Raw genomic sequence first — 105,096 nt, 5'->3', positions numbered from 1 at the left:
TGCAAGAAGTCAAACAGTCACTGTCACGCTGAGGGCAGTTGCGTCAGGCCAGTGTGGGCTCCAGCAAATCTCTGGAGGGCCAGAGGCTCATTGGAGACTGGGGGCTCCCTGAGGGCTGCATTGGGACTCCTCGAGGGCCACAAGTGCCCCAGGGCTGGGGTTTGGGCACCTCTGCCATAGATCATTGGTTCTCACACATTTAGCACCAGGACCCACTTTTTAGAATGAGAATCTTTCAGGATCTACCGGAAGTGATGTCATGACCAGAAGTGACATCATCAAGCAGGAAATTTTTTGACAATCCTAGGCTACAATCCTACCCACACTTACCCAGTGGTAAGTCCCGTTTAGTATAATTGTTAAAAGAAAATACATAGTAGCTTGTTAAAAGTACAGGTCTGTAACATTTCCCAAATGCAGTCACATACCATGGTAGCATTAAGTATTAAAAATAAAATGTTGAAATGAATGGGGACCCACCTGAAATTGCCTTGTGACCCACCTAGTGTTTGAGAAACACTGCGATGAAACTGTTATTATTATTATTTTAATTATGTGGTGTTTGTCAAATAGAATACCACTAAAGACGAAGACCCCCAATCCTACTGGACCATTGCGCTGTCGGAGCTAGTCCTTTATGGCTGGCACAAAAGGCGACAAGCCAATTTCTACAGCTGGGCTGCTGCCTTAAGTGTCACGTAGCTGTGCACCTGCAGCCTCTAATGATGCCCAGTGCCAGCATGGCGGATGGGAGTGAGATTGGGTTGGAGGAGACAGGGCAGGGAGGGAGCAGATCAAGGCAGGGAAGGGGGCAGATTTGGCAGCAAAGGTGCTGCCAATATCCTATCCCCCTTCCTGGCTTCAATCTACCTTCCCAGTACACTGGACTTGCACAGGTCTGAGCAGATGCATTCAGGTGGCGGATTCTTGCACAGGAGTTGTCACTGTACTCATATACCCAATAATTATAGCTCAGTGCCTATAACTGCACCTAGGCTCTTTCCTGTGTATTTTTGTTATTTTTTTCTCTGTTCACATACCAAACCCAAATTTTTATCTAAACATCTTTCCAGGCAAGACATTCTTAGCATGTAAAAATTACCATGATGCAGTGAAAGGTGCTTTCTCATATTGATGCCACTTTATTTTGAAAATATATTCAGAGGAAAAGGGGACTCAGTCCAATGCTGTCAGCTTCCATGTCAGTATTCATCAGTATAAGGCTGCAAACCTGGGCACACCTACTTAGGAATAGGGGGGCCTGACCTGAATAAACACACATAGGACAGGAAATAATGGTTATCTTGAATTTATATCAGTGACAACACAATCCTAGGCATGGTTACTCAGAAGTAAGTCCCATTTAATTCAATGGGTCAAGTCCCACTGAATTCAATTCAAGTCCCATTTATTCCCAGGTCAGTGTGTCTAGGATTATAGCCTATGGTTTTTTTTAATGTTGAAAGAGGTTATTTTTTTAAAAAAATTTGCATCTGATTTGTTATGTTTTTATCTATGAAGTGATATGTTATCATATCACTATATATGTTAGCTGGTTATCGGCTGATTATCAGAAGTGCTCTGACAATAAAAAAGAGAGTGTAGGTGAATATCAATAAATGTCAGTTTTAAAAAATTTGCATATATTTCGGATACTGCTACTTTTGTCTTGCAGGTCATGTGTTACATTTACTCTCTTGTCGAATCCTAACTAACTTTCTAGCACTGATGCAGCTATGCTAGTGGGGTGTGTGCTGTATCCTGCTGTGTGTGGGGGGCAGTCATGGAGGCTATGTCAAGGTTAGGTAACATTGGTTCCCTTACCTCTACGTTGGAGCAGCATTGCAGTTGCATCAGTGCTAGAAAGTTGGCTAGGACAGGGCTGTTAGCTAGGACTGGCTGTCATGACTTCAGTCCTGGTAGCTTTAAGTGAGGATAGATCAGGGAACTCAACTTGAGTGCACAGTATATGTTATCAGGCTCTCTAGACTTTCAGCTAAATTCATGGAGATTGGGTGTGGGGCCAGAATCTGTATAAGCATGGCCATGGTCTCCTGCATGACACAATTGGTTTGACACAATCAGCATTAGTATATAGAATATAGACAATACAGTACCATTATTGTACTGGAGGGCAGGAGGTCTGGTCTAGAGGGTAGAGCCTCCGTTTGCCTGAAGATAACAGCTGAAGGTCGCCAGTTCGAGGCCACCGGCACTGTGAACAGCGAGACCTTGAAGCAGCTGACAAGTCAAGCCGAGTTTTTCCATCTGCTCTTTGGCCGCCCTTCAAGTGAGATATGAAGGATTGTCAGCTTGCGTGGGAGGAAACTGGAGGCCAGAATGTGATACCAGATCATAAAAGGATCCATCTGAAATGTTGTAGTTCTTGAAAGACAGAACTTTTGTCAATTGTAAAAATCCCTATAGGGATTTAGTATAGCCTGCCTGTGTAAACCGCCTTGAAATAAAGTCTGAGGAGAAATCTGACGACCATGAAAGGAGGTATATAAATACCTGTATTATTATTATTTTATTATTATTAGCTGCAATGAAATGGTGAAGAAAGAGAAAGCTACAGGTGTAACTTTGGCAATGCTCAAAGAAGCACGAGAACTAAGAATCTGTACTTTTTCTTCCCTCTCTTTAGAAGCGAGGAATGGCTCATCTCAATTCCTACTGTTTCAAGCAGGATGGGAGCTAAACTTTCCCACTGTCTCACACTTTCGTTGTCTCCTGCAGAAGGGTTTGGAGATAGAAGAAGGTAACTTAGGGAAATAACCATACCAGAAAAGGACTCATCGTATGTGATCTGATTCAGTCACTCTTGACCTGATGAGAGGCAAAGTATTATGTAATGGTTGGTGAGTGACCATCTCTTGTACCTGTTTGCTCACCAGTAATGTTTCTTCAGTGGGCACTAATGTATCTTTAATGGCTCATTCAAGTTGGTGGTTGGCAGACATTGATTCATTGGCTGGGTACCAACTGGAGAAGTGGTTTGGAGGTTGAATGTAGTCAACAAGAGAGAAACAGACCTGAGTTAGAGCTGGCTGGAGGGAGAAAAATATCTCTTTTCCCAAAACAGCTTCCAGTTTTCAAAGGTGGAGATGCACATTCCCCTTTTGCAGGTGGAGACAGGCTGCAACATTCCTCACTTCCATAGCCAACAGACTTTATATAATTTTGGGTAGAGCTGGGGCTGCAAAACAGGCTTGGTTCCACCTGTAGTAAGAGACCATCCATTAATCTTTGAAACACTTCTGTGGGCAGACCTACATCTATTCCTTCCGGTTAGACACTGCCCTAGGTGCAGCAACATACAGAAGCTGTGATGATGAGATAAACAGAAGCTTGTGCATCTGAGGCTTTGTCCAAGCCCAGTCCTCTGGTTAAGGAAGGGGAAGCAAAGTGTGCCTTACTTGCCTTGCCAACCAGCCACCAGTTATTGCTTTGGTCAATTTCAGGCAGTGTCCAGCCCCTTGTTTGTCTTGCAGAGGAGTTATGGACAGAGAGGTTACAGAAGCCTCCCCCACTGTCTTGCCTACTTATTGCTGATGCAGATGGAATAAGGACGATTTTGTGTGGGGCCAGGTCTGTGTTTACCAAGATGCAGAAACTATGGGGAAGGAAGGTTGTGGAGTGGTGGCAGTGGCACTGAGTGGGATAGGGGCTGATGAGAGAGAAGTACAGCACAAGGGAGTTGGAGGTGACAAGGGCTGCTTCTTCTCCCCCTCCCCTTAACTCCTATCTGGATGTGGTACCCCATGCATAGAAACTTATGATTGGTTGTGAGGATCAATGCAATAGGCTGTTGAGATTTGCAGAAAGTTACCTACAGGCATGGCCATTTTGGAGATGAATCGGTATCTCTTGCTTCCTGTTTAGCAAGGTGTGGGATCCTTGGAGTGGGTGGCTGAGGCTGCAATCCTGTATGCATTTACCCAGGAGTAAGTTCTATTAAATTCAACAGTATTTACTTCTGAGTAGACATGCTTAGACTTGCAATGTGAGGCTGTACTGAAATGTTTGTGGTTCTGGTGACTCATGATGAAGTGATAACCTGGAAAAGAGTGTGTGTTTGTACATCAAAGAGAGAGGCAGGTATGTCTTGCATATATGTTCCCAGTAGGACTAATGGGAGTGAGGGAAAGTGGAATCAGAGGTGTTTACATATGTGATGGAACCAGTAAATAGCCTATGCAAGATCATGAAGCACAGATGTGTTGCAGTGTTTATGGGTGTGTACTCAAGATAACGCTACACAGATTCCTTACCTCATTTTGGCAGAGGTAGTGTTATACAATCAGGATGGCTAAATAGTAGTAAAATGATAGATTCCTTCCCCCCTTCTGCTTATAGGCGAGTGGCAACTTGAATCTGCTTGAGTCTCTGAAGAAAATTCAGGAGGTGAAAATTACTCCAGGTTTAAATCAGAATAAGAGGTTGTGGCATATATGGCTGATGTCTGTGTAGAATGAATGGGGTTATAGTATTTTATTATAGTTACACTGTGCTTCTCAGCCTGGACAGGCTCCCAAAGTTTAATTACAATTTAAAAAAATAACAGAAAGGTACAATACTTAAGTGGAGGTGTTCTTGGGGGGGGGGCAGGGTGAGGTGGCTGAATTATTCATAGGTCTGAATTACAAACAACCTTCTGCTAAAAGGGCAGGGACCTATCAGCTGTGTGGAGTGATATGCATACATCTTGAGGAGTGTATTAATTTATGAAATAGGATGGGAATACCAGTATGGCAAGTTGACCATAGGAGTTGCCTGGCTGGATAATACCATTGTTGGCAACCTTCAGTCTCGAAAGACTATGGTATCGCGCTCTGAATGGTGGTTCTGGAACAGCGTCTAGTGTGGCTGAAAAGGCTCATCTAAACCAAGGCTCATCTAACTGCGCATTCTCACTCCAAAAGCTGCCAATAGCATTTCTTTGGGAGGCTCACAAAGCAGGGAATGAAAACAATTGCCTTTCCTTCCCTTTCTGTTCCCAGCATCTAACATGCCAAAGAATATGGCCTCTGACCTTGGGAAACCTCACTGAGCTATCGTGGCTAAGATCAGGCTCTGACACACACCTACACTTCATGAATGTGCCTAATCCTTTTCTCAGTCCCATTCTATGCACATTTATTTAGATCCCACTCTGTTCCATGAAACTTACTTCCTAGTAAGCAGGCAGAGACTATTGCAGCCTTTAAGCCATTTTTGCACGATGTTGCATATATGCAACAGGTGTACATCTGTGGGCAGAAACGGGTTTTAACTTGTCATTTAATAAGGGCATTTCCTAGGGAGTGTAAGCCATTTTTTTACAGCACAATCCTATGCATGCCTACTCAGAAGTGAGTACCATTGTATTCAACAGGGCTTGCTCCCAGGAAAGTGGGTGTATAGGATTGCAGGTGACTTCAAACTGCATGATCTAACGCCTGTTTAGAAGTACAACTTGTATGGTGCCTAAGGGCCCAATCCTATCCTATTTTCCACTGCTGGTGCAGCTGTGCCAATGGGGTATGTGCTGCATCCTGCAGTGGAAGCCTCCTCCTCCTCCACCTTTGGCCTCCTCAAGGTCAGGGAACATTTGTTCCCTAACTTTGGGGCTCCATTGTAACTGCACCAGTGCTGGAAAATGGGATCGGATAGGGCCCTTAGGCACCATACAATTCATACTTCTGAGTAAACAGGTGTTGGATCCTGCAGTTTGAAGCCAACTGCCCAAAAGCTGGTAGTGGAGATGAATTTCAGAAATGGACTCAGAGCCCAATCCTATGCATATCTACTCAGAAGTGAGCCCCATTATGTTCTTCAATGGGACTTACTCCCAGGAAAGTGTGGATAGGATTGCAGCCTGAGGGCCCAATCCTATCCCATTTCCCCAGTGCCAATGCAGCTGTGCCAATGGGTGTGCACTGTATCCAGTGGAGGGACAACAGTGATATTGGCATCAAGGTAAGGGAACATTTTTTCCTTAGCTCTGGGCTGCATAGTGGCTGCACTGGGGCTGGAAATTTGGATAGGATTGGGCCCTCAGGCTGCAATCCTATGCACGCCTACTCGGAAGTAAGTTCCACTAGTCAATGGGGCTTACTCCCAGGAAAGTGTGGATAGGATTGGGCTGTCACGTGGGAGTGAGCCCCATTTTGACCCTGATGGCACGTGCAGGCTGGGCTCCGAGGGCAGGGCTGAGATGGGTCTGGTGGAATGAGGGCGATGTCGCAGAGGGGGAGCGCAGAGGCCAGAGCACCCCCGCCAGGGAGAGAGTAAGTGCCTGCCTGCCTGCCTGTGTAGCAGCAGTACTAGCAGTAGTAGCTGAGGCAGCTCCAAGAGGGCGCGTCGCTGGAGGCGCTGCGGCCTGCCGGGGGAGAGCGGGGAGGAGGAGCAGGTGCCGGAGCCGGCAGCGCTTCCCCGTCGGAGGCGGACGCGGCGCTGACGCGCACTCCCCATTTGCCAGCCGGCCGGCGGTGCTGGTGCCTGCGCATGCCTCCTCCCCCGCCCCCCGGCAGGCAGGAGCGGGTTCGGTCTTCGCAGCGGCGACGCAGTGCAGAGGTGTGGGCAGGTTGCTCCGGCCTCGCCTCCGCTGCGCGCGCGCCCTGAGGGGGCGGCGGTGGTGGTGGCGGCGCCTCCCTCCGTCCTCAACGGGCGCCGCGTGCGGGGCCGCCGCTCCCGCCCCTCCCTCCACCGCTCCGGCCATGACGGCGGCGGCGGCGCTGCTGCTGCCGCCGGCCGTCGCCCCGCCGCCGCGCCGCCTCTTCCTCCGCTCCGCCAGCGCCGCTGCTGCTGCTGCTGCCCCCGGCGGCTGCCGCCGGGCTCCAGGAAAGTAGCTTGATGAGTGTCCAAAGTAGCAGTGGAAGTTTGGAGGGGCCGCCATCTTGGTCCCGGCTCTCCACGTCCCCACCGAGCCTGCAGGGCTGCTCCGCGGCGGCGGCGGTGGCGGCAGCGGCGGCGGCGGCCGTGGCGGCCTCGGCGGCGGCCTCCCTGCTCCACGGCGGCGCGGCCGGCAAGGAAGGTAAAGCCCGGGAGGGCGCGCGCCGTCCCCTTCCTCGGAGGGGAGGGGAGGATGACTGCCTGGCCGAGGTGGGGGGCACGGGCTCGGGGGCAGGGAGGGGCCCGGCGGTGTCAGTAGCGCCGCCGCCTGAGGCCAGTCCCAGCTTGCGGGCCGAGTGCGCGGCGAGGGCAAGGAAGGCGAGGAGGCAGGACATGTCTGCCTCGCTTCTGCATCCGACTGAGGAAGGTCTAGACAGCCTCCACCACCATTGGAAGCCCCCCCATGTCGCCTTAGACCCCAATCCTACGCACGTCTACTCAGAAGTAAGCCCCATTACACTCAGTGGGGCTTACTCCCAGGTAAGCGTGGATAACTTTGCAGCCCAATCGTATGCATGTCTACCCAGAAGTAAGCCCCATTATAGTCAGTGGGGCTTACTCCCTGGTAAGTGCGTGGTTACCATTGTGCTGTTCATTCCCTTCCACCATCCCCACCACCCTCAGTCTATAGACACCAAAGGGGGATTGATTGGCCCCTTTCTCAGTGTGACATAACCCCAGTATTAAGACATAAAATCAATATCTTTCTCCTCTTTGTTTTTTATAGTAGATTTAAAAAAATAGGAAAATTGTGTCCTTCCCCCACCCTATCTTCTCTATGGTTCAATTCTTTCCTTCATATTGTAAAGTAATATGAAAAGTGGGAGCTGCTTTTGTGCCCTGGGGATGGGTTGGGGGAGCTATATGGACTGATAGTGATTATGATGATGAACGTGGCTGTTGCTCAAATGAAAAAGGGTTGAATGGTTTTGGCATCATGGAGGTGTAGGATGGTGGAAAAGAGACAAAGATCGAGGCACTTATTTCTACCAGCGAGACACTTTCTTCAGCCATTGGTTTAAGACAAAAGTGACGGCGACACATGAAAAGCAGGCTCAGAATGACTACAACTTTCTCCTTTTTCCTTCATTGCATCTTGCATGTAATATATTTTGCATGATATATATATACATACTGTATTTTTTTCTCTTCCCTTCCCTTCTTCCCCCACCCCTCTTGTATTAGAACGACAGTAAGAGAGCAGGGTGTTGTGGGTGTTTGCAGGGAATATCTGTATGAAGGTTATGTGCAAACAAGTCCTTTTTATTGTTTATCCATTTTTTCTCCTTGTTCCTTGCATTAAACTATGTTGCCACAAGATGTAGCAATTATACAGCTTATGAAATGATTAGTACTTTCTGTTTTTTACTTTAAAATTATGGTTTGCAAGAGATGGAAGGGAACTTTCATATACCAACATATGGTATTCTAGAGGAATGAATGTTGCATATTCATAAATTTTGGAATGTGATAGCTCTTTGAGTTGCTTATCTCAGCATATGAAAGACTCTTGCCTTTTGTTTTGCATTGTGATTTTGTTTTTTAAAAAAGCAATTGATAGGAACCTTCAGAACTATCAAACTTGTAAGTGTTAAGATCTTGGAAATTAGATGTTTTTAATTTGGAAGATGTTTGAAGTATTAGGAAGAGCCTTTGGTATATATCAGCAAGCAGTCTTAAATACTTAATTAAAAGTATGGAAACATATAATCAAAATGTGTGCCCTCTTTCTCCATTCCTGTAGTTGTCAGACTTGCATCACTCCTTGTCACTTTTGCACACGTTCCTAGATAGGAAGCTGACAATAGGAAGCTCAGAGATTGGCATGAAAGCGCTTTAGAAAATACCTGAAATGGATGGATTTATGGCATATGTTAAAGGCGCTGAAGTGGCAGGCATTTTGTTCCCAGCTGTTTCTTTTGGAAACTTAAGCTCCAAGGAGAAACAGTGTTCTATATATTAGGTTGAACTAAAGTTTATTAGGCTGCTCCCTCATAATTGCATAATATTAGCAGTGTACTCCTGTATACTCTTTATAGTAATGATTTTTAAATCATTCTAATGTTAAAACCTTTTAAAACATTATTTTCTATCTGTTTTTTTCTCATTTACAGTTCAGAGTTAATCTAGCACTTCAAGCTGCCAGTATGTGATTTAAATAGTAGTCTGATCTATTTAATATTTATCGACAAAGATGAGGTGTCTGCGATGTTGTTACTCTGCTTACAAGACAGTTATGGAATACAATTGCTTTGATGCTCTTCTGGAAGAAAACTTATTGGGGTTTTATGTCTGGCATGGGTAGCTAGATGTATTGCTGGAGTAAAATGGAGTAAATTTGCATGTCATAGAAACTTCAGTCCAATCTCATGTAATCTTCAGTGCTTGTTATGAAGTGATGTGTGTTAATGTTACATGTTTTGTGCTTGGTTTTAGAAGTTACAATTGAAAAGAGACTATCATTTATAAAGCTTTTTGTAGTTCAGAACACAGTTGCGAATTAGGTTGATTCTGCCTAAGTTTTATTTAAACATGGGCCATAACTATCCCAGATCTTTTGTGTTCATTTTAAAACATCTAGAAAAATGCAGTTATGGCAAAGAACATGATGACAGTGAGCAAAGGCTCACAATTCTGATATGAGTGTAGATGGTTTTGAGGTTACAATCCTGTGTGCAGTTATGGACGTAAGCCCACTGAATGTAGTGGGGCTTACTTTTGAGTAAACAAACACAGGACTGTGTTTTAAATCAGTATTGTTGTTTGGAAGAACCATTTCCTGAATTTGGGCATTAGTTATTGCTCATGAGCCCTTCAAGAAGTCTAATTTGGAAGATGCTGCTTCCTTAAGGGGTGCTTCATCTGTTTCTCAAAGGAAGAATCATTTCCTAAAAGTGAAATGCCTCTTAAGATACAAAGTTAAAGGTCTGTTTGCAATTGAAACTGAATTTAAAACCTTAAAATTTGAGAATGACAAACATGAATTACATGATGTTATTGCTGAATAAGCTGAAAATATATAGGAGCATAGCTCAAGATGGAGTTGATTGTGACTGTGATGAGGCCAGAACAACAAAGTTTCAACTACTGGAATCTGTTCCTTAAGTGAACTAAAATAAATAAATGTACATTTACTTTTAAAAAAAAAAAAAGCACCCTTTCTGGCATTACAGAAAAGTACCTATCTTACTTACCTTAGATTATTAGCTATTAACTACTATCTGTTTTCTGTAGAATGTTAACTTGACTTGCACTGGAAAAGACATCCCAGTATGTCTCTTAGCAACTGATTTACATATAAACAAATATAAATTTAATTGTTCAGGTTTAAAGATATCTGGCTCTGTTTGGTTTTAGGTATAGGCAGGCAATTGGGTTTTTCTGTTGAACTCTTCAGCCCTTAAAGATAGAACTGAATGTTTCTTGCTGACATTTTTAAAGAGAAACATGCTACTTATTTTTTATGCAATACTACTTGTTCAGGTTGGTTACATATGCATGGATAATTTCAGAGCACACTATCTCATTAACATTGTGAAACTACTGCACAATAAGTTAGACTCTTTAGCATGGTCTGGTATCCATTGATACCATCTTTGCAGTCATACTGCAGCTACTGTGGAAAGTAGTACAGTACTTCTAAACTTATGGAAGTGTTTAGTTTTGTTCTGTACAGGATACATCTTGCGTGGTACTGAATATGTTAAACTTTTTTTTGACAACTTGAGGTGATTCTCAAAAATATGGTATCAGAAATAGTGTCTTAAGTGTCAGGGATTTGAGGCCTTGCAAGGATGGGAGAATGTGGCAGTACCTGTGCAGAAGACACAAGTCCATCAGCAGACATGTGTTCCTTGTCTCTTTGTCTGTAATATACTTGGAGATGGGGAGACATAACCCTCCCACAATTCATTTGGAGTGTGTTTGGGATTAGAATAAGGTATATTATGATATTATATATATATATTATATTACTTAATATCATAAGACATATTATATCTTATTTGCCAACAAGTGTCATGATTACATAGTCTGTATTTCAGAGTTGCTGCTGATAGTGAAAACATATTTTTCAAGACAAATACATAACTCTCAAATAGGATGCCTTTTAGGATTAATTGATTTGTGAATAAAACTCATTAAATAGATGCTTAGTTTTCCAACAAGAAGGAAATTTGTGGGTGTGAGAATATGAGCTCTTCTTACATAGATGTACCAAAAAATTCAGGTAAGAAAGTAAGGTTAAATGTGTTTCAAAGAATGTGGATAATATTGCCTCATTCAAATCAAGAAACTGTTTTACAGCAGCGAAATAAGAAACAAAGTTCTTCTGGAAAAGTATCTTAGATACAACCACACAGTGAATCTAAAATGTAACCCTCAATCATGTCCTTAGAGGCTAAGTCTGCCTTATTTTGACATAAGTAACTTAATTCATATTAAATTGTGAGCATTTACTTTCTACAATTGAGAGCTCTCAAGTCTTTGAATTTTTAATTGAAGATTTTAAAAAACACAACTTGGTCCATGCAGATTCAAGGATCTTTTATATGATAGTCTCTATGTTGAAAAACCATGTCAAGTAACTGGTGGGGTGGGGGGTCAGACACTTTGAAAGTAGGCTTATTTCTTTAATGTAAAAGTATATGGTACAAATTCTACTATTTGCTTGATCATCATGAAGTATACTCTTCCAGCTAGACTGTGAGTCATAGATGCACATGTTCACTTGAAACAAACTTTATTCTGTTACTTCTTTGTAAAATAAAGTTATATGCAAATTGTAATACCTTAAAACCAGGGCTTTTCAAACTGGGGTGTCGCTATGCCCCAGCCTGTGGGCCCTGGCCTCTGCCCCCTTAAGGGGCAGGGGCAGCCTGGAGGTAGGGAGGAGGCAGTGGCACGATCCCCAGGATTGCTCTGCTCAGGGGGCTGCTGGTGCTTGGGAACACTTACCCAAGCTTCCTGCAGCCTTCCCAGGGTGCCGGGAGCCTGATGCGAAAGTTTGTTAGAGCTCCCCGCAGCAGTGAATCCTGGGGATTGTGCCGCTGCCTTCCACCCACCCCCGCTGCCTCCCCTTGGCCCGCAAGAACTTACAGTGGCTCAAACTCTCCTGGAGAGTTTGAAAACCACTGCCTTAAAACAGTAGTTCTCACACATTTAGCACTGGGACTCACTTTTTAGATTGAGAATCTGTCAGGACTTACTGGAAGTGATGTCATGACTGAAAGTGACATCATCAAGTAGGAACATTTTTAACAATCCTAGGCTGCAATCCTACCCACTCTTACCCAGGAGTAAGTCCACTTTACTATTGTTGTTAAAAGAATATACATAGTACCTTGTTAAACGTACAGTTCTGTAACATTTCCCAAAATGCAGTCACATACCATGGTAGCATTCAAGTCTAATATATTAAAAATCAAATATTGAAATTAATGGAGACCTACCTGAAATTGGATCTCAAGCCACCTAGTGGGTCCCAGCCTACAGTTTGAGAAACCCTGCCTTAAAAGAAAAGATTTATAAGATATAATTGTAAGAATGTTGAAGAACCAAGTTGTTTCCAAAATCATTTTGTTATGCATGTGCAGGTTATCTTGTTTGAAGGTTATCTTGTTTGAAGGTGTGTGTGAGTGAGAGAGTGAGTGAACATACATTCAATCAGTACATCTGGCTAGTTTTTCTGTCAAAAGAAGTAGGGGATTGTGGATAGTATATTAGATGGGATTGGGTTCAAATTTTTTATGAAGCTTGTTTGAAGAGCTTGCACTAGCCATCCCTTTGTAGTCATGCTTACTTTTTAGGTTTGTTATGATAAAATGGGACAAACCACATATGCATGCCGCTTTGCCCTCCTTTGGAGAAGAGTATGATTAAAAATTAATACTGATGTAGCTCTTGACTTTTTCTGACAATTCTGTATATTGGTGTTGGCAGGGATAGCATGTGTAACCTATATTTTGAAGCCTTGGCAAATCATCACTACCTTTTATTTCTATGCCCTTTTGAAGGTGGATTAAGAAGAAATGTTTTAGTCTCATGCATTTTATACCTTTGTTTTGATGCTGTAATAAACCTGTTATACTCTCTGCAGACTGCAGATTGATGTAGTCATGGGAGGGGTGAGCAGAATCCATATGTGCTAAAATGCAGTTGTACATGGAGTGAATGGAGTAGACCTGAACCATGTCTGTTTAACTTAGAGTGAGTTTAGTCTAGCACTGTTCACATGAAGGTTGGCTACAGGATCTGAATGGTATGTTGTCTGTGGCTTGAAAAGTTTGCAGCCTGTTGAATGCTGTTGGTTTATAACTAGTACAGTGAAGTGGTTGGAGAGAAAATGCATATGTTGTAATTCTTTGTATGAGTTAAATTCCAAGTTGGAAGGTGCTTGAACAACTTTTACCAATTTCCTGTTACTGTAATTTATGAGGAGCACATAGGTCAACACATATGTAGGCAGCCACATGCTGTTTATGAAGATAGTACGGTACTGTATTTCTTATGTGGAAGTGGTTATTTTGGGAGGACTCTCTTCATCTGCATGAAGATGTATTTCTATCAGAGTGCATGGATCCTGATTAGTTTTACTGTTGTTCAGTTGTAGTAACTGTACTACATATCTATACTACATATATATTACAATATTTTAAAATGAGAACAAATTACAACTCTGATACAATTTGGCTGGTTTATTTGTACAGAGTTTGAATTAATAGTACAGCATATTAGTTAACAGTTTTTTTCTCTTTGGGAAAAACATTTCATCCCGTGATCTGCAGTAAAATTGAGTGTAAGCTAGGACATACTTGAATGGCATTTATTGAATTTCTGAGGGAAGCTTGCCATGCATCCTCTTAGTTAGCTTCTACTCTTGTATGTAGATCTTTTTTGGCAAGCTTTTGATTTTTTTGGGTTTGTGAATTTGTGTCTTTGACATGTGTAATAACTTTATTTGATGTCTATTCTTTTATATGTTTTTTAAAGAATTTTTTTAAAGCTAATGGAAAGTCAAGGGAAAATTGCTTGTTATAAAATTGTAACAGTGGTTTCAGAAACCAAAAATTTATTCCCAAAATCTGTGAGATGTCATCTTCTCTTCTTATCACACTGCAGTAGAAATCTCTACCTAATTTGTCTTTCTCACTGCACTAGTAGCAATGCTGGGTAGCATATTAGAAATTACACCAGGAGATAACTTGATGCGCTGATGCTTCAATTTATGGATATTCGAGTTACGAATGGCTTCACTAGCATTTTCATGCAGGCACTATCCATCCGTTGTGGTTGTGCAAATAACTGTTTTAACTTACATATGTTCTGATTTCTGGGTAGACCTCTGGAACAAAACCAATATGCATGGTGGGGGCTAAGTGTAACATGTGGAAGAACTAAGACAAAGAAACTGAAAATAGGAATTGAAAATATTATGACTTTTGCGTTCTTGTTTACTGACCTAATAACCTCCACCTGAACAAAACTGTACTTTACGAAACCTTGTTGGGAACGGAGGCAAAAGTTCCCCCAGAATAAGTCATAAACCATTCCTTGGGTGAGTTGAGTATGACATTAGCAGCAAAGAAGAAAAAAACCAACCTTTCGTTATTTTCCTTTAGTACTTCAGGAATAAAGCAGCAAAACTAAAGGCATCAATAATAGTGATTTTTGTGTGTTTATACATACAAAAATAAAATGGATGCATGTTAATTTAATTGGGGTAAAAAAAGTTATCCAAACCTTACCAGATATACTTTGCAATTCACAAAAATTATAAAGGGGCAGGAGCATGAAATGCCACAGAGCAGCTGACTACATTGTAGTTAGGGATTACAAGCAGTGTATAGGGGAGTGTAATCAAGTGTGTTGACTTTCCACTTTCTCAAGACAACTTGACCTCACTATTTGGGGGAGAGTTAAACTTTCTTCTGAAGGCTTACTATTTGTAAAAAATACAAAACAAGTGTCATTTATACATGTTTATAAATTTCAGAATTGGACATGTTGTTGGCAACCTTCAGTCTCGAAAGACTATGGTATCGCGCTCTGAAAGGTGGTTCTGGAACAGCGTCTAGTGTGGCTGAAAAGGCCGATTCAGGAGTGACAATCCCTTCCACACTGGGAGCAAGTGCAGTCTGTCCCTGGCCTGTCTCCCTGGCTATGGGCCTTCCTTCTTTGCCTCTTAGCCTCAGACTGTTGGCCAAGTGTCTCTTCAAACTGGGAAAGGCCATGTTGCACAGCCTGCCTCCAAGCGGGCCACTCAGAGGCCAGGGTTTCCCACTTGTTGAGGTCCACTCCTAAGGCCTTCAGATCCCTCTTGCAGATGTCCTTGTATCGCATGGACATGTATTGTATTGTTAACTTCTTGCCTGTCCTAGTGACTAACCTTTTACATGGCTGCTAGAATCTAAGAGATGCCATTATGTACCTCACCATGTACAGCACCCATGCACTGTCCTTGTATTCCTACTCTGTGTCCTAAAAGCACACTATGGAGCTTAGGCAAGCAGTTCTCAAGTTATGAATATTCATAATGCCTTGGATTATCAATCAAACATAATGGACAGTAACAATTCACCATTGGATAGAAAGTTATTTTATTATAGTAATTAAGAACCTTTGTTCTGGAAAATTCTTGACACTTGTTACTGCTTGGTGCTTATTTTTGTCTGAAGTAAGTTCCATATTGTTCAGTAGAGACTCGCTTCTAAATGAATGTACAGGTCCAACCTATTAATACACGGATTTTTTATACATGGATTTGACTCAACACGAATGGTCCCAGCAAATGAGAAGGAATGTGCTGATCCCTGGAGAAGGGAAAAAATGCACCCCTTTAAAGTCAGTTTAAAAAACTGAACAGTCATTTATCAATAGCCTTGTTAATGAGAGCGAGAGCGGGCAGCTGGCTGACAATCCATCAGTCCTTCTCTCTCCAGCGGACCCCTCCCTTCCCCCTGAGCACCTGAAAGAAAGATACTTTGCATTGGTGAAGGGAGGGACTGAGTGAAGCAGAGGACTGATTGATGGATTGTCTTCTTAATGACTCTTACCTTACATCACAAAGGTCAGCAAGGCTGTTTTTCAATCACTGGAGCAAAGAAACTTTGTTTTTTAAATGAATTTGCAATAGTTTGGTTTTTGCCATCCAAGTGAGTGCTTGGAATGGAATAATGAGGCTCAACCTGCACATAGGATTACAGCTTTCAGAGTAAAAGGTCTTGCTTAGCATTATGTGTACAGAGAGCAGGACATCTATCTCCATACAGACATTCAGCAGTACAAAAAACATGGGCTGCATTGCCAAAGGCCTTGGATTATCATTTTAGGTTTTGTAAAGGCTCTAATTGTAAACCAATATGTTCTAGTTCTTATGGCAAACAATTGCATTGTATACTTGTTGAGAAGATAATCAAGCATTAACTTTTTGAAATACATATATTTAAACTGTTCTATCTTCTTTGATGATTTAAATCAATTCACCTTTGTTGTTGATGAGATTAAATTACCTTCTGTTAATCCAAGTGGTTGACTGCTAGGTTTGGAATGCTAGCAGGCACATTTTCCAGCATGCGTTTTAGGGCATAGATGGACTAGTGGGTAGGGAGGGCAAAACCATTGTAAGATTGGAACCAAGGGGAACTTTTGGTGCTGAGTGTCTAAAGGTATGTGTTGCCGAAGAGAATCCATATTTCCAGGAATATTCTGTATGTCAGTGACTTTTCCTAGGCCAGAGTCTAACAGGTTCCTTGCATTCAACACCAGAGTTCATTTGTTCTTCCTGCAGTGCCCATTACTGGGTAATGCATTACCAAACTGGGTAATGCCATACCATCTCAAGAATAACCAAGTCATATGGCTCCTTAAGAACTACGTATATTGTAGCGTAAGCTTTAACTTAGCCAGGGGAGTCCAACATGTAAAGAGAACCTACTCTATAGAAGAACAGCTGTCCAGTAAGTGTATTCTTTACTTTTTTCCTATCTTTTAATTTCTTTAATTGAATACCTCCTTATATAGCCTCCAAATGCAAAAAAAATTTTCTTTTCTGTTTCTAATTCTGTAAAAGCCTTGCCCACGTTGGCACTCTATTATGTCTTGAGCATTAGAAAAAGGGGAGTAAGCTGCAGAGAAACAAAAAACTTGCTAGAACACAAATATCTTTTATTAATATTTAATAGATGTCATGTTTTAACTTCTATGACAACGTGGTTTGTAGCACTACTGATCTTGTCTGATCTCAGAAGCTAAGCAGGGTCAGGCCTGGTTAGTACTTGGATGGGAGACCGCCTGGGATTACCGGGTGCTGTAGGCTTATACCATAGTCTTTCGAGACTGAAGGTTGCCAACCAGTGCAGTGTTGGGGAGCACCATGATAAAGCTGTTGTAACTAAGTTAAAGATCATGGGTACTACGATAGGTGAAAGGCATTGCAGCATATGTTAAATGAGCCTTGATTTAAGAAACCAAATTGTAGGAATTGCCCTTCTGGATTTTACTGCAGAAGTTTCTCTTAATAGCATACAACTTAGGCTACTGGGACCCAGGCTTGCAGGCTAAAGGGCAGCCTGTTATAGTTCTAAAAGCTTTCTAGGCTTTTTTTCATCAAAGTTCTGATGGAAGTGAGATTCCGTCTAATCTCTACTCAGAAATCTGAAGGAACCAGATTTCAAAATTATCGAACTTTTCAGAATGACTAATTATATGATGATTCCATCCTAGGTCTTTTTTAAATTGGAGCTGTGTGCTTATTCTTGGAGTTAAGTTGTATATAGACCACTGCAAATTGAATGCACATTCTATAAATGCTATTCTCACCCAGCACTATCTTTTCTAGTTGCTGTCTGCTGGTGTTCCTTTGCATCCTTTTAGGTTGTAAGCCCTTTTGGGACAAGGAGCCATTAGTTGTTTGATTTTCTCTGTAAACCGCTTTGTGAACTTTCCATTGAAATGCGGTGCATAAATACTGTTAATAATAATAATATAATTAATTTCAATGATTTGGAAATATGGGAAGTAAATATATGTAGGTGGAAATATTTTCCTTGTAGAGATTCCTAACATCTTTCAAGTAGTCTTGATTACTAGGGATAGATCCCCAAAGTTCTGATTTTATATCTGTAATATGCAGTTTAAGAATACTCTCCTTTAAAAGGGCTGAACTTTTGAAACATACAATATAACTGTTTGATTTTGTGTTTTTGACTTGGCATTGTGGACGTGTAACTATTTAAACAGATGGAGCGCTCAAAGCGGTTTACCATTTTTTCATGCTGCTTTCCAATCAGTTTCTACTTTTGGGTAATTCAAGAGGAAAAAAGGCAGTGTAATTTGTTAAGTTGCTTCTGATACATACGTAGCATTCATAATGCCTGCTGAGGATTGGAAGTGACATCATTAAGCTGAGCCGAGTTATTCCATCTGCTCTGAGTGTGGGAGGATGGAGGCCAGAATGTGAAACCAGATCAAGAAAGTAACACCTGAATGTTGTGGTTCTTGTAAGATAGAACATTCTTTCAAACTGTAAAAATCCCTACAGGGATTTAATAAGCCTGCCTATGTAAACCGCCTTGAATAAAGTCTTGAATAAAGACCAAGAAAGGCAGTATATAAATACCTGTATTATTATCATTAAGTATGAAGTGATGTCATTAAGTCAGAAATAAGAACTTTTTTCTCAAGTAAGAACTCATTAGTTGCAAATGACAGAACAGAAAATATGCACCTCTTGATAATATCTTCAAGGTATGAGAAAACCCAATTATCGCATGGGCTGCCCTTTCAGCAGCACTGCCACTTCACAGCTCAGCAGCTGAGAGGTGCTGTATGAAGTGATGCTTTGGTAGAAGTGGCACTGCTGAAAGGGTGGCCCACACGATAATTAGGCTCTCCCAGTGCCACGGCAGTCTCTCCCTGTCTTACATCACTTGGTGTGCTTGTTTCCCTGTAGAGTTCTTTGCCTTCTGAGACCTCCTTATATCTTTCCATCTCAGAAGCCTGCTCCTTCTGCTCCTCAGAAGCCTGCTGCTAAAAGGGTGGTGCTGGGAGAGCCCAGTTATCACATGGGCCAGATAAAGAGCTTCTGTGGGTTTTGTCTGGCCTGTGGGACTTAGGTTTGGTACCCATGATGATGGGAGGAGTTGCATGTGCTTTTTATTTAAATTGTTTTTATCTCTTCTCATGCTCTCTCTCTCTCTCTCTCTCTCTCTCTCTCTCTCTGCTGACCACATGTAGTTAAATTCATGCAAGTAAAGTGCGCATAAGATGCAGGCTGACTGTACATTTTTCTCAGGCACTCTAGGGCCCCTGGAAGCATCCTTTATTGGAAAAGGAATAGGAAATGTCCACATCTCCCTCCCTTCATAAGAGATCCATGGGGCCAGTATGTTCCCAGGCAGCAATACACAGATATTAAGATTTTTCTGGATCTTTAGATTAGTCCTAGGTATATCTCTGGTGCTGTTTGATTTATAAATTCCTGAAGAAAAAATCTGAGACTGTTGAGGGTCCCCCTGACTGAATTTGCCCAACATCTGTTGTCATTTGATATCCTCCTTCAGGATTCATTGCCTTCAGGTGTTAGGTAGGTATTTGTAGAGGTAGAGCCTTTACTGTGGTTGTGTTCTGTTTTCTGAATCTCCTTCCTGAGTGGAGATTGTTTACTGTCTAAGAGAGAACATAACTGGTGTCAGGCAAAGTCCTTCCTGTTCACTGAAGCTTTTGCTAGTGATGGCAAGTTAATCATTGCTCTTAGGCTGTTTCACTCGTTGGCTACTTTTGAGGTAGTAACTGCTCCAATGTTGCGTGATGGTTTTATTTTGTTGTCTGTGTATAAGACTTGTAAAGGCTATCTTGACTGCCATTTTGGTTAAAAGACTATATAGAGCACTTAACTAGAGATTCTCTGTGGCATGGAAGAGGGTGCCGAACTTCAGCTTAAATATTTGACATCTTGGTAGATTGGACCAGGAGTGTTTGACTGGAAAGCAAAACACAATTTTATATTGTTGAACCATCAGATTATTAAAAAAAGAAGTCATTTCTTGTGTGACATTTGCCCCTATAGAACAACACATGATAGTGGCAGACTCATGTCTTCTGATATGGCCTCTGTCAAAGCTCAGTAAGAAACAGAATAGGGTAACTTTCAATGAATAGGCAGAGTGCCTAAAATTTAAAATTAAATTTGAAAACTTGTCTGCAGGGCAGCTGTATGTTTGGTATTTTGCTTCTGAAAAATTAAGCTGGAAACTCAGTATTTAAAACTGTTGCTCTAGTCTCAAAATACTGTTTGTGACTTCAAAAATTTTATACTTTTAAAATAAAATCTTAATATTGAAGTATATTTCAAGATGTATAGTTATCACACATAGTTTGATGTAAGGTTCATGGTATAACATAGACAAAGAAGATGTCATTGCTTTTCTCTAGTTTGAAAATAGTGTTTTTATTGTTTGCTGCATGTTTTCTGTGATTGCTGAATTCTAAAATCAGAGTTGCAAAGAAGTTGTCACAAAGTAAAAGCCCACAAACAATTTTATCAACCTACCTGTCTACGCAGACCCGTGTTTGCTCATTTGTGGCATGTTGGTAGGACAATGAATTTGGGTCATCCTAGCAAGTGAGTTCCCAAACATTGCATCTAAAAAAACACTCATTTGAATAAATTTTCTGGTTCAGACTTTGGAGAAAATTGATTAAAAACCCAGGTGTTCTTTGATTGCAAAATTTTTCCTGTTTTGTTTCTAAAATGCAATATTTATGAACCTTTTAATGCAGCTTCACAGCAGAACATATAGAAAAATTAAGACTGGGATTGGGCTGGCCACCTTTCACAGATTGTAATTAACCAAAGATGAGGCATAAATACCTATACAGTACTGGCATCAATTTTCAGTAAAACTTGTGCAGGGTTTATTTCTCCTCCTCCATGTCACTTTAAATAAAAACATAAAAAAACACACAGAAGAATAATTAATGCTGAAAAACAAGATTGAAATGTAAATAATAAACAGTTCCACTTATGAACATCATAGCTCTACTGGTGAAGATAAATAGAAAACACCTTCAGGAGGTATCCTAATTTTCATATGTTCTTTTAGGAAAATATCTGCAAGACTTGTTGTTGTAATACTAGGTCAGGAGTAAGGGTAAGTTTACTAGACCAGAAATTCAGAATCAGATTTACAGCGCAGGGTTTGATGGTGAAGCTTAAGGGATAAGCAGTCAAAGATAAGTAGTTGACATGCTAAAGTTCAAGCTAAAATTAAGATGGTGGTTAAGGCGTCAAAACAGAAGAAGGGATGGTATGTAAGAAGGAAGCAGGGCTTGTGAAAGCAGAGAACCATGGTTAGTTTCAGAAGTGGGTAAGCAGGGAAAGGCAGAAGAGTTGGTATATGGGACCTATACAGCAATGATTGATTGCTTGGTAATAGACCAGACTGTTATAACTTACTGAAACTTTTAGCCTTGACTGCTGAGTTGCTCCTTTAGAGGTATCTGCTCTCAGTACTTGCTGATGTAAGGTCAGACCACTTCCATCCATGCCTTGCGGTCACAATACAGTTAATAATAATAATTCAATAATTCTTTAATTACTTTCTGAATAGTTTATCATTGTCTGTTAACAGCTCAAATTTCAAGATAGCAGTTTATTCCTATATTTCATGAAAACGTGGTTAACTCATCTTGGAGGCCTCTACATGACAGAATGAACTGACAAAATCTGCTCTTGCTGGTGTTTGAAGCACTAAACTACTTCAGGAAATAATGTATTCTCTTGGAATACCAGCTGTCAAAAAACATACAGTAGTGATCAGAATCTGTACCAGATTACCATGTTTGCCATCTCCAGCTGTGAATACCCAAATCTGTGGTGGACCCTAGTCTTTGGCAATTTAAAATGCAGTTGCAAGGCTTGTGAATTAAACTTCCATCAGTGTTTGCTTTCAGAGGGGCTATGGGAGTCTGGTGTCTTCAGTCAGAATTTCATTTCACTAATAGTAATAGTCGTTGGTTGACTCGGCTACATTGTGATGCAGAGTGCCTTAGCATTCATACTAGCTTTTTTCCTGACAGGAAACTTTTTATGAACAATGAATTGCAAATATTGCAATTGGTAAGAAAGCAGAAGAATTGCTGAATGTATTCAGGCACCAGAGCCACCATATAGTCTAACCTTGCCCTCAGAATTCAGTAGCAATCTAGACTCCCAGACTGAAACTTTGCCTTAGAAACTGTTGTGGAATTTTGCTGTATCAGAAAGGTGAATACAGCAAGGCCTCTGTTTGCTTTTATAGCTACCTTTTGCCTTGGCTAATTAAGATCTGTCAAGGCACTATTGTATTTTCTCTTTCTCTGAACAGGTATTGACTTGGAAGTGGACTCAGGTTGTTAAATGATTATACTAACCAGCCCTTTAGCATTGATTGGCCTGATTCTGTGCTTTGGCGGTGTGAGCACTGCTTCTGATTGTCTTCTGATTTCTCATTTGTTATAGCTGCATGCAATGTTAGAAAAATTCAAACTCCTGAAATGCTCTCATTGGGAGAAAATATTGGAAGATTGTGTTGTGCTTTGGGGAATATCTGTGTATAAATATGCATTAAAAAGTCAGTTGTTTGATTATGCTCCTTTGTAACATTTGATTTTGACAAGGACATGGAATCCAGAGTGGGCCTATGCCCAGCAATAACCACACGCTGCACTCTTCCTCCCATGGGTCCTGGTGTGTCACCAAATTACTGAAATCTACAATCATGGGTTTAATAGTAGGTTGGGAATTACAAATGTGGATTTAACAAATAATTGACTTAACCATGGTGATACTTAGTTATGCACTTTAGGTGTCCTTCAGTGTTAGCTCCACAATTTATTTCAGTTGCAAGGTTAAGAATTCATTTTTTTACTGGTAAAGGTTTTAAAAAATTTTCTTTATGTAGCCACACTTGTGATTAGATGTCATCTGACAAGTTTGAGGAAGAACTCTGATCTAAGTAGGGCAGTGGTCCCAAAACTATGGGTTGGGACCCACTTGTGGAGGTTTTCCAGAGGGTGATAGAAAGATCAGATAAGCCCTGAGGCTATTCTGAAATCAGGTACTGTAGCTACTAATCACCCTACCAATAGTTCAGCTCCTGTAGTTTGCAAGCGTATGTAAGTATAGGGAAATAAATGTTAGAGAGTCTTTTATGGGTTATTGTTTCTTATAGTTTTCATTCATTCATTCTAGAGTTCCCTTTTTAAAAGTCTGGTAAACCTAGGTGGGTCCTGATAAAGCAGGGGTCTCCAAAGTTTTTGGCAGAAGGGCCACATCATATCTCTGACACTGTGTCTGGGGCCGAGGGGAAAAAAGAATCAATTTACATTTAAATTTGAATAAATTTGCATAAATGCATTAGAGACAGAACGTAGATGAATGAATGAATTTTACTAAGCTTATGATACATTATAAGAACTTAAGAACTTTCATAAAATACATGAGAACTTTTATACTTTCTACTCTGATACATGAGAGTAAAGTTCTACACATGAGGACTTTAACTATAAGCATGAGTCCATGAGCAGAGGGAACAAAAAGAATGAGAAAACAACAAACCTGTTGTGGAGGGAGAGGAGAAGCAGAGGGGGGCAGGTGAGATTGGGGAAGAAAGGCAGAGACAGAGTTTAGAGTCTGGAGAACAGGTCAGAGAAAACCTGATGGGGAGAAGAGAGAACAGGTCAGAGACTGGAGAACGGGTCAGAGAAAACTTGAGAGAGAAGAGAGAACAGGCCAGTACACGCTGTTAAACTATGAAGTTTGACATTTAATGTGAGTGGTGCAGTTGATGTCTGGATTTCAGTATATCACTGTACTGTGGTGATAAGTCGGACGAGCCAATTATTAACAGCGCCTTCAAATGTTCATCAGACAAGTTGGACCTGTATTTGGACTTGATGTACTTCATTTTGGAAAAAGTTTGTTCACACAGATGTGTTGTGCCAAAAACAGAGATATAGTCACGAGTGAATTTCTTCAAATTTGAGAATTGCACGTGTGGCAAAGATTTATAGAACTGTACCAGATCTCCTTGTGTTTGGCTTTAAGTCTGTTATTTGACTGCAGATCAATTATTTCCAACTGATACTGAGGTGGCAGTGTGTCAACATCACAGTCAGTTGGGTCTTCAAACATCTTTATTTCCTCTGCCTTTGCATTAAGGTCAGAGAAGTGCTCCTTAAATTGTTTCTGCAGGTCCTTTATTACTTCTAATGCAAATGAGGATGGGAATGTTGCATTTGTTTCTGGACAGAATCTGCAGGGGAAGTGCACCAAGGACTTGTTTTGTATTTGTCTCTCAAAGAACATCAGTTTTGACCTGAATGACTTCACATGAGAAGACATCACAAATCAAGTTCTTTTCTCCTTGCAGGAGCAGATTTAGTTTGTTCATGTGATCTGTCAGGTCTGCAAAAAGTGTTAGTTTCGCAAGCCAATCAGAGTCCGACAAGAGTGGTTCTGGTCGATTTTTCTCTTCATGAAATGATTTAATTTCTTCTCTTAGCTGTAGGAAGCATGAAACGACCTTTCCACAACTGAGCCATAGAACTGCTGTGTAGTATGCCAAGTCCACAGCTCTGATACTGTCTCCTTCAGAAACTCACTGAACTGCCAATGATTAAGCCCTTACAATCTTATGAAATTGACTATAGATACTACAGGTTTCAGAACACAGGACATGTCCACATAGTTTGCACACAATGCTTGCTGATGGATGATGCAGTGAAGAAACATGGGCTTTGATAGTTCAGCACCCTCAACACATTTTGTGATTTGTCGAACCAAACCTTTCTTGATTCCAGACATGTTTTTTCCTCCATCAGTTGTCTCACACTTCAGTTTATACTCCACTCACTCCAGTTTATACTCCAATAATGTCTTTTCTAATTCTTTGAAGATGTCTTCCCTGTCACTGTACCATGCATGCTGTGCACTGATGCCAATTCTCGAGTGACATTGAATTCACTGTTGACGCCACGGAGGAACACCAGAAGTTGTGAAGTGTCACACACATCTGTTGATTCTTCGAGCCAGAGAGTACACCTGAAAGTTCTTTACCTTCTCTGCAATTTGATGGACGATGTTACTTCCAATGTCCTCCACTCTACGAGCAATAGTATTTGGTGCCAGACTCACCATTTTGAAGACACTAGCTTTTTCTAGAGCTAGCTCAGCCACCACTTCCATCATGCAGGCTTTGAACAGCTCTCCATCCGTGAATGGCTTTCCTCTTTTAGCCACTGCATATGCCACCTTGTAACTGGCCCTGGTCACTGACTCATTCTCTGTTTTTCTCTGAGTGAACACAGTACGCTGTGAAAGCAGACTCTGTAGCATTTGGTCAAATTTCTGTGAGCACTGCACTCCGGTATACTGGGCATATGTTCGTTCATGCTTTGTCACATAGTGGTGACACACATTGTATTCTTTGAGAACTGCCACATTCTCGCTGCGAATCAGGCACCAAGCTTTCTCATTGAAGTGGGTAAAGAAGTACTTTACTCCCCATTCTTGATTGAATGCGTGGCCTTCGCTGTCCACCTTTCTCTTCTTTTTATCCATACCTGAGGGGAATAATAAACAGCAGTGTTAGAAAACTGATGGTCTCTGTGCTTAAAACTTGAAGGCTTATAAATCTGAAGGGCAGGCAGGGTCTGGCTTAAAAGAGGATGCAGAGGTAGAAGTCGAACTGAGGTCCAGAACTCACTTGCCTTCAAGCCAGACACACTTGAAGAGGGGCAGGAAGCCAATACATACCTTTGGACACAGGAGACTGCAGTTCCAGGGGAGGGTCAGAAATCTCATTTCACAGCAGGGAAGACCAGACCAGACCAGAGGGGGTGGGGTGGGAGGAAGGCGAGGGACACCCAGAGCACACACATCTTGCCCAGGAGAAAATACACAACACAGGAGGAGTACTGGGCAGAGGCAAAGCATCACATGAAGTATTCTGAAATCTTATTTTACAGCCGGGAAGACCAGACAGGGGTGGGGGGTGGGAGGAAGGCAAGGGACACCCAGAGCGCACACATCTTGCCCAGAGGAAAATGCACAACACACGAGGAGAACTGGGCAGAGGCAAAGCATCACATGCAACCCTGAACACCAACCCTGAAAGAGGGAGTGAAATGATCACACAAATAGTGTGTGTGTGGGGGGGGGGGAATACCACAGAGCTCCCTTGTGCTCCCTTGTGCTCCCTTGTGCTCTTGCTCAGTTGAGGGGCTGGGCGCGCTTGCTGCAGCTGTGCTCACCATGAGGCTGGCAGACAGAGAAAGCTGCGAAGCGGCGTGTCTACTCTGCTCTCGTGGGCTCTTCAGCCAAGGGGTGTGCTGCTGGTGGCTGCCAGGTGCCTGAAGCTGCAGCTGTGGGCTCTCTCCACGGGGCTTGGGGCGCGCTGCTGGAGGGCTTTCCATGTGGTTTCAGCCGAAGCCTCAGCCAGGGGTGCGCTGCTGGTGGCTGTGGGGTGCCTGAAGCTGCAGGCTCGTGGCTTGGGGGCACTGCTGGAGGGCTCTCCATGTGGCTTCAGCCAAAGCTTCCAGCAAGGGGCGTGCTGCTGGCGGCTGCGGGGCTCTCCACCTGGTTTCCGCCAAAGCCTCCACCGAGGGGCATGCTGGGCTGCGGGGTGCCTGAAGTTGCAGTAGCAAGGGCGGAGGGGGCTGCAGTGGGAAGGAGCTGCTGGTGGCTACAGCTGATAGGCTGCCTTCCTTTGCACAGGCACTCCTTCTGTAGGTCCCGTGGGAGACCACACTTGGCTCGTGCTCTCGCAGGGACCCAGTACTCCGCCCTCGCCTGTCTTTAGCTGCGTCGGGCCAGCAAGTGCTGTCAGAAGTCTCCGCCGGGCCACTGCCCTGTTGGAGACCAAGGGGTCCCCGCGGGCCGGATTGGGGGTCTCTGGGGGCCGCAAATGGCTCACGGGCCTGGGTTTGGAGATCCCTGTGATAATTTATAAAGTGGGTTCTGGTGCTAAAAAGTTTGGGAACCACTGAAATAGAGGAATTGTTTAAAATGTGAGTGTTAAGTGCATGTTCATGATATTTTAATATTACATCTTGTATGTAAAACTGAATTGTTTAGTTGCTGCATCTTAGAAGTAGGTTTTCCAAAAATCAACACATTTTGATGGGAGTGGAGAATGTTGTAAGGCTATTGTGAAATTGACTGCAGTGTTTGAACAGAAGTCATGCTCTGAAGCCAGCCATATGGAATTGGGGATAAAATAATCCTGTAAGTAAGCGGAGGAGTGAGCATTTTAATGTCACTTTCCTCATTAACAAAAAGGGAAAAATAATGCTTTTCATTAGGAGAGGTATGAGAAGAAATCCATTTATATTTTTGAGACTTAATATTGTAGCCTTGGTTTTATGTTTCTTTCCACTCTAGAGATGTAACGTTCCTAAAATGTTAGAGCCATGAAAGGGAAAATCCCAGAAAGTCTTGGGGTGGGTTGGGAGGAGGAACAGGGAGGCAGGCATTCAGTGTAGTTCAATCATGTGGATCAGTGTTTCTCAAACTGTGGGACCCGCTAGGTGGGTCCCCATTCATTTCAGTATTTTATTTTTAATATTTTAGACTTGATGTTACCATGGTATGTGACCATATTTGAGGAAATGTTACAGATCAGTGTGTTTAACAGGCTTCTCTGAATATGTGAGGTATTCAATCTGCGCGTCCCGCCTCCCTAGTGAGGCGTGGCTAGCCTGCTCTGCTCCATGTGCTGCCTGCTGAGTTGCTGCTTTTCTGCAGCTGTGAACGAGGTGGGTGGGGCAGCATGAGGCTGGGAGGGCGTGTGAAACGTGGGGGGAGCTGGGAGAGAAGGCTGGCTGGGCAGGCAGAGGTGCCACATCTCATCATGGAACTCTCTCCATGTGCAACCTTGCCCCAAGGACTACATTTCCCAGTGTGCCCCTCACCCTGGGCATCCTGGGATTGGTCAAGGCTGGAGGAGAGAAGAGGTGCTACATCTTGGGGAGAGAGGTGGTTGGCAGGTGCTCTGCTGCTGAGCTCTGCTCAGCTCAGCTGCACATGCTGCCTCCTGACTTGCTGCTTTTCTGACTGAGAACGAGGTGGGTGGGGCAGTGTGAAACATGGTGGGGGGAGGTGGGAGAGAAGTCTGGCTGGGCAGGCAGGCAGGCAGAGGTGCCACATCTCATCATGGAGCTCTCTCCATGTGCAACCGCGACCCAAGGACTACATTTCCCAGTGTGCCCCTCACCCTGGGCATCCTGGGATTGGTCAAGCCTGCTTGGGAAGGAAGGAACCATCCTGCTCCTAGTGGGGTGTGTGTGTCCAAATGCCACAGCCTGCATCCGTCCTACTTGCCTGGGGGGAACAGGAGTGGCATCTGCATGTTGGGTGTGTGTGTGTGAGCAGCCCCCATCTACTTTGGGGTGAGTTGTAATCTTGCTAAGTGTGGCTGCAATCCTTTCCACACTTTCCTGGGAGTAAGCCCCATTGACTCAAATGGGGCTTACTTCTGAGTAGACCTACATAAGCTTGGGGTCTGTGTCAGCTTAACCAAGGATCCTCACCTTTCTCTTTTTCCTCCCCCTTCAAAAAAGAAAAAAAAGCCACTCTTGATGGCTTTGTCTCCAAAAATTGATTAAAAATATAAAAATCCCCATTCCTTTTCAGCCATCCCTTTTTCCTCCTGCCTCCTTTGGGGGGGGGGTACTCTGTTGGCTGCTATTGGAAGATAAAAGGCACAATCCTAGCTAGGTCTACTCAGAAGTAAGTCCTATTGTGTTCAGTGGGACTTACTCCCAGGAAAGTGGGGTTAGGATTCCAGCCAAACAGTCTCTAGGTATCAGTTTGCATCAGTTTGCAATTAGCAGGTACACACAAAACAAAGTCTTCCCCTCCTGCAAATTCATCACTTTCCCCTTCCCTTTCCAAAACCCTCCAGGTGTGCTGCTAACAAATTCAGGGCACAATTCTAACCAGGTCTACTCAGAAGTAAGTCCTGTTTTGTTCAATGGGTTTTACTCTCAGGTAAGTGTGGTTAGGATTGCAGCCTCAGAGTGCTGGCAGCCTTGTTTCTCGTGTATAATTATAACACCTTCATCCCCATTTTAGGGGTAACTGAGGTGAGGTGTTGTAATGGGGAGCTGTGACCAATGGCTACAAGGATCAGGGGAGGTGCGAGCCGGAAACGTTTGAGAACCACTGCTGTATATGCTTTTAACAGTGATAGTAAATGGGACTTTGGGGTAAGTGTAGGTAGGATTGCAGTCTAGGATTGTCAAAAATTTTCCTGCTTGATAGTGTCACTTTTGGTCATGACATCACTTCTGGTGGATCCTGACAGATTCTCATTCTAAAAAATGTGTCCTGGTGCTAAATGTGTGAGAACCACTTGTGTACAAGCTCTCTCAGTTACCAGCTCAGTGGTGAAAAAGGTGACCAGTAGTCATATTGAGCAACTGGGGATGTCAAGACTCATGAAATGTAAGGAAACATCTAGTTACTTAAATTCATTTAGAGTCCCTAGGCACAGAGGAACTACACCCCAGTGTACTGAAGGAATTTGAAGATAGGACCTCGGAGCTGCTGTATATATCTTTGAAAACTGGTAAGGTGCTAGAGCAGGTGTGGGCAAACTTTCAACTTTAGGGATCCTGGACCTTTAACAATTGTATTGAAGAGGGAATTTCAGCAGGTACAACTTGTCATCTCACAGATGACTAGCTGCACCTGCTGAAATTCTCACTCCTACACAATTATTAAAGGTCCAAGATACCTAAAGTTGAAAGTTTGCCCACTCCTGTGGTAGAGGATAGAAATGAGCAAAAGTGGTCGCTATCTTTTTAAAGAGAATAGAAGGATTTGGGAAACTACATACGAGTCACCTTGACATCCTGGAACAGATTATTAAGTGGACTGTCTATGAGCCCTTAGAACAGGGGTGTCCAAACTTCTTGGCAGGAGTGCCACATCAGCTCTCTGACACTGTGTTGGGGGCCAGGGGAAAAAAATTTACCTTTCAAATTTGAATAAATTTACATATATTTGCGTAAACAAATATATTAGAGATGGAACATATATGAATGAATGAAGGTCTTACAATAGCTCAAGGCCTATAAAAGGCCTTGCACAAAGCAAGGCCAGCCTTTCCTTCACTGCTACTGATGCATCACAGATGTGAAATAGCAAGCAGTGGGAGGGAGCCCTTGTCCCACAGCTCGCGTAAGAAGTTGAACAGTCGCCCTCATGCTGAGAGCAGTTGCGTCAGGCCAGTGCAGGCTCTAGCAATTCTCCAGAGGGCCAGAGGCTCATTGGAGACTGGGGCCTTCCCATGGGCCAGACTGGGAGTCCCTGAGGGCCACAAGTGGTCCCCAGGCCGGGGTTTGGGCATCCCTGCCTTAGAAAATAATGGCATGATCTGTAGGAGCATGCATGGATTTGTTAAGAACAAGTTGTTTCAGATAAATCTCATCTCTTCCTACTATACAGTGACTATACAGTGACTAGCCCGGTAGACTGTGGGAACACCATGAACATAGTGTACATTATTATTATTATTAACAGTATTTATATACTGCTTTTCAACTAAAAGTTCACAAAGCGGTTTACAGAGAAAAATAAAATAACTAATGGCTCTATCTAATACATCTAATACATAGATTCAGCAATGTCTTCCATGATATCCTTGTGAGTAAAATGTAGATAGTAGATCAAACCCTGAAAGTAGTAGATCATGGCGTGAAAATTAGCAAGTGAAATGGGAAGATATGCCCTGACAGGTATCAAAGTCAGGCTCTGCCATTGCTTTTGCAGATGGTTGAATGTAGGCGTGATCTCCATAACAATTTACTCTTTTTTATTTCAGAAGATGGCATCCCTTTCTACTATTCCTACATGAGGGTCTTATCCAGATGTAGCTAAAACAGCAGTTGATCATATTGATCTTTTTTATTGGAGCCTTGTGTTTTCATTGCCAATGCATGTGGGAGTAACTCTTTTATGGAAATTGTAACTGACTGACGCCTTTATGAACTAGCGTTTCTAGTTCTTCTGACTTGCTTTACCCCTTCAGATATCTATTGTTGAATAGGCGCTCTTCTAGGTGCTTTCACTATACTGGTTTTCACTTATCCATACTGTGTATATTAAGACCATCTCTCTTTAACAATAGCAAGATTTTCTCATGGAGGCAAGGTTTATCTCTCATTTTTAGCCAGTGGATGAATGCATATGTCTGATGAGAAATGATCTTGTGTGATACCAAGAGTCATTCCCTGGTCATTTTGGACAAAGATGCTAAGGCTTCTTGTGTGTGCATCTGCAGTTTCTTATTCTTTGGGTCAGACCTGATGCTAGGATGCCTCAAAGGTGACAGTCTCTTGGTTGTGAAGGTGTATGATTTGGGGTAGCCCAGAGGTTTGTTCTTTTGTATTTGTAGCAATTTCTGAAAATCAGGGGCCATTTTTCAAGACAGCTAAATTTTGTGGATATAAATTTGGCAACCTAGATTTTTGCATTCAATACAGTTTTTTTCATTAAGAAACACATAGTTACCGTTGACTTTGCCAGAAAATGCTTTTAGGTTTTCCAAAAATGTCTAACAATTCACTTTTGAGACTTGTCTCAAAAGTAGCCCTATATTAGCATAAACTGATTTTTGGGGTTAAAGAGGGCACTACGTTATCAAAGAAAGGACAGCTTGCATTCTGAGTAGAGAATTGCATTCTGAGTAACTTGCATTCTGAGTAGACATTCTCTGTTGATAGCTGAAGGAATGCCACTCTCAGTCTTTTCTCTTTAGATCAGTCAAAAGGACCTTCTTGTGTGTGTACTGACAGAGGTATGTTTGGCAGTGACTCACAAGCGTGCCTTCTCTGTAGTGGCACTCAGGTTATAGAACTCTTTGACCCTGAATACAATACTGACTCTACCACGTCCACTGTTCTGATAGTGGCAGAAAATGTTCTGTTTAGCCTTTGTGGTTATGTTTATATTGATCTGTCTTGTCTCTTATTATTTATACAGTATGATATTTTTTCTAGGGCTAGATACTGCTCAATGGGTTTTGAAATTATTGTGTTCTTATTAAATTGTGAGCTGCCTTGACTGCTTCCCGTGTGTGTGGTGGTGATGGGGGGGGGGAAGTGGGATACAAATATTTTAAATAAACCTTCATAGCATATCGTTTTGCATGGCACTTTACATAGAATAAAAAGACTTATCCCCACCTCAAAGGGCTTACAGTCTAGACATTGAGACAGAGGTGATAACAGGGGAAAAGAGGGGAATAGAGTTAGGGAAACAGAAAAGCTTATGTGGTTTCAGTCATGTGTGTTTAAACTTAGTTGCAACGGAACGATTTATAAGGTGTGGTGACACAGACTTAATGGAAAAGGTGAGTTTTCAAAAGGTTTGAAGAGTTGTATATAAACTACCATAGCAAACAACTAATGCTTCGGGGCTTCTTTGAAAATCTTTAATGAACAGGTCTCAAGTGTAAATTCAGATCATTTGGATTTTTAAAAAAAAATTTCATGCTAATTTTCCCTTTGTATTAGTTCCACAGGAATTAGAATAGAAATTTTCTTTTTATTTTATGTTTTGTGGACAGGTAATGGTTACATTTTAAAACAAAGCAAAAATGCTGTCTAGGATCGAACATGGTATCTAGATATTGAGCCACAGCACTAAATGCAGTGACCTTTGCCATAGTTCGAAAGTTCATGTGTTCATACTTTGACTCTGTCACCTTGTACATATGTCATGGTGACATTGTAGGATTGCCTTGCTCATTCTGCCTCCATTCAAGATTTACCTATAGATTTTATAATTGAGCACTTCCCTCTTTTCTACTTTTATGGCAATATAGAGTGATAAATGTTGACTTGATCTATTGGTGACCCTTCTCTTCAACTTTCTTTGTATTGGGTACTGCAAAGTGATTTAGTCAACATTTAACTTGATTACTGTACAAAATAATGACATAAGAATAAGATTTTTAAGATAATGCTTCTTAATAACCCAGTTTACGATCAAAATGTTTCGATTCTAATCCTGGTTGCAGTATTTAAAAATAGAAGCATCTGAAAGACCTTGAGCAGCAATTAATAGCTCTTTAGTAGCAAATGTAACTTGCTGAAGTGAGTACAGTATCATGTATTTCTTCAGTCATGACTACTTTTCCCTGTATAATATGTGCTACATGACCATTAGTGGAGGAACTGTTCAGTTTGGCATTATTGGAGAAAATTTGCTCAGATTGGCATTTGATAATTCTCATTATCATTTATTTCCTTTTGTGGTGGTGGGGGTACCTGTGTACGTTTTAGCTCTGATCTTCTGATCTGGGATAGTCTGCTACCCCAGAAGCACACTTCTTGCAAGTTAATGGTTCTACAGCTTTGTCCTTTTCAGTAACCAGCACATTGTTTCATAAGATAACCAGAAGCTGGTAGTCTTTATTTATTTTCTAAAATCAAATAATCAATAAAATAAAAAATCAAACATAGCTGAAATGTGTGTTAAACATGATATTTACATACAGAGTATTTTAAATCCCAGTCAATGTTAATCGTTTGGGTCCAGAACTTCAACTAACTTCAAAGCTTTTTGCAAACTCAACTTTCAAAGTTTCTTTGCAAAGATGTAATTTGTCTATTATGACTCCAACCATTGATGATTATCCACAATAAAAGTTGATCTACAGCTTTTCTCTGGTTTCAAAATTTGCATACACCTAATTATTGTTCTTAGATAACCTTTTCAGAACCTTTGATCATGGGGTCAGTTCATGTTTTCATAGAGAACTATCAGTAGTGCTAGAATAACATATAAAATGTCTAACAAAGTAAAAGGCAGAGTGTCCCTAGCAGAAAGATAAGGAATAGTTTATCTGAAGAGAAAAATTCTAAAGCAGATGACTGTTTCAACAAGAAGCAAACTTCTTTCAAAAAGGCATAAAACTTTACTTTCAGAGATAAGTAGAAATGGTGCAACTTTGAACTTTAGGTATTTTGATTTGCTTCCTTGACTCTTACACTCAGTAAATACCTTCAAAAAGGGGTGAGGAAGCTGTGTTTGCTTCCTTTTGCCGGAAGATGGCTGCCAAATGTCGACCATTGGTGTTTGCCATTCAGTGAGCAAGATTGTGTAAGTTTTATGCAGACATAGTAAGTTAATTTTAAAAGTTTATAGCACAATCCTATGTTCTGTTTGAGCCAGTGCAGCTGTCCCTGAGCTGGGTCAGAGTGTTGCAAATGTGCCATAAGGCATGTCTGTGATGACTCGTGAGCCAGCTGGGCCAGTGCAAAGGCCTGCGCAACACTGCATCCCATCCCAGTGCCAACTGGCAGTTAATTAAGGTTGTGCTAGGCTGTGCAGGGGTGGGAGGGAGAGGGTATTAGGTCAGGGAGGGGCATTTGTTGGTGAGAGGAGGGCAGAACAGGGGCAGATAGGGCCTGGAAGGGTGCGGGATTGGCGGAGCAGGCCTCCATTGTATCCAAACCCACATTCTGGCCAGCCTGGTGTTAAAATGAGCTTCCCGGATTTGCAGCAGTGGTATAGCTGATGTGGATCTGAAAAGCTTCATAGAAGCAGCTAGGGCTTTACTTGGGGTAAGGGAAATATATCCCCTTGTCCCGAGACCTCTAGTGACCTCCTGAGCTGCATTGGATGAAATGTAGGCCATGCCCCCCCCCCATCAGCATAGTTTAGATTTGGGCTGTCCATCATTTTTCAGTTACTACTAGTTTAAATACCATAGATACTCGCCTATAAGGTGAGAAATTTCTGCCCCCAAATCACTGGTGAATCAATCTTCACCATATCTGCACTGCTAGAGATGTAAAATTTCCAAAAATTTTGAAGCTCAGAAAAAACCCATTTTTTTGGAAAAAAACGGAAAATTTTGGAAAAATTGAAAAAAATGATACATTTCCGCTTTTTTCCTTTTCCATATTGAAAGTTGTTCTGTTACTTTAGGAACATAAAATATGACTATGGACAATTTAACTTTGCATAAAATTATCACAAATAGCATATTAAAAATATAGTGTATCCAAACAATTATTACAAACAAATTTACTTTTTTATAATACTTATTTGTAATTGTAACAAATGGAGCAACAATCTCCTGAACTGTTTACTAGTTTATGTGGAACAGGTAAATAAAACCTCCACAAAATAATTTTTAAAAATCCAGAAGTAACAATTTTTCATATTTCCTCTCCACAGTATTAAATAAAAATTAATAAACCCGTTCTCATAAAAAGAATTGAGGAAGGGGGAAGTGTATAGAAGGGAGTGGGACTACGTTTCAATGAATGGGCATGAAATTTAATCAGAATCATTTTCTGAACTGTAATTATCAGTTTCAGTCTCTGCTTCTGCAGCTACTCTTTTGTGTCTGTCATTATCACAGTTATTATAGATTTCTAAAAACTGAAGGTTTGCCTGGATTGAAACAAGTTTCTCTGCCCTTTCGCATGTTAGTTTATTTCTTGGTTTAGTGTGAGCGTTTCCGAACATAGACCAGGTTCTTTCACATGCTGCAGAAGATGGAGGAATCTGAAGAAGGCGAGAAGCAAGAGGAGTCAGAGGCTGTGTTGTGCAAAGACCTTGCCACCATGTTTCAGGAGGAATATGTTTGGCAGAATCCCATATTGCATTCCTGGACCAAATCCCTGAAGATGTTCTGTATTCTGCAACATTTGAAAGTACCTTCCCAACCTCAAGTCCTCAATGTGATGCTTGTTTTGTAATCTAGTCAAATGCAGTAACTGCTATCATCACTTCTATTTCTACCTTTGAATCTTGGATCCAGCAGATTTGCAGCAGCGTGAATTGGATGGCAACAAAATTCTTCCCTTTTTAAAATAAAATCTTTCACTTTACTTTCTTCTGTGTTGTAAGTGGAGATATACTGAGATTTTCAAAAACAGTTGTTTTTATCTTGGTCGTTAGTGCACTTTTGTCAGAAATTCCTTATCTGCCTGATTCAGATGCAGTGATTGCTGCAGCAGTTGGCTTTAGAATCTTCAGGGAATTTTGCAGCTGAACCCAGAAGACATCCTGATCCAGAACACTGTTTCTTACACTCCTGGGTACTTTAAGATCTTCAACTATTACTGTTTCTTGAACTGCTTCATTGTTTTTTAGTAAACTTTCAAAGGAAATCACCACTCCAGCCCACCGAGTTTTACTACAGAGCTTCAGTTTCACTATTTTATTCCTTGCATTTTTTTCTACTTACTACTTATTGAAAATTGCAGCTGCAATATGAGTACCTTTTACATGTTTTATAACTTTTGCTCATCTAAAGGTCACTTGAGCGTTGTCCAGTTTCATCATATTATTAATAAGCAAGTTGAGCCCATGAGTTACACATCCTATTGCAGTAATATGCGGATACTGTACTTCTCCATTATGAACTCCCATGCTGCTTTCATATTGCTGGCATTGTCAGTCAGCAAAGCAAATACTTGACCACTCCCAATTTTCTGTAGGACTTCACCTATTTTACAGCTGATATACTCTGCAGTATGTCTGTTCTCTCCTGTTTCAATGCTTTTGTAAAAAACTGGTTGAGGTGTTACAACAAAATTTTTATTTCTTTCTCCTCTCACATTTGTCCATCCATCTGTAAGTAGTGAAAGACTCAGTGCTTCCTTAATTTGTCCTTGCACAGATTGCATTACACGTTCATATTCTGTCTCCAAAAGAGGCTTACTCAAAGAATGTCTGCTGGGTAAATGGTATGATGCACTGGTGTGGCTAGGGGGCCGCGGGCCGCACCAGGTAATGCGTTGGGAGGGTGATGCGCCCTGGGGAGGATGCGCTAACTTCGCGGCATTAGGAGTTACTGTATCACGGCATACACCATTGGATGCGGAATGGCCAGCGAGTGTGTTGCAAAAAATGGAATTGTAATCGCTCCTTTCGTTCAAAAGTTATGGCCAAAAAACTGGAAGGAAAAAATGCATGGAGCCCTATGGAAAGTGAAAGTGAGGTGTATCGCATGTTTACTCGTGAGTAGGCAAACTTGCCATAGTCCGTTGGAAAGGGCAGGCTGAGAGGAATCCAACAACATCAGAATGGTCCAGATCCATTGAATGCAGCCCCCCAAAACCATCCGAGAAGCTCCCCCCTCCTGGCTGTGAGTCTGAGCCCAAAACAAGGCTGTGTTTACTCACGAGTAGGCGGACTTGCCTTAGTTGAGGCAGGCTGAGAGGCTCCAAGGACATCAGAATGGTCCTCATCCAATGAATATAGCCCCCAAAAACACTGGAGAAGAAGGTTCCTCCCTCCCAGCTGCCTCCCTCCCAGTCTATGGAGCCTTATAGAAGGCAAAGCAGCCTCACAGTTGTGTTTACTTGCAAGTAGGCAGACGTGCCTTGGCTGGTGGTCAGGCCAGGCAAAGGAGAATGTGTGGACACCAGAAGGGTCCTGATCCATTGAAGCTAGAGTGCAACAGAAGGCAGCTTCCTCCCCTTGAAAAGAACAAAAAAGAGGCTTGAATGGTAAGGGGAAAGTTTTCTATTCTGCACTTGCAAAGCCAGGAGGGTCTTTATCTTGATGTGCCTGACATAGAAGAAATTTAAACTGAGCACTGGGGAGGGCTGGAAATCTCACTGATTCTTTTTGGGGGTTGTTATTGCAGGCAGATTACAGAGTAAGCCCCATTGACCACTATGGGACTTACTTCAGAGTAGATTCACTTGGTGGAACAGGACTGGCTTCCCCTTATTTAATTATTTTATTTTAATTTATTTATAATTTATTTTAATTGCTTGATGATGTCACTTCTGGCCATGACATCACTTCCAATGGGTCCTGGACAGATTGTCATTCTAAAAAACGGGTCCCAGTGCTAAAAGTTTGAGAACTGCTGCAATAAGTTGTTAGTAAGTTGACGTGTGTGTGTGAGACTCTACAAGTTTTCAAAATCACTAAAATCAGAATTTGGAGGAATAAGACCATCATGTTATATATCAATCAATGCGTAATTTCATGCAGAATGCAATGAAACAATCCACATTGAAATATCAGTGTTCAAACAAAAGGTTCAGCCAAAAAACTGGTGGGGGTGGGGCGATGGTACATCACTACACCCACCTGGGGCATTGCCCCGCCCACTGCATGGGGTGACACACAGGCCTCTGGCACTGGGTGACGTGAATCCTAGTGACACCATTGGTATGATGGTCCTAGTAATTTCAAAACTTCCTGCCAGTATGTATTTTCAGTGATTGAAAATGGTGTTCCAGAAGAATATATTGCTCTTGCAAGAGCTTGATCAATTTTTTCCTGATCTTCAGGTGTCATCTTGTCTACAAATGAAGTTATTAAATAATTTTTGGATGCAGCGGTCTTCAGTATCTGCTTACTTAAAGATGCTGCTGATGGGACAACACTTTGTGTTGCTGCTAATGTTACAGATGGAGTAGAAGGAGGATTTCTTGAATGAGGACATTGAGAAAAACTATGTGCATTTTCATCATTGTGGTCCTCCTCACTTAGATCCATGAAGGATTTTTGAATATCTGCAGGACACTTGTTACATACAAGAATGTGTTTTGTCATCCTGGTAGCATTTGGAAATGCATATTTCATCTGACAATATTTGGAAATCACATTTTTTTTCTCAGAAGAACTTTGTAATGGGAAAATGCCTCCATATGCTAGATCAGGGGTGCTCAAAGTTTTTGGCAGGAGGGCCACAACATCTCTCTGACACTGTGTTGGGGCCAGGAAAAAAAAAAGGATTAATTTACATTTCAAATTTGAATAAATTTACATAAATGAATATATTAGTGATGGAAAATGAATGAATGAATTCAATCCAGTTTATGATCCCATTCACCGTAATAAGGGGGGGGATCTTCATGCCAGTTTAGGATCTCATTCACCCTAATAAGGGGGGGAATCTTCATGCCAGTCTAGGATCCCATTCACCCTAATAAGGGGAGGATCTTCATGCCAGTTTAGGATCCCATTCACCCTAATAAGGGGGGGGGAAATCTCCATGCCAGTTTAGGATCCCATTCACCCTAATAGGGGGGATCTTCATGCCAGTTTATGATATCCCATTCACCCTAATAAGGGGAGATCTTCATGCCAGTTTATGATACCATTCACGCACACGCAAATGGAGGGGGGGATCTTCCACACTTTCACACACATATACTTGCCTGCTCACCTGCCCCCTCGCGCTCCCTCCTTCCCTCGCTTGGGCTGCTTGCCCAGCTGCATGCCTACCTGCCTGCCCATGTGTTGCTGCCTGCCTGGCCGGCTGGCCAGCCAACCAGCCCTCCCTCCCTTGGGATCTCTCGCTCTCTCTTCCCTGGCTCAGGTTGCAGGAGGGGAGGGGAGGGGAGGGAAGCCGAGCCAAACAGAGCCCAACCCAGCCCAGCCCATGGGCAAGAAGAGACTAGCAAACAAGCGCGCAGGGTCTTTTATAGTGGGAAGTAATGCAAGACCTGCAAGTCTCACGTTACCTTCCCACTATAAAAGGCCCTGCATGCCGGCTGGGCTCGTCTTTCCTTCGCTGCCACTGAGTTCAGCGGCAGCGAGGGAAAGCAAGGCACGGAGCTTGCGTGGCCGGCCAGTGTGGGCTGGGGTGAGGGCCGAGTGCCCATTGGAGGTGGGGGGACCCTCTGGGGGCCGGATGGGGACCCGCAGTGGGCCACAAGTGGCCCACGGGCCGGGATTTGGGCACCCCTGTGCTAGATGTTGGTCTCACCATTTTCCTGAGGGGAATAGGAAAGAAAAATAATTTAATGGCTAGTTTGCAAGAAGACACTAATCTATCGTTGTGGGTGGGAGAAGTAAAGAACCAGATTAGGAGTAATTTATTATTTAGACAAAAGTTATAAAGATTAACTAATGTAGCTAAATGATTCAGTTTTCTGGAATCAGATAAATGTAAACGCTTACCTTTTTAAATTAAGTATATATTTTCAGGTCCTTTTTGTTGCTCTGTATTTTCTTCCAATGCTTTGAGGCCTTGTGAAGAGGACAGAACAGAACCAAACATACCCACCCACATGCAAAAACAAAACTGAAACCTTTTTCTTTTCTTGTGACAATGGCAGCACCTCCTAAAGGAAGAAATGCATCTTGTTCTTGCATTGGATAATTCTGTTTGTAACCTCGGACTTGCTTGTCCTCAGTGCACAGAAATTAGAATAATCTGATACCATACATATTTTTTAGAAATGATTTGGAAAATATTTGAACAGCTTGTCTTAAAATATTTTATTCATCATGTTAAAATAAAACATTCCGTAATCAATTTTTTTTTCTTTTTTCAGTTTTTCAGAAAAAAAAACAAAAAAAGATTCAGGAAAAAACAGAAAAAAAATGTTTTCCCCCCAATTTTTTCTGGTTTTTTTTCTGGGCCTTCACATCTGTAGTCACTTCTGGTTATGGCATAACTTCCGGTGGGTCTTGACTGATTGTCATTCTAAAAAGTGTGTCCTGGTGCTAATTGTGTGAGAACCACTGATCTAAGAGACCAATTATAGTTTTTAATAAATTAAGAGACTGTTTTTACTATGTTATGTATACATAATGTGTATGTATACTATGTTTTTAATACTTATTTACTATGTTTTTAATAAATTAGAGACTGTACAGTTCTTGGGTAACAAGTACTGGTAGGTTATTTTTCAGGTAACAATTACTGGTAGGTTATTTTTCAGGATCTGGCCTTAGGTAAAATCAGACAAAATTACTCAGATACCCCCTTAAGTTTAACCCCCAACTGAGCCGAGGGTCATAGAAAATTCCATGTTTTTTTGACTCAGAACCTGCCATCAACTTATTTGTGAGATCAACTTATAAGGCAAGTATCTGCGGTGACCTGCTGTTGTCGGGCAGGCATCTCTAACATATGGTCTATAAGCTAGATCTATTCCGCAGTGGTGGTTTGTTCTGCCCATGGCCTGCAACAGTTCTGTTCTTCCTTATGAGGAATCCCCCCCATCCCTGTACTGCAAGGCAAGTAGAGAAGCCACAGGCTTACTTTGCTGCAGGCAAACCAACCTCAAGTGCAGGGGTGCTCAATAGGTGGATCGCGATCTACCGGTAGATCTACCGAGATTTGCCTCGCGAGGCAAAATGAGTAGATCGTGGAGTGCCGACCCCCCCCTTCAGGTGCCTCTGGGAGAAAACGCCGGGAGTAAGGCCCATTGTACTCAATGGGGCTTACTCCCAGGTAAGTGTGGCTAGGATTGCAGCCTCACAGCCTAATCCTAGGCATGTCTACTCAGGAGTAAGTCCTGTTATACTCAGTGGGGCTCAAGGTACACCAACATACATTGTACACATAAATGTTATATGTTATGATGGCGCGAACATTGTAAAAAAAAACTCTGGTAGATCTCCGGGCCTTGCTGGGTTTCAAAGTAGCTCTCAAGCCAAAAAAGTGTGAGCACCCCTGCTCAAGTGTCTGGATCTGCTCAGGGACTTTCCAAGCAACTCAGCAGTGCAGAAAATGGTGTTCCCACCTCCATAGTGATGGGGGCACTAAATAATGTAAGGGTAGGGATGGGAAATGGTAATGTGCGGAATGCCATTAGGGAATTTATAACCTCCCACCAGCCAAGAATGAGGCTCGCTGTGCATATAGTGGAGAGCTGGAAGGAAATTCCCTCTTGATCGAAGGAAAGGGGCCAGGAAAGGCCCAGGGAAACATCTCTACACCACTCACTATTCCTGAAGTAAATTTGTTTCACCCAAAATTGTGGGAGTTAGAAATTTAATGAATTGATATGATTTTTGGTGTGTTGACAAATTTTCATCACTTATACCTATTTCAGAATTTACTGTAAGAGTGGCATGGCAGAGTGGTTTTTTGAATGTACATTTTTTCTCTCCAGCCTGTGAAGCTCCTTAAGAAATCTAGTGTGGCTCATATCTCAAAATGTTAGGCTGTTCCTCTAAATAGGAATCACCTATCTCAACTGGGAGAGTGAGTTAAATTCTTACAAGACATGCAGTAAAGTTTTTTTTGTGCGTTTCTGTTTCCCATACTTGTTGGGAGTAAATTTGTTGGAGTAAACATGTTTCCCAACTTTGGTTTTGGGATTCAGTTCAATCCCTGTTCATATAGAAGAAACTTAATAGGGTATAAATCTACCCCAGAAAATACATAGTTTTGGTTCAATTTGGACAAAACTAGAGTTTTGGTAGGGCAGATTAGTTGCTTCACTGAAATGTCACTGTAGACTGCATAATACAGGTATGCACCACTTAACAATGGGGTATGTTCTTTAAGCCCTGTCATTAGGTGCATTTATCATTGTCTGGACAAGTTTGAATGTCAACTGGGCAATGTCCCAGAATGCCTTGCTGCATCCAGGTAACACCCCAGAATGCCTTGTGGGGCAGGGAAAGCAGTAAAAAGACAGCTAGCTGGAGAAGGCATGAACGGAAAGTGCACAAAGCGTGGGTTAGCCATTGAGCCGGCAATGATGGAAAAAAGGAAGCTTGCTGGGTGAGTTTGGCGGGACCGCCATCATATCGTCATTGGCCAGAACATTGCTAAGCAGTGCATGCCTGTACCTTAATTTGTGCTTAACATACTTTGAAATGTGGAAGGGTAGTATGAAGAATACAGAATTGGAATGTATACTGGAACAGACTAATTCTCAGTTTCCAGTTAGTATATAGTAAACAGTACACAGGGAGCACAATATGATGCATTTCTACAATTTGCATTTGTGTAGTAAAAATGGACATTTTTCTTAAGCAGTTACTGAAATATAAGAGTGAGTAATTTAGTGTAGATTTTAATCTTGACACCAGCAGTATTTTTTTAATTAGTAGGATATTTAGTTTACATTGTTTGACCCTGAGATATGTGAAGTAGCAAACTACTGTCATAGACAAGGATACAATTTTATCAAGGAAAATAATTTGATCCTAAATGTATCTAAAGACCAAATCGTGCACATCTTTGGACATCTTGTGCTGCCATTTCTTGAAGTAAGAATACTTATCCCTCTTGTGTAGTAATCAACCTTTGGGTAAGTCAGAAGAGAGAGTGTGCAAATAGCTAACAGCAGTGGAATGCTAGTACTCATTGTTATGGTGTGGTGGTAGAAGAATACAACACTGATTATAGCAATAGTTTTATTGGTAGGACAAACAGTTCACAAAGCAAGTGATCCTGACTGAATCCTAAGGAATTGGTGATTATACTGACTACAAGTAAAGTCAACTCACATCTTATTCACTTGTATGAATTCAAGTATTTACGCTGGACCCTCTCACCCCTCCCCTCCCCAGATAAAGAAGAACAGTTTAAATAGTGCAAGTGCCATTCTGTTTATGACCCAGAGTGAACCTGAAATGAGAAAATGAAGCTACTGTTCCTTTGGTCTTCTCAGTTCCCACATGTCTCATACTGTGCTTTTTGTTCTTAAAGAGACTGTACATATTTGTTGTATTTAAAGGAGTTTCAGCTGTATACAGTTTTGGCTTTATGCACCAACCTCTGAATGTAACCCTCATGTAAGATGCTGATAAACAGTACTCTGTCATCTGGACAAATGAAGTTAAGGGAAATTCATGACTTAAATTGACATACTAAATATAATTGACTTTTATTTGTAGCAAGTGTGTCACTATTTTATGAGTAATAATTAGTGACTTAACAGTCAGTGCTCAGGCACTACTAAGTGTATGCTAAGAAAAGATGAATTTTTTGATTAGTACAGAACCTTCCTGTCTTACAAAATTCAAGTTAAGAGTTATCAAAGATATGAATGCCTGGCTCCATGTCCATTGCTTGTTTGGATTGATAGTCGCATGTTGAACTGCTGTTCAATAGATGGTGTTCTCAGCCACTCGTGAGTGTTCCTGCAGCCATTGTAGTTGCTGTGATTCTGTTGCTTGGTTGCTGATGACATTGGTGTTTTTTCCCCCAAGAACATTGCATCATGTTTGCTACTGATAATAGTTATGTTGGACTTCTCAGTAGACTCCTGAAACCTAAGATGTTCATAAGTAGAGTATAAGTTATGCACATAAGTATAATTTATGCACATCAGACAGATTTGCATAATTGGTCATAGTGAGGGCGGGCGCTAAGGGATGCTGGTCCCTGGAAATGTATTTCATTTACTACTTTGGCTTCTGACACTTTAGGAAGATATTGCTTACAAATTTCAGTCAACTTAAAAAACCATTTGTTCTTTCATCGTTAAAGAGAGCAAGTTCTTAGCTTTCACCTGGGTGCTGTCATGTGCATGTTCTTGAGCGATTCTTATGAGATTTCATGCAGTACAAGATGACGGTGTCTCGGAGAGCCAGAAGAGGCCACTGGGAACATCCCGTGGCACTTCTGTGAGTTTGCCATGGCACCCTTGGGTGCACAGTTTGGGAACCACTGCCCCACAGGTGTCTTCAATCCGTGATAGATGGGTTCCTGCTGCTACCAGGGATACCTGAAACAGCAGACAGCAGCAAACCCTATTCAAATCTACCCCCCCCCCGCCTCTCACCTCTCTTGGTTTGCAGATGCTTTACAAAAGGAAGATTTTTTTTCTTTTGCTTTGTAATAGAAAGCAGACAGTGAGACTTTCAGGAATTTCTGCTCCCTCTCTAAATGGTACCCCTATTCCGCTCCTTTTATATGCAGATGATGCTATGTTACTTTCTATTACCAAGCTAGTCTTCGTAGACTGCTGATCTCTTTCCAAGAATATTGTCTTCTTAATCTATTGTCGATCAATTCTGAAAAAACAAAGATCTTAGTTTTTTCTAAATCCTGGGCTCCGTCCCCCTGGAGGATTGATAACTTAATATTCCAACAAGTTAAATCCTTCAGATACTTAGGGATCACTTTTCATTATTGACATTCTTGGCTATACCATTGTAGATCTGCTATCTCTTCTGCTCTGCTATCCCAAAACGCGATTGCCCAATTCCATTTTTATAAGGGCAACCAGTACATCCCTGCTGCCATTCATGCTCTCCAAATTCAAGTTTTTTTCTCAATTACTTTATGGAGTAGCTGTTTGGATTGAAGCAGCTAATCAGGAGATAGACAAAGCAATTGCTAAATTTTTGAGAAGAATTCTTGGAGTTCCAAATTTAATTAGGCTGTCCACTATGATTTTGGAATTGGGTATTCATCTCCCCACTACTGTAGCTTGGACTTCCACTTTTAAGTTTTGGCTTAAACTCCATCTTAATATCCATTCGAATTCTATTGTCTTAGATCTATTAAAAGACTCTTTTTCATCCAACTGGTTTAAATTCATCGATGCCAAGCTATCTTCTTTAGATCCTTCTCCTGAACTCTTAGCTGATTTGGATCTTCAAAAAGCGCATCATCTTATTAAACTTAAACTTTGGGAGCAAGAATACGCAACTTTACTGTCTAGCTTAAATCCGACCTGCTCGCCTCTCTTTCTTGGTTTGTCTCCTTCTCTGGGCTGTCCTGCGAACTATTTTACCCAACTTACCAACCCTAGTAAAAGACGGGCCTTTATGCTGGCGAGACTGAGTATCTTTCCATCGGCATTACATCAAGGGAGATTCTCTAAAACTGCTCGTCCAAATAGATTATGTCTATTTTGTTCAGTTGAACCAGATACTCTGGATCATATCCTTCTTCGGTGCACTACTCATCACAACCTCAGGTCCCACTTACTTGATTCTTTTCTTTCTTCCTGTTTCCCTTGCTGATCCTTTCCCAATTCTTCTCAGTGATTATTCCCCTCCTATTACCAATCTGGTGGCGGAATATTTAGCGGTAGTCTCTTAAGGCCAAAGTTTGAAGTTAACATCCCCAAAGCTGTTATGTTATTTATTCTCTGTAAACTTTTAATATGCCAATAAAGGTACTGAAGTGTGTGTGTGTGTGTGTGTGTGTGTGACAGTGAGACTCTAGACTCATAGTTGTTAGAGCAGGGGTGCGCAAACCCCGGCCCTGAGGCCACATGCGGCCCTCAAGGACTCCCAATCCAGTCCTCAGGGAGTCACCAGTCTCCAGTGAGCCTCTCTGGAGACTTGCTGGAAACTGCGCTGGCGTGGTGCAACTGCTCTCAGTGTGACAGCGAACTGTTCAACCTCTCATGTGACTTGTGGGATGAGGATTCCCTCCACTGCTTGCTGTTTCACATCTGCAATGCAGCATCAGCAGAAAAGGAAAGGCTGGCCTTGCTTTGTGCAAGGCCTTTTATAGGCCTTGAGCTATGACAAGACCTTCATTCATTCATATAAGTTCCATCTCTAATATATTCATTTATATAAACTTATTCAAATTTGAAATGAAATTTCATTCTTTTTTTTCCTGGTCCTCGACAGTGTCACAGAGATGATGTGGCCCTCTTGCCAAAAAGTTTGGATACCCCTGTGCTAGAGGAACACTATAGGAGGCGATGGTGAGAATGCTAACAGGAAGTGAACAGCAAAGGAAGCAGACAGTGGGAACACCAGACTCTGCTTCCTGTTAGCATTCTCACTTTGACCTCATATAGCGTTCCTCTAGCAACTACAACTCTAGTCTTGCACTGTCTGCTTCCTCTTACAAAGCAAAAGGAAGAAGTAGAAAAAACTTCCTTTTTTAAACAAAGAATTTGAAAATGTGGATGGGGGGATTCCTGTCTCTCAATACCTAAAGCAGGATCATTCATTGGAACTGATGGGTGCTAGATTTAGGCCAGTCAAATGCAGGCACTTTTTCATAGAGCAGATAATTACTCTGTGGAATTCATAACCACAAGATGTGGTGACAGCTGCTAATTTGGATGGCTTTAAAAGGAGATTGGACAAAGTCATGAAGGAGAGGTCTATCGGTAACTACAAGTCATGACTCTATGTGCTGTTACCACATTTGGTGCAGTTTTCCTTTGAACACTAATTGCAGTGGTGAGAGTGAAGTATGCCTTTCTCTCCCAGAGGCAAAACCAGTGGAAACTATCTTTGGCTTGATCAGCAGGGCTTTTCTTATGTTCTTTAACTTGTAACTGATTAATTTAGCAAGTTCATTTTGCAGACACATTCAAAACATATGTAACATATCCTCTCTGGGACTATAACATTTGAAAATAGACGGGTTTGTTAAGTTGAATTGCATGCTCCAAGCATACAGCCCTGCACTTTACTAGTTTATTGTATTGACATTAGATTCCATCTCTGTCAGATGATATAAAATGTTAATACTGTATGTTGTTGGACAGTATGTTGTCTAACAGAGTGATGCTCTGTTATATGTTCCATCTGTGAACAGAGCTCTTTGTTCATACAAGGGCCCCTCTTCTGAACATAGCTCTCCCATTTGTGAAAGGAGCTTCCACTGGCAGAGGAGGGCTCCATCAAGTATTACGATCCAAGTGCTGAGCAGACATTTCCATCTTGGAAGTAGTTAAATGGTTTATTTATTGCCTGCTAACTTCTGTTCTAGTTAGTAGTTGTTTATACGTAGAATGGACAGTGTGTGAAGTCTCCTTAGCTATATTTTTCTAGAAGACAAACGTGATCTCAGGAAAGTTGCAATTTGCAACAAATGGCAATTCTGCATTATAATGCTATAAGAATAAAGGTGATTTCTTCTATTGAATTTTGTTAAAAAAAATAGGAGAAAAATAGATTGCTTGTAGCAGTGTGACACTGTGTACAATTTATATGTTCTGTTTTGTAGGTGCAATGGATGAGCTTCATAGCCTGGATCCAAGAAGGCAGGAATTGTTAGAGGCTAGATTCACAGGAGTTGTGAGTGGCAGCACTGGAAGTACAGGGAGTTGTAGTGTTGGCGCAAAGGTAAGTTGCTTATATGCCATATAAATGTGTATATTCTCAAAAAGTGATAATCTGCCTCCAAAATAAGTGATTCAGCAAAATGTCTGAAGCAACTAGGTGGTGAAAGGGAACAGTCACCTTGTGTTAAAACCATGGTCTGTGTTGAAAATGGAACTGGTCTGTCTTAGAGGTTCCTGGGTTCAGCCACCATTATGAGATCTTTACCCCTCTAATCAGGAAGTCCTGGTAACACCTTTAGATTGCTCAATAGGAAAAATGCAGCAAAACAATGTAATAGCTAGCACCTGTAACCTTCCAAACAATATGCAAAGAATGTCCCAATGGCACCCTGCTGGGTTCTGGTTGCACCTGCCCACTGATTACATCCCCCACCTGATCATGGATAGGGGAAGGCCTGGGGGATGGCCTAGGTTTCCCCACCTCTGAACCTATCCAATGAAATAATAGAAACCTAAGTCCCCAGTACCTCATAAAAGGATAGGTTAGTTGGGAGATTGTGCACTCTTCTTGGAAAACAGCAGTGTTTGTTCCTTGAGATGAACCATCTTTCCAAAATGGAGGAAACTCAGTGCTTGTGGGAATCCATGTCTTGGTCTGGAGGCTGTGTAGTTAGAAGTGATATTTGATTTCCATTGCACTGTCTCAGACCACAACCTTAATTTTTTTGTGTTTTATGTTCAGTCCTTTTTTCTCCAGTAAAACCTTTGTTTATTTTAAAAATGTCTGCCTATCTGGCAGAAGACAGTTAAGGTGTTCACCCCCTTGCTCTCTTGCCTCAGCCTTCTCTGAGGAACCCAAGATTGCATGGGAAGCATGATGCACCGGGTGTGTATTCAACTTCCCATTATCACAGTGTACTGTTGAAAATGCTGAAATTCACTGTCCTCCTGATGGTTTGGTCTCTACATCCAGTCCCTTGAAACTGTTTTATCCGGTATGCTAGAACATCTGGTTCTGCTTAAATTGAGTTCAGAACATGTGTAGGTCACTTCTGTTTTGAAATATATTTACTAGTACAGTGGTTCTCACACATTTAGCACCGGGACCCACTTTTTAGAATGAGAGTCTGTCAGGACCCACCGGAAGTGATGTCATGACCAGAAGAGACATCATCATCAGGTCAATTTTTAACTGTTCTAGGCTGCAATCCTACCCACACTTACCCAGAAGTAAGTCCCATTGACTATCATGGTTAAGAGAGTAAACAGAGTAGCTTGTTAAAAGTACAGGACTGTAACATTTCCCCAAATGCAGTCACATACCATCAAGTCTAATATATTAATAACAAAATATTGAAATGAATGGGGACCCACCTAGTGGGTCCCGACCCACAGTTTGAGAAACACTGTACTAGTAACATGTTGTTAGCCCTATATAGTTAACTGTTTTCAAAAACCTTGAATTGCATAATACTCTTATTATTTAACAGGCCTCAACAAATAATGAGAGTTCTAATCACAGTTTTGGAAGCTTGGGATCTCTAAGTGACAAAGAATCAGAGGTATGAACTGTTAATATTTAGAATTGGAAATATGAGTGGTAAGCATGTGCATTTTAGGCTTATTAAGAAGGTATGAAGGTATGAAACTACTGTTGGAGCTCTTGTCCACTCTAGCTGAGTTTTGGATCCCCTGGCTGGTGGCAGCAGCTCTCTAAGATTTCACATGGGGCCTTTCCCAGTCCTTCCTGGAGATGCCAAAGATTGAACCTGAGACTTTTTGTGTGCAAAGCATGTGCTCTGCCACTGAGGTATGGACAATCCCTGGTGATTTTATCATTGTGGTCAGCAGAATTCTTTATCAAAAGACAGGCATGTACACAAGGCTTTTCAATAGGTCTTATTTTATTGTGGTTGGAACTTGGTTTGAGGGCGAATTTTAGTTTGCAGAAGTCATGGTTTGCGGCATAGCAAAGTATAATTTGCTGTGAACCTAAAGGAAAGTTTAGAGATTGTGGCATGCGAAGGAGGGGGAAGGAAGGAGAGAATGCCAGAGACCTCTAACGCTTGTCATTGTCTGGTGTTAAATGTCTCAAATATAAGTCACTAGAATGTTGGTTAGATTTAGCATATAAGATATTCTCTTTAGCTTGGGCAGGTCTTGGGTGTCTTCAGTAGCATTTCAAAATGAGAAATGTCAATGTTTTAGATCACCTTACTGGATTGTGGCTGTAAAGTGGAAAGAATTCAGAAATTGCAGTTTTGTTCTGAGGAATGAAAATACTATTTCTGTATGCCGACATTTTATGATTGACAAGTGTCTACTACAGTGTTCTCAATGTTTGTTCTCTGCTGTACCACTTCACATGGTTCACCTATTCGAAGTACCACCAGAAGTAACTGGCGATGATGTCATCACCAGTTACTTCTGGGTTGGGAGACCAGGTGCAATGCAGCAAACACCACTAAGAGGCTCAGGGTGGTTTGGAGGACTTTTCTGAGCACGGATTTGGAGCTCTGCCTACCAAGCCAAGCCTCCTACCTCTGTTTGTTGTTTCACGTTCCTGGTCTCACTGCTGGGTGGCAGTTGTCCAGAGGTCCTGCAAGTACCACCAGATACCACTTCAAGTACCACTGGTCGTACCCTTGCCACTCTAGTACATTTTGTGTTTTGACTTTTTTTCTGTAGTGTTTTTGCTTCAGCTTTTCTACCTGCAACAAGACAGTATATAATTTGGCTATTATAGGTTTGCTTTATGTAGATACTTTGATAGTTTGGAGTGTAACTTAATATATCTTAGTAACTTAATATATTGTTGAAGTGTAAATGCACTTTTAATTTTCAGAAACACTTAAGCTGCCTGAGATCCAAAATGAGAGATTGTTTCAAATATTGATCTGAATCTGGTGTCGCTTGATGAGTGGGCACTTTCAAGTGTATTTGGAATTGCTGATTTTTCCCTATCTCTGAAAATCTCCTCTGGAAGGTTCCCTAAGCTTTAGGAGAGTGTTTTTATGTGTTTGTGTGTGAGTTTTGAGATACATGGGAAATGCCTTCCAAACCTGGTTAATGGTGGGGAAAACCCCTTGTATAAGCAGAAGCAACTTGGCATTACAGGCACCACCTGGTATCTGCAAATCCGCTTATCTGCAGTTCCCCATACCCATTCCCCTTGTTTATATTGTTTACAGTTGCAGGAAGAATTGTCAACTTACTTTACCCAGATGCTATAAGCAGAAAGCTTATACCGAGGACAAGCAGGCAGGTAGCCTGCAGATAAAGGGGATGATTTAGGGAACATTAACAGGAGGCAGCTCCTGGTTTCCTGTTAACATTCACTGAGTTGTCTACTCTAGCATGCAGGCTTCCTGCTTGTCCTTGCTGTAAGCTTTCTGGTTATAGCATCTGGGTAAAGCAAGATACACAATTCTTGGCACAGCTGGAAACAACATAAAGGTAATGGGCACAGGGGAAGGCACAGGAGCGTGGAAATAGGATTCTGCTGTATCAACACTTTCCTATAAGCGCAGGGGGGCCTGGAATGCATCCCCCATGGATATGGGGGGATGCATGTAATTTGATCTAAACAAAACATTGTAATTTATAAATGTTAGTGGGGGTAATGCTTTGACTGTATTTAGAGAGAGTTATTTTTCTAATGTTATAAACATGTCAGTACTTTTGAAAATGTAAAAATTTGGTAGTTCAATGCCTTATATTACCCCTTAATGCAGGTAAGAGTGTTGCACTGTTGTAAAGAGCACGTGTGTGCATATTTAGGAGTTGTCTTAGACCTAAGCCAAACTATCCTCTGAATGTTTATACGTACAGTACTGTTGCTGCTTCTTGTTCTTCTGCATTGAAAGGCCTGATTTACTTTTTGTAGACGCCTGAGAAAAAACAATTGGAACCTTCTAGGGGAAGAAAAAGGAAAGCAGAAAACCAGAGTGAAAGCAGCCAAGGTAAAATTGGAAGATTTTGTGTCATAAAATACCAATGAGACATGAAGTACAGCAAGGCTGGCCTTAGGGCAATTTGACTGGAGGGACTCCGCATTGGGGTGGTGAGTAGAGCGCCCGCAGCCAGCAGCTTGCTCTGTAGGTGACTCTCTGGCATGGAATCATCCATGCCGAGATGCTGCAAAGAGAGCGCAGTAAATCTGAATGTAAATCATTCAGTAAAGTTTCAGCTTTCAAATTCAGTAAAGTTGCAACAATATTATGTACATCTGTGGGTGGTTACAACTTAACACCAGTGGTTTTCAACCTTTTTCTTGCTATGACCCCAATAGAAAGCAAGCAAGCATGAGACTGGGAACTCACTGCTGATCTCACCCCTTCTCAGGACCTAATCCGCCCACCCATGCTCTGCCCATTTCACCCTGATGTTTGTGTCTTTACAACAACCCTGCGAGGTAGCAGCCTGAGCAGGGCTGGTCTTAGGAGTTGGGAGGCAAGACAGCAAAAAGAGGCTGTGCAAGATTATATCAAGAACTTGGTTTTGATAAAGCAGTACCATTATTGGATTGGATTCAAGCTTGCACAGGTTTTGAAAGGTTGCCACAGCCCCCCAAATGGGGCTTCACAACCCCACTGGGGTCATGATTCACAAGTTGAAGAACACTGACTTATCCTTGTCTGTTGTCAACAATACTTTGACAGACATTTAGCTTTTTTAGTTGGGCTGAATAAGGAAACAACTGGGATGGTATCTTGAGTCAAGTGACTCAGGTCCGAGTTGCAAAATCATGTGTTTTTTGCTGACTCAGGACTTGAGTCATGTGTGTCAAACACTCGGGCAAGCACTCGAGTCTGGGGCTGCTGACTTGGGAGTTACCATGGTTTTGGGCGACTCGAGTCACTCAGGCATGGCTTGGGATGCTGCTAGCACCGCTGATGTGGTTGTGCTACTTCTGTGTCGCCTGAAAGACCTTGTACACTGATCCAGAAGCTGGACATTCATCTGCGCCCCAGCAGCAGGGCATGTTATATTGAGGGTGGAGGGAAACGATTAATTTTTTTTGTTTGGGTGGGGTTGCAAAAAGTCCCTTAGAAAAGTAACAACTTGCAAAAGGTGCTGCACGTGTCCAGAACACGAGGGAGGAAGATTCTACTTCTTGTCCCTGGGCTATCCATTGGATGGAGGATGTATCCTGATTTTGTGTCTCGGGGACAGGAAGAGCCTTTTTTGGCCATCGGGACAATTGGGTTTGCAAGCTGGGGGGGGGGTAGGAAAAGGTGAGGGGAAGTTGGGAGTTCCTGGAGCAATAAAAGGAGGCACCCACGCCTCTTATGCTCATTCATTGATCGCTCACTCTTGTGCGGCAATAATTGGTTTCTCTGCACACTTTGTCTCTCGTGCGTTCCCAGCACAGCGCCCAGGCAACATTCCTTAGTTTTTCATTTTGCAGGCAGAGCAGGGGCGTGTTGGGATATACATACTGCATATCACTACTACATGTGAATCCAACCTGTACCTTCCTTTTTTGGGGGTGCTTTATTCTACTCAGGAGTTAGGTTGCTTTAATCAGATGTACACCAGTGCACACTGTTTCAAAAAAAATATTTTCCTTAGCAGCCAACCACACAGCTTGTGGGTTCCTTGCATCTGTTCATCATCATCATCAATTCTTTCTTTTAGAGCAGGGGTCTCCAAATTCTGACCCGGGGCCAAATCCAGACCTTGAGAGGATTTTATCCAGCCTCCAAGGTTCCCCAGCTTCTCAGGTCTAAAAATAAATCAAAAGATGCACTTCTGGATATGGTCCTCATTCAGCCATTAGAAGTGCTGAATATAATGCAATCTAATGGAAAGAAATTATTCCATTACATTGCAGTATATTCCACACCTCTGTTGGCTGAATGAGGTATACCGTGATGCTGGGAAACCTGGAATATAAATATAAAGTTCGTTAAATTTAAAATGGAGCAGAAACTGAGACAAAAAAAGTTTGTGATTTGCATCGTAGGTTGCTTGATACCTTTTCAGACTCAATTCCCCCTCTTCCTGTGCAAATGAGTTTTGCTCTCTGCTCCTCTGATCCCTTTTCCAAATCAATTCCTCCCCCTTCCTGTGCAAGTCAGTTTTGCCCTCTGCTCCCCTCCTCCTTGTACTCCCATCCACTTATTATATTCAATAATTGGTTCTCCATGTATTTATTAATTTATTTATTTTCTGGCCCTTGACACTGTGTTAGATATACAAAGTGGCCCTCGTGCTAGAAAGTCTGCAAACCCCTGCTTTAGAGATTGCATTAGACAGCTAAAGTTAAGGTACAAGAAGAAAACAAGACATTAGGAGAAGAAAGCATTTTCAATTCCAATGTGTTTTTGTCCAGCCTGTGATGTGAAGGGGGGTGGGTTTTGTCATGGCTGAGGTGGGATCGTACGAAAGCAAGGAACCAATCGGTGTGTTCTGCACTGCAGCCTTCACAGTATGGCTTTTGTTTACAGGTGGGATAGGCAGGGACAGCGGGGGGGGGTGTTTAAAGAGAACAGCACACACCCCAGAAACAGCTGTTTTTTTCTTTGGAGCTGCAGCTGGCTTATTAAGGGGCAAGACTCATGACTCAAGTAATTTCAAGTTGCCAAAATGTACTGGGTGACTTGGAAAGTCTGCCGGTTCAGACTCATTTTTGAGTCAAGTTGCAGGGGGTGGAGACTCGTGGCTCAACTTGAGTTAAGCCGCACTGGACTTGTTCATCGCTGGAAACAACATAGATGTTCTCTTGAAAAAGCTGAATTTAGCTTGTATTTATTATGGCTCTGTGTTTGTAGATGCTTGCACATTTTTGCACAGGCATAACTCCTGGAGTTTTCTTTCAGAAAGTATGTGTAGGAATTGATTACTTTTTACTGCTATGTGATTTTCAGGTGAGCAACCAAAATGTTGATTCTTTCTGGTCTCTGCAGTTACATGTAGTGGAGTTTTGTGCCTGCAAAGCTGACTGTGGAAGCTTCCAGAGCTTTGTTCTGCCACTTCTTGGGGAGGGAGGCAGAACAACAGTTGAGGGCTCAATCTCTTGGTACTTTTTCAGCCACCATTGAAGCAGCATTATAGGAAACACTTTCCTTGTTTTCTGTCCCTCCAGAAAAATTTGAACTTTTACCCCAATTTTCATATTCGTTCCTTACATTTGTGTTGATAGTTATTGATATACAGATAGTTGGTTAACTAACTCTGCCTCACCATGTGATGGGTGTGTTTAAAAAATGTTGGTGCTGTGGGGCAAAATTTCCTTCACCAATGGGCACAACAGTTGTCCTCCTATATTTGAGAGAATCATGTTGCGGACACTTTCATCCATTGTAAAAATGTCTAGGTAGGTGATAAAGAACAGGGAGCTTTACTGCTCTGGTAGTTGTCCTCAGTCCTGCTGCAGTACTGTTGATTCCTCCAACATTCCTGTAACGTTGTTTCCTCGATCACATGTAATCTAAAGTAGTGTTCAGACCAGACATTGTCTTTTCGCTTGAGGTGTCTCACCATTCCCAATCAATACAGGTATTTTTCTCAGTGATAACAAAATAAAAACACATAACATGGCTTTGTACACTTCTCATTTGCCTGTGTTTGTGTGCGTGTGTGCTTTTTTAAACCAAAATATGTGAAAATATAAAACCGTTTTCTAACACCTCTACATATTGATCACTATAGGTTGGTTGGGCTGAATTGGAGGGGGAGTTGCATAGGTAATAACTGGCTGCAATTGCTGACACTATACCACCCACCTAGAATATTAATAATTAATATTTATTATTTATATACCACTTTTCAACAGAGTGGTTCACAAAACAGTTTACATAGAAATTAATAAGTAGTTCCCATATATATATATATATATATTAGCAGCAACCACTAGAGAAAATGCCATGCTGGGCTGAAGAGGGACCATTGCTCTCCCCATGCTAAATGTAAGAGGGCACTACTTTAAAAGGTGCCTCTTTGCTAGTATACTTTTAAAACAATTATAATTTATAAAAATGTGCCCTTGGAATAAAAACACATAGCACCACTTTCTTCACTTTTCTTCCTTGGGGAAAAAACAAACTCTGTGGAAAATTTCAATTTCAGAACATCCCTATCTATGAATCAAAACTTGATACTGCCTGTGGTCTTTCAAAACTTGGCTTCAGAGAGAGAAAAAGCATCGTAAAATTCAATGTTATGTCCTTTTCTTCTTTATAAATGCAGAATTCTGGGCAGACTTATTTAAGAACATAAGATGAGCCCTGCTAGATCTGGCCAAGGGCCCATCTAGTCCACCTTTCTGTATCTCACAATAGCCCACCAGATGCCTCTGGGAGCATATAAGACAACGTTACCTGTATCCTGTTGCCTCTTCCTTGTATCTGGCATTCAGAGATTGCATACACTCATCATTTGTAACCTGCAGTGGACTTTTCCTTGATAAATCTGTTCAATCCTCCTTGGGGATTCCCTAGTATAGTGGTTCTCAAACATTTTAGCATTAGGACCCACTTTTTAGAATGATAATCTGTTGAGACCCTTCGGAAGTAATGTCATTAAACTGGAAGTGATGTCCCGTCCGGAAGGGGCATCATCAAGCAGAGAAATTTTTAATACCCTCCATAGGACAAAATCAAATTGAGTAAGTAAATTAAAAGTTTACAATAAGTATAAGTTTAAAAAATATTTAAAATAAAGAAGAACTCTCCTAACCCTCCCAAGCAGTTGCTGATCTGTTTTTTTAAAAAGGTAATAATCCCCAAACATCCCATAGGCTACAACCCTATCCACACTTTCCTGGGAGCAAGACCCATTAGCATTGTTAAAAGCATATACATCAGCAATTTTCAACCTTGTTCAGCTCGAGGCACACTGACAAGGCACTAAAATTGTCAAGGCATACTACTAGTTTTTTTACTTACATTAAATTACTACATTACAGTTAATCTTGAATTAATAAAATTAATACAATTAAATCATTACATGACAAAAAAAATTGACAAGAAGCACGGAGAGGGAAGTATATGTGGTTTCTGAAAAGGAGGAAAAATTCTATGTTCAAATTCTTATCAAAAGTGCCAGAAAGTGTTGGCAAAGACAGGGCAGGTTGATCGCATAGTGGAGAATGTGGGTGAGGGGCACTGAGGAGAGATGATTGAAACAAGTGCAAGATTAAACTGGGGCTGGGGGAGAGAGACAGAGAATGTGGAAATGGAAAAGGTTCAGTGGAAATGGAAAAGGTGCAAAAGAGAGCGACTAAGATGATTACGGGGCTAGGGCACCTTCCTTATGAGGAAAGGCTAAGGCGTTTGGGCCTCTTCAGCCTAGAAAAGAGATGCCTGAGGGGGGACATGATTGAGACATACAAAATTATGCAGGGGATGGACAGAGTGGATAGGGAGATGTTCTTTACACTCTCACATAACACCAGAACCAGGGGACATCCACTAAAATTGAGTGTTGGAAGAGTCAGGACAGACAAAAGAAAATATTTCTTTACTCAGCATGTGTTCGGTCTGTGGAACTCCTTGCCACAGGATGTGGTGATGGCGTCTAGCCTGGACGCCTTTAAAAGGGGATTGGACAAGTTTCTGGAGGAAAAATCCATTATGGGGTACAAGCCATGATGTGTATGCGCAACCTCCTGATTTTAGAAATTGGTTATGTCAGAAGGCCAGATGCAAGGGAGGGCACCAGGATGAGGTCTCTTGTTATCTGGTGTGCTCCCTGGGGCATTTGGTGGGCCGCTGTGAGATACAGGAAGCTGGACTAGATGGGCCTATCCAGTGGGGCTGTTCTTATGTTCTTATGTGAGGCAGTGATTCTGTATCTTTGGAAGGTGCTGACAAGTGAGGGGAGGGGCAGTAAGATTTGCTAACTGTGATTGTGAGATTTTGGGGGGGAATACTCCTGGGGAAGGGGGTGGGGTGTGGGAAAAGAGGAGAGAGAAGTGCCAATTGTCTGCTTGTGTATTTGAGAAAAAAAGAGTGCAACCAAAAGCCCAATCCTATGCATGCCTGCTCAGAAGTAAGCCCCATTATAGTCAATGGAACTTACTCCCAGGAAAGTGTGGATGGGATAGCATCCCCAGAGCCCAATCCTATGCATGCCTGCTCAGAAGAGAGCCCCATTATAGTCAATGGGGCTTACTCCCAGCAAAGTGTGGATGGGATAGCACCCCCAGAGCCCAAGCCTATGCCTGCCTGCTCAGAAGTAAGCAGTCAATGGGGCTTACTCCCAGGAAGGTGTGGATAGGATTGTGGCCCAGCGCCCTTCCTCTAAAAGCCCCAAAGTTCAGGGAGGGTCGCATTGGGGAGTTGCAGGCAAACTGGCAAGGAAAAGGGACTTTCAGGGACCCTGAAACCTTATGTTGGGGGCCTCAGCAGACTTGCTTGCTATGTACCTGCTTGCCTGCTTCTGGCTCCCTCTTCTCACTCACTCCGCAGCTCCCACCTCCTGGCTCCTCCAGGCTTCTCTTGTTGGCCAATCAGCATGCAGGCAGGCAACAACCTCCTTTGTGCCCAACCCTATGCATGTCTACCCAGAAGTAAGCCCCATAGTAGCCAACGGTGCTTACTCCCAGGAAAGTGAGGATCAGATTGCAACATATGTCATGCTTAGTAGCAGGAGCAAGCTCCAAGCAGACTCTTCAGCTGCTGCATGGGATGCAAAGCAGCCGCAACCAGCCCCTTCCCTGGCTGCTCCTTTGCTTGTGCTGCCTGCTGCGGGAGGCTCAAAGCAGCCACTTCTCCTGCACGTGGGCACGCAGCTGCTGCCTGCCTCCTCTGATCCTGTGGCACACCTGAGGCAGCCTCGCAGCACACCAGTTGAAAACTGCTGATATACGAGGGTCGCCCAGAAAGTAATGCACCACATTTTTTTTCTTCAACAATTATTTATTGAACACAATGAAACTTACACACAAGAAAGAATGATGTTTCTTCTACACTCCCTATTTTTCCATGTAATCTCCATCCAGTTCTATGGCCTTCCTCCAGCGAGACACAAGGGCATGTATGCCCTGTTGGTACCACTCCTTGTTCTGGTCACGAAGCCATTTCTGCACTGTGCGAATCACCGTCATCCTCAAAATGTCTTCCGCGAATGGCATCCTTTAATGGCCCAAACAAGTGGAAGTCTGAGGGAGCTAGGTCAGGGCTGTAGGGTGGATGGGGTAACACAGTCCAACCCTGTTTAGTGATGTGTTCCAAAGTCCTCAAACTTGTGTGAGGCCGAGCATTATCATGTTGAATCAAACATTCACCTGGGTTGTTATGGCGCTGAAGTCGCTGGAAGCGCTTCTTGAGTTTGGTTAATGTCTTCACATAAGCTTCAGAATTAATGGTGCTGCCTCTTGGCATCACATCAATGAGTATGACGCCCTCACAGTCCCAAAACACAGTGATCATGACCTTACCGGCGGAAGCAGTTGCTTTGAATTTTTTCTTCTGTGGAGATTGAGGATGACGCCATTCCATCGACTGTCGTTTTGTTTCGGGCTCAAAATGCTGAACCCAGGTTTCATCCCCTGTCACATTCCTGGACAAGAATGCTTCCCCCTCATCTTCAAAACGTTTCAGCAACTCAGAAGAAATGTTTTTTCTGAGAGATTTGTGGTCCACCGTAAGACAGCGCGGAACCCATCGTGCACACACTTTTGAGTAATCAAGAGGACGGATGATTGCATCCACACTTCCTTTGCTGATTGACAGCTTCAGCGCCAACTGCCTAGTCGTTATGCATCGGTCCTCGCGAATGAGCACATCAGCAAGCTGCGTCTTGTCAGGTGTGACAGCCGTGGATGGCCGCCCTGAACGCTGCAAATCTTGGAGCTCTGCCGTACCGCCTTCTAATGGCCTCACCCTCTGTGCCCAGCGACTAACCGTACTTCTGTCGACTGCAGATTCTCCATAAACTGTACACAAACGTTTGTGAATGTTCCCAACAGTTTCTTTCTCCGCAGTGAGAAATTCAATGACGACACGCTGCTTGTAACATACATCACTTACAGACGCCATTTCGAAACACTGCTGCAGCTACGCTATCTGTCTGAAGAAACCAAAAATTTGTGTGCGCGCTCCTGAAAATTCAAATAATGTACAGTGGTGACTCGCATAACGAAATTAATCCATTCCGCGAGTCCTTTCATTATGCGAGTTTTTCGTTTTGCGAAGCACGTTTTCCCATAGGAATGCATTGAAATTTAATTAATGTGTTCCTATGGGCAAGAAAAGTCAGAACAAAGTCAAATTTGGTTTACAAAGTGTTTATTAAGTGCTCTTTAAAGGCATACATACTGTACAGAGGATTTCAAAAACGGGGGGGGGGGATGCTGAGTCGGGAGCTTGAAGGCTGTAATCCTGTGCACACTTTCCTGGGAGCAAGCACAATGGGACTTACTTCTGAGGAGACACGCACAGGATTGTGCTCTAAGCTGGGGAGGACAGAGCAGCTGCACTCAATTGCTTGCTTTTGCCGTGATCATGGGGGGGAAACGTGAAGGAAATGGGGCAGTGAGAGGGTGAATGAGCCATGGGGGGGATGCTGAGTGGGGAGTTTGAAGGCTGTAATCCTGTGCACACTTTCCTGGGAGCAACCACAATGGGACTTACTTACATAAACTGACATGAAGATCCTCCCCTTACTAGGGTGGACGGGATCATAAACTGACATGAAGATGCTCCCCTTACTAGGGTGAACAGGATCATAAACTGACATGAAGATCCCCCCCTTAAGACAAACCAAAGCAAAACAAAAAAAAAAATTCGTTTTGCGAAGCATAGGTCATAAAAATTCATTGTGCGAGTTACCAAACTTCGCAAAAAGCTTTCGTTCTGCGAGTTTTTCGCTGCGCGGGGCATTCGTTATGCGAGGTACCACTGTACATCTAAAGTTTCGCATTCGTACCATTACTGTAGGCTGAGAAAAAAAAATGTGGTGCATTACTTTCTGGGTGACCCTCGTACATAATAGCCTTTTAAAAGTACAGAACTGTAACATTTTCCCAAATGCAGTCACATACCATTTATTTTTATATTAAAAATAAAATACACCTTGAAATGAATGGGGACCCACCTGAAATTAGCTCATGACCCACCTAGTGGATCCCAGCCCTCAGTTTGAGAAACACTGCCCTAGTTCATTTCCTTTCAGAGGCTCGGTGCAAGGGCAAAATGTTTGAACCCAGTTTCTACTTTGGTTTACCAGAACTATCTTAACAGATTGGCTCCTTTTTAGGAGCTAGCAGCTTTCTTGAAAGCACACCCCACTAAAATGGTTTCATGAGTCTGGGGATGTTCTGCTCAGATTTCAGGGACAGTAACATGGTGTGTGTGACCATGACCTTTATTGAGCACTGGACATGAGATTTAGTTACGACTTGTCTGAGTGTGCTATTCTTGGATGTGCACTCAACCCTCCAGGTAAGGAGGAAGGTGGCTAATTTCTACTATGTGTGACTACAGTGATACTATAAAATAATTGCATAATAAACTTATATTGGGCTTAGATGCTGACAAATAACTTTTGCTTGAAAATAGTCCATATTAAGGCAGTGTTTGTGTTTAAAGGACTGGTGCTAGTAGACCTATTCATAAAAAATGTGTTCAAAAGCCGTTTACATAGCAAAATAAATGAAAAAATAGAAACCTTTATCAAATTGGGCTTAGTGGGTTTTTCAGAGCCCCTTTCTTTAGTTGAAAGAGATACTATCACTTGGTTTATTAAAAGAGTAATTGAGGACAACCTGGTTTTATTTTTCATAAAACAGGCAATTCTTTGATATACCCCCATTGTGAGAGTTGAGATGTGTTGCTGTGTAAAATAGCTTATAAGTAAGAATTGCTTGAAAGTTATACGGGGGTCTGTGTTATCCGCAGATTCAGCATCTGTGGATCTCCAGTAATCCGTAAGTGCTGAATGGCCCACCTAATCTCCGAGCCCCACTAGAGCACAGCTGTGGTTGGGCCCAGAGGCCGCATGGGTTGGGTTCGGAGGTTGGGAGAGCAAAAGCTGTGAGTTTTAATACCTGCTGTTTTTCATATCTGCTGGAGTTCTGGGAATAGAACCCCTCCCCCCCCGTAATATTTATTTAAAATTGCACTACACAAGGTACCTCAAATTCTGTAATAGAAAAAAATTAAATTTATTCAGGTCACTATATTTAGGTCATCAAATTCAACAGGTTTGCAGACTTTTTTATGATTCTGCAACTCTTACTATTTAGCATCAGTCTTTTCATTCATGTCTGGTCAGGAGGGTAGAGCCTCCGTCTGCCTGAAGATAACATCCACAAGGTTGCCAGTTCGAGGCCACCGGCACCGTGCGACCTTGGAGCAGCTGACAAGCTGAAGCCGAGCAATTCCATCTGCTCTGAGCGTGGGAGGATGGAGGCCAGAATGTGAAGCCAGATCGGAATGAAACATCTTGAATGTAGTCGTTCTTGAAAGAAAGAACCTTCTTTGAAATTGTAAAAATCCCTATTTAATAAGGGATTTAATAAAGCCTGCCTATGTAAACCGCCTTGAATAAAGTCTTGAATAAAGACCAAGAAAGGCAGTATATAAATACCTGTTGTTGTTGTTGTTGTTAATGCAATGGTTCCCAAACCTTTTTGCACTAGGACTCACTTTTTAAAATGACACTCTGTCGGGATCCACCTAGTTTATAAGACCAAAAAAAAGTTTCAGCTTACCAGCTGCTCAAGCCTCTGTTTTCAGCTTTTTTACTATGGGGGTGGGGTAGGGGCTGCCTTCTTTTGTTAAACTCTGCATTCATTGGCTTGGGACTATTCTGGTGGTCTTGCATTCCCCTTAACCTGGCCTTCAATAGGTGTCAAGGCAGGTTTCCCTACTCATGGTAAAACATACACATGTGGCTCAGTTTTGCTTTCCATTGGGCTCAATACATTTTTCCTTGTCAGTTTGGTGGGGGGGGGGGATACGACTTCTCGAGTTTTGGGGGGGGACCTGCATCCATCACTTTGGCACCATTCTGGTGGTGTTGAATTCCTTTCGAAGCCCTTCAAAGTGGACAGAGAAACATTTACCTACCTGCAAATAAACACACAGATGCCACTCAGTTTCACTTTCCATAGGGCTCAGTACATTCTCCTATCAGCTCATCAGTTTCACAACCCACCAGCAATCAGGTTGCAGCCCACAGTTTGGGAAACATTGGTGTAATGTAAACCAATAGATTAACCAGGGGTGTCCAAAGTCTTTGGCAGGAGGGCCACATCGTCTCTCTGACACTGTGTTGGGGGCCAGGGAAGAAAATAATTAATTTACATTTAAAATTTGATTAAATTTACATAAGTTTACATAAATGAATATATTAAAGATGAATTTATATGAATGAATGAAGGTCTTGCAATAGCTCAAGGTCTATAAAAGGCATTGCACAAAGCAAGGCTGGCCTTTCCTTCGCTGCCACTGCTGCATCACAGATGTGAAGCAGCAAGCAGTGGAGGGAGACTTCGTCCCACAGCTCACAAGAATGGACAAACAGTTGCCCTCATGCTGAGAGCAGTTGCATCAGGCCAGTGTGGGCTCCAGCAAGTCTCTAGAGGGCCAGAGGCTCATTGGCGACTGGAGGCTACCTGAGGGCCACATTGGGAGTACTCGAGGGGCGCAAGTGGCCCCAGGGCCAGGATTTGGGCACCCCTGGATTAAACCAATAGATGTAAACCAGTAGTTTTAGTTGGTCAACTCTTCTCATACACTTGTGTGCATGCAGAAGTTCCTTTAATTTTACTTATGTGACAAAGGAAGATCTGCACATTCATCCCTTTGCCCATGCAAATTTGTTCCTTTGAATTGAACATAATGAGAAGCATGAGCTATGGGGGGCCTCTGTATCCATGGGGAACTGCAGGGGGCTCCCTGTATCCACTGATTCATTTATCTGCAGATTGTGTCTAAATAATACCAGTATTATTAAATTGGTTCTGTTAATTATGTGTAGGGACTGACAAGATAGTGTGAACTGTGGGAATTAACTAGAATATTGCTAGTAAGAATACAGTTGACCAAGGAGCTGATGATGAATTGGGCTCTTGTTTACAACTTTTTATGTTGCTTGCATCACAGCAACATGGTTTTTTACACATTTGTTCATATTTATAAAGTTACTCATAACTTGAGGCCAGGCTGTATGTTTCAAAAAACAAAAAATCAAACCACAAAAAAAACCCAGTTAAATAGCAGCAAGGGAAAGATACAGGCAACAGTGCCTGAGGTATCTTCCTGCACACCATAATGCCAATCCTGATTTCCCCTTTCACCATTCATACAGCCCAATCCTATGCGTGTCTCCTCAGAAGTAAGTCCCATTAGAGTCAGCGGGGAAAGGATTGGGCTGATAGTTGCTGGAAAAAACCGTACATGCACAAAAAGTAATCCTACACATTTAGAACATGTAGTCTGGACCACAGTTCTAGTGAAATCAGTAGAACCTGACTTAAATTCTGTTGCATTCTGTTTGACATAATCATGATTATCCAGATGAGGTACATGATATATATCTAGAGTAGTTAGTTGGACCCCATTTTTTTTTTAAATATGAATTATCATCTAAGGAAAATTTTATTTTATAAAGTACTTGCCAAACAAAAATCCCATTTTAGAAGATAAATTTTAAACATTACTTGATAGACTGCGTATCTTTTATGCTGCATAGTGAAGTCTGCTTTGTCTCTTGTGATGTCTTCTTTAATATAAAGAACAAAAAAAATGTTTTTTTTTGTGTTCACTCCAGGGAAAAGCATTGGGGGACGTGGTCACAAAATTAGTGACTATTTTGAAGTAAGTTCTTGTTTTTAATATATCCTAGTTATGCTTTTCTTTGTTCATAGTTAAATGTAGTTTTATTTGATAGATGACTTTTTGGTCATCTAATGTCACACTGAAACTGACAGCATAATTTTTTAGCAGATGTTGCATACTGCAGTAGATGAATATCTTACCTTGCTCAATGTCTTATTCAGCCCAAAGAGGGCAAGGATCTTAAGGAACTGAGGACTTTAAAATTAATGGTTAACTTCTTTTCTTCTGCCATGTAGCTTTATCTATATATGTTTTAATAACGTGCTTGACACTATGAGGTCTTCTGAAGTTGTTGCAAACTCGGCAAATAAAAAGTTTGAGTATTGTTCATTTGATTCAAGATGGTGTCACGGATACTTTTATCCCACCTTCTAAATCGTTGCTTGTCTGTTTTTGTTTTATACCAATCTGTGCTAATTGAATGCAATGTATATTAGGCCCTCTGTTCCAGGACCCCCTGCAGATAACCAAAATTTGTGAATGGTGAAATATACAGAGGGCCTGGCATGGTGCCATAATAACATACCCGGGGGCTGTGCCCAGTCCTCTGGAGTTTGCACATGTCCTCCTCAGAAGTCCCAGATGTGACTGGAAGTTGCTGGCATGGACCAGAATTGACTTTTTGTCAAGTCCTGAAAGTCCTCTGAAGTCTTTCAGCCATGGGCTTGGCATCCATGGATGCTCAAATCTGCAGGTGCTGATATTATGGATGCGGGCCCATTGTACCGCTGAAAGAATATTAACTTGGTGGTCCAACTATGCTGGCCACGACAGAATGAGATTCATAGGGGAATATATGCTGTGTCTTTTATCATCATAGCAGCAGATATGTATGGTTTCAACTTTGTATAGTTTTAGAGCAGAACTGCTTCTGAAAATGTCAGGAAACATAACACCATCTTCTGTAATGTGCAGCTATCATTTTATCTATTGACAGTTGTTGGCAAAGATGTTGCTAATAGAGAAATATGCTGCTCTTGATTTCCTCAGTTTTAGGTCTGTGTGCATAAATCATAGACTATAACTTGAATTTACAATGTGGTCTAGATGATATTCTCTTGCAGCAACTTCACTGAGAGTCTGATAGCTGTTATGATATAGACCCTGACCAAAATTCCCTAGGAATTTTGAGATGGACAAGTTTTCTCTTCAGATCCTGTTAGGGCATGCCTGAAGGAAGGTTAAAACCTTGGGTAGACTTCTGACAACTGGGTCATAAGGCAGCAATCCTATGGCCATGTTCCTGGGAGTAAACCGCATTGGACTCATTTTGTGTTTGGCAACTTACAGCACAATCCTATGCATGTCTACTCAGCAGTAAGTCCGGTTGTGTCAAAGTGTTGTATAGTAACTTCATTAGCTAGATTCATAACTAGATTGTCTCTTCTGTTTCACCTCACAAATTTCTCTAAAGTAGTGGTTCCCAAACACCAGGACTCACTTTTTAAAATGACACATATCAGAACCCATCTAGGTTTACAAGACTTAAAGAAATAAAATTTTATTTACACATAATAATAACCAGAAAAAAGATGCTCCAACATTTATTGCCCTTTATTTACACATGCTTGCAAACTGCAGGGCAATTAGCATCTATCTGACTTTTGAAAAATCTTGGGGCTTGAGGCAATTAGTTATCTGATCCTTCCATCACCTGTTTTCATTGGAGGCTCTGCTCAGCTGCTGCAGGGCCCATCAAAAATTAGGTCATGACCTACCAGTGGTCCTAACCCACAGTTCAGGAACCACTGCTCTAAAGGGTATCACAGTTGAATTATATAATTTAAAATGTATACTGTATTTTCAATAAGCTTTTTTAAATAAAGCAATATTTTCTTTGGTCACTTCTTTCTAGTACCAAGGTGGAAATGGCTCCAGCCCAGTAAGAGGCATGCCTCCGGCAATCCGTTCTCCTCAAAATTCACATTCCGCCCCTTCTTCCGTAAGTTTAATCTACAGAAGTGGATGTCAACATCTTAAGTCAAAAATTCTTCTGCATAAAAACCAGTTTCTGCAAAAACAGTGGCTTTTTGGATTATTTTGTTTTACAGAATAGGAGGTCTTGTTGGTGTTAATTCAGTGTCCTACCATTTAGTCTGCAGACTGCTGAAAATATACTGACACAGAAAATAGCAGTTCACGCTTTGTTCGTGAAATGGAAACGAAATATAGCCTATAAATTGGATGTATAGTGTACAGGGGGCCCCCTGTATCCACAGATCCCATATCTGCCGATTCAGTTATCTGTGAATCAGGTTCATGGGGCCCTCCTGCATGCATCCCCTCCAGAGATGAGGGCAGCTCCATACCCCTTGCCTCCAGAAGGTCCACTGAACCCAACAGAGGCCATGGTCATGGAAGGAGGGCTTCCCTGGGCCTCCCAATGCCTTATAAGGCATTAAAAGTGTTACTTCCAGTTTCACTGAGAAACCAGAAGTGACTTTTTTTTTACCTCTAAGGCTTAGTCTGAACCTAACAGAGGCCACAAACCAACGTCCATGGCCTCTGCTGGGCTCAGACAATACTCTGGAGGCAAGGGTAGTGGGGGCGACATTCGTCAATATCCACAGTTTACGTAATTGCAAAGGTTTCCAGAACTGAACCCCTGCGAATATGGGGGTGTGCCTGTAAATTGTTTTTAATACAGGTGGGGCCTCCATATCTGTGTATTCTGCATCTGCAGATTTGGCTCTACACGGGTCCCTGGACCTGTGTGGAGCCCGACTTGACCCCACCTGAGCCCTCTGGAGGTGACTGAAGCTGGACTCTGGTTGCCTCTGCAGGAGGTGGAAAAACGCCACTTCTGATTTCCCGAAGGACAATGGAAGTAACATTTTATGCCATATAAGGCATTCTGAGGCTCAGGGAAGCCACTGGAGACCTTCACAGGGCTTAAAGGGTCTAATCATGGATTTGATTATCTGTGAATTTTGGCATTGGGGGGAGGGGGGTCAGAGAAAAGATTCCTTGCAGATTCCAAGTCTCCATCTGTACACTTAATTTTTTTTAAGTACGTTCTAGGATCTCTGTACCTCATCTCGTGTAACATGATAATGTGGGAGTAGTTTTACTAATCACTTGGGTAGAATATTGTCTGCATTCTTTTGTTTTATATTCTCATAAGGAAAAGAATTTTGTTAAATTTAATTTTGTTTAATGTCAGAAAATTATTTTTAAGTTGAATAGTCAGGAAAGGAGCCTTGAATATCTCTAAGGGTGACAGGTAAAGCCGGTAGCAGTTGTTCAAACATGTAGTTTGCAAAAGGGTAAATAGTGATTTTTATTCTATTAACTTAGGGCCCAATCCTGTCCAATTTTCCAGTGCAGGTGCAGTTGTGCCAGTGGGGCGTGCGCTGCATCCTGTAGTGGGGGGCAGTCACTGGGGCCTTCTCAAAGAGTGGGAGCATGTGCTTCCTTACCATGGGGCTGCATTGTGTCTACACTGGAGCTGAAAAGTTGGATAGGCTTTGGCCCTTATTCTGCAAATGGGAGAAATTCCATTCTCAAAGGAGATTATCACTTATTACCAGTTCCTCTGTATCCCTGAAAATCTGTTCCAAAGAATTGGGGAGACTCTACAGGTATCAGAAGGAATTGGTAAAAATTGCCCCTTCCCCACTGCAAATAAAATTTCCATTCATGGAATAAGTTCTTGCATTGAGTTGTACCTTTCTCAGCCATTTTCAGATGTAGTCCTATAGTTAACTCCTTATTATTGGAATTGTTCTACCAGCTTTAGATATTTGTGGTACTTTTTTTGCAAAAAGACTGAATGGCGTGGTGATTCTGGTAATAGGCTTAAACCTGAAAGTTTCATATTTAAATTCCCATTCAGTCACTAAACTTTCTAGGTGATCTTGGGCCAGGCACTGTCTCTCAGCCCTACCTCACAGGGTTGTTGTCTGAACAAAAGCAGGGAAGGAAGGAACCATGAACACCACCCTGAACCCTTTGGAGAAAGGGAGGTTTAAAAATATGAATAATAAAGTGCCAAATAATTGTATCATTAACTTCCAGTAGCTGTAACTTTTAGGAATCATTTTGAGCAGAATGCTGTGTATCCCTATCCAAATGCTGCTTCATGAAGCAAGCGTTCCTGGAATGCCTTCATAATACCAAGTTTGTGGAAAGTCTCTGTAGTAGTAGTACTAGCAGTAGCAGTAGAAATCCATAGTCATTATCTAGTTCCACTAATGTGTATGACAACAAAGCAGAAATATTTGAGGAACTTACTGGAGCATTTCTTAAGCTGTTAGGGAAAAATACAAGCAGACAGCAGCTTAAAAGCAATTGCAGTGCAAAAAAGGACTGAGTGACACAGAAATCCATTGGTTCTTTTAGTCTCTGAGATATTGTCCTGTCATTACAACCTTTCCCATTACAACCTTTCCCTTATTTCTCCCTTAGACAATTTGAGATGGACTTTAGCTGACAGTATCTCAAACAAATTTGTTCCCATTGTTCAGGAACAAAAGTGAGCTACTTTTGATAACTGGCAGCATGAGCAAAGAATGACTTATTCTCATGCAGACAGATGCTTAAAGGAGTACTTATCTGCCCAGAACTGTAGACTTTAGTATTGGATAGTGAAAAGCATTGTACTTTCCCATCATATCTACATCTGGTAGAGGAGAAGTGTGGTTGCATGTACTCATGACCAAACTGCAGGAAATTCTAAGCACTCAAGTGTGCGGAAGATGGAAGAGTCAACTGCTGATCAGGCATTCTACTGATTTGAACAATTTATATGTCTTAACATGCTGCTAGAAAACTAAAAGGACAATAAATATTGTTTTTTGTATACATACAGGTACGGCAGAATAGCCCTTCTCCTACTACACTATCTTTTGGGGACCATCCTGTTACACAACCAAAGCAGTTTTCATTGAAAATAACTCAGGTAAGGTCTGTGGAGTAATACTAAAAATACATGAAGGCACAATCTTCCATATTTTTGCACATTCTTCCCTACCCGTATCTCATTTTTTTTTGTCCAAGTAGGCTTGGAGTTACTGCTTTAAAAAAGGTTGCAAGGACTTGGAGCTAAGTTAGTCTTTTTTTGCTTGAGGATTGTGAATAACTAGAAGCAAGCCATTCTATTATGCTGTTGCTTTTACGACAACTTCTAGCATAGTACCACAAGATCTCCTAAGACACATTTCAAAAAACATGTTGACAATTTTCAATACTTCTGAATTTATATTGTCATAATACTGAAAGTTGAGATCAAGGAAATCTATCAGCAGCTTGAATAGAAGACCTGGGAGGATTCAAATGCCGCAATACTTCTAACACTGAGAATCTTTTTCTGAGAAGCGCAATAAAGTCAGAAACAGTAATGTAGGAGATGTCAGAATGAAGGAAACTGGCACTGATTGGTCAGAATGTGCTGCTCTCATTTAATAATAGCAGTGATAAATCAACCCAGGATGAAGAGTGCTGACTGTGCTAGAGGAAGCAGTATTAGTTGGAGGCATTACAGTAAACCTAATCAGGGCTATGTGTTCACTGCACTGTCAAAAAATTAAAGTTCTTTGTTTAGAAAATCTGATTTCTATGACCTTGTCAATTCAAAAAATCAGTGTATTTTTCTCTTTTGCATAATTTTAGTGTATTTAGTATATATATTTAGTATATTTGAGTATATTGAAGCACCTCCCTCTCTAAATCAGTCTTATTTGGTTAGTTAATGACGTTTACACAGGACTAGAAACTTTCTTCAAAAAATGAAGCTGATGTTCTTAGGAAGCTGAATTCTGTACCTCTGCGCACTTTGTGCATGTTCTGTGTTTCCATGTAACACACACAATCTTGGTCATGTTAACATACTATTAACCTGTTTCATGACCGTAAAGAACTGTATCAGTGGAAATTTCTTAGATCCTCATATCATTGCATCCCCCTTTTAACTGTAACTTTGGCAAGTTAGTTTTCTGAGTGGATCTTGAACTGGCTTTCTTGCTGAGCCAAATTGCTATTGATTTGTTAGGTTGTTCTTGATTGCCAGCTGAATTAAAGTTGACTAAGGCCGTTGAGACACCTTTACGACTAATGAGGGGGCACAGTCGACTCTTATCCTTTTTCTGCTGCTGCTATTCAGAGGAAATGACAGGAGAAGTTCCTGAATCCAAAGGAGGTGATGAGTTGGAATTGATCCTGCAATGGAAAGTTGAGCACAAGGACAAATTCTCATTGTTGTTTCCCATTGTTGTTTCCCTTTGGCCCTGAGCCTCTGGCCCTCCAGAGATTAGTTGTAGCCCGCACTGGCCTGACGCAACTGCTCTCAGCGTGAGGGCGACTGTTTGACCTCTTGCATGAGCTGTGGGATGAGGGCTCCCTCCAAGGCTTGTTGTTACCTGTCTGTGATGCAGTAGTGGCAGCAAAGGAAGGGCCAGCCTTGCTTTGTGCAAGGCCTTTTATAGGCCTTGAGCTATTTCAAGACCATCATTCATTCATATAAGTTCATCTTTAATATATTCATTTATGTAAACTTATGTAAATTTATTCAAATTTTAAATGTAAATTAATTCTTTTTTCCCTGACCCCCGACTCAGTGTCAGAGAGACGATGTGGCTCTCCTGCCAAAAACTTTGGACACTCCTGGATTAGACTAATGGTAAATGGCAAGACTTGATAACCATAGAACATGCCATTTTATATGTGCTAAATGTTTGGATTATTTTCCTTCCATATAGACTGATCTCACAATGCTGAAATTAACTGCACTTGAAAGTAATAAGAATCAAGACTTGGAAAAGAAGGAAGGTCGTATAGATGACTTGCTCAGGGTACGTATGATGGTAAAAATTGAAAAAAATGTTGATTATATGAATTAAATTAGTAAAAATATAGAGGACGTATAGTTTTTTAATGGCAAATTTGTCTTGTGTTTGACAGATATAAAATGGCATGCATACAATTTCTTCCTTTTTGTAATATACTTTAAATATTTCCTTCTACATTCATATACATAAAATAAGTCCTTTCCCTCATTTTTGCTGCATTTTCTCTTTAATTTAATATTTTTGAAAAGTGTGACGAAGAGATGGTTACAGGTTTTGCTTTTTATGTAGATGTAGGATTTATATTTAGCATGAATTCTAATTCTAATTTACCACTTAGGCTAATTGTGATCTACGACGACAAATAGATGAACAACAAAAATTACTTGAAAAGTACAAAGAAAGATTAAATAAATGCATGTCAATGAGCAAGAAGCTGTTGATTGAAAAAGTAAGTTGACTTGTTAAGAAATTTACAATGAAGAACACAATGGGTTCTGCCCTAACTGGACTTCAGTACTTTGTTGGCTAGCAGCAGTTTCTGTGAAATATTGCCTTCTTTAGTGAATGGGTCAGAACATCTGGGACTGAATGGGTGTGGATCTGGTCAGTACTTTGGATGGGAGATCAATGAAAAACCCTTGTAACAGCAGAATATAAGTCTTATAAAAATGCTACAGTTAACTCAGTATAGTGCTAGCAGCAGGGCCTGGGATCAAATTCCAGGCCTGCATATTTTCTATCTTTCTTTTGAATTATATTGTAGAGTGTGCTTAATTGGAAAATGTACTAGAAATTTGGTGACTTTCTATTACAAGCAGATAATTGCTACCCTTATGTTACTAAAAGCAGAAAAATGATACAGGACATTACACATCTCAGAAGGCTTTCATTTATTATTGGGGTTGGGGCAGTGTTCAGTTGTGTTACATGTCACTCTTGATGTTGTGGGCTATAACTGGTGGACACTTGAGTTGCTTGAGTGGCAACATTCTACTCCGTATTGGCAATTTCAATGTGTTAACTAGTGCAAAATATAAGTGCTCTCCAATGCTCAAAAAATGCAAGATCACTGAAATAGAAGACTTAAGGGAAAATGTCTGTAATGTATACAATAGATATGTAACAGTGTTGCATTAATTGTACTAAAAAGCCATTTCTGGGGAAGGCATTAATCCTAACTAGTAATATTTTGATTTCTTAGAGCACACAAGAAAAGCTGGCAAGCAGAGAGAAGAGTATGCAAGACAGATTACGCCTTGGGCATTTTACAACTGTTCGGCATGGTGCTTCATTTACTGAACAGTGGACAGATGGCTTTGCATTTCAGAATCTTGTGAAGTTAGTCATATTTTTTTAAAATTAGTAATTACCAGTTCCCTGAAGTGAATGCTTGTTAAATCTGTTAGCGCTAGAACAATATATTTCATACACCAGAATACCTTGCTTTTGAGATGTCAGATTACAATACAGATGTTTTAATCAAGTGACAGAATGTTGAATTTTGTTTCGTAACTTTGAGAATGAGCAAAGTTGATCACTTTGATTCTTGGTAGCCTTAGGATGAGTATGGAATTCACTAAATGAGACCTGTATGAGTTTGGATAGAAAATTGTAAACCTAGGCGGGTGGCTCTAATATTATGGGATGTTTGGACTTTGAAGTGTTTACTAACCACATGGTGAGTGCTGCACATCTATCAATATGGAAGCTTTTTTATACATCCAGACTGTTGGCTTCAAGGAAGGAGAAGCAAACCAAGTGAAGTTTGTAGTAGCGGAAACACAAAGTAGATGAGAAGGGAAAAACAGCTGCCTCTGTAGGGTACTTCAGAAGAGAGTGGGTGGAGGAAGAAGATACTGGAAAAGACACATTGGTGGGCAAATTGAGGAAGGTAGTAAGAATGAGTGGAAGAATTCATCTTTTCAAATATATAATTTCAATATAAGGATGCAATCATTAGTCGGAGTTGGGAAGATTGTAAGCATGGTAACTCATATTCATAAATGTTTGAGAGCAATCGCCTTAGTAGTTAATGTACTACCTTATATTTTTAACCATCTTCTAATGGTATTTGTTGTCTTAACTCAATTAATCCGGCTCTAGCAAACATAACTTCTGGTGATTTGACATGTAGAAAATTTTTACTACTTTTCTTGTATTGCTGCCCTAGGTTAAAAAGAGATTTTTCAAATAGTTGCCTCTGGTGTTTAAAATGTTATGTTTTGGAAATCTCTAAGTAGGTGATCTGTACTACTACATCTGAGCAAGGTCTGTAATTCATTTGTGAGTGAATTTGTACAGTTCTATACAATCAGAAATGTATCCAGCCTGCCTTACTAAATCTGTTGAATTTTATTGCCATCACATTGAAATCCTTTCCTGTAAAATGCACTTGGGAACAAAATAACCAGATCTTTGAGATCCCTAACTTCCCTCCTTCAAAATCTAATTCAACTTCAGAGGCTCAGAGTCCTCCATATAGTGCATAGTACATAAGAGGAGCCTGTCTGGATCAGGCCAAGGGTCCATCTAGTCCAGCTTCCTGCATCTCACAGTGGCCCACCAGATGCCTGTGAAGCACAAAAGATGACAAGCTACATGTATCCTGTTGCCACTTCCTTGCACCTTGCATTCATAGACCTCTAAAACCTGGGGGTTGCATACAGTCATTGTGATATGTTGCATGTAATGGACTTCATCTCCATTTATCTTTTCATCCTCTTTCAAAGATGTCTAGGCCATGTGCCATTGTAACATCCTGTGACAAGGCATTGCACAGTTTAAAGAATTATTTTCTTTTGTCTGTTCTAACTCTCCTGCCAGTCAATTTTTGTGGATATCTCCTTGTTCTGATGTTGTGCAAGAGGGAAAAGAATTCCCTCTATCTGCAGTATCCATCCTATGCATAATTTTATATGTCTCAAACATTGTAGCCTTTCCTCATAAGGGAGGTGCCTGAGCTCACTAATCGTTTTGGTCACGCTTTTCTGCATCTTTTCCAGTTCCTCAATATTATTTTAAGATGTAGAGATCACAGCTGGACATGATATGCCAGATGTGGCCATACCATTGATTTGTACAATTGCGTAATATCAGCCATTTTATTTCCAATCCCTTTTTTAATGATCGTAAGAATGGAATTGGTCTTTTTTGCAGCCACTGCATAAGAACATAAGAACAGCCCCACTGGATCAGGCCATAGGCCCATCTAGTCCAGCTTCCTGTATCTCAGAGCGGCCCACCAAATGCCCCAGGGAGCACACCAGATAACAAGAGACCTCATCCTGGTGCCCTCCCTTGCATCTGGCATTATGACATAACCAATTTCTAAAATCAGGAGCTTGCGCATACACATCATGGCTTGTACCCCGTAATGGATTTTTCCTCCAGAAACTTGTCCAATATCCTTTTAAAGGTGTCCAGGCCAGATGCCATCACCACATCCTGTGGCAAAGAGTTCCACAGACCAACCACAAGCTGAGTAAAGAAATATTTTCTTTTGTCTGTTCTAACTCTCCCAACACTCAATTTTAGTGGATGTCCCCTGGTTCTGGTGTTATGTGAGAGTGTAAAGAGCATCTCCCTATCCACTCTGTCCATACCCTGCATAATTTTGTATGTCTCAATCATGTCCCCCTTCAGGCGTCTCTTTTCTAGGCTGAAGAGGCCCAAACGCCATAGCCTTTCCTCATAAGGAAGGTGCCCCAGCCCCATAATCATCTTAGTCGCTCTCTTTTGCACCTTTTCAATTTCCACGACTTTTTTGAGATGTGGCGACCAGAACTGGACACAATACTCCAGGTGTGGCCTTACCATAGATTTGTACAACGGTATTATAATATTAGGCGTTTTGTTCTCAATACCCTTCCTAATGATCCTGCACATCAGGTCAACACTTTCAGCTACCTGTCTATCACAACCCCCCCCCCCCGTCTCCTGATCTGCCACAGACAGCTCAGAACCCATCAATGTGAAATTACGATTTTTTTTGCCCCAGTGTGCATCTCTTTACACTTAACTTATGTTGAATTCCATCTGCCATTTTTCTGTTTGTTCCCCCAGTTTGGAGAGATCACAATCCATTCTGGATTAAATGATCCAGAACAGTTTATTTTCATCCGAAGATTTGACCACCTCGCTCCTTATCCCCAAATCCAGGTCATTTATGAACAATTTGAAATTATTTCCCTTAATGTTGCTGGACTTATGGTCCTCAAAATCTTTCTTTGCCTCCTGTATAGAAGTAATCAGGAATAAAAGAAACTACAGCTATCTCCTTGCATATGCAGATTTAGTATCCGTGGATTGTTACCCCTTGATGGGGGGGGAAGACCACACCCATTAACATCCTTTAGATGCTTACTGCTGGGAAATGTTTCTTTCTTTTACAGGATGCTGTAAGCATGCAAGCTTATAGCAGGATGTGCAGGCAGCCTGAATGCTTAAAGGGACTAGATTGAACATTAACAGGTAGTTACTTGTTAACTTCCTGCTTCGTATTATTGTTCGATCTAGTCTCTTCAAGCATTCAGACTTCCTGCATGCGCTATAAGCTTGCGTGCTTATAGCGTCCTGTAAAAGGAAGAAATACTTCCCAGCGGTAAGCATCTAAAGGATGATAATTAGCGCTAGGGGCTGCAGGGATAGAGTTCTCCTGTATCTGCAGTTTTTGTATCTGTGTGGGACAGGGGGCCTGAAGCAGATCCCCTGCAGTTATGGGGGAGAGGGAATACCTATATTAAGTGGATGGACAGTTCACTGTATACGCACATGTGTGTAACATAAAATTGTTTAAACTTCCTATGCTTAAAGAAAGCATTTTATTCTGATACAAAGGGTAAATCCCAATTCAGTTTTCTGTTTTAAAAACATTTCATTTTTTAATTTAAAGATTGATAGTAAGACTACAAATACTGTGGTAATACTTTGAGTTTAAGTGCTATTTTTTGTAGTTCTGTAGCATATAGTTAAACAATTGACACTGAAGAAATAACACCACCTAACTTGTTATTTCTCTTTTATAACTCTTAACTTGTCAGTGCTTGTTTTTGCTGCTGCTGTGGTGGTGAAAGTTGTTGCTGAGGGGCGTCATTTTAAAACTTCTCTTGCAGGCTCCCCTTGCCTCTGGAGGCTTTTCCGAGCCTCCCAGAGGCTCAGAATTCCCCAGTCGAGCAATAGACTCAATTTCCGGTTTCCCCTGGGAAACCGGATGTCACATCTCTCATATGATTCCGGCATTTTGAGCCTCTCAAGGCAGCGTGCGGATGCACACTGCCTCTGGGGGCTCAGAAAATCCTCAGGAGGCAAGGGGAGCAGAGCATCCCCTCGCATCCGGAGGCTTCGCATTATATCAAGCCCTGCTTGACGACGGGGATGCCGGTTCGCATCTCTGTTGCTAAGTAGCGCATGATTGTATATGGAGTGCTTCATTGTTCCTACCCATTTGTGGAGGGTTAAAATGCAGAGCACTTGTTTCTTTCCATATAGTCCATGAACATGGAATATGACATGGTGAGAGTATTTTGTAGATTTTTAGGGTCAGTTTGATTTTACAAGTAGAAAAGTCAAAACTTATTTCTAAAGTGGTAGAGCTTTTGAAGTAATTCTTAAATGTTTTGGATTTGCAGGCAACAGGAATGGGTGAATCAACAAAGGGAAGATATTGAACGACAAAGGAAACTTCTGGCAAAGCGAAAACCTCCAGCTACAAACAATTCTCAGGCTCCCTCTACCAATTCAGAACCCAAACAGAGGAAAAACAAAGCTGTCAATGGAGCAGAAAATGATCCATTTGTTAGACCCAATTTACCACAATTGTAAGTTCAAGCATATATGTTTATCCTGTGTCTTTACAAAACTAGCGAATTATATGTTGTGACACTGTGGCACAGTCACTTCTGCAGGCATTCATTTACATGTAAGGAAGTTAAGGGCTATACAGTGGGAGGAGTTAAACTTTTATCTGTTTTTAGTAACATGGGTGGTTTAGGAAGCATTGCAGACCAAGAATATTTGACAAGCATTCCAACAGCAGCTGCATTTGATTTAAATTATCAAGGAGCCATTACAGTAGCAGTCTCTGCACTTGTTCTTCACATCATTTGGAAGAAGGTGAAGATAGGATTATCAAGACAATGGATTGTGTTCTAAGGAGTGCCTATGGAAGGAAGTTTTTGCAAGGAAACTACCCACAGCAGCCCCTGAATAGTGTCTCCTAAACCAGCACAAGGTATCTCTTCCTGGTGTGAGGCAATACCCAAAAATCCCCTGACATTCTGGAGAGGTGGGGAGTGTTCTTCAGAATAGCCCCCTTGAAGGATTTTGCTTCCATAGGAAGTATGCAGAATGCAATCTATTATTTAGTATAGAAACATGTTGCTTCATTTCAAGGTTGTTGATCATTGCAGGTAGTGGTGGTCATGCCATCCTGATGAAAGGCTGCTCCCTGACTGTTTATGTGCAGAGGTCTTCTGAGGATTGGAGAGGTCATACGCGGCCTCCTGCCTTCAGAAGGCCTCCTGAAGGCCTTAGGAAGGTACTTTCAGTCTTCTCCAAAAATCCAGAAGTGCCTTTTTAAGGCTTTCTGGGGGCCTTAGATTGCCTTCCAAGGGCCGGAGAGGCCACATACAGCCGTTCAGGTCCTCAGAAGACCTCCAGATATGATCAGAGGGTGGTCGGCATTGTAGCAAGTGGAATTGCTCTTGAACCCACTGACCCCCCTTCCAGGTATGCCAGTGATTGCAGAATATCAAACTATGTATGAGTTGTCTGACAGACTGGTATTCTGTTTATATATCTGAAATAAAATACATACTCATATAAGTATACGTAACTAAAGTTGTAGTTTTACTGCCGTTTGTAACACTTGCAGGCTTACACTAGCTGAGTACCATGAACAAGAAGAAATTTTCAAGCTTCGATTAGGACATCTAAAAAAGGTACCCTGTTAATATTATTTTAACTGAATTTTTTCCTGATCATACTTATGTTTAAAAACTAATATAAGAACAAGATTAAGCTGTGTTGCAAAGCTATGTCTAAACTCAGACATACTGGAACAAAAAGGACACAACTCAGTTGGTACTAGTGAAGAGGACCCATTGGTGCAATTCTTTCTACTAATGGAAAGAGTTCAGTTCATGGGGTAGTGAGTTAGGAACCAAACTGCTGTTTATGTAGATATGTACTATGCAAATAATATAACAATTATTGAAAAAGGAAAAAATTAGAATCTTGATTATTGTTAACATTTTCAATGAAAAATAATTTTTGAGCACCCTGGAAATATGCCATTAGATTTTCTATGTGCCAGTGTTGTGTGATTTGATTTTTATCCATGCAGGGTATTATGATGTTTTTAATTGTGATATAAAGAAGCTACATAGAGTGAGAACTGTGTGTGTGCCAGAATATCAGCTTCTAGTACCAGTTATTCAAGCAACCAAAGATGCAAAATCACTTTTAAAACTGGTCTGTGGCTTGTCTGTTTTAACACTAGGAGCTGCTGCACCAAAGCCCTCCAAGTCTGCAGCATATATAGTTCTTGTAACTTCGTTGACTTGGTTGTCGAAACATTTACTCTTTTTAACTTAATGGTGTGGACTTGCATTCATAAATGAGAATCATCACACCCAAGCACTGAAATGTCACAACTTTTACCAGTGGCCTAAAATACAGTATATACTCATAGTGTAAGTGTGGCAAGTAAGAAAGGTTATTGTTTCTGGTGAGTAAGATAGGATTACAACCTAAGACTTGCTGAACCCAATGGGCTTAATTATGAATAAAATAAATAACACCGTTTTCAAACACCTGTAATAGTAATCATTTTAATTTCAAGTGATAATAATTAAATCTTCAGTTAAAATCATCAGATGGATACCCATTTGTCTGTTTGAACTTCTGGGCACACGGTGGTCAAACAACTTATGTGACAAAACTGTTTCTGGAATGTGTACCACTTCAAACCAGAGGTGGTTGATCATATGATGGTGTGATTTAAAAAACAAGCACCACCCACCTGCGTAGAAAATGCTTTAAATGTGCAGGGATTGTTTTTCATAGGGGAACATTCTGTCATGCAACTTTATACCTGCAATCTGGATTGGCACAGACCAGAAATAGTTTTCCTGTGCGGTTAGTTGTTTCTTTGGAACATATCTTGGATGAACTAATAGTCTATTACCATCACTGACATTTAAAACATCAGGTGTTCCATGATTAGGAAGGAAGCTTTGTGAAAGTTGGTAGTTCCATTTTTTTGATCTAGGCATTCCTTTTCTCAAGATGGGGGTGGGATTTCAAATGCTGAAATAATAGTTTCTGAGAACTTATAGTGGAACTGTAAGATATTCCCATAGCAACTCTAATGTCTCATGAAATAGTGCATCTGGTCAAATATCTTAATGCCATTTTGTGTCTTGCATTATGTACTGATCAGTCTGCTCTTCAGCTATAATTCTGTGATACCTAGAGGTTGTGTATGGATTGTCTTCTAGTATGCTTATCAAGGAAGGAAAGGCATAGGCAGGTACTCTGCTCTAGTGTTAACAACCATTACGATAATGTTTCAATTACATTATAAACTTTCTCAGCATTTCTGTAAATGAGGTACATAACTAAATTGTGTACCAAATACTTGCTGCATGCCTCTGACATTCCTTTTTTTTAATTAGCAACGATAACTTTTGTTGAATGAATAAGGCAAGCTCAATTTACCAATTATTTCATAATACTGCTCCCTTGAGCATTGAAAGCTTGTAGTTGTAAATGAAGGCATTTCGTTGCTGTAGGGAAGCATTCTTCAGGAATAAGAATGCCATTTCTGTAGTAATTTCAACTCTTTAAGAATAGTGGCATCCAGTAACCTGACATTGAGACTGAAGTTGCAGATACAATAAGAATAAACATCATCAAGAGACTGTATAAAGCTGGGCTGCTTTATACAGCAACATGGAACTTGTTGTGCTTATAAAAATGCTTTAGATCAGTGGTTCCCAAACCTTTTAGCACCAAGACCCACTTTTTAAAACAACCAGAAAGAAACCTCAAACTTTAACTCTCTATATTTACACATGCTTGCAAACTGCAGAAACTGAGCTCTCTGCAGGGTAATTAGCAGCTACTGTATTGTATTTTTCAATAGCCTCTGGGCTTGAGGCAGTTAGTTATCATCTGATCTTTCCATCACCCTTTGGCGACCCACCAGAAATCAGATTGTGATGCATCAGTGGGTCCCAACTCACAGTTTGGGAACCACTGCTTTAGATAAATGAGAGTGGCTGCAATCCTAACCACACTTTCCTGAGAGTAAGTCCCATTGAACAAAATAGGACTTACTTCTGTGTAGACCTGGTTAGGTTTGTGCCCTATGTCAGTTACTTTCGTCTGTGATTGGATACAGCTGAGTATCTGAAGTCTTGATCTGTTCTGTCTAAAAGTGCATTTCCTTTCTGCAAACCCTAAGATTTGAGATGCGATGTTAAGTATATACTTCTGTAATAGGTAGAATGGAGGCTATAACAAAATCACTTCCATGATACCAGTGTTAGGCTTGCACTTTCTGTGTGAAGAATAATTGATTAAAAATCTCTAGTTGGGACATCTGTAGATTTCCATTTTTGCGCAAACAATATTCTTGCCGCTATAGCAATATGTACAGTAAGGTATTTCTTACATTGATCTTTAATTTCTGATGTCACATTTAGGACGAATATTTCTGATTTGAATGGTAATGCACAATTCAATATCTCTTGCAGCAATTTATGTATCATTTTCCAGTATTTCTTTGCTTTTTCACATGTCCACCACATATAACAGGTTCCTTCAACCTCTTTACACTTCCAATACTTATTTGATGACCCAGAATACATTTTTGCTAATTTCTCTGGAGTTAGATACTATCTATAAAGCATTTTGTATAAATTCTCTTTAAAAGACACTGCTTTAGTTATCTTAATATTTATATTCCAAATTTGCTTCCAATCATCCATCAATATATTATATCCAAAAAATTTTGCCCAGCGCACCTTTGCATCTTTAACTATCTCATCCTCCATTCTTATCTCAAGGAGAAAATTGTACATTTTTTTATATACTTCCCCTCATCAATTAAAAATATTTTATCAAAACATATCTTGCTCATAAAATCCCATTTTTGATCTTCTCGTAATCTTGTTCTTATTTGCATTTCATTCCACCAGTCCAATTTTATTCCTTTCTCTTCTAACTCAGGCTTACTTAGGATCTCTCCTTTAATATTCAGCAGATAGCTGTATGATTTATTTTGGTCTTTTTAAATCCAGTTTGGATTAGTTGCTATTTCAAGCGGTTTTATCCATCTGGGTAATTTAAAGTATATCTTGTATTTTATCTGTTCCCATATCCAAATTAAAGATCTTCTTAAAATGTGTTGTCTAAAATATCCATGCTGTTTGACTTTATCATAAAACAGGAATGCATGCCAGCCTATTTGTAGATCATGTGCTTCTAATATTAAAATTTTGGAATTTGGTATGAGTCCCCAATCTTTTATCCAGTTTAAGGCTGCTACATGATAATATAATTCCGGTAATCCAAATTCTGCTCTTTTTTTATCCTCTTAAAGTAATTTCAGTCTTATTCTCGGTCTTTTACCTTGGCAGATGAATTTTGTAGCAATTTTATTCATTTCTTTAAAAAAAATTCTCTTCAAAATAATCGGAATAGTCTGGAATAAAAACATTAATTTTGGTAATATTTTCATTTTCAATAGAGCTAATCTTCCCATTAGGGATAGTTGCAATTTTTTATATTTCTCCAAATCTTTTTTTATTTCTTTCATTAATTTAATATAGTTGTCTTCCATTAATGTACTTGTCTTTTTGGTAATTATAATTCCTAGATATTTTACTTTGTTTGCTATTTGTAGTCCAAATTCTTTTAATCGTTCTATATCATTGTCTTTTATATTTTTAAGAATCATTTTGGTCTTCTTTATTTTTAGACCTGCCACTTTCCCATATTCTTTTAAGCCTTCTATCAAAAATTCTATGGAATTGAATGGATCTTCCAAGATAAATACCAAATCATCTGCAAACACTTGTAATTTGTATTTTTCACTTTTAATTTTGAGCAGTTTCATCCTGTCATCTTCTCTTATTACATTATTCAATATTTCTAGTGTCAAAATAAACAACAGTAGTGAAAGTGGACAACCTTGTCTTACTCCTTGTTGAATGTTAATCTCTCTCGTCAATTCTCCATTTACTTTTATCTTTACTTTTTGATCCGAATATATCCTTGTATCATTTTAGTAAATTTTGGATCAAAATGTAATTTTTGAAGACAGTTAATCATAAAGTCCCAATGTAAATTGTCAAAAGCTTTCTGGGCGTCTAAAAACACTAGGACTAATTTCTTATCTGGTATTGGCAACCTTCAGTCTCGAAAGACTATGGTATCGCGCTCTGAAAGGTGGTTCTGGCACAGCGTCTAGTGTGGCTGAAAAGGCCAATCCGGGAGTGACAATCCCTTCCACACTGGGAGCAAGTGCAGTCTGTCTCCCTGGCTATGGGCCTTCCTTCTTTGCCTCTTTGCCTCAGACTGTTGGCAAAGTGTCTCTTCAAACTGGGAAAGGCCATGCTGCACAGCCTGCCTCCAAGCAGGCCACTCAGAGGCCAGGCGCTTCAAAAAATTCCAATATATTTATTATAGTTCTCACATTGTTTTTCAGTTGTCTTTTTGGTAAAAAACAAGTTTGATCTTTAATTATTTGGTTTAATATATTTTTTAATCTTGTAGCTAAAATTGAAGCAAAAATTTTATAGTCTGTGTTTAAAAGAGAAAAGGGTCTATAATTTTTATTTTTTTCATCCGTGTCTGATCTATGTATCAAAGTAATTGTTCCTTCCTTCCATGAGTTTGTTATTTCTTCAGTCTCCCATATGTCATCAATCACTTTTTTGAATGGCAACAACAATACTTCAAATTTCTTATAATATTCGGCTGGTAATCCATCAGGGCCTGGCATTTTTTGGAGTTTTTGCCTTTTAATCGCTTCTGTTATTTCATTTATAGTAATTGTATTTTCCAGTAAATTATTTTGATCAGCTAAAATTTTAATGCTGTTATTTTTTTCAGATATTCTGTTTGTTTCTGGTGTTCTATATTTTTTTCTCCCATATAATACCTAATAAAATTGTTCAATAATTGTTTTCTTTACTTCTAATTCTGTTTTCTCTTTCCCAGTCAAATCTTTCAATATCGTAATATAGGTTTTTTGTCTTTCTTTTTTCAGTTTATAAGCTAACCATCTTCCTGGTTTGTTTGCATTTTCACAAAAATTTTGTTTTGCCATTTTCAATTTCTTCTCCTGCATTTGCATTATTTTAATTTCATGTTTTATCTTCTTAACCTTTTGTTGAATTCTTTGATTTGTAGGTTCTTTCTGTAATTCATTTCACCTTTCTCTAATCTTTGTATAAGATCTTTAGTTTTCTTCTCTTGTCCAATTCTTTATTTTGCTGCACTTCTTATTGCTAATCCTCGAAAAAATGCTTTGCTTGTATCCCATGCAATTTGTGTTTTAGTTTCTGGATGAAAATTGGTCTTAAAAAAAAATTCCATTTCTGTTTTTGCTTGATTCAAAAATTTCTGATCATTCAAATGAGTTGTATTTAACTTCCAACTATTTCTCCTTAATTTTTTATTTATTATTAATAAAATTGGATTATGATCTGCAAGTGTATTAGGTAAAATTTCAGTCTGAAACGTTCCATCTCAACCAGATATTGAGGCCCAGCACATATCAATTCTAGACCAAGAATTATGTGAGTTTGAATAACATGTGAACTGTTTTTTCTCCGGGTATTGTGTTCTCCATGTGTCAATCAACTGTAATTCTTTTGCCATCTCCAAAAAAGGTCTGGGTAGGGTTCCTCCTCTTTTTAGAGATCTTTTGTTAAATTTTCTGTCCCATTTAGCTTGAAAAACTGCATTAAAATCTCCAAATAAAAAAGATCCCTGTCTTCTCCCATGATTAATTTCATAAGAACATAAGAACATAAGAACAGCCCCACTGGATCAGGCCATAGGCCCATCTAGTCCAGCTTCCTGTATCTCACAGCGGCCGACCAAATGCCCCAGGGAGCACACCAGATAACAAGAGACCTCATCCTGGTGCTCTCCCCTACATCTGGCATTCTGACTTAACCCATTCCTAAAATCAGGAGGTTGCGCATACACATCATGGCTTGTACCCCATAATGGATTTTTCCTCCAGAAACTCGTCCAATCCCCTTTTAAAGGCGTCTAGGCTAGACGCCAGCACCACATCCTGTGGCAAGGAGTTCCACAGACCGACCACGCGCTGAGTAAAGAAATATTTTCTTTTGTCTGTCCTAACCCGCCCAACACTCAATTTTAGTGGATGTCCCCTGGTTCTGGTATTATGTGAGAGTGTAAAGAGCATCTCCCTATCCACTCTGTCCATCCCCTGCATAATTTTGTATGTCTCAATCATGTCCCCCTTCAAGCGTCTCTTTTCTAGGCTGAAGAGGCCCAAACGCCGTAGCCTTTCCTCATAAGGAAGGTGCCCCAGCCCCGTAATCATCTTAGTCGCTCTCTTTTGCACCTTTTCCATTTCCACTATGTCTTTTTTGAGATGTGGCGACCAGAACTGGACACAATACTCCAGGTGTGGCCTTACCATCGATTTGTACAATGGCATTATAATACTAACCGTTTTGTTCTCAATACCCTTCCTAATGATCCCAAGCATAGAATTGGCCTTCTTCACTGCCGCCGCACATTGGGTCGACACTTTCATCGACCTGTCCACCACCACCCCAAGATCTCTCTCCTGATCTGTCACAGACAGCTCAGAACCCATCAGCCTATATCTAAAGTTTTGATTTTTTGCCCCAATGTGCATGACTTTACACTTACTGACATTGAAGCGCATCTGCCATTTTGCTGCCCATTCTGCCAGTCTGGAGAGATCCTTCTGGAGCTCCTCACAATCACTTCTGGTCTTTACCACTCTGAAAAGTTTGGTGTCATCTGCAAACTTAGCCACTTCACTGCTCAACCCTGTCTCCAGGTCATTTATGAAGAGGTTGAAAAGCACCGGTCCCAGGACAGATCCTTGGGGCACACCGCTTTTCACCTCTCTCCATTGTGAAAATTGCCCATTGACACCCACTCTCTGCTTCCTGGCCTCCAACCAGTTCTCAATCCACGAGAGGACCTGTCCTCTAATTCCCTGACTGTGGAGTTTTTTCAGTAGCCTTTGGTGAGGGACCGTGTCAAACGCCTTCTGAAAGTCCAGATATATAATGTCCACGGGTTCTCCCGCATCCACATGCCTGTTGACCTTTTCAAAGAATTCTATAAGGTTCGTGAGGCAAGACTTACCCTTACAGAAGCCATGCTGACTCTCCCTCAGCAAGGCCTGTTCGTCTATGTGTTTTGAGATCCTATCTTTGATGAGGCATTCCACCATCTTACCCGGTATGGATGTTAGGCTGACCGGCCTATAGTTTCCCGGGTCCCCCCTCTTTCCCTTTTTAAAAATAGGCGTGACATTTGCTATCCTCCAATCTTCTGGCACTGTGGCCGTTTTGAGGGACAAGTTGCATACCTTAGTCAAGAGATCTGCAACTTCATTCTTCAATTCCTTAATAACCCTTGGGTGTATGCCATCAGGGCCCGGTGACTTATTGATCTTTAATTTATCAATGAGGTCTGAAACATCTTCTCTTTTAACCTCTATCTGACTTAACTCCTCTGTTAGGAGGGGCCGTTCGGGCAGCGGTATCTGCCCGAGGTCTTCTGCCGTGAAGACAGATGCAAAGAACTCATTTAATTTCTCTGCCATCTCTAAGTCTCCTTTTATCTCCCCTTTCCCTCCCTCACCATCCAGAGGGCCAACCGCTTCTCTGGCGGGTTTCCTGCTTCTAACATATTTGAAGAAGCTTTTATTATTCCCCTTAATGTTGCTGGCCATGCGTTCCTCATAGTCTCGCTTGGCCTCCCCTATCACCTTCTTACATTTCTTTTGCCACAGTTTATGTTCCTTTTTATTCTCTTCATTAGGGCAAGACTTCCATTTACGGAAGGAAGCTTCCTTGCCCTTCACAGCCTCTCTAACTTGGCTGGTTAGCCATGCGGGCACCCTCCTGGATTTAGTGGAACCCTTCTTTCTTTGCGGTATACACCTCTGCTGGGCCTCTATTACTGTTGTTTTAAGCAGCCTCCATGCATTCTGGAGAGACTGGACTCTTTTTACCCTCCCTTTCAACCTCCAATGAGATTATATTTCTCATATAATCTTCTGTAAAACTTATCTTGATGTGTGTTTGGTGCATAAATATTGACAATTAATGCTTTCTTTGTTTGAACTTGGATCTCTACAATCAGAATTCTCCCATCTTCCGACTGCCATTTCAATTCAAGTTCCAGTTTGGGGTTAACATATGTAGCTACCCCTCTTTTCTTTTGGTGTGGGTCTGAGGCAAAAAATAAAGTTCCCATTTTTCTATTATTGAGAAATCTAACATCATTTTTTCTAATATGTGTTTCTTGAATACAGATTACATTGCTTTTGTTTGGTATAATTGATGGAATATTCTTCTACGCTTCTGAGGAGAATTCAGTCCATTAATATTTACAGAAAAAAATTTCACTTGTTCAGCCATTTTCACTTAGAAATTTTTTTTGTCTTGATATTTTCCTTATTCTCTGTCTTGTTTGTATTTTCCTTCTTCCTCCCACTGCTCCTTCTACTTCTTTTTCTTCTTCTTCTTCTTGGCTATCTTCTATATCTTGATCCATCTCTTTCTTTTTTTTTCTTTTCTCCATTCTGTTCTTTTTGAGTTTAATCCGAAGATTCTTCTTCTTGAGAGGACGTACTCTCTTTCTCTGAGAGTTCCCTGTTTTGTTCTCCTAGGCTTTCTCCATATTTTGATAAAAATTTTTGAGCTTTCATCATTGAATTTATATTAAATCTTTTCTCTTTATAAACAAACAGAAGGCCTTCCGGAATTTGCCAATGATATTTCACACTATTTCTTCTTAGTATTGCAGCAGAATTTCTATAAGATGCTCTTTTTTGACGAACTTTGCAGGGAACTTCTCTCAAAACTCTCACTTGCTCTCCCTCCACTATTCTTGGTTTTTCCTCCAATCTTTTAAATATATTATCTCTTGAAGTTCTTTTCGTAAATTCTATCACTATCTCTCTTGGCTTATTATTCAATCATGCATATCTAGAATTCTGTATGCAGTATCTATTATCGCTTTAATCTGATCCTCCTCTAGTTCCAGCTCCATTGTCAACCATTCTTCTATTCTGGTGTCTTCTGAAGATTTTTCTTTAAGGTTTTGTATTCTGATAATAAATGCTGCTTTTTCCATCTCCTGTCTCATTACAGAAGTCTCTGGTTCTTTGTTTTCCTTTTGCATTTGATCCATTCTCTTTTCCATCTCCTCCATACTTTTATTTGTTTTCTTCGTATCTCTCTTTAAATTCTAGAGAAAATTTAATAGACAAAATTTATGAAATAGCAGAAATGGAAGTTTTAACAGAAAGAATGAGAGAGAGAGATTTAGATAAAGTAAGAAAATATTGGAAGCCTTTTTATGACTGGATAGATAATTTTAGTTAAACAATATTGTTTCGATAAATCTAAATTTTTATACTGATAAATATGATAGCCTTTGTATTGATGATTATTGTGTTTTTTTCAGTCGTTTTGATTGGGTTTTTTTGAATGTTGCATGTTGTAATCTAGGGCCAATACCCTCATGTGTAACCTGTGTAGTACCAGCCCCTAGTATAACCTATTTTCCTTACCTGTATCTGTAATAAATAAATAAAATATTTAATTTTTTAAAAAAGATAATTGATTAAAAATCTGCAGCATGTGTCTTCTCCCTCACAGTTAAAATGTAAATTGTATTCACACAATAGTTGTAAATTGAGTTGGTGTGTGTTAGTTGGCCATGTAGGATGCCTCTGTGCAACACACATGAGCTAATACAAGCTTTTGAATACTCACTGGCCTGGTCACATGCAGCAAATAAGAATTACCTCCAAGTGATCATACGTGAAAGCTTTGCAAAACAAAAATCTGGTTTAAGCATATATTTTCAAGTGGCTTTTGATACTATTGGGAATATTTGGATTTCCAAATAAGAGAAAAATTGTACAGTGGGGCGCTCCTTATGCACAGGTTTGGCACCAGCAGATTTGACTCAACATGGCTGCTGACCCCATGGCTGGAGTACCTCAAGGATCTCCTGGACTTGACCAGAAGACACTTCTGATAATGTCCGGGAAGTCCTGTGAGAGGCTGGCCATAGATTTGATTATCCATGGGGGGGGGCGGTGTCCTGGAACAGATCCCTGTGGATACGGAGGGCCCATTATAGTACATGCTAAGAAAAAAAATGTGCTTTGGCTGTTGACATTCAGTAAATGGCTCTGTTATTGGATAACACAGACTTGCTTTGGTCTTCCATCAGTTTTGTACAAAAATTACACTCTTGCCTCTAGTTGCCACGTGTACCTCCACAAAGGTACCATTTTTCAAGTTTCAAATCATTTTCCAAAAATTCTTACATGAATCTAGCTAGGAATACAGCTTCTTTTCATTTTGAGTAGCATAACTCAATAATAATGTGTAACATTATTTAAGAGGCTTTGTAGAAGGAAATGTATCTCTAAGACAGTGGTTCCCAAAGTCTTACTCGGACTTTGTACGATACACAAAAGCCAGGAGCAAGGCCTTTTTTTAACATCTGGAGGGGTTGCACTGGTCTCTGGGAGGGTCTGGGAGGCTCAAAGTCACCTCTGTGGGCCTCTCCACTGCTCCAAATAGCTTCAATCAGCAATTGGAGCCCACTTCAGTTTTCATGTGAAAACCAATCAGCAATAGGAAGTAAGCTCCGATCTGCAATCAGAGCTTTTTGGAGCAGTGAGAGGCCCACGGAAGGAGGGTGTACATCTCCCAGGGGCCAGCACAACCTCCTAGGTAAGTTTAAAAACCCATTGTTCCAGAAGGTAGTGCCATCACTGCAGCGCTGTCAGGATACCCATTTCTCGCTCTACTCCCCTTAAGGAGGAGTGGTTGTCTTCTGGTTCCTTTGGTGGGTCACAACCCATCAATTTGGGAACCACTGCCCTAAGAAGTTCAGATAAGGAAAGAAACAGATAAGGAAACACTACTAGTTGTTCTGCCACCCTCAGCATTGAGGCATTGATTAAAATATCCTCATCAAATGGAGGTTTCATCGATCATTTATTATATTCACAGGAAGAAGCTGAAATACAAGCAGAACTTGAACGTCTAGAAAGAGTTAGAAATCTTCACATACGAGAGCTCAAAAGAATAAACAATGAAGATAATTCTCAGTAAGACACTAGATTTTAAATGTGCATATTTATTCTTTTAAACTTTACTGGCTTCAGAATGACTGTAACACATAGATAAGCACAGTGGACTGTAAGTCTTCATAACCTGTTTTTGATTTTGTGTATTCTTTTTAAACTAGAAGTTGGATATATGCTAATCGTAATGTGAAATATGCTGTAAATTATATAACTATTGTTGGGATTTTGGAACTATGAAAATGTATTGCAAAGTAGTTGTCAACAAAGTGCAGATAAAACTGTTGATGGCAATAATGGGTCAACATTAAGTAATACAGCTGAATATTTATAATAATAAACCAACCCTGCAGCCACTATGTATTTAATAAATTCCATGTTTCTCATAAAGGCAAACATGAAACTTTTTTTTGTAGTGGCTGTAGGTTTTGTTGGAGATGTACAGGTTTGTGACCCAAGAAGCATAGTAGTTGGGTAGCAGTTTGATACTATGTTATCTTAAATATTTGTGCTTTTCTTAATCATTAGGTAATCCATATGTGGATAGCAGATTCTGCACTGGTACTAGATGAGTAATTCTGTGCATACTGCTGTTTTGCACATGATTTCCCAGTCCAGTCCAAACAAGGATTACATATACATAAGCTCTTTGAAGAATACTCAAATCAGTGGTGATCAGCTGTTCAGGAGATAATTCATCTAGCTTCACCAATATTTCCATCTTCCTTTCAAAGGACTATGTGCATGAAGCCCTAGCTGCTGTGGATGCACACCATTGGATTGAGGCCTGCAAGTACGCAGAACAAGTTAAGCATGTCTAAATCTAATTGGAATCAATGAAACCACAAACAAGTGCTTAGGTTTAATTAACTTCAATGGCATTTAAACATGCTTAATTTTGTCCAGACTGAACACATAAATTAAAGCATACAGTATATTGCTATTATGAGACAACTTATCAGAATTTTTGTACTAGTGTGTTTACAAAAATTACAGATAGTGCCAAATTATGTACTACTTAATGAACAATTTCTGCCTTTTTTTAAGGTTCAAAGATCATCCTACATTAAACGAACGATATCTGTTACTTCATTTACTTGGACGAGGTGGATTCAGTGAAGTGTATAAGGTAATGTTCCACTTTTGGCAGGCTTCATTGCACATCCTACTTAACATTTTAAACAATTGCACTACAGCAATATAAAATACTATACAAAAACAAACTACAGGCATGTGTCCGTTTCCACAGATACCCAAATCCACAGGTATGAGGGGCTTGTCCCCCACCCTCTGGAGGGAGGCCCTCCTGAACCCATGGATATGGGGGCCCCTCATATGAATTTATAAGATGTCAGCATTGTATATCAAAGCATGCTTTTATTTTCGAGTTTGAAAAGGAGTATAAAAATCATAAATGTTCTTACTGTTTAAAAATATAGAATACAATTATAAATTACTGTATACCATCTAATGTAATGCATTTTCTCTCAGACCATGACATTTCTGTGCTCTGTATGTCCAGTCTTAATAGATTCAGGGAGCAATCCTAACCCCTTATGTCAGTGCTTTCCAGCACTGACATAAGGGCAATGCAGCTCTGAGGAAAGGGAACAAACATTCCCTTACTTTGAGGAAGCCTTCGTGGGTGACACCCAACTGCAGGATGCAGCACATGCCCCACTGGTACTGCTATGCCAGTGCTGGAAAGCACTGTCATAAGGAGTTAGGATTGCGCCCTCAGTTAAACACCTCTCATAATAAATGATAGCTATGATGTATATTTGTTTGAAGCATGTTTTTGAACTTTAACATTCTTTTTCCCCTTTAACTACTGCCTCCACCAATGGTCTTACAGGCTTTTGACCTCTATGAACAAAGATATGCTGCTGTGAAGATACACCAACTCAACAAAAGCTGGAGAGATGAGAAGAAGGAAAACTACCATAAGTAAGTGTTCTCAAATATCCTTTGGTCCTTGTGGTGTTAAATCAGTATTTGCGGTGTTCATGATTAGTTGCATTCTTCTTTTAGGCATGCATGCAGAGAATATAGAATACACAAAGAGCTGGATCATCCAAGGATAGTTAAACTCTATGACTACTTCTCCCTAGATACAGATACGTAAGTACTTTTGGGGGGGGGAACCCCCTTGGCTCTAAAATGATTTAATACTTCAGGAAGAATAGTGATGTTTTAAAATTTAGATTTTGTTTTTATTCTGCATTGTTGGTTAATAATCTCAGTAACTTGGATTTTGTGAACACTAGTAATGTTGTTGAATATTTCCCCAGATTTCTTTGGTTAAGCGAAAACCTTTAATAAATCCAAGGAAATATTATATTAATATTCATATTTTATTATAAATGCTTGCATAATGATAGTTGACCTTTATGTTTCTCATTTAAGTTTTGTCTTTTTTTACCTTTTAGGTTTTGTACAGTATTAGAATATTGTGAAGGCAATGATCTGGATTTTTATCTTAAACAACATAAACTAATGTCAGAGAAAGAAGCTAGGTCTATTGTGATGCAAATAGTAAATGCACTGCGGTATCTCAACGAGATCAAGCCACCTATAATACATTATGATCTTAAACCAGGTAAATCAGAATGATTGGAATGCACTGACACATCTGATAAAGTGTGGAATCCCTCAAACTTAGCAGTGCATTTTAATCACACTGTTATCTACCTTTCATTATTTTTTTTTCAGAAGTAGGGAGCAAATATTGGGATTGTCTTCGATTTTTTCTTTGATCAAATATCACACACCTATCGCACACCCTAGTGAAGTCATGTTCTTTCATAGTATGGTTCATAGTTTAGTATATTTAAAAATTGTCTTCCTTGCCTCTAAAAGCTTCCAGAAATTTTCCTTTGCTATCAACTTATCACTCTCCTTTTTCTAACTTTGCTGTTATGTTCTCTCAATTTCATTCTTCACTTTGAAGATGCTCCTGTGTCTCTCATTCCCCCTTACCTTCTACCTACCACTTGGTTTGATTTTTTAACTGGAGATGGAACAGGGTGAGGTGGATATTCTCTGCAGAGGGCACCAGTCATTCCAGCCTCTCAAGTACAAGGCTGGCTCCTGCTGCAGGATATGGTTGATCCCAGGCCTTCAGTAATCAGACCAATGTGGATTTCTCCCTAGTCTGGTTCCATCAGCTAGTCATCAAGACGTGTTGAGTTCCTTAGCTGCAGCCATGGAGCCTGTTGCAGGCACTAGTCAAGGCCTTGAGGCACACCAGAAACAGAAGCTACAGCCACTTCCACTGCAGGAGTAATAAGTCAGGAGTAAAGGGTTCCCACACAAACTTTACCGAGGTATCTGTCTAGTCCTATTGTCACTCGGTTCTTCAGTATATCTTCAGTCTCTCCAGTGGCCTCCTCTAGGTTTACTGGAACCCAGCAACCTTACCTCCTTTCTAGTATTGTCAGTTTTTTATCTGACCAGTTGTTACGCTCTGGAGAGGCTGAAGGTTCCATCCTCCTTGGAGGAAGGCAAACTGCCTGAAGAGTTTGAGAAGGAGGGACCCCCTGGTTACCCACCGGAGTTCTTTCCCAAGATCTTGCCCATGGTCATCCAGGTTTTAGAGCTGCTGCAGGAACCAGGGAATGGAGTGGATCCATCTGGCTTAGGGTCTTAAGAAAGTATTTCCTTAGGTCCTGGGCTTCCTGGGAAGCCCACTGTGGTTCCTTTTGGTGACCTTTTTAACAAAATTGTAGAAAGGGAGTGGACTGTTTTATAGTGTTGCTCCTGAGGCCATGTCCAAGCTGAAGGCTCCTTTGGTGGATGCTACCAGTGACGGTTCTTTGTTCCACCTTAGTCTTCCCCATGGACAATGGTTCATGCATGATACCTAGTATTCCCAAGGCAGGGCAAGCTTCAAAAAATCCCCTTATCTTCCGCCATCTTGACACTCTTTAATGGATGTAGTCCAGTTCTCAGTCAGAGCTGTGACCACTAAAAGTGATGGCACAACAGTCATATGATTGTGGCGCTGGTATGTCAACCCCTTTGCTTGGCTACCCCTTTCAGCCCATCCTGATGGAAACCAGGAAGGAGAAGGCAGTATTCCCCACCCAAAAGAGTGATTCCCTTTCAGAGACCTCAAAACAATTCCACACTAGAGATCAAAAGGGCTTTAAGCTAAAATGGCAGCTAAACAAATCTTCCTTTAAAGACTGCTCTCAGCTGACTTCTGCTGATTCTTGAGAAAAGAAAACAGTTAATATGATTCTGCACCTATGTGCCTTGGGGGCCACCTGCAGTTTTTCACCAGCGTCTAGGAAATATGGATGTAGAACACTGTATCCTTGAGACAGTAAGGGAATGAGATGCCTTGTAGCTTATGGAAATTCCCCAAGGGCAAGTTCTTAGGCACCCAGAGAACAAGACGCTACAGCAAACATCAGGGCACCTCATCCTTGGTGCCATCAACTGTCATCTTAATGTAGGAGCCATTGAGCCTGTCTCTCATTATCATATGGGCTCTGGTGTGAAAGCTCTCTTCATCCTCCCAGAGATGACAAAGTGTTCTTGGACCTGAAAAATCAGAAAATGGTATTTCAAAATGGAAACGCTGAAGTCTAGAATTATGATCTGGAACTAGATCCAACGGGTACTAGAACTAGATCCAACAGGTACAAACTGCAAGAGAAGAGATTCTGATTGGGTATCAGGAAAAAATTATGACAGTAAGGGTGATTTGGTAGTGGACAGATTGCTGGATGGGGGAGAGGTGGATTCTCCCTCACTGGAAATCTTCAAGCTGAGATTTGACAAACACCTGCTGGAGATGCTCTAGGAGGATTTCCTGCTATGGGCAGGGGGTTGAACTAAATAACCTTGAAGGTCCCTTCCAGTTATAGGTTTCTATGATTCTAAGTCAAGCCTTATGATGCATAGGAAGGACAACTTCCTGATGTCCGATAGATCTCTCTCTGAAGCCCGTCTCCATGTCAGACCTTTCCACTTTCCATGTCTTCTGCTTGATTCCCAAAGCAGAGGGCTTTCCCAAATCCAGTCCTCCCAATTTGTGCACACTTGGATGCATTTGCTTTGGCTGACACTGCCTCTGCTACTGAAGGTGATGCAAAAGGCGGCAGTGTAATTCTTGCCTGTACAGGATAGCACTGGTTTGATATATTTCACATGAAAATGGATCCACTCTGGAACTACTGTAGAATGGCAAAATTTGGCCTTACCTGTGAATTCCCCTTCTTGGTGTTTCTGGGGTGGCTTTGTCTTCCCACTGAGAAGGGGAATTCACAGGTAAGGCAAAACTTCCCCACTTGAATGCAGACTGAAGATTTTTCTCAAATTGTGTTGAACCCTCACCTAGAGCTTTTGATGTGTATAAATATATGTATTGAAATGTTCACTCTTCGGACTATGTGCTGTGGTTCACATTTACGTACTACATAAACTATTTTAAGTATTTGCTTTTAATTGGTATAGGAAATTGTGCTGCAGGCATATTCCTTTTACACATTTTTTTAAAGTCTTTGTTCTATATTGACTAGAAAGAAAGCATTTTTATTTAGTTCAATGAAACGGCTACCAAAACTGCTTTAGAAACTGGGGTTTATCCAAGACAAATGAATAGCACTGTTCTATGACCAAAAACTGCAGTGTTAAAGAAAATCCTTGATAATATTAAGTCTATTCACTAAGCATGGGGATGACAACTGTAGACAGTTTGGAAAATTCTGAGACTTGGAGTAACTCCCAGGGGCATTTGAGAGAGAGCTGTATATTTTCACAGGGTTGCTTTTTTTTTTTAATTTCCATGTGTGGATGTATTCAGGGATTTGAAGCGGATGCTAAGATTATGCAGCATTGTGGGACTGGACTTGTGTTTCCAATGAACTATTTTCCTCTTGGTAGGAAACATCCTTTTGGTGGATGGAACAGCATGTGGAGAAATAAAAATCACAGACTTTGGCCTGTCCAAGATAATGGATGATGATAGCTATGGTGTGGATGGAATGGACCTTACTTCACAAGGGGCTGGGACTTACTGGTAACTTCCCATTTGTCAAATGTGTAGCTGAGGACTATTTTGTATATATTTGCCAGCAGATTGAATGCATATGTTAGTGTGTATGTGTTTTATATATATAAAGTGTGTGTGTGTGTGTGTGTACTGGTAATTGTATAGAAGTTTTCTTCTAGCTTGGGTCCCTTCAGGGAGAAAGGTGGGGTATAAAGTAAATAAATAAAATAAATAAATGAACGGAATATAAACAGTTGTTAAACTCTAGTGATCTCTGATGTCTGGTTTCTGGCCTGATAGTAATCCCATTCATGTGATGGAAAGTTCGGTGTAGATTTTTAAACATGAAGTATATTGGTTGGTGTTGAAAAGGGAGAATACTGGGGGAAGCAGGAAGATGTAGCTTTTCTGTCTGTGGGGCACTCCATGCTTCCACTGTGTTGATTGAATTTGGTCATGTAGTTTACTGTTTAAATGCTCAAAATCGGCATCCCCCTCCCAAATTTATTTGAGTAAAATATATTGAATGCATGACTTGCTTTTGTTGATTAATGTATACAGGTGGGCCTACGTTATCTGCGGATCCAGGACCTGTGGATTCCAGTATCCACAGGTCTCTGAACCTGTGGGTTGGACCCACCTGGCCCCCCTCCAGAGATGAGGGGAGTTGTGCTCCCCCCCAAAAAAGTGTTCTGATGGCCAGGGAGGCTGCACGCAGCCTCCCAGCACTCATAATGCCTTCTAAGGCCTCTGGGAGACCTTAGAAGGTCACTTACAGTTTCTCGTAAAAACCAGAAGTGGCATTAAGGCTTTAGAATGCATTCACGGGCCAGGGGGATTAGAGGGCCCTGAAAGCCATGAGTTTTCCTTATCTGTGTGGGATCCTTTAATGGACGCCCCGCAGATAATGAGGGCAGCCTTATACTTGCTTACATATGTCTATTTAAAAATACTAGTCTCTATGCTCAAAATTGCAACAAATTTTTGTTGGTTTGGTTGTAACTATTGCATCAGAACATTGGTCACATGCCTCTTCCTCCCCAGTATGCTCAGATTCAGGCTGGCTTGGAGATAGCAGGAAATCTTGGTTTCCTGCTACATGAACGAGTCCTGGAAAATTGTGGACTTCCACACCCCTCTCTCCATTACCGCCTTGGTTCCATTGTGATGTTTCAGTCCTGTTTTCCGAATCAAATTGTGAAACCAATTTCAAACTCTGGTTTCACATCCTGTGTTTGAAAGTTAGTTAAAATGCAATTTCCAACTTTGCACAAGCCATCTAGTTATTGTTTAAAGAAGCCAAATTCCAATTGTGTAAGGGGGGAGGGTTAGGATGGAGAGGGAGGCAGTGTGCAAATGAGTCTTCCAGACTCATTTATGAAGCAGGAAATCATGACTTCCCCTTACATCTGAACTTCCTGTTCTGTGCAAACAATAGTTTGCCATTGCATCTCAATACACTGGTATGTGCTTGCTGACCAAACTAGAATTTGAAACCATGGGTTAAATTCTGTTTCCAGTTTTCTTTTGGAGGGCAAACATAAGCTATAATTTGCCAGTTTAGCAGGAGGTGTGGACTGATGGTTGACCTGCAGTGCTGCAGTGCTCCTTGTGAGCGGCGGAGTCGCTGTTGAGCTGATTAGCCATGCAGTGAGAAAAGTGTCAGAGTGTGTGAGAAGGCCAGCCAGCAAAGAACGGAGACTTGATTTATGATTGCCTACTGAAGTTCAATTACGTGCAACCAAAGGGTATAACTACACTGTGAAGACAACACCTGGTGGTTGAGGATTCTGTGATTCACAGAAGATACTTGTAAAAACTCCACTGAAAAATGGTGATTTCAACAAGTCTCCCCATGTAAACTGCCTTGAATGCTATCTAAACAGAGAAAAGTAGTATATTAATAATAAAAGCAATGGCAAACTGTGCTTTGCCTGAATCAGGAAAGACAAAGAGAATTATAGGTGAACAGGAGAGAATGTACAATTCAAAAGACTTCTTGAACAATGGCTTGATGCTCTTGAGGAATTTATTGGATTTATAGATTGGTCAGTTCATACACTCTTGCACATTTTAGTTATTGATGTTTTATCAACTGTCGAGTATTGAAGCATTGGGCTTTTGGTGATGGAAATGATGACTATCATATGTGCTTAGCAAAAATAGTATATGTGCAATAGAAAAGCATTCTTGATATTCTTGTGAAGTTTTCCTGTAGTAATTTATGTAAATTTATGCAAAGGTGATCTGTCTCTAATATAAACTAGAGGAAATCCTGCTGTATACCTTTTGCAGTTACTGGATTTCTTTTTTCTTCTTGTAGGTATTTGCCTCCAGAATGCTTTGTTGTGGGAAAAGAGCCACCAAAGATTTCTAACAAAGTGGATGTGTGGTCAGTTGGAGTAATCTTTTTCCAGTGTCTATATGGTCGAAAGGTAAAAATAAACCCATAACTAGGGTTTTCCATATAGGCTTGTAGTTAATCTTAAAAAGTTTGAGAAAATGTGTTTGAGCAGTTTAGCCCACTTGTGTTTCTTAGCACTCTGAAAACTAGGCCTCATTTAAAAGGCATCATTTCAGAATAAGAAAGTGATTTTTCTGATTCTTTTCAAGGTATTTGTGATGTTTTGCATCACAAAGTCTGAACTGGCTTTTTTCCCCTTCCCTCCAGCCATTTGGTCATAACCAGTCCCAACAAGATATACTTCAAGAAAATACAATATTAAAAGCGACTGAAGTACAGTTCCCAGTGAAGCCTGTTGTAAGCAATGAAGCCAAGGTAATGTTCATGGACTCAAGATGGACATTCTGATGGAGTATAATCTAGTTTAAGATGGATTTCTTTTCAGGGTTATTGTGAAGGGATTAACCTGAGAGGCAATCCTGAACAAAATGTGTGTAAATGTTATAACTAACTAGAGGGGTGAGAAAATGATGTTAATGAAATAAAAGAAGTAACACTGCTTTCTGCACTTCTCATTTTTGTGTTTAAAAAAATCTGAAAAAAACAAGTTTTATTTGGTTTTTATTTGTTGTTTAATGGGAGTGCATGGGTAATGACTGGCTGCACCTGCTGGCACTATATCACTGCCTAGTACACTTTTAAATTGATTATAATTCATAATTATAGTATAAATTTTGAATAAAAATGCATAATACCATTTTCTGCCCTTCTAACATTTGGAAATCACAGAAATCTGTATAAAAATAAAATTGTTTTCTCCCATCTCTTGTTATAATTAAAAATGGATTAAAATACAAGATAAAAATAAACATATAAGTTATGAATTTTGAAATATTAGTCAGATATTCCAGGTTGCTATATCTCTTGTAGCATCGCATGAGTAGCAACACATGAAGGAAAGACATGGTTAGAAAAGAGTGAAATACAAAAGGAGTGACCCAGTACCTCTCAATTAATTGACTCATCTGTAAGAGATTGTCTGCATACTTTCACACATCTGCAACCACCAGGACCAGTAACTTGCTTAAATCAAATCTGAGATTCTGTGCGAGTTATCAGATTATTCTGAGTTCTGTGCATGAGGCAACCTACAGTCTTGCTTCTAAGGACCTGTTTTGTGTAACACTTTGAAAAGGGCAAGAGGAAATCTTTTCTCATGAGTACTTTTTCCTGAGAATATACCTTTTGGCTTAGTTTGGCATTGTGTGTCCTTGAAGTAAGAACAGAAGAACAGCCCTGCTGGATCAGGCCATAGGCCCATCTAATCCAGCTTCCTGTATCTCACAGTGGCCCACCAGATGCCTCAGGGAGTACACAGGACAACAAGAGACCGGCATCCTGGTGCCCTCCCTTGCATCTGGCATTCTGATGTAGCCCATTTCTAAAATCAGGAGGTTGCACATACCCATTATGGCTTGTAACCCGTAATTTTTCCTCCAGAAACTTGTCCAATTCCCTTTTAAAGGCGTCTAGGCCAGATGCCATCACCACATGCTGTGACAAAGAGTTCCACAGACCAACTACACACTGAGTAAAGAAATATTTTCTTTTGTCTGTACTAACACTCCCAACACTCAATTTTAGTGGATGTCCCCTGGTTCTGGTGTTACGTGAGAGTGTAAAGAGCATCTCTCTATCCACTTTGTCCATCCCTTGCATAATTTTGTATGTCTCAAATGCTTTCCAGTGATGTTTACCATGTTAGATGTACAACAAACTGAGACTGGCAGAAAGTGAGAGTAAAAAGCTGCTTCAATTGCATAATTAAATTGACTGTGAACAATGTCAGTAACATATTTTTATTTATTATCTTTACATTGACGGAACATTAAGAAATAAAGCAGAAAGTGTATTGGAAGTTAGTATACTAGCACCCTCAGTTTAGTTTGTGGTTCTGCTCTGTGTCTGTTGTAAATATCTGGTACACAAAATGGCTGCAGGCACTTTCTAGTATAATTGGGTAGTACAAGTATAGTCCTGTACGTATTTGCCTAGTAAAATGTTGGAGGGAAAAACTACATAAATGTTAACTGTTCAACACGCTTCATATATTATCTCAGCCACAACAACCTTGTAAATTAAGAAGTAGTTTTGTGTGGGGTGAACAATGTGTAACTGAAAGTGGGTTGTCTAAAACCATCTGATTAATTCTTCACTAACTGCAGTGTGAGCCAGGGACTTCCGGCTCATGCTTCTAATTATCCTACTTCTCTGCACCACCTTTTGATGTAGGAATGTGCCTGATGCAAAGTGTGTTTCCATGTTAGGTCAAAATCCCAATGAACTGCTTAAACTTAAGCATTTCCTTTTTAGAATCTGAAGCACAGATCCTCCCTTAAGAGGTGCTTCGTAAGCAGAACTTGTTCATTGCCATAAGATTACAATAAAATTTTTCCCCCCAGGCCTTCATCAGACGCTGTTTGGCATACCGCAAGGAGGACCGATTTGATGTTCACCAACTGGCTAATGATGCTTACCTTCTCCCACACATGAGAAGATCAAGTTCTTCAGGAAACTTGCATATGACTGGACTTGCAGCCTCTCCAACACCACCTATATCAAGCATTATTCCCTACTGAAACAGGGAAGGCTGGCATGATATCATCATATAATTTGCCACAATGGACTTTCATTTGAAAGCATTCAGTTATTGTTTTTACATAGCAGGACAAGTTCAGCAATGGTGTGTTTAGGCTGTGGTTCTCCTCCTCCAAATGTTGTTTCTGTGATGGGACTGGATCATGCTCTGTGAAATATACCCTTCTGGCTTTTCACTCTGGACACATTGAAGGACAACATTGCCTCTTGCCTCCATGCAAATATACTGTGTTTGACTGAAAAAAATGTGTGTTTGGGACTTGTGGAGAGATGAACACTGTAAATAATTTTTTTAATACTTACAAACACTTTTTGGTTGATACTGGAGAGTTCTAATAAGGAAGGTAGGATTTTTTCATTTTTTTGAATAAAGAAGAAAAGAATTGGAGCACAGAAGAACAACTCAGTGCCTGGACAGAAAAAGCTAAACAAAAGAATCTTTTCTTTCCAAGAAGTCAATATTTCAAAAACCAAAGTAAAGATAAGTGACACAGATGTATGTGTTAATTTCTTTGGATAGAAGTGATTTCTTTGGATAGAAGTGATTTAGTATTTTGATTCATTTGTCTGGGGGTAGGGATAAATCTTTTTTAAAAACTGTTCATTGGTTGAATGACTGTATCTCCAAAGGGGGGGGATGGGGTAAAATAGCTGTTTCAATGAGGTAGCAAAAACTAGCGTGGAAACTAGTTCAATTATTTAAATGGCATTGTGATACTTAGCGGTATTGTCAGCTGATAACCGCTATCAGACTTTAGAGGAGGGATATACAAAGGCCATGTATGTAACCAAAAGCAAGCCGGTCATGTTCAATATTTCTATGCAGGATAATGACAAATTCCCTTCTAACTCTATTGTAAATTTGTTGTACAGGTGTCATATTTTCAGTTTAAAAATTTCAGCAACTTATTCCTGTACAAATGTTTAAAGTATGGCTTTTCTAATTGGATATTGTATTTTTTTTAAGTCTCATTGAAGGCGCTTTTAATTGCTGCTAAATGATGTTGCTTTTGCTTTTGCAAAAAAAAAAATCAAATGACCTCCTTAAGGTGCAAGTCAACTGTACGTCTTAGAGAGACTGAAAATAGATAATTCATTAACAATCAAGGCATGTAAAATCGATCTGTGTTGGAACTATACAGTACAGTTCAAGTCAGTTTCCTGAGCTGGAGCACGTTGATACTAGATGTAGACGTTGTTATGGTTATTCTCAGTTTCTGGAAGTTCGGTCCACAAGGTGGGAAAATGTTCCTCTAAAGAGATGTTTCTTGTGGCTTGTACAGATATTTTAAAATGTGAAACATTTTCTAACTGCCTTGTATGGTAGAATCTTTTTTCAGAATTCAGTATCTCTCTCCCATACAAGATTCCTTTTACTGTCACTTTCATAATGCTGAATACCTGTATGTAACTTTGTCCATGTTGCAGAAAGGGAGGCTGTATTACCATAGGGTTTTTTTCCCCATTTAATATTGTACAGTTAAACTGTGGCTCTTGTTTCTGATGTTGCAAGCCATTTTGTTTTCATTGTACATAAGAATACATTAACTGTCTCCAAGATGCTGCTGGAATTGTAGAGAATGTAGCCAAAACAGTAATAAAATAATGACAGTTGGAGTTTCAAGTAGTTTGCAAGTTATTACATCATAACATGAAGAATATTGTCCATGCTTCTCCTTTGTAGTGCAAGAAGTGGTTCCCAAGTTGTTCCAGCCTGATAATCCTTGATTAATGATTAGATTCTAATATTGGAGCCAGTCTATAAACTTTGTAGAAACAAAAAAATAACTGACTAGTCCTGTTTGAAAATTCTGCATTGAAATGTGAAAGCGTGCCTTGTACTTTCTTGCATCGAGACCTTTTCTTTTCTTTCAGCGAGATCTATGAGCTTTAGAAGTCTCTTGGAATCTTGCGAATTTCTTCACTGCAGGTAAAATGCATGAGTTTTTCATCTATTTTCATCTATTTTTTTCTTTATTTCAAGCTATTTTCATCTATTTTTTTCCGGGTATTTATAACCTTTGTATTTGCCTCCAAAGAGACTCCCAAGTCAACCTACAACATTTTAAAAGTAAAACGCAATAATAAAACTCTCAGGCCACAGCTGGTCTCTAAAGCTGATGTTGTAAGCTTGCTTTGGCCTGGGGTCCACCACCTCCACATTACTACAAAGAAAAGGGCAAGCAGAGGCACAAGTCACTAATGCCGCTTTAGGTACCCATTTGGGAGAAAAGTGGGCTATAAATAAAGCTAATTTTTTTCTTATAAATTGTACGAAAGAGTGGAGTGTTACTTGAATTAGTTACCTGAGCTGGGGAGGAGAAAGAGGAGTTACACTTGGTTTGTGTCTTCTCTTCATAATACAATATTAAATACAGTCACCTTCTTGTTCTTCCAGTTTGTCTCCATGTGATTGTTAGCTCTTTGAGAGAGGAGTGTTATGTGTGTATATGAGTGTGTGTGTGTGTGTGTATGAGAGAGAGAGACACACACACACACACACACACACACACACAAGTGCCTTTTCCTTGTCTGGTGGCTTAAGAATGATGGTTAAATCTAAATACGGCGCTATTTTAGCTTTCAGAGATCTCCCATTCTATTATCACCATCTTTGGAAATTTCCTTCGAAGACATCTTCTCTAGACCAGTGGTCTCCAAACTGCGGACCACTGTGTAAACACAAAGCCTACCCCATGTCACAGTGTCTCTTATCTTGCCAGCCAATCTCACAGAGTCACTCCAGGCAACTGCTTCTGCTCAGAAATCCAGTCACAAATCCTGTTAGGGTGACAGACAGTGGAAATGGCTGCCCAGCACAACTTTGTGAGAAGATTGGCTGGCAACATAAAATGGGGGGCAATGTGGAATGGTAAGCTCTGCTCACAACGGGGAAGGCTTCTGGCAGGCATCGGATTGGCCCATGGGCTGGAGTTTGGCACCTGCTGCTCTAGACCAGTGTTTCTCAAACTGTGGGTCAGGACCCACTAGGTGGGTCGCAAACCAATTTCAGGTGGGTCCCCATTCATTTCAGTATTTTTAGTATATCAGGCTTGGTGCTACCATGGTCTGTGACTGCATTTGGGGAAATGTGACAGATCTGTACTTTGAACAGGCTACTATGTATATACTTTTAACATAAATGGAACTTACTCCTGGATAAGTGTGGGTAGGATTGCAGCTTAGGATTGACACAAATTTTCTAGCTTGATGATGTCACTTCTGGTGGATCCCAACAGATTCTGATTCTGAAAAGTGGGTCCATATGCTGAAAGTTTGAGAACTACTGCTCTAAACTATGGTAAGCTAACTTTGTATACTCTTGGTTGCCTTTATTAAGTATAGACAGGTTGTGCTTACCAGACATCTGAAATAAAATTGAATGTAGATGATCAAAGGAGCCAAAGCAAATCAGTTCATACCTCTTGTATAACTTTACTGTTGACCCATTTCTTGGCACTTATTTGCAAGTGAGGAGTCACCTTTGATTAAAAAAGGTGATGAAGTAAACACGTTGAGACTCAAAGGGGGATTCTGCTTTCAGTAATTTATTGACATGAATGAGCTGTATAGCATACTGTGCACCATACTTCATAGTAGTGGTTCTCACACATTTAGCCCTGGGACCTACTTTTTAGAATGAGAATCTGTCAGGACGCACCAGACGTGATGTCATGACCAGAAGTAACATCATCAAGCAGGAAAATTTTAACAATCCTAGGCTGAAATCCTCTCCACACTTACCTAGGAGTAAGTTCCATTTACTATCGTTAAAAGAATACACATAGTAGCTTGAGTGTTTCTCAAACTGTGAGTTGGGACCCACCAAGTGGGTCGCGAGCCAATTTCAAGTGGGTCCCCATTCATTTCAATATTTTATTTTTAATATATTAGACACGTATGTGACTGCATTAGGTGAAATGTTATAGGCGACCACTAGTCAACTTCAGCTGTTTTGGTAACTTCTCCCCATTGGCCTCAGCCAACCCCCTTTTATACTGTCCTGTGAATGTAGCTATGATCTATTGCAGGAATTGTCAACCAGTCCGGAAGCTATAGTTCCCCACTCCCAAGTCATTTAATTTGAGCAGTTAGTCAAGATAGGGTTAAAAAGTATGTTCAGATTTGCTCATGAGGAAAAGCGCATGTTCTACTTCTACAAAATAGTAATTCTACATTGTACAGGTTGAGACTAATTATTCGCGTTCGGTCCCCTTCCAAGCAGGATTAAAAAAAGGCACTATAGCAAATCAATTTAAAAAACAAAGTTTCTTTGCTCCAGTGATTGAAAAACAGCCTTGCTGACCTTTTGACTCTTAAGATAAGAGTCATTAAGAAGACAATCCATCAGCACTTCACTCAGCCCCTCCCTTCACCAATGCAAAATGATCTCAGGAGAGAGAAGGATTGATGGATTGTTAGTCTGCTGCCCTCTCTCTCTCTCTCTCTCATATTAAGGAGGCTGTGGTTAAAGGACTGTTCAGTTTTTAAAACTG

General features: G+C 40.9%; 1 protein-coding gene across 2 annotated transcripts; it reads left to right on the top strand.

Moving 5' to 3' along the window:
• The first annotated feature begins 6,942 nt into the window (after positions 1 to 6,942).
• TLK1 (tousled like kinase 1) lies at positions 6,943 to 102,224 on the top strand. 2 transcript variants are annotated; one of them, XM_066612208.1, is made up of 21 exons: positions 6,943 to 7,018; positions 47,532 to 47,650; positions 49,080 to 49,151; positions 51,476 to 51,551; positions 64,315 to 64,361; positions 66,238 to 66,324; positions 69,193 to 69,282; positions 71,078 to 71,170; positions 71,505 to 71,615; positions 72,369 to 72,505; positions 76,795 to 76,983; positions 78,039 to 78,105; positions 89,464 to 89,561; positions 90,585 to 90,666; positions 91,393 to 91,484; positions 91,569 to 91,658; positions 91,967 to 92,136; positions 95,430 to 95,565; positions 97,862 to 97,973; positions 98,210 to 98,317; positions 100,405 to 102,224. In XM_066612208.1, the coding sequence occupies exons 2-21, from the start codon at positions 47,537 to 47,539 to the stop codon at positions 100,579 to 100,581; spliced, it is 2,148 nt and encodes a 715-aa protein (XP_066468305.1). In that variant the 5' UTR covers positions 6,943 to 7,018; positions 47,532 to 47,536; the 3' UTR covers positions 100,582 to 102,224. The 2 variants fall into 2 exon arrangements, with proteins under 2 accessions (XP_066468305.1, XP_066468306.1); XM_066612209.1 differs by lacking the exon at positions 6,943 to 7,018 and adding an exon at positions 7,300 to 7,356.
• Positions 102,225 to 105,096: the final 2,872 nt, after the last annotated feature.

Source organism: Tiliqua scincoides, chromosome 1, assembly GCF_035046505.1.
Source record: "Tiliqua scincoides isolate rTilSci1 chromosome 1, rTilSci1.hap2, whole genome shotgun sequence".
Classification (NCBI taxonomy): domain Eukaryota; kingdom Metazoa; phylum Chordata; class Lepidosauria; order Squamata; family Scincidae; genus Tiliqua; species Tiliqua scincoides.
Note: the sequence above shows the minus strand (reverse complement) of the source record. Positions and strands in the feature narration are given on the sequence as shown.

Bases quoted from the DNA above. Each gene is read 5' to 3' on its own strand.
- TLK1 (XM_066612208.1), top strand. From the start codon at position 47,537: ATGGATGAGCTTCATAGCCTGGATCCAAGAAGGCAGGAATTGTTAGAG. The intron at 69,283-71,077 runs GTAAGGTCTGTG...CCTTCCATATAG, and splicing joins TTTCATTGAAAATAACTCAG to ACTGATCTCACAATGCTGAA. The intron at 71,616-72,368 runs GTAAGTTGACTT...TTGATTTCTTAG, and splicing joins AGAAGCTGTTGATTGAAAAA to AGCACACAAGAAAAGCTGGC.